The sequence below is a fragment of the Oryctolagus cuniculus genome, chromosome 1, assembly GCF_051225735.1.
Source record: "Oryctolagus cuniculus isolate XC-2025 breed Fujian yellow rabbit chromosome 1, ASM5122573v1, whole genome shotgun sequence".
NCBI classification, from domain to species: domain Eukaryota; kingdom Metazoa; phylum Chordata; class Mammalia; order Lagomorpha; family Leporidae; genus Oryctolagus; species Oryctolagus cuniculus.
In genome coordinates this window covers 119,703,260-119,825,556 of record NC_142867.1, presented here as the reverse complement: position 1 = coordinate 119,825,556, position 122,297 = coordinate 119,703,260, and the positions used below count along the sequence as shown (strand labels likewise).

General features: G+C 47.0%; 5 protein-coding genes, 1 long non-coding RNA gene and 1 other non-coding gene across 18 annotated transcripts; 4 read left to right on the top strand and 3 right to left on the bottom strand.

Annotated features, from left to right (window-relative positions):
- Positions 1–18,880: 18,880 nt before the first annotated feature.
- Positions 18,881–31,454, bottom strand: TIRAP (TIR domain containing adaptor protein). The gene is made up of 4 exons (XM_008259401.5): positions 30,694–31,454; positions 24,065–24,223; positions 21,762–22,355; positions 18,881–21,217 (listed from the first exon to the last, which is right to left on the bottom strand). The coding sequence occupies exons 2-4, from the start codon at positions 24,129–24,131 to the stop codon at positions 21,198–21,200; spliced, it is 681 nt and encodes a 226-aa protein (XP_008257623.2). The 5' UTR covers positions 24,132–24,223; positions 30,694–31,454; the 3' UTR covers positions 18,881–21,197.
- Positions 31,455–35,703: 4,249 nt separating this feature from the next.
- FOXRED1 (FAD dependent oxidoreductase domain containing 1) lies at positions 35,704–41,779 on the bottom strand. Of its 3 annotated transcripts, none has more exons than XR_016235779.1 (11): positions 41,680–41,779; positions 40,824–41,044; positions 40,072–40,182; positions 39,738–39,856; positions 38,312–38,406; positions 37,986–38,087; positions 37,576–37,652; positions 37,228–37,388; positions 36,978–37,048; positions 36,621–36,725; positions 35,704–36,406 (listed from the first exon to the last, which is right to left on the bottom strand). XR_016235779.1 is itself a non-coding variant. In XM_002708303.6 (11 exons), the coding sequence occupies exons 1-11, from the start codon at positions 41,762–41,764 to the stop codon at positions 36,152–36,154; spliced, it is 1,461 nt and encodes a 486-aa protein (XP_002708349.1). In that variant the 5' UTR covers positions 41,765–41,779; the 3' UTR covers positions 35,704–36,151. The 3 variants fall into 3 exon arrangements, 2 of the variants coding, with proteins under 2 accessions (XP_002708349.1, XP_069904372.1); XM_002708303.6 differs by having other exon boundaries at positions 36,978–37,107; XM_070048271.2 differs by having other exon boundaries at positions 36,978–37,107; positions 38,312–38,402.
- Positions 41,780–42,087: 308 nt separating this feature from the next.
- SRPRA (SRP receptor subunit alpha) lies at positions 42,088–47,892 on the top strand. The gene is made up of 14 exons (XM_002708596.6): positions 42,088–42,288; positions 42,844–42,927; positions 43,226–43,389; positions 43,597–43,757; positions 43,956–44,115; positions 44,229–44,379; positions 44,592–44,683; positions 44,787–44,905; positions 45,033–45,119; positions 45,426–45,598; positions 45,696–45,909; positions 46,285–46,448; positions 46,530–46,628; positions 46,798–47,892. The coding sequence occupies exons 1-14, from the start codon at positions 42,172–42,174 to the stop codon at positions 46,924–46,926; spliced, it is 1,914 nt and encodes a 637-aa protein (XP_002708642.1). The 5' UTR covers positions 42,088–42,171; the 3' UTR covers positions 46,927–47,892.
- A 267-nt stretch (positions 47,893–48,159) lies between these two features.
- Positions 48,160–99,727, bottom strand: SIRAL1 (SIR2 antiphage like 1). 10 transcript variants are annotated; one of them, XM_089335498.1, is made up of 10 exons: positions 99,679–99,727; positions 83,904–84,084; positions 74,141–74,236; positions 70,108–70,200; positions 64,305–64,557; positions 57,362–57,589; positions 54,706–54,834; positions 53,246–53,531; positions 48,947–49,006; positions 48,160–48,687 (listed from the first exon to the last, which is right to left on the bottom strand). In XM_089335498.1, the coding sequence occupies exons 4-10, from the start codon at positions 70,191–70,193 to the stop codon at positions 48,674–48,676; spliced, it is 1,056 nt and encodes a 351-aa protein (XP_089191624.1). In that variant the 5' UTR covers positions 70,194–70,200; positions 74,141–74,236; positions 83,904–84,084; positions 99,679–99,727; the 3' UTR covers positions 48,160–48,673. The 10 variants fall into 10 exon arrangements, with proteins under 10 accessions (XP_089191624.1, XP_008257672.1, XP_017198132.1 ...); XM_008259450.5 differs by lacking the exon at positions 74,141–74,236; XM_017342643.4 differs by lacking the exon at positions 74,141–74,236 and having other exon boundaries at positions 48,947–49,003.
- Positions 99,728–99,782: 55 nt separating this feature from the next.
- RPUSD4 (RNA pseudouridine synthase D4) lies at positions 99,783–109,679 on the top strand. The gene is given in 8 exon segments (XM_002708305.6): positions 99,783–100,053; positions 100,372–100,537; positions 102,584–102,785; positions 106,249–106,342; positions 106,416–106,560; positions 108,130–108,227; positions 109,237–109,442; positions 109,444–109,679. Coding segments are annotated over 8 exon segments (1,128 nt in total). The 5' UTR covers positions 99,783–99,867; the 3' UTR covers positions 109,475–109,679.
- Positions 109,680–112,206: 2,527 nt separating this feature from the next.
- Positions 112,207–113,265, top strand: LOC149128594 (uncharacterized). The gene is made up of 2 exons (XR_016235808.1): positions 112,207–112,262; positions 113,101–113,265. It is a non-coding gene; the product is annotated as an uncharacterized LOC149128594 (long non-coding RNA).
- A 7,444-nt stretch (positions 113,266–120,709) lies between these two features.
- LOC127485115 (U6 spliceosomal RNA) lies at positions 120,710–120,811 on the top strand. Its single transcript, XR_007912287.1, has one exon. It is a non-coding gene; the product is annotated as a U6 spliceosomal RNA (small nuclear RNA).
- The last annotated feature ends 1,486 nt before the right edge of the window (positions 120,812–122,297 follow it).

The following is a 122,297-nucleotide window of genomic DNA, read 5'->3' as shown; positions in this document are numbered from 1 at the left end:
GTGCCAGGTATTAAGGACGGTTTGATTTTGGTATTTCTACCAGATATCTGCCAAGATATAATGAATTGGCTAAAAATCTGATTTGTTTTGGAAGGCAGAGCATTTTTCAGGAGAGATTTAGGTCCTGAAATAAATATCTTCAACCAAAAAACAACGATCGCATATCCACAGGCTTCTTGAATATGTCCCTGAAGAGGTTATAAACTATGCAAAACCAGTACAAAATGTCCTGGAGGACAAATGACGTTAATAAAACCTGCCCAATCCCAAGTTCCTGACCTTCGGAAAATTTCTGTGCGTTTTCCTAAGTAAGAAAAATGGGGAAAAAATCTGAGACGTTAGTTTGGAGATTTTCAACCCAGTAGAGGAGGAAACTAAACATTGAGGATCCATTCCAAACTGTAGGTAAATAATCTTTAAAACAATGAGGTAAGGTCTGCTAACAGCTACAATACAGATTTCTTGGGGCTGGTGCTGTGGCACAGCTGGTAAGCCGCCAGCATCCCATATTCCTGCCAGTTCCAGTCCAGGCTGCTCTGCTTCCAATTTACCTCCATGCTGTTGCACCTGGGAAAGCAGCAGAGGATGGCCCAAGAACTTGGGCATCTGCATCGTTGTGGGAGACCCTAATGAAACCCTGGCTTCAGCCTGGCTGTTGGAGCCATTTGGGGAGTAAACCAGCAGCAGATGGAAGCTCAGTAACTCTGCCTTTCAAATAAATAAATAAATTTTTTAAATAACATACATATACATAGATTTTTTTTTTTTTTTTTTTGACAGGCAGAGTGGACAGTGAGAGAGAGAGACAGAGAGAGAAAGGTCTTCCTTTTGCCGTTGGTTCACCCTCCAATGGCCGCCGCTGCAGCCGGCGCACCGCGCTGATCCGATGGCAGGAGCCAGGAGCCAGGTGCTTTTCCTGGTCTCCCATGGGGTGCAGGGCCCAAGCACCTGGGCCATCCTCCACTGCACTCCCTGGCCATAGCAGAGAGCTGGCCTGGAAGAGGGGCAACCGGGACAGAATCCGGCGCCCCGACCGGGACTAGAACCCGGTGTGCCGGCGCCGCAAGGTGGAGGATTAGCCTATTGAGCCACGGCGCCGGCCTATACATAGATTTTTTAAACAGACTTATTTATTTGAAAGGCAGAGTTACAGAGAGAAGAAGAGATTGAGAGAGCTTCCATCCACTAGTTTGCTCCCCAAATGACCCGAAGGCCAGGCTGAAGCCAGGAGCCAGGAACTTCATCTGGGTTTGCCCCATGGATGGTAGGGGCCCAAGCACTGGGCCATCTTCCTCTGCTTTCCCAGGCATGCTAGCAGGGAGCTGGGTTGGAAGCAGAGCAGCCAGGACTTGAGCTGGTGCTCATGTGGGATGACAGCATTACAGGCTGTGGTTTAACCTGCTGCACCACAATACCCCAATAGTTTTAACAAACAGTTTACTCACTCCAGTCACTCCATTTTATTAAAGATTATTGTGTCCAGTTACATTTAGCCTCTAAACTTGACCTATTTTATGTAAATTCAGCAAGGATAGTGATCAGTGACAGGCTGTCTTCAAATCTGCTTTGCTGAAATCTTTCAGAAGTAATTTGGGATTCAACTTTTAAAAGCCTCTTTAGGAGTCTCACAGGCATGGAAAGCCATGACACGGTGGCAAAAACAACCTAAATGAAAGATCCTGGTGAACAAGACCCCAGCAGAAGGAACAGGCCATCAAGGAGGGAGGCGCCTTTCTCTGAAGGGAGGAAGGAACCTCCACTGTGATACGGCCTTGACTAAACAAGTTCAGAGCTGGTGAACTCAAGGGGCTTCCATAGCCTAGACAGCTCATGGCAAGAGCCTCGGGTGATTGCTGACGCCATAAATAAGAGTGCCAATTGTTAAATCAACAACGGGAGTCACTGGGTACAGGCTCCCCACGTAGGATCTCTGTCCTTAATGTGTTTCACTATGAAACTTTTTTTTTTTTTTTTTGACAGGCAGAGTGGACAGTGAGAGAGAGAGACAGAGAGAGAAAGGTCTTCCTTTGCCGTTGGTTCACCCTCCAATGGCCGCCGCTGCAGCCGGCGCACCGCGCTGATCCGATGGCAGGAGCCAGGAGCCAGGTGCTTTTCCTGGTCTCCCATGGGGTGCAGGGCCCAAGCACCTGGGCCATCCTCCACTGCACTCCCTGGCCATAGCAGAGAGTTTACTATGAAACTTAAAAACAACACTACTAGTAAAACAATACCCTATACCTTGAGCAATTGTGTGAGTGCAGCCTGTTGAAATCCTTGCTTAGTGTATACTAAGTTGATCTTCTGTATATGAAGATAATTGAAAATGAAACTCGATGAAGGGCGGGATAGGAGAGGGGAGGGCCGCGGGAGGGAGGGAGGTTGTGGGGGAAAGCCACAACAATACAAAAGTTGCACTTTGTAAATTCACATTTATTAAATAAAAATTTAAAAATGCATATATACATACATAAATGCAAAGTAAAAAAAAATAAAAGCCTCTATAGGAAACAGCCAGGGACTTCACCAAACTTGACAGTGATACCCAGTGAATTCCTTTCTTTTTGATGCCCCAAAGTATTCTGAATTTCTGGATCTATCATAACGGGACATGCTTTACCTTGCATCAACTCTCTATGCAAGGTATGAGGCTGATTTTTCCAACAGGTTTTTATTGGCTTCATAAGGGGACCACAGTTGCTTAAAGAAAGCTGATCATAGCTGAAAATATAACATTCCAGTGTAAGTCTTAGTAATATACCAGTGTCTCCAAATGTCCTATTATAAAGAGCGTAGATTCTTGATACATTTTTGCAATCAAGTAAGTATGCTCCCTGACAGTTTCTGAGTTTTAGAGGATCCAATGGGAATAAAGGTAAATACTTCAGTTCTGCTCACAGAAGTACACTTTACCAAATCACTGCAAGCTATAGATAGCTTAAAAAGTTTCTTTAAGTCTGGAAAAATAAAACATTAAAACAATTAGCGATGTTTCAAAAAGCCATAAAACTTATACTGCTTTATCAATTTGGTCCCATGTAATTCATTCTTATTCTGCTTGATGTTGGGTTAGTTTTATGAATCCAATTTTTTTCCTTTATAGCTCTGAATTTTTTTTTTAATTTGAGAAACAGCGATACGGGTTTTTCTTTGGGTAGTTCACTCCCCAAATGTGTGTAATAGCCTGAGCTGAGCCAGACTGAAACCAGGAGCCAGAAACTGGATCCAGGTCTCCCATGGGGGTATCAGGGACCCATGCACTTCAGTCATCCTCTGCTGCTTCCCAGGGTGCACATTAACCAGAAGCTGTAATCAGAAGCCGAGCCAGGATTCAAACCCAGCCACCCTAATATGGAATGTGGGCTTTTCAAGTGACTTTTCAACTGCTAGACCAAATACCCCTCCAGAGCTCTGTATGTTCTTAACCAGTCCAAAGATGTAATCTTCAAGTAATCAGAAATCTGTAATAAAAAGTATCTGTCATAAAGTCTTTCCTATAAACATTCTTGAAAATAAGCTATTTCCAATTATTGCTTTATTGCAAATCATTTCAGAGAAAAAAAATCAGAATCACTGTCTACAGATTACAATGACTTGGAATTGCCATGGTTAAAATCTGATGAGAGTTTGTTATAACCAACAGTTGACAAATTTGATTATTTCTGTGGCATACAATTTAACCTAATAACCAGAATTACAACTGATAGTGTGTGAGAGTTCTTCAAAAGATTCATGGAAAATGTAATTTAAAGTTAAGTTTATTCTGGTGCAAAAATTTTGATACCCAGCATGGGTATTTGGTGTAGCACTTAAGATATTGCTTGGGGAGGGCCAGTGCCTGTGGTGCCAGCAACCCACATGGGCGCCAGTTTGAGTCCCTGCTGTTCCACTTTTGATCAGCTCTCTGCTATGGCTTGGGAAATCAATAAAAGATGGCCCAAATTCTTGGACCCCTGCAGCCGCACTGGGGACCCAGGAGAAGCTCCTGGCCTTGCTTTGAATTGGCCCAGCTCTAGCCATTTGGGCCGTTTGGGGAGTGAAGAGAGACAGAGATTGAGTTCTGGGCTCCCAGCTTCAGCTTGGCTCACTCACAGCTATTGTGAGCATTTGGAGAATGAAGCAGCAGATGGAAGATCTCTCTCTGCCTTTCAAATAAATTTTCAGTTTTTTAAGATTTATTTACTTATTTGAAAGGCAGAGTTGCAGAGAGGCAGAGGCAGGTAGAAAAAGGGAAGTTTTCCATTGGCTGGTTCACTTCCCAAAGGGCTGCAATGGCTGAAGTGGGCTGATCCAAAGCCAGGAGCTTCTTCCGGGACTCCCACATGAGTGTAGGGGCCCAAGCCCCTGGGCCATCATCTACTGCCTTCCCGGTCCATAGTAGAGAGCTGGATTGGAAGTGGAGCAGCCAGGACTCAAATGGCATCCATATAGGATACTGACACCACAGCCGGTGGCTTTACCTGATATGCCACAACACTGGACTGAAAATTTTCAAATATTCTTAAAAATTTGGAACCTATGGATAGATTTTCATTAAGTACAATTTCCATGAAGTTTCTGAATATTCTCTGTATATGTTAATTTAAAAATAGTATGCACCAAAATAAACATTTTTTAAAATGAATTGTGTTAGTCTTATTGGGAAAAGATCAATTGCTACCTACAGTACAACAAATTGATTTCTTTGGCCATTTATTTTTATTAATAATTGTACATATTTATGGGCTACAATGTGGTACTTTAGTACACTCATAAAATGTGTATTAATCAAAACATGCTAACCAACATTTTTCCTCATTGACATTACTTTATGATTGGAGGCTTGGAGTTTCTTTGCTCTGTTACCCATACATGCTAGATTATTGTGAACTAGCCTCTCTATTATTGCTGTGTAACACTAGAAACTTATTCTTTGAATCTAACTGATTTGGTGCTGCCCATTATCCAAACTCCTGTCACCCCCACCCCTTCCAGTCTCTAGGAATCACCATTTTGTGTTCAATTTGAGTTTTAGGTGTGTGTGTGTTTGTTTTTAAGTTTCAACATATGGTCGAAGGACATGTATTTGTCTTTTTGGATCTTAACATGATGGCCTGCAGCGCCATCCATTTTTCTGCAAATGAGAGGACTTCATTTCTTTTTATGGCAGAATAATATTCTGTTGTCTTTATCTATTTTTCTCTTGATGGACTGCTTGGTTGATTCCTTGTCTTGGCTATAGTGAACAGTGCTGTGGTAAACACAGTGGAGCAGGTATCTCTTTGATAGAATGATCATGTCTTTTGGATATATATCCAGTAGTAGGATTCCTGGATGGTATTGCAGTTCTAGTTAAGAAATCTCCTTACTGTTTTCCATAGTGGCTGCCCTAATTTGCATTCCCACCAACAGTACAAGAGTTCCCCTAGGGCCCACATTACAGTGAAGCAGGTTAAGCCACTGCCTGCAGTGCCAGCATCCTGTATGGTTGCACCTTCCCATATGGACTCCAATTCCAATCCAGAACCCTGCTAATGTGCTTGGGAAAGCAGCATAAAATGGCCCAGGTATCTGGGCCCCTGCATACACCTGGGAGACGTAGAGGAAGCTCCTGGTTTCTGCTTGGCCCAGCCCTAGCCGTTGGTAGCCATCTGGGGAGTAAACCAATGGATGGAAGACCTCTCTCTGATTTTTCTGCAACTCTGCCTTTCAAATAAATAAATCTTTAAAAAAAAAAAAGTTCTCCTTTCCCCACATCCTTGCCAGCATTTGTTCTTTATGTATTTTGTGTGTGTGTGTGTGTGTGTGTGTGTGAATATGAAAGCAGAGTAACAGAGACTAAGAGACAGAAATCTTCCATCCACTGATTCACTCCCCCAAAAGGCCACAATGGACAGTACTGGGCCAGTCCAAAGTGGGAGCCAGGAACTTCTTCCAGGTCTCCCACATGGTGCAGAGGCTCAAGAACTTGGGTCATCTACTGCTGCTTTCCCAGGCACATTAGCAGGGAGCTGGATGGGAAGTGAAGCAGCCAGGACTAGAATTGTGTCCATATGGGATGCCAACATCACAGGTGGCAGCTTAACCTGCTATGCCACAATGCCAGCCCCTCTTCGTGTATTTTTGATAATAGCCATTCTAACAGGCATGAAGTGATACATCATTGTGGGTTTGATTTTCATTTTCCTGATCAATAGTGGTTTTGAACATTTTTTCATTTATTTGTTCATTTGCATTTCTTTTTGTAACTGTTTATTCAGATGCTTTGCCCATTTCTTGGCTGTATTGGTTATATTTTTGTCATTGAGTTTTTTGAGTTACTGATATATTCTATATACTAATCCTTTGTTGGATAAGCAGGTTGTAAATATTTTCTCCCATTCTGCCAAATGTCTCTTCACTCACTCTTTTTTTTTTTTTTTTTTTTTTTCAGGCAGAGTGGACAGTGAGAGAGAGAGAGACAGAGAGAAAGGTCTTCCTTTTGCCGTTGGTTCACCCTCCAATGGCCGCCGCGGCTGGTGCACTGCGGCCGGTGCACTGCGCTGATCCGAAGGCAGGAGCCAGGTGCTTCTCCTGGTCTCCCATGGGGTGCAGGGCCCAAGGACTTGGGCCATCCTCCACTGCACTCCCCGGCCACAGCAGAGAGCTGGTCTGGGAGGGGGGCAACCGGGACAGAATCCGGCGCCCCGACCGGGACTGGAACCCCGGGTGCTGGCGCCGCTAGGTGGAGGATTAGCCTAGTGAGCCGCGGCGCCGGCTTCTTCACTCTTGTTATTTCCTGTGTTGTGAGAAGCATCTGAGTTTGATATAATCCCATTTGTTTAGTTTTGTTTTTGTGCCTATGCTTTTGAGAGGGATCTTAGCCCAAAAAAATGATTTGCTTACACCAGTGTCTTGAAGTGTTTTCCGTATGTTTTCTTCTAGCAATTTCAGTTTCAGATCATATATTTAGATATTTGATTCATATCGAGTTGATTTTTTTATATGGTAAGAAGTAGGAGCCTAATTTCATTCTTCTAAATATGTATATCCAATTTTTCCATTTATTGAAATATTCCAATTTACATTCTTGGCACCTTTATCAAAAATCAGTTGGCTGTATATACGTGGATTAATTTATGGATTCTCTATTCTGTTCCATTGATGTATGTGTTGGTATGTTATGCAAATGTCATGCTTTTTTAGCTGCTTTAGTATGCTTTGAAAACAGGAATTGTGATGTTTCCAGCTTGATTTTTTTGCTCAGCATCAGTTCTGTTATTCTGGATCTTTTGTGATTCCATATGGATTTTAGGATTGTTTTTTCTAATTCTGCAAAAAAAATGTCATTGGTATTTTGTTAAGGATTACATTGAACCTTTAGATTGCTTTAGGTGATATGGATATTGTAATGATATTAATTCTTCCAATCCATAAACAAGGGATAGCTTTCCATCTGTGTGTGTGTGTGTGTGTTTTATTTATGATTTCTTTCGTTAGTGTTTTAATTTCATTGTAGGAACCTTTCACTTCTTTGGTTAAATTGGTTCTTTTTTTTTTTTCTTTCTTTTTTTCTTTTTTTTCTTTTTTTGACAGGCAGAGTGGACAGACAGAGAGACAGAGAGAAAGGTTTTCCTTTGCCGTTGGTTGACCCTCCAATGGCCACTGCAGCCGGCGCACCGCGCTGATCTGAAGGCAGGAGCCAGGTGCTTCTCCTGGTCTCCCATGGGGTGCAGGGCCCAAGCACTTGGGCCATCCTCCACTGCACTCCCTGGCCACAGCAGAGAGCTGGCCTGGAAGAGGGGCAACCAGGACAGAATCCGGCACCCCGACTGGGACTAGAACCCGGTGTGCTGGAACCGCAAGGCGGAGGATTAGCCTATTGAGCCGCGGCGCCGGCCTAAATTGGTTCTTAAATATTTGATTTTTTTGTAGCTATTGTGAATAAGATTTCTTTTTTTATTTCCCTTTCAGCAAGATTATTATTGGTGTATAAAAATGCTGCTGCTTTTTGAGTGTTGATTTTGTAACCTGAGGCTTCAATAAATTCACTTATCAGTTTTAGCAACAGTTGTGGAGTGTTTAGTTTTTTATGTACAAAATCATGTAATCTGTAAACATGGATATTTTGACTTTCTCCTTTCTAATTTCAGTGTGTTTTCTTTCTTTCTCTTCCCTAATTGCTCTTGCAAATACTTCCAATACTATAGTGAGTAAGTGTAATGAAAGTGGACATCCTTGTCTTGTTCCAGATCGGAGGGAAATGCTTTCAGCTTTTCCACATTCAGTATGATATTGGCTATGTGTTTGCTATATTTAGCTTTTGTTATTTTGAAGTATCTTTCTTCTCTGCCTAACTTGTTAACAGTATTCATCATGAAGGATGTTGGATCTTACCAAATGCTTTTTCTGCACCTGTACAGAGGATCATATGGTTTTTTTGTTCTTCCTTCTGTGGATGTGATTTACGATGTTTATTGATTTGTGAATGTTGAACTACCCTTTCATCCCAGGGATAAATCCAACTTAATCATGACATATGATTTTTTTTTAATGTATGTGTTGGATTTGGTTTGCTGATATTATGTTCTACAAGGATATGGTGTGTAGTTTTCTTTTTGTGTTTTATCTTTAGTTTTGGTATTGAAGTGGTGCTGGGCTAGTAAAAAGAATTTAACAGTGTCCCATCCTGTTCAATGTTTTGGATTAGTTTGGGAACTATTAGAGTTGGTTCCTCTTTAATGTTTTGTAGTGTTCTATTGAAAAGCTATCAGGTTCTAGGCCGGCGCCGTGGCTCACTAGGCTAATCCTCCGTCTAGCGGCGCCGCCACACCGGGTTCTAGTCCCAGTCGGGGCGCCGGATTCTGTCCTGGTTGCCTCTCTTCCAGGGCAGCTCTCTGCTGTGGCCAGGGAGTGCAGTGGAAGATGGCCCAGGTGCTTGGGCCCTGCACCCCATGGGAGACCAGGAGAAGCGCCTGGCTCCTGCCTTCAGGTCAGCGCGGTGCGCCGGCCATTGGAGGGTGAACCAACAGCAAAGGAAGACCTTTCTCTCTGTCTCTCTATCTCTCACTGTCCACTCTGCCTGTAAAAAAAAAAAAAAAAAAAAAAAAAAGCTATCAGGTTATGAAGTTTTCTTTGATGAGAAACTTCTAATTGCTGCTTCAATCGTATTAATCATTACTGGTTTATATTTTCTGTGTCTTCTTGACTTAGTAATGGTAAGTTGTGTGTTTCCAGAAATTTATCCATTTCTTCAAGACTTCCCAAATGTTAGCATACACTTCTTCATAGTAGTTTATTAGGATACTCTGCATTTCTGTGGTATTAGTTGTAATGTTCCTTCTTCTCTAGTTTTATTCATTTGAGTTTTTTCTTTTCTCGTCTGCCTAAAGGTCTTTCTATTTTCTCTTTTCCCAGTTTGATTTTTGAGAAGTTTGTCAACTATCAAAGGTTTCAAACACTTCATTAAATTAGGATCGGAGGTCACTGAGTGATAATTTATTTAACCAAATTGGTAATTAAAAGACTTTAAAAGGAAATACAGAGGCCATACTTGTGGTGCAGTGGGTTAGGCTGCTGCCTGAGATACTGGCATCCCATGTAGGTGCTGGTTTGAGTCCCAACTGCTCCACTTCCAATCCAGCTCCCTGCTAATACACCTGAGAAAGCAGCAGAAGATGACCCAAGTACTTGGAGCCCTGCCACCCACATGGGAGACCCAGATGAAGCTTCTGGCTCTTGGCTTTGGCCTGGCCTGGCCCTAGACATTGCAGCCGTCTGGGGAGTGAACTAGTGGTTGGAAGATGTGTCTTTGTCTCTCCCTATCTGTAACTCTGACTTTCAAAGAAATAAAACTTAAAAGAAAATACATAAGTGATAGTTGTACAAAAACCTTAACTCTCTCTTTTAAAATATTTATTTATTTTGAGAGAGAGTTCCTATCCACAGGTTCACTTCTCCAGAAGTCCCCCAGCCAGGCCAGGAACTCCATCCAGGTTTCCTGGTGGCAGGAACCCAACTACTTGAGCCATCACTGCTGCTTCCCAGGCTCTACATTAGCAGGACAGTGGAGTGAGGAGCCAGAGGTGGTATCAAATCCAGGCACTCCAGTATGAAGTACAAGCACCAACCACTAGCCCAAATGCTTGCCCTAAAATCTTTTCTCTTTTTTTAAAAAAAGTTTTTTCTTACTGTTTTGTTCTCACTACTTGTTAACAGATCTGTTTATTATGTTTCTTCATGATTCAATTTTTTAAAAAGATTTATTTACTTACTTGAAAGTCAGAGTTACACAGAGAGAGAAGGAGAGGCAGAGAGAGAAAGGTCTTCATCCACTGGTTCACTCCCCAAATGGCCGCAACCACCAGAGCTGCGCTGATGGGAAGCCAGGAACCAGGAGCTTCTTCTAGGTCTCCCTAGCAGGTGCAGGGGCCCAAGGACTTGGGCCATCTTTCACTGCTTTCCCAGGCCATAGCAGAGAGCTGGATGGGAAGTGGAACAGCCAGGACTCGAACCAGTGCCCATATGGGATGCCGACACTGCAGGCGGTGACTTTACCGGGTACCCCACAGCACCAGCACCGATAATTCAATTTTTTAAAATTTGAGAGGCAGACTTATAGACAGAGGGAGAGAGAGAGAAAGGTCTTCCATCTGCTGATTTATTCCCCAAATGGCTGCAATGGCTGGAACTGAGCCAATAGAAAGCCAGGAGCCGGGAGTTTCCTCTGGGTCTTCCACCTGGGTGCAGAGGCCCAAGGACTTGGGCCATCTTCCACTGCTTTCCCAGGCTATCAGCAGGGACTGGATCAGAAGTGAAACAGCCAGGACTTGAATCAGTGTCCATGTGGGATGCCAGTGTTGTGGGAAAGGCTTAACCCACTACGCCACAGTGCCAGCTCCAAACCTTTTCTCTTTAACTCAGTTTTTCCAAGTTACCAAAGACATGAAAAAGATACCATAAACACAGAGAATTATATCAATGAAAACACAGATCTTTCTTCTTTCCCTCCTGCAGTTTGCTCAAAACATGAACAAAGCAAATACACTCTCATAATTATTAATGAAAATCTTGTTTTCAAGTGAAAAGGCCAAATTCTAGTTTTACATCAGTGTACTTTTGATATTATCTTTGTTTTTGACAGAGTTGGAGGGCTCTCATCCTTTGGTCATGTGGAGATTCTCATCTTCCTCATATGCTTACAATGGCCAGGGCTGGGCCAGGATAAGACCAGGCACTTTGAACCCAATCCAGGTCTCCCATATGGGAGGCAGAAACTCAGTTACTTGAGCCATCACCCCTGCTGGAAGGATGGTAAATCAGGAACCAGAACTGGTACTCAAGGCCAATACTCTGATATGGGACATGGGACATGGGTATTCCAACCAGTGTTGGACTCCAAAACACCTACCATTAATCTTTTTTTTTTTTTTGAAAGAGAGAGAGATCTCCCACCTGCTGGTTTACTCCCTGTTTGGCTGTAACCACCAGGTTTGGGCCAGACTGAAGCCAGGAGCTAAGAGCTTCATCTGGACCTCCCATGTGGAAGGCAGGGGCCCAAGCACCCAGGCCATCATCTGCTGCTTTTCCCTGGCCACCAGCAGGGAGCTGGATTGGAAGTGGAGCAATCAGGACTCAAACTGGGGCCAACATGGGATGTGATGCCAGCATTGCAAGTAGCAGCTTTACCCACTATACCACAATGTCAACCCCAACTAATGCTTTTTTCTTTTTTTTTAGTTTTTTTTTTTAAAGATTTATTTATTTATTTGAAAGGCAGAGTACAGAGAGATAGAGACAGAAAGTTGAGCCAGGAGCTTCTTCTGGGTTCCCACATGGGTGCAGGAGCTCAAGCACTTGGGCCATCTGCTGCTGCTTTCCCAGGCCATTAGCAAAGAGCTGGATCAGAAGTGGAGTAGTTGGGATTTGAACCAGCACCTATATAGGATGCCAGTACTGCAGGTGGCAGCTTTACTCACTACACCACAGTGCCTGCCCCTAATGCTTATTTGTCAAATTTTGTTTGAAAGGTAGGTGAGAGAGCGAGAGAGCGAGAGAGAGAGAGAGAGAATGTTCTTCCATCAACTGGTTGACTCCCCAGATGCCCACAACAGCCTGGGCTGGATCAGACTGAAGCCAGGGACCAGGAATCTCCATCTGGGTCTCTTGTGGATGGCAGGGGGTCAACACTTGAGCCATAATCAGCTGCCTTCCAGGATGTGTATAGCAGAGGAAGGACTCAATTACAGGCACTCTGATGGGGGATGCAGATGTCCCAAGTGGTGGCACCAAAACACCCACTGCAAAGCTTATGTAAAAAGTCTTTATAATAAATTCAATTTTAATCATTTTAACCACACAAGATTTCTTTTAATTTCTGTCAGTTTTCTATATCCATTGGTTTTGTTTTTATCATTCCTCCTACTATTCGTTAACCTCTAAACCAGAAAGAAGTATGTTTCCTTCAACAAGAAGTAGCCTCATGTGTGTCTTACAGCTGTCACCACCAAAAACACATCCTATTTTCCTTGTACAATTTGCACACATAATTTTTTATAGTTTTATTTTTAGCAATTACATATTCTAATTACAAATAATCTTTAAAATATTTATTCGACAGGCAGAGGTGGCTTCCTCTCTTAGAGCCCCCCTTCTGGCTGCTGTGGTAGGAGCTTTGTGATTTAAATCATGTTTGCTCAAAAAAAAAAAAAAAAAAAAGAGTGACAGACAGGGAAAGAGAGAGAGGGCTTCATCTGCTGGTTCACTCCCCAAATGGATAAAACACCTAGGTCTGGATCATACTGGAGCCAGGAACCTAGAATTCCACCTAAGTCTTCTATATGGGTGGTAGGGGCCCAAGCACAATCACTGCTTTTCTTTCTTTCTTTTTTTTAAAATTTATTTATTTGACAGGTAGAGTTACAGACAGTGAGAGAGAGAGACAGAGAGAAAGGTCTTCCTTCCGTTGGTTCATCCCCCAAATAGCCGCCATGGCCGGCGCTGCGCTGATCTGAAGCCAGGAGCCAGGTGCCTCTTCCTGGTCTCCCATGCGGGTACAGGGGCCCAATCACTTGGGCCATCCTCCACTGCCCTCCTGGGCCACAGCAGAGAGCCAGACTGGAAGAGGAGCAACTTGGACTAGAACCCGGTACCCATATGGGATGCCGGTGCCACATTAACCAAGTGAGCCACAGCGCCAGCCCCATGCACTTCACTGCTTTTCTAGGCTTATGAACAGAGAGCTGTATTGGAAACACAGCAGCTGGAACTGGAACCTATACTCCAATAAGGGATGCTGGCATTGCAAGCAACAGCTTAACCCTCTGTGTCACAACATCAGTCTCACAATTTTAAGTTTTAAGAATTGTGATCTATGGGTCGGCACTGTGGCATAGTGGGTTAAGCCAGCATCCTATATGGGTGACAGTTCTAGTCCGGGCTGTTTCACTTCCAATCCAGCCCCTGCTGATAGCCTGGGAAGCAATGAAGATGGCCCACGTCCTTGGGCCCCCACCACCCACATGGGAGACCCAGAAGAAGTTCATAGCTTTGGACCAGTCCGGCTCTGGCCATTGTGGCCATCTGGGGAATGAACCAGTGGATGGAAAATATCTCCTGTAAACCCTGCCTTTCAAATGAAGAAATAAATATTTCTTAAAAAATTTTTGATCTAGCATTCTGTAAATTAACACTATTTTATAGTCTCTTAGAAATGTGTTTCAAGGCAGGCATTGTGGTGCATTGCCACTTGGGATGGCCACGTTCCATATCAGAGTGCCTAGGATCAAGTCCCACCTCCACTTCTGATCCAGTTTCCTGTTAATGCACGTTCTGGGAGGCAGATGATGGCTTATGTACTTGGGTGTCTGCCATGCACATGGACGACCCAGAAGGAGTTCACGCCTCCTGGGTTCAGCATGACCCAGCCTTGGCTGTTGGGAGCATTTAGGGTATGTTCCAGGTCATTCTGCCTTTCAAAGAAATAAAAATAAATAAACTTTAAAAGCAAACTTCCTTTTTAAAAAAAAGATTATAATATGGTCTAGTAATTAAAATTTTGCATCCCACATCAGAGTACCTGGGTTTGATTCTAAAGTCAGACTACCAATTCCAGCTTCCTGCCAATGCAAACCTTGGAAGGTAGCAAGTGATAGCTGAGTGGTTAGGATCTTGCCTTCACAGGAGACCTGGATTACATCCCTACCTCCTGGTTTTGGCCCTAGTCCTGTCCCAGCCATTACAGGCATTTGGGGAGTGAATTAGCCAACTGGAATGCTTTTTTTTTTTTTTTTTTTTTTTTTAACAGGCAGAGTGGACAGTGAGAGAGAGAGACAGAGAGAAAGGTCTTCCTTTGCCGTTGGTTCACCCTCCAATGGCCGCCCCGGCCGGCGCGCTGCAGCCGGCGCACCGCGCTGATCCGATGGCAGGAGCCAGGAGCCAGGTGCTTTTCCTGGTCTCCCATGGGGTGCAGGGCCCAAGCACCTGGGCCATCCTCCACTGCACTCCCTGGCCACAGCAGAGAGCTGGCCTGGAAGAGGGGCAACCGGGACAGAATCCGGCGCCCCGACCAGGACTAGAACCCGGTGTGCCGGCGCCGCAAGGCAGAGGATTAGCCTAGTGAGCCGCGGCGCCGGCCTGGAATGCTTTCTCTTACCCTTCCTCACTCCTCCTTTTTGTTTCTCTGCCTCTCAAATAAATAGAAAATAAAATTTCAAAAAAGAAATACATATTTCCTCAGAGCACAACTTTTTATTGTAGTTTTTGTTTTTTTGTTTGTTTCTTTTGACAGGCAGAGTGGACAGTGAAAGAGAGAGACAGAGAGAAAGGTCTTCCTTTGCCGTTGGTTCACCCTCCAGTGGCTGCCACGGCTGGCGCGCTGCGGCTGGCACACCGTGCTGATCCGATGGCAGGAGCCAGGTACTTATCCTGGTCTCCCATGGGGTGCAGGGCCCAAGCACTTGGGCCATCCTCCACTGCACTCCCTGGCCACAGCAGAGAGCTGGCCTGGAAGAGGGGCAACCGGGACAGAATCCAGCACCCCGGCCAGGACTAGAACCCGGTGTGCCGGCGCCGCAAGGCGGAGGATTAGCCTAGTGAGCCGCGGCACCGGCCTTATTGTAATTTTATATATTTACTTATTTATTTGAAAGACAGAGTTAGAGAGAGATGAGAGACAGAGACAGAGATCTTCCATTTGGTGGATCACTCCCTAAATGGCCACAGTGGCCTAGACTAGGCCAGACTGGAGCCAGGAGCTTCATCTGGGTCTCCCACATGGGTGGCAGGGGCCCAATCTTATGCTGCTTTTCCAGGCACATTAGCAGGGAGTTGGAAGTGGAGCAGCCAAGACTTAAAGCTGAGCTCACACAGGATGCCTGCATCACAGGCATTAAACTACTGAGACACGAGCCACAATATGGCCCTTATTTTTTTAAGATTTATTTATTTGAAAGGCACGATTACAGAGAAAGAGGGAGAGACAGAGAGAGAGAAATCTTAATCTTCTATCCACTGGTTCACTCTCCAGTGGCCACAACAGCTAGAGTTGGGCCAGATTGAAGCCAGGAGCTTCTTCCTGGTCTCCCATTTGGGTACAGAGGCCCAAGTACTTGGGCTATCCTCTGCTGCTTTCCCAGGTGCATTAGCATGGAGCTGGGTTGGAAGTAGAGCATGTGGGACTCCAACCAGTTCCCATATGACATACTGTTGTTGCAGGCAGTGGTTTTACCTGCTACAGACTCAGATATCTTTCATTTTCATCTATTTGGGTTGCAGAGACAGAAACAGACAAACATACAGAGATATGCTGATTTAGTGATTTGCTCTCCAAAGGCCCACAACAGCTGGGGCTAGGCCAGGCCAAAGCCAGGAGCCAGGAACTCCATGTGATCTCCCACTTGGGTGCTGCTTCTCAGGATCTGCCACTAATAAGAAGCTGGAGTCAGGAGCCAGGTATCTAACCAAAGTACTCCAATATGGGATGCAGGAGCCTGAATTGCTAGGCTAAATGCTGCCCTCTCCAAATATCCTTATTTCCTTTGTAATAAAAAGGCAAAGATAGATAATTTTTAAACCTTATGTTCAATATTTAATGTTTCACTACTTTATCTTATTTGGAAAGGATCTAGTCAATGATTGTCCAGCACTTAACTTAGTGAAACTTTAAAAAAAAAAACATTTATTTATTTAAGAGGTAGAGTTACTGAGGGAGAGGCAGAGACAGAGGTCTTTCATTCGCTGGTTCACTCCCCAAGTGGCTGCAGTGGCTGGAGCTGAGCTGATCCAAAGCCAGGAGCCAGGAGCTTCTTCCAGGTCTTACACGTGGGTGCAGGGCCAAGCCCATTAAGTGAGTCTTAAATCAAGCAGTTTATCTGTTTATGAGGACTACCTTTACTTAACATCTCATGAAATTTTCCAAACATAATTGTTAAATGTGAGTTAATTAAATAAGACATAAGTAAAAGTTTATAAACTTTTTATACAGTAGTTGTTTTATAATTTGTTTATTAGAAGGTTTCCCAAATCTCTCTGGTAATTATACCCTTAAGAGTCTCACTAAGTTAGGGCCAGTGGTGTAGTAGGCTAAGACTCCGACTGCAGAGCCAGCATCCCATATGGGCACCAGTTCGTGTCCTGGCTGCTCCTCTTACAATCCAGTTCTCTGCTTATGGCCTGGGAAAGCAGTAGAAGATGGCCCAAGTACTGGGGTGTGGGAGACCCGGAAGAAGTTCCTGTTCCTGGCTTCCAATTGCTCAGCTCCAGCCATTGTGGCAGTTTGGGGAGTGAACTGGTGGGTGGAGGACCTTTCTCTTTGTCTCACCTTCTCTCTGTCTGTAACTCTACCTCTCAAAAAAATAAAGTATTTTTTAAAAAAAAAAAACTGACTTAATGGAATTTTTTTCATTATCACCAATGGATATTGAATTTTGTCAAATGCTTTTTCTGCATCTATTGAGATAATATGGTGTTTCTTCTTCTTTTTGTTTTAAAAAAATCTGAAACATAGAGCAATGATTTGCAATGTGTGGTCTAAGGATTTTTTTTAAAAAAGATGTATTTGTTTATTTGTAAGGTAGTTACAGGGAGAGAGGGAGAGACAGAGATCTTCATCCACTGGTTCACTCCCCAGGTGGCCTTAATGGCCAGGTGAGGCCAGGCCGAAGCCAAATGCCCACCACCACTACTGTCCTTTCTTTCCACATTTTACTGGGGGCCTATGAAGCACAGAAGGACAAAAAAGGAACTGAGGGTTTTATTTTGCAAATTATGACTGTTTATAGGAACCTAATGAAATCTGTAGTCTTAAAGAAAATAGAACTGTATTATTAGATCAATAAGAAAAATAAATTATAATCCTTTTTACCAGGAATACATAAAAATTTGTATAATTTTGAAATAGCTTTTGCAGCAGAAATGGAGAACATGAAGTACTAAGGAATAAGTCTAATAAAATATGAGGCTGACCAATTTGGAAAAGATTATAAAGCCTTATTGGTATACATTTAAAAACATAACTAAGTGGTGACAAACTTTTTTTTTTTTTTTTAAGATTCATTGATTTATTTGAAAGGCAGAAGAGTTAAAGAGAGGCAGAGAGAGAGAGAGAGAGAAAGAGAGAGGTCTTCTATCCACTGGTTCACTCCCCAAGTGGCCACAACCGCCAAAGCCGACTAGTCAATGTGAGCTTCACCTGGGTCTCCCACACGGGTGCAGGAGCCCAAGCACTTGGGCCATCTTCTACTGCTTTCCCAGGCCATAGCAGAGAGCTGGATCAGAAGTGGAGCAGCCAGGACTCAAACTGGCACCCATGTGTGATGCCAGCACAAGTGGGGGCTTCACCTGCTAGATCACAGTGCTGGCCCCAAGACATAGCATTTTTTTTTTTTCAAAAGATTTATTTTATTTATTTGAAAGAGTTACAGAGAGAGAGGTCTTTCATTCCGCTGGTTCACTCCCCAAATGACTGCAACAGCCAGAGCTGAGCTGATCGGATGTTGGTGGATGGGATACTGGCGCTGTAGGCTGTGGCTTTAATCCACTGCACCACAGCACTGGCCCCAGAGACTTAGTATTTTTACAGCTAGGAAGCCTCTATCATAAAAACATTCTCCCCTAATAATTCATAAATTCAATGTAAGTCCAATAAAAACACTAAGGGATTTTTCTTGGAACCTGACAAACTGAATAAACAAATTATATGAAAGAGTACATGAACAAGAAAATCAAAGTGCTTCTTATGAATAAGTGAGAAAAATTGACCTACAAGCTTTATCAAAAAAAAAATAAATAAATAACAATAGGGGTCAGTGTTGTGGCACAGCGAGTTAAGACGTTGCTGACAATGCCAGCATCCTGTATCGGAACATGATGGCTCAAGTCCCAGGTGCTCTACTTCCTATCTACGTCCCTACTCTTGTGTCTGGGGAGGCAGCAGAAGATGGCCCAAGTACCTGGACCCCTACCACCCACGTGGGAGACATGAATGGAGTTCCTGGCTCCTGGGGCTTCAGCCTGCTGCAGTCCTGAATATTGCAATCATTTGGGGAGTGAACCTGTGGATGGAAGCTCTCTTTCTCTGCCTGCCTCTCTCTGTGTCTCTGTCACTCTATTCATAATAATGAATAAACCTTTAAAAAAAAGTAATACGCCAGTATGGCACCCACACAGAGATAAGGAAATAGAAGCTCCCATAGACAATCAGGACAGTTTGATAACACAGCCAGTGGGGGAAAAGATGTACTAGTCAGTAAAGGAGTCAATCAAACAGAAGGGAAAAAATGATCCCTAACTTAAAAGCCAAGAACAAAAACAAACCTAAACAACAAAATCCAGGTGGATGGAAGACCTAAATGTGAAAAAGAAATACTTTAGAAGAAACTCCACAAGCAGGGAAGGATGTCAGGTACAAAAAACACAGACCACAGAGTAATAGGTAAACTATTTTATATTGAGAAAAAAATGAAACTTGCTCTTTGCTTTTTAAAAAATTTCTAATAACTTGAGATATATACCTAAATATATAGGACTAGAAAATGCCTGAGACTTGCTTCAGAATGATCTGGGGGTGAGAAAACGGGTGTGTTATTATTGATATGAAATGAGCTATGAGGTGGTAATTGTTGAAACAGGGTGATGGGTATATGGGGATCTGTCAACCCTTTTTAATATATAATATGTACTCTCCTGTGTGTGTGTGTGCAGCTTTTCATAAAAACGGTTAAAAGGAAAAGAAGGATGTGATGATAGGATACCAGTTTCTACCCACCAAAGTTGTAAACATTTGAAAAGCTGACAGCTCTTCATTATTGGCCAGAACACGACAGGCTGGGAAGCCTCACACATCAAGAGCAAGGACATACATTGGCACAAGCAATTTGGAAGGAACCTCATCACCTGGTGGAACAGAAGATGCATATCCTTTACCGCCCAGCGGCTCCCCCATCTAGCCTAAGACCTAGAAAAGCTTGCTTATGGAAACAGGTACAAAGAAGTTCACAGGCCCATTGTTTTTAATAGCAGAACACTGGAAACAACTGAGTATCCTTTTGTAGAAAAATGTGTGAGTCTGGCCGGCGCCACGGCTCACTAGGCTAATCCTCCACCTAGCGGTGCCGGCACACCGGGTTCTAGTCCCGGTCGGAGCGCCAGATTCTGTCCCGGTTGCCCCTCTTCCAGGCCAGCTCTCTGCTGTGGCCAGGGAGTGCAGTGGAGGATGGCCCAAGTGCTTGGGCCCTGCACCCCATGGGAGACCAGGAGAAGCACCTGGCTCCTGCCATCGGATCAGCGCAGTGCGCCGGCTGCGGCGTGCCAGCCGTGGCGGCCATTGGAGGGTGAACCAATGGCAAAAGGAAGACCTTTCTGTCTCTCACTCTCACTGTCCACTCTGCCTGTCAAAAAAAAAAAAAAAAAAGAAAGAAAGAAAGAAAAATGTGTGAGTCAACGGTGCTGTGTTTATTTATGAAAGGGCAGAGTGGGAGCAGCACCCATCAGCACTGGCAAGTCCCACCAGCACAGGGTGAATGGGGTCAGGACTCCACAGAATACAGACTTGATGCCGTTTACGTCAGCGCAAAGTCTGTACACCTACACCAGGTGCCGGGAGGGATGGAGGGACATTATAGAGAGAAACCAAGAACAATCTGGAAGAGTGGTTATTCCCAGTGCGGGAGGTGAGGGCGTGTCATCCAGGGCACGGAGAGCAGTAGGAATGGTGAGGTCTTGCTTCCTAAGCTGGCTGGGAGGCCCGTGAGTGGTATCATTCCTTAGTCCTTCTCCATGTAATAACATCACATGTAATTGTAAAAATAAAAGGTGTTCAAAGAGGGCACATGATGTGGGAGGTGAGAGACGAGGCACAAAAGTCCCCACTGGGGGAAATAACAAACTCCTTTTCAGTTCAAAAACAAACTTACTGAGAACAGCTGAATGAAGCCGTGCCTGTCCTGCAAGGAACACGGTGCTGCCCAAGGAGACTCTGTCCAAAGGTGAAGGCAGCGACTGAGAAAGCACCAGGGGTCACAGGATGGAGGAGAAGGGGTGCTGAAGGGGACACTTTGATCCCCAGTGAAGGGGCTGGGTCCTGACTTTTCCTTCTCTTCACCCTCCCCTCTCCTATGTATTCAGAATAGCTTCCAGGTTTGTCTTAAGTGACTTGAGTGCAGTGAGTGAGACGCAGCACAGCACGTAGGGCTCTGGGGCTGGGCCCAGCCTCAGGACTGCAGTAGTGTGGGTGGGAGGGGCTTCATCCCTGGCCTCTGCTCTCCCCTGGCTCATGTTCTGGGCTTCCCCAGGCTACTGGGAGGCCATCTTCGCAAAGGCCTGCAGCCTGTCTGCACCAGTGTCTGCTTGCGGGGGAAGAGAACAGGTGCACGCCCAGTTTCCTGTCTGCTTAGCCAGGAGGCAAAATACTGCAGAGCCCCACAGCAACGGTACCACCTCCCACCACCTCCAACTTCTGGCTTCTTCGTGGCCTTCTTGGGGGAGTCCCCAGCCTCCCCATGGCCTTCCTGGGGGAAAGCCCCATCTTCCTCATGGCCTTCCTGGGGGAGTCCCTGACTTCCCCTTGACCTTCCTGGGAGGCCACAGTAAGGCAAGCCTGATGGACATCTCAAAGTCATGGACAAGGTGCTGCAGACTCTGGCTCCTGATGCCTCTTGTCATATCTGCTGGAGCCAAGGCCCTGCATGGGCCTCTATGTCCAGTTTTACTCCAACCAACCGGGTCCCACGATGCCATGAGAAGTGTCAACCAAGTGTCCGTAGATCTGAGAGAGACCCAACAGAATCAAGGCTTGTCACCCTCCCCACCCCCCACATCTCTGGTCCTCCCCAACAGCCCCGCCCCCTCCACGCTCTCCCCACCTTTTCCTGTATGCTGTTACTTCCAAACCACAAGCAGACAATAACCGGCACTGATGGATACACTCATTGGCCGCAATGCATCCCCATGACCTGGTGCCATTCTCCCTTACTGAAGTACCGTCCCTTCTGGTGCCTGCCCAGCTCTCCTGGACACCTCCAAGTGAGAGAAACCCAACCCTATTCCAGGCCACTGCTCGCTGACACCTGCTGAGGGCTGGGGATGCACCTGCCTGTCTGTCCTTGACACCTGCTGGGCCATGTCCTGGACATGCACCTGCTGGGCAGTGAGGAAGCACTGACGCACTGCAAAGCACTTAAATAACTAAGTCCCTTCCCACGTGCTCCTAAGTGAGGAGCTGGAACTCAAACGCCGTCCTCCCTGGAGCATGCGCCGTGAGCCAGGGAACCCAGCGGCCCCACCCTGTCCCGGGCCGCGCGGATGCTTACAGTGCAGGACTGCTTCCCTGACTTGGCGAAAGCCTCCGTCGGGGCCCCTGCCGTCCACGTAGTACATGAACCGGAGCTCGGGTGGGTAGGCGGCTCTAGACAGGCCGGACAGCAGAGGGATGGTGCGGCCCTCGGCACCTGGGGCCTCGGACAGGGCCTGCAGCATCTGGTACCTGCACCAGGGGTCGCGCAGGAAGCCCGGGGTGATGAGCAGTACTCGGCAGTGACTGCTGCTCAGCGCCTGGCACAGTTCAGACACGATGGCACCGCCCGGGGCTGCGTCGCGCAGCTGCAGGAAGCAGCGCAGGCTGGCGGCGCTGCCCTCCAGGTAGGAGACCAGCTCCTGGGCGGCCGCCAGGTCCTCCTCGCTGTGGCACACACACACATCGTAGTCCCGGCTCCAGCGGCCACTGCCAGTGCCGCTGTCACTGCAGGCGCCCTCGTGTGCCGCTGGCGGGGCGGGGGAGGTGCTGGCACTGAGGCCCGAGGGCGCGGGCCCTGCCTGGGAAGGGGTTCGCGGGCTGTCGCTGGGGGCGCTCTCCGGGGAGCCAGGCATCTTCGCAGGCTTCTTCTGCAGGGCCTGCCTGAACCAGTCTGCGGGGAGAAAGGCGGCTCAGTCCCCGTCCCTCCTCCCTCGCAGGGACCCCCTGCTCTGCTGTTTGTTTTTAATGAAACAATCTCATTTTAAACATTTATTTGTTTTATTTAAAGGCAGGGAGCGACAGAGCTCTCCTGCTGGGCCAGGCGAAGCTAGGAGCCAGGGACTCCAGCCAGGTGTCCCACGTCGGTGGCAAGGGGCCCAAGTATTGGAGGATCACCTGCTGCCTTCTGGGGTATGTACTGGCAGGAAGCTGGATCTGGGAGCAGAGCCTGCACTCAAACGTAGGCACTCTGCTATGGGATGCAGGCATCCCAGGCAGTGTCAACCCCAGCGCCAAAAGCCTGCGCACGCTCTGCTGTTTTTTTATGCATCACCAGGGCCTCGCCTAAACGCCCCATCTATCTTGAAAGGTTCGGGGAATAGGTGGGACTGCTGGAGTGCTTACGTGAGAGTTTTTCTTGCCTGATGAGCTGTGGCCTTGCCTGCTCCAGGCCTCTGGTATCTGGTACCTTCAGTTCACCACCACCACCACCACCACCCCGCCCCCGCAGCAGAACTTCCCACCAGAGCTGACTGACTGGCACCTGTGGGTCATCAGCAGAGCTGTGCTATGTTAGCGTGGATGAGTCAGTTCCTCAGTCCACTTCCAGCAAGAGGGGAGGGGAATTTAGATTGTGATGGGCTACCCCCTGTGCAGGAGGAAGACTAGGGGGGAACCTGCACTGCTCTGGCACCGAGGAATCCTTGATAGTTTCTAAATGGTCAACATGGAAAGATGGAGGAGGACTACTACTGCTCAGAGCTCCTGACGAGCGCCAGAGGGAGTGAGGCACATAGACCGACTCTGGGCCTGCTGCTGGCGCTGTGTGTCACCAAAAGCACATGGTGGAATGTGCTCATTTCAGTTGTTAACTGAGAGAACGCAGCATCTGGTATGGGGGAAACACTCCAGGATGGCATTAAAACGCAGCTTCAGGGTGGGCATTTGTCAAAGTGGTCAATTCACCACTCGGAATGCCCACAGCTCATATCGGGGTGCCTGGTGCCAGTCCTGGCTACTCCACTTCCAGTCCAGCTTCCTGCTAATGCACACCCTGGGAGGCAGCAGGTGATGGCTGAAGTGAAGTGTCTGAGTCTCTGCCACCCACGGGGGAGATCTGGATTGAGTTTCAGGCTCCTGGCTTCAGCCAGCCTCAGTCCTGGCTGTCGTGAACGTCTAGGGAATGCATGAGCAGCAGGTGGGAGATCTCTGTCTGTCATCTCTCTGTCTCTCTGCCTTTCAAATGAAGTGAGGATAAACAAATTAAAAGCCAAAACCCCTCAGCTCCCACAGCTTTTGGTAAGGACGGTTTGATACTCTGGGGCTTGATTCATTTTCTCTCTGCTCCTTCCTCAAAGATTGAGATGACAAGAGACACAAGGGTCAGCACTCAGCACCAGGTCTCCCAGGCTGGGGCAATTAGCTGAGCAGGCCCTGGAATATCTTTGCACCTCCAGAATTGAAGATGCAACTGAAACATGCCTTCCTCTCCTCCTCTCCACAAGGCACTGGGCATGAAATTAGGCCAGGAGCTTCCTCTGCCTTCAGCCTTCCTATCTCTCCCCAGTGTTTGGAGCAGGCGGGCCTCCCCGTGACCCACGCAGAGACTGGGGACTACGCTCTTGGCAGCAGCAGCACTTTCAGCAGCCTGGTTCTACTCACCAGCCATCTTGCCCAGAGGCTTCTTGGGCCGGGAGCGAGGAGCTGGGAGGGAGGTCGATGATGCCATCGTGTAGGGCTCACGACCATCCCCGTGAGACCAGGCATCAGGAAAGCAGGAGAAGGGAGGAGACCCAGCCTTGACCCCGTGGAACAGCCATCCTATAAGGGACACACAGAGACAGAGGAATCACAAAAGCTGTACTTACTCTGCTCTCGGGCCCAGTGTGGGCACCTGAAGCTCTGGTATCTCCCAATTGCCTGACAGGCTTGGACTTTAAGGGAGTCCTTCACCCATCATGGGACTAGAGACAGACACCTCTGTGACTGGAGCTGGTTTCAAGATACACTCAGATCTGGGCGGGCATTCAGACTCCCCAAGTAGGGGCTGAGCACGACCAGAAGAGTGGCTGTTCCATGCTGCACCCAGCCGGGATGCCATTCGGGGCTGGGGAAGGGATGGCTGGCAGGCAGCTCTTCAGAGAGCCTTGGGTGAAAATGCTGGAATGAGATGAGGACAGCTGCTGTTGGCGTGCGTCATTATGCATGCAGGCAGACAGGCTGGGCAGTACAGAGAGCACAGCGGGAGATTTTTTCTCCCTGCCTGCCTCCACCCTTCAGCAGCCTGCACAAAGAGGTCACAAAGTAGTGAAGATGCCCCAAGCCTCACCTCTTACTAACTGTGGCCCTTGCAACCTTACCAAACATCTGTTTCTACATCTGTGAAGTGGACATGCTGCAATACTAAAAACCTACTTCTTCTCAGCATTATTGTGAAAAGTACTGAGATAATTTACATAAAGTGCCACTGGGGTCTGGCATATGACAAGTGCTCAAAAATATGGGAAACTACATATTTAAAATAATCTAGATAAAAGAGGGATGTTTTAAGCTTATGGTTTATAAGACTCAATAGTGTAGCATTCATTTCTTCCCCAAACTTTTCTTCATTTTAATGCCAGCCCCAAATTTCAGGGGATTTTTGGTTTCGCTTTTGTTTTGGTAAACTGCTTCTGTGTTTATATGGAAATGCAAAGGGCCGAGAAGGCTTCAGAAGGGTGTCTGGCCACGTTCTCTTCCCAGCACAACAGGGCCGCCCCGGTAGTGGAAGCTGTTCCAGCCTAGGTTCCGAGGGGAAGCTAGCGTGGAGCAGAGCCCAGTTCAGATCCTGGAGGAGCTGTGGTATCCTGGAGACACTTCCCCAGGTGGAGGGTGGGTAGAGAACTTGGCTCCGGCATCGTGGAGCAGCAGGCAGAGGGCTGCCTGCTCACCCTCTGCCAGATCGGCAGAGCACAAAACCAAGGCTCCCTCTAGGAACGCACCCAGACATGAGTTGAACCACTAGACACACTGAAGTCAGAGGGCCCACAGTTTAAAGAAAGTCAGCCAGTGTTGGACGTCAGATAAGGGATGCTGAGGATTCATGAATGTCTATCAAAGTTCAAATCAAAACCAAACCTTTCAGACCAGCGCTGTGACTCAGGTTAATCTTCCGCCTGCAGCGCCGGCATCCCATGTGGGCGCCGGTTCTGGTCCTGGCTGCTCCACTTCCAATCCGGCTCTCTGCTATGGCCTGGGAAAGCAGTAGATGGCCCAAGTCCTTGGGCCCCTGCACCCACGTGGGAGAACTGGAAGAAGCTCCTGGCTCCTGGCTTTGGATCGGTGCAGCTCTGGCCGTTGTGGCCATTTGAGGAAAGAACCAACAGAAGGAAGACCTTTCTGTCTCTCCCTCTCACTGACTGTAACTCTGTCTCTCAAATAAATAAATAAAATCTTAAAAAAAACACTTTCATTGCAGCAGCAATGGGGGCAGAAAGAAGAGGGGGGATGTGTGCAGGAGGCAGAGACGACGTTTGAGAGAAAAGTGGTTAAGCCACGCCAAGGACGCTGCGAGTGGACTATCAGTGAGTTTCTTTTCCTTGCTAATCTGTGGATCTCAGACAACCTAGCAGGAAGGCCGCAGTGGCTGCCGTGCCGGCCCCACCGTGCGGTCTGTTGCCCTGGTAGGGCTTGCGGCCACTAGACATCTTCATTTCAGCCACTCAAGACGCTGTGTCGCCTCCAGTGATAGACATCCTCGTAGTATCAGTTGGTTTTTATGTAAACATTTCCAACCTTATTTTATGTTAGAATTTTTAAAAATGTATTTATTTGAGAGGCAGGGAGGTACAGAGAGAGAGAGATCTCTCATCTACTGGCTCACTCCCCAAATGCCAGCAATAGCCAGGGCTGGTCCAGGCTAAAAACCAGGAGCTAGGAACTCAATCCAGGTCTCCCATGTGGGTGGCAGAGACTCAGGTCCGTAGGCCATCACCTGTTGCTTCCCAGGGTGCACATTAGCAGGAAGCCAGTAGGGAAACAGATCTGGACTCTAACCCAGATATGGGATGTGGGCATCTCAGCAGCAGCTTAACTGTTATTCCATTTGCCCACCCCAATTTTTTTTTAAAGATTTATTTATTTATTTGAAAGTCAGAGTTACACAGAGAGAAGGAGAGGCAGAGGCAGAGAGAGAAAGAGAGAGAGAGGTCTTCCATATGCTGGTTCACTTCCCAGTTGGCCGCAACGGCCAGAGCTGTGCCAATCCGAAGCCAGGGCCCAGGAGCTTCTTCTGGCTCTCCCACGTGGGTGCAGGGACCCAAAGATTTGGGCCATCCTCTACTGCTTTCCCAGGCCATTGCAGAGAGCTGGATCAGAGGTGGAGCAGCTGGCACTTGAACTGGCACCTATATGGGATGCCAGCACTGCAGGTGACAGCTTTACCCACTATGCCACAGTGCTGGCCCCCCAATTTTGTTTTAATTTTAAGATTCATTATTTGCTGGCATTGACATTGTGGTGGTACAGAGGGTTAAGCCACCGCTTGTGACATAAGCATCCCATAGGAATGCCTGCTCGTGTCCCAGCTGCTCTTCTTCCAATCCAGCTCTCTGCTAATGCACCTAGGAAAGCAGCAGAGGTTGCCTAAGTACTTGCGCCCCTGCCACCCACGTGGGAGACCCAGATGGAGTTCCAGGCTTCTAATTTCAGCCTGGCCCAGCCCTAACTGCTGTGGCCATTTGAGCAGTAAACCAGCAAATGGAAAAGTTCTCTCTCTCTATCTTCACCTCTGTCTCTGTAACGCTGCATGTCAAATAAATAAAATAAATCTTTTTTAAAAATTCATGATTTGCTCTTGATACAATTACAAATTGGAGAATCATTTGATTTTTTTCAAAATGATATTCCAAAAGTTAAAACGGAACATAACATATAGATTAACATATGTTAATCTACTTAACATGTATAGATTAAAAAGTTAACAGTTGTCATTTTGTGAAATAACTTCCTCTTTTGGAAACACATGCTGATTTTTGGATAATTGCCTTTTTCACTGCTTGATGAAGAAGAAAACCAACTGTCCAACAGCATATGCCAATGGAAGCGGGTGGGACAAGACCTTGTAAGTACCGTTACGTAAAAGTTTAAACACAGGAAGGAACAGTGTCTTTAACAGGATCATTGAGCAAGATGGCAGGTAAATTCCAGGAACCAAACACACAGCTACTTCCTAGAGTCTTAAACCCCAACCATCTTCCTGGTTACTTCTCAGTTCTTGTATAGCTAAGGCTGTGGAGCAATTACACAGGCAAACATGCTTTAATCTTCCCAAGACTTAGTAACAATATCCTATAGCGAGATATAGCTGTCAAGCAGATAAGATAATGAATGTGAATCTCCAGAATGGAAGGTCTACTGATTAGCTCTGTCTAGTCTTCGATTTGCTGTGTGGCTTTTTATGTGCTTTCTTTTTCTTGTGCTTATCAAGAGTTCATACAATATGGAGCCAGTGTTGTGGCTTAAGCTGTCACCTGTGAGGCTGGCTTGAGTCCTGGATGCTCCACTTCCCATCCAACTCCCTGCTAATGTACCTGGGAAAACAGTAGAAGATGGCTCAAGCACTTAGATCCCTGCCAATCATATGGAAGACATGGATGGAGTTCCAGGCTCCCAAATTCTGCTTGGCCCAGTTCCAGCCATTTGGGCCATCTTAGGAGTGAACCAGCAGATGGAAGATCTCTCTCTGGCCTCTCCCTCTCACTCAAATAAATAAATAAATATTTTAAAAAGTAAATAAGTAAAGTAAATGCAAGAAGAAGAGCATCTGCCCTAGCGAGTGGTCAAGGTGCCTACATCCCATACCTGAATTTGATTCCCATCTGTCTTCCAATTCCAGCTTCCTGCCATTGCAGACCCTGGGAGGAAGCAGGTGATGGCTCGAGAAGCTGTGTCCCTGTCTGACATGTAGGAAAACCCCGACTGGATTTCTGGTACCTGATTCCAGCCCAGCCTAGTCTTGGCCACTGTGGACATTTGGGGAGTGAACTAGTGGATGGGAGCTCTCTCTCTCTCTCTCTCTTTCTGTGTCTCTGCCTCTCAAATAAATTAAGTATACAGGAGGCTGTGCATGGGTTATATGCAAATACCATGACATTTTACATAAGGAAAGTGTGTGTCCTCCCAGTTGTGTTGGCACAGAGGGAGTCCCTGGAAGCAACCCTACTAAAGGATCTAAAGGATGACTGTATGTGTGAATGGTTGGGCAATCAGACTATTGCAGGAAAACATAGGAAATTATCTCCCTGACTTTGGGGTAGGCCAAGATGCTTGCAAACTAGATACAGTAACCATAAAGGGAGAAAAATCAAAGATTGGAAAACATAAAAATAAAGAGCTTCTGTTCACCAGAAGAGATCATTTGTAGAGTGAAAAGGCAATGTACTAGGAGAAAAGTTTTAAAAATACATGTCCAATAAATGTCTCATACCCAAACATTTCAAGAACCCTTACAGGGGCTGGTGTGTAGCATAGCGGGTTAAGGCACCACTGCTCCACTTCCAGTCCAGCTCCCTGCTAATGGCCTGGGAAAAGCAGCAGCAGATGGCCCAAGGGCTTGAGTACCTGCACCCACGTGGGAGACCTGCATGAAGCTCCTGGATTTGGCCTGGCCCAGCACCACCTGTTATGGCCATTTGGGGAGTGAACTAATAGATGGGAGATCTCTCTCTCTCTCTCTCACACACTCTCTCAACTCTGCCTTTCAAATAAATAAAAATAAATTTAAAAAAAGAAAAAAAGTAACCCTTGCAAACTAGTAAGTTTAAGAGAGATAACCTGGCCGGTGCCGCGGCTCACTAGGCTAATCCTCCGCCTTGCGGCACCGGCACACCGGGTTCTAGTCCCGGTCTGGGCGCCGGATTCTGTCCCCTCTTCCAGGCCAGCTCTCTGCTGTGGCCAGGGAAGTGCAGTGGAGGATGGCCCAAGTCCTTGGGCCCTGCACTCCATGGGAGACCAGGAGAAGCACCTGGCTCCTGCCATCGGATCAGCGCAGTGCACCGGCCGCAGCGTGCTGGCCGCTGCGGCCATTGGAGGGTGAACCAACGGCAAAAGGAAGACCTTTCTCTCTGTCTCTCTCTCTCACTATCCACTCTGCCTGTCAAAAAAAAAAAAAAAAAAAAAAAAAAAAAAAAAAAAGAGAGAGAGAGAGAGATAACCTATTGGAAAATAGGCAGAAGAATTAAACAGGCTATTCACATGCACAATAAATAGATAAAAAGCTTCACACTTCACCGGTCATCAGAGAAATGCAAATTAAAACTTCAACACACTCTTGCTATGCCCTCAACAAACAACTACACGAAAAAGAGAGAGTGTCACATATTGGTAGGATGTGAAGGCATACGAACTCTCCTACACTGCTGGTGGGAGCATGAATCGGTACCACTGCTTAGAGAACTGTGTGGTATTATGCGCTAACACTGAACACACACACAAACCCAGAAATCCCACTTCAACGAGTAGAAGTGCTTCCATATGTTCACCCCAAGATGCACATATTATTCAAAATAACCCCAAACTGGAAACAACCTTGTCCAGCAACTCAGCCTTCTGGAAGGATGGATCAATAACTCCTGGTGCAGCCACACTCTGGACTGTCATACATCACAGAGAATCATGTATTACTGCCAAACACAGCCCAGGCAAACCTCACAAACACATTCAGTGCCAGACACCTGCTGCACAAGAGGACCTGGTACTTACTTTCACGGATTAAAAGCCTACAAACAGGCAAAGAGACCGTAGCTACTGGTCCTTGCACACTGGGATTGCAAGGGGCGTGGCAGGGGAGCAGAGGGCTAGGAATGTGTTATTCGATGTCCCAGGGCAGGTTGCACAGAGAATTACAGCTTTGTGGAAAACGGTTAAGAGGTACACTTAGGATTTGTGTACTCATCTGTGTGTGTTACATCGCCAATGGTTTTTAAAGTCTAAAAAAAATTAATAATAAAATCATCAGCTGTAGCTTCCTCTGAGTCACTCGTGACCCCGTGTCCGCTGAGCTAGGTGTGGCGGCCGGACCGCTCCTCGCTTCCCCTCTGTCGCGGCACTGGGGTCAGGTTTACCGGGCTCCAGGAGGACGAGAGGACCGAGCCGGTCCCTTCACGGCTGCCCCTACAGGACCCGGCAGAGGTCAAACGCCGCGGAAGAAAAGCTCCTCACCCGCGAGGGAGCCGTGCGCTTGCCGAGCCAGCGCGGAGACCGAGAGGTAGAGGCTGTGGCCAGAGAGAGCAGGAAGTCGGGAGAGACCGTACCTGCGGTGACCCTGCACCAGCCCCGCGAGCCCGCGCTGCCCGGCGGCAGCAACGGTGACAGCCTCCTCGCAGGGTCTCGTCGTGCTGCTCCCGCGTCCTGGGCGCTGGCGACAGCCAGGTGGACGCAGCGGGCGAGAGGAAGGTGGTCTCCGGGGGCCGGCAGGTGTGCCCGGGCTGCGGCCAGGCCGGGCTGGGCAGCAAGCGGATCCCCGCTGTCCGACGTCCGCCCGGCGCCGCCGAGCCCCGCCGAGCCCCGCGGAGCCCCGGCCCCGGCTCCGGGCTCCCCGCGCGCCGGCTTCCCGGGAAGTGGCGCGCAGGCCCGGCGCCCGGAAGCGCCGCGGGGACCCGGCGCCGCCCTCCTCCGCGCCGCCGGCGCCGAGTCTCGACCCTAGAAGGCGCTCGGGCACTGCGCGGCAGGGGAGCGCAGCTCCGGCGCCCCCGACACTAGACACCCACGTTTCAAACCCGAGTTTTGTTCTAGGTGAGGAAGAAGGAAAGAAACCCTTATTTCATCCGTTTCATCCGCTGCTATCCTGCAAGGGGGCAGTGCGTCCCTTTTCCTATTTTTATTCAGAGAAAAGTGAGGCTTGGGGAGATTAAACTCCTTTCCTGAGGGTCCCACACGGTGAGTGCTGGACAGGGCGGGAGGCAGAGGCAGCCCCTCGTGGCTGTGCAGTGTGGCCGGCGGGGAGCCCAATGCGAGTGCTTTGCCCCCGCTAGGCACTAGCAGAGTTCTGCCGGCACGCGTGGTTCCCGTGCCTGCCACGCCTTGGAGCCCTGGAAGTGCAGGTGAGAAGCCAGCTCGCCACGGCTCATCTTCCTGAGCGGTTGCCCAGGGTATGCCAGTGCTCACACTGTGAACATGGAATGATGCTGGGTGGAGGGAGTTTAACTGGGCCCGCCCTGGTCCTTGCGCAGTTTAACGGTGCACAGATGCAACCCTCAGTGTCTACCACAGTGTGGAGTAGGAGTGCCCAGGATGCATTTTTTCTTTTCAAGGGAGAGAGGCAGATTGCCCATCTGCTGGTTCACTACCCGAATGCTCACAACAGCCAGGGGCCAGGCCCAATCCCCGAGCCAAGAGCTCAATCCAGTTCTCCCCTGTGGGTGGCAGGGATCCAAGTAACTAAATCATCCCCTCTTTCCAAGGGTGCACAATAGCAGGAACCAGAGCTGCGACTTGAACCAGGTGCTCTGGGTGTGGAATGCAGGCAGCCCAAGCACAACTACCGCACCCAATGTCCCCCTTCCCATGTATCCTTTAAATGTAGCCTTTGTGACCTTGAAGAGAGGAGCACCTGGGTAAGCCGCCAGAGGCCCCTCTGGACCTCACATTGGTGTGTCTGTGTGGCAGGGGGCTGAGTGACTGCGGGCACGCTGGACACCTGACAGGGCTGACCGGATGTTGGTTTAGCCCGACCAGCCCCAGCTGGGCCCTGGCAGGCTCCTTCCGGCCCTTCAGCACCGTGTCCCTTCCTCTTCTGCGTCAACACTTTAGCTCTCGCGCTTCCACTTGGCACTCCGGCACAGGGTCACATCTTTTCCGGTTCACCCTCCCTAAAGGCCGCTCTTTATGAAGTTTTACCCGCTAGCTCTGTTTCCACTCAACTTCCCCTTCTCTGCAACTGCTCCCACCAAGGTCACCACTGACCGATGTGGTGTGAGTCCAGATGCATGTGTGTCGTTTTGTGCCACTGACCACTTCCTCCTTCGTGTCCATGACAGTACCCTCTCCTGGCTCTTCTCCTGCCTCTCTGGGCACCCGCTCTTTGGTCTCTTAAATGTCTGTAGGGTCCCTCCAGCTTCCCCGCATGGCTCCCTGCTTTCTCTCCTCCTGAAGTGGCCACACCCTGTTGCATGCTGCCTCTCTATCCCTGCTCAGATTGTCGCCCTTTGGCCATGCCAGGGAATCCAACCCCTTTCGAGCAAAGTTTCTCTGGACACTGCACACCCTTCATGCAGCATGCACTCCTGGTTTTTGTCCCTCTCACTATGCCTCCCTGGTGCTCAGCTGAGAGGTCTTCCTCTGTCCAGCTGTCCAAGCAGAAGCCCAGGAGTCTTCCTTGACCCTGTTTCTCGTTGCTGCTGTCACCTCCTGGACCCTCTGCTGCTCACTGTGGCAGTGCAGGCTCCTCTTGTCTCTGCCAGGTGAGCAATAGCAGCAGCCTCCCTCTGGAATCCTTACCTCCTGCCCTGACACCCTAACGTGTTTTCTACAGGTACGCAGGGGGAAATCTGACCATGTCACTACCCTACATAAAATCCTACAGGGGCCAGCGCTGTGGCGTAGTGGGTAAAGCTGCTGCCTGCAGTGCCGGCATCCCATATGGGCGCCGGTTTGAGTCCTGGCTGCTCCGCTTCCAATCCAGCTCTCTGGCCTGGGAAAGCAGTAGAAGATGGCTCAAGTGCTTGGGTCCCTGTACCCGCGTGGGAGAATCAGAAGAAGCTCCTAGTTCCTGGCTTCGGATTGGCACAGCTCTGGCCATTGCAGCCAGTTGGGCAGTGAACCAGTAGATGGAAGACCTCTCTCTTTCTCTGCCTCTCCTCCGTGTAACTTTTTCAAATTAAAAAAAAAAAAACAAAAAAACAAAAAAACAAAAAAAAAAAAAACAACCTGCAGTGGGGGTGGTCGTTTGGCCTAGCAATTAAGACCCCTGTGTGCCATTATCAGAGCAATTGAGTCGCAGCTCCGCTTTCAATCTTGGCTTCCTGTTAATGCAGACCCAGGAGGCAATGCGATGGCTCAAGTACCTGGGTTCCTGCCACCCTCGCAGGAGACCTGGATGGAGATAGATAAGTAGAACCCAGCATTGGCACCTGCCCACAGATAAAATCCAAGCTCTTTAGCATGGGTCTTCAGCCTCTGGTCCCTCTTCTTCCAATCTGGCCAGAAAGTCAGGCTGGATCCTGGTGTGGTTGGTAGCTAACACCTAATGTGACACTATTAACAGGGGGGATCTTCTGGAAAATGATTAAGTCACGTGAAGCCTCGTGAATGGGGTGAGTGCCCATGTAAGAGGCTGAAGGGAGCTCCCTTGCCCTCTGCGTCATGTGACAAGGCAGTGAGATACTGATATCTTTGAAGCAGAGAGCGAGCCCTTCCTGTTCTCCCCAGCCTCTAGGGCTGTGTTTCTTTTTTTTTTTTTTTAACTTATTTATTTGAAAGTCAGAGTTACACAGAGAGGCAGAGAGAGAGAGAGAGAGAGAGAGGTCTTCCAACTGCTGGTTCACTCCCCAATTGGCCCCAATGGCCAGAGCTTCACCGATCTGAAGCCAGGAGCTGGGAGCTTCTTCCGGGTCTCCCTCCGGTATTCAGGGGCCCAAGGACTTGGGCCATCTTCCACTGCTTTCCCAGGCCATAGCAGAGAGCTGAATTGGAAGAAGAGCAGCCAGGACACAAACTAGTGCCCATATGGGATGCTGGCACTTCAGGCAGCGGCTCTATCCGCCATGCCACAGCGCCAGCCCCAGCAGTATGTTTCTACTGTTTACTGATAAGCCAGTCTGCAGTATTTTGTTCTGGCACTCCGAACAGCTAAGACAAGTCCCCAGGGTGGTTAGTTCTTGCCTCTGTGCATTTGTCATAGGAGTCTTCAAAAAGTTCATGAGAAATGCATTTTTTTAAAAAAATTAGGCATGGCTTTCAAATTCTCTTGCACCAAATTCTTTTTAAGTTGTATTTTCCACAAAGTTTATGAAGTCCCCATGTGTGTGGTTTTCCCTCTGCCTGAACTCTCCCTGTACCCCCTCACCAGCCCCTTCTTGCATTCACATTGTAAACCTGCTCCTTCTTTAGGTTCAGCTCAGGGGCTGAGGCTGTGATGTAGTGGGTTAAGCCTCTACCTGCTGCACCGGCATCCCATATGGCTGCCAAGGGTCGAGTCCAGGCTGCTCCACTTCCGATCCAGTTCCCTGCTAATGTGCCTGGGAAAGCAGAGGAATATGGCCCAGGTACTTGGACCCCTGAGGGAGACCTAGGAACTCCTGGCTCCTGGCTTCAGATAGGTTCAGCTCCAGCCATTGCAGCCACTTGGGGAGTGAAACAATGGATGGAAGATCTCTGTCTCTCATTCTCTCTTTCTCTCTGTAACTCTGCCTTTCAAATAAGTAAATAAATCTTTAAAAAAAAAAAAAAAAAAAAGGTTCAGCTCAGAGGTCAACTTCCCTAGGGAACTTCATGGAGAAACTCCCTTCCAGTCCCCACTGCCACCCCGCGGGCCGGAGGAGCCCTGTGCTCACCCCAGCACTGCAGAGGTCACACTGTCTGGTCCAGGGGTGGAGGAGCAGGACAGAGATATGAAAGCTCTGGCGAAGACCTTGCCTGCTGGTGCACTCTAAGATGTAGCCCTGAACCTGGCCTGGTGTTGGGGCTGAATAAATATTGGCCAGATAGATGGATGCATCCACCACCTCTTCCCTTTACAACCACACTCCCTGCAGGCATTGGGAACAGAAGGCAACAGCATGCAAATGAGACAGCTCAACTGGGTCCTCAGATAGTTCCACCTGAGGGAGGGGGGGAGGGGTGGCGGTGGAGGAGCAAGAAGCAGCGGCTCTGCCTCCCCATTCCTGGGGTCAAGGCCTCCTGCTGCAAAAAGCTCCTGCAGGGCCAGCGCCGTGGTTCACTAGGCTAATCCTCCGCCTTGCGGCACCGGCACACCAGGTTCTAGTCCTGGTCGGGGCGCCGGATTCTGTCCCGGTTGCCCCTCTTCCAGGCCAGCTCTCTGTTGTGGCCAGGGAGTGCAGTGGAGGATGGCCCAAGTCCTTGGGCCCTGCACCCCATGGGAGACCAGGATAAGTACCTGGCTCCTGCCTTCGGATCAGTGCAGTGCGCCGGCCGCGGCGGCCATTGGAGGGTGAACCAATGGCAAAGGAAGACCTTTCTCTCTGTCTCTCTCTCTCACTGTCCACTCTGCCTGTCAAAAACAAACAAACAAACAAAAACAAACAAACAAACAAAAAACACTCCTGCAGTGAGACGAGAAACAGAAGGGGCAGAAGACTAAGGGAAGGAGTGAATCAATCATGTTTATTGATTGATGAGGAGAGAAAAGATTCAAGTCGGTAAGTCTGGGCCGAGCTGCCCCAGAATGCTCCCAGGCCTGGGCTCTTCCCAGCCCCACCAAGAGGGTCAGTCTTTCTGGGTTGGTACAGGAAGGAGCCAGTCCTGGGCCTGCACACTTAGGACTCCAGCTGGATGGCCCTAGTGAGTGGGCTCAGCCTGGGCTACAGATCAGTCCTAGGGTCCTGCACCATCAGTTTTTGTTGGCTGAGGCCTCAGCATCTGTGCCTGTGCCCAGCCAGTGCAGAATGGCCTGGACAGTGGAGAACGGGGGTAAAGCCCCGGGCCTGTCTACAAAGGGCCCTGGCATGGGACTGGGGAGGACTCGGGCAGTGCAGAGGACTATGAGCCAGGGTGCTGGCCAGGCCCACGGGGCCCAGTGAAGTGCCTGTGAGCTCAGAAGATATTCTGTTCCAGGACCTTCTCTCCCAAGTGAAAGCGGCTAAAGAGGAAGGGGCTCATGTCGATGGTCTGGAAGTGGCCCTCCAGCACCATCTCGGCCACAGCTCGCCCCACGGCAGGGGCGTGCTGCAGCCCGTGACCGCTGAAGCCTGTAGCGAAGTACATGTTGACAACCAAGGGGTGGGGGCCCACCACGCCGTTCTGGTCAAAGGTGTTGTAGTCGTAATAGCCAGCCCAGGAGCTCCGAACCTGTGGGTGCATAAGATGCTGGGGTTCTCGGAAGGCTGCAGGCTCACCCAACCCTCTTTTGTGGTCAGGGAACAGCACAGATACCCTCTACCAGTTGCCGAGGGGCCCATGACAGGGTGAGTCCAAGATTCCTTAGCAGTTGTGAGGCTGGGGAGGCATTTGGCAGTGTCCCGTGTCTATAAGTAAATAGGAAAAAGCATTTGCTGCCAGTTACCTTCAGATTCTCAAAAGCTGGTACTCTCTGAGCCAGCTGGGGCCACACCTTCTCCTGAAAGAAATCATGGTCCACTTCCAGGTTGCTTGGGTCTGGCTCCTCCTCCTGGGGTGAGAGGTGGAGATGAGGCTTACGTTGCCTGAGACGCAAGGACAGACCCAGACCTCACTGACCCCTTCAATCAACCTCCTTGGTGGGGGGAGGATGAGGATGGGGGTGGGGGAGGGGGAAGACGCCAATTCACACCTGCAGGAGGTTACAATGTCAGTAACAGCCAGAGCCCTCCCCAAAGACCAGACTCTTTCCTAGCAGGTGGCCTGTGTCTCCTTCCCAGCATGCCCAGGACATGTGGCTTACCTCTGTGGGGCTACGGCCACCAAGATAGTTGTTGCCTAAGCCTTCCCGGCGGAAGTAGACTCCATTGGTGTCTGCAACAAACGGAGTCTCCAGGCCTGGGCCCTGGGGGCAGTGCCATAAGTACACATACCTGCCACGACCGTGGGGTTAGGGGACCACAGGAATAGCACATGTCCACCCTCACAACCAACTTCCATGGCACTTCTTTCTTTCTCTTACCAACCTCCTCAGCTGCCCCGAGGGATGCTACCTTTTCCTTGGCTCCACGGGTAGCTTGGTGCCCTGCAGGGTGCCAGGCGGCCCCTTCCCAACACCAGCCAGCTCTGCGATCTTTCCCGACCAGGCTCCCGCTGCATTGATCACTATGGCGCACTCCACAGGCTGGTACTCCAGGCTGTTGTCCATCTTCACCTAGAGGCATCAGAAGGTGAGGGCAGGAAGGGTCTGGACCACACAGTGGGCACCGCGATGGGCACACCTCTTCTTGAGCCTTAGTTTACCCTTCCAGGAGGGTGGGTAGAGAAGACCAGAATAAGGACCCTTTTCTCCTTTCTTGTTCCTCCACTCTGGAAGGAACACTCTTGGCCTGGGAACTTACATGGACTTCACGGATCCTTTTCATGATAATCTCTTCCCCACTTGTGGTCTCCATGCGGCTGGAGGAAGAGACAAACCCTACAGGGAAGAAAACCAAAACTAAGCCTTGAGGCCCGGAAGAGGCAGGAACATGGGGATTCTTCCTAGTCTCTCCAGGAAAGCAGGCTGGGGGGCTGGGAGCTTTCCCACAGACACTGAAGCAGCAGAGATGAAGTCAGCGGGATGAGCACGGGTCCACCTGGGACAGGGCAGTGCTGAAACTGTCATGCAGGTCCCAGGTCACAAAGCAGCAAATGCAGCAGCCAGAGTCAGGCTGGCAGACAACAGCCGCCCCCCTTCCAACCTTGCCTAGCCTGGGATCCAGATGATAAACCCCACTCTGGGCCCCTGCCTGGGGGGCATCAGACTCACGTGTCACCTCGCCCTGGCAGAAAAGGACCCCCATGGACTGGACCTTTCGCCGGAGCCCCTGGAGCAGGGACCAGGGGTCAAACCAACCTTCATCTTCCATCCCTGAAAAAGAGTTCCAGATGAGGAACTTGGAACCGCCTTCTCCTGCTCTACTTCCCGCCCCCATCACTCCAGCCCTTCTGTAGGGCTTGGCAGCTGGGGAAGGTCATCTTAAACAATGATCAGTTCCAGCAGGGTGCGGCCAGGCCCTGAAGCGGGAAGCCTGCAGCTTGGCTAGGGGGAAGCCAAGCCCTCCAACCTCTGGCCCCTGTGCATGCAAGCCTCACCGTATGACGCCAAAGCCACTCCCTCTGTGTTTATCCAGGGAAACTTGTTCCGAAGCTGCTCGGGTGACATCAGACAAATCTTGGCTCCTTCCTGCCTGAGAGATGTGGGTCTGCGTTTGTGTGACGGAGAGGGCGAGTGTGTGGAGAGGACATGGACAGTCCCCGACTCCACAAGTGGGGAGTCCAGCTCATTGTCACTTCTCTGCTCCACACACCCCGATTTTTCCTCACCACTGAATGGGTGAGGACCCAGTCTACAGGTAAAGGCTCTTGGGCACCTGACCCCTCTTTTCCATCCCCCCACGTCCTGCCACAGCATGGTAACTGTTCCCTCCACTCCTATGCCCAGAATGGCCTCCGTCTGCCTAACCCAGGTGCTGAAAGAACACGCTCCCGGGGCTGGTGCTGTGACGTAGTGGGTTAAGCTGCTGCCTGCGATGCTGGCATCCCACATGGGCACTGGTTCAAGTCCTGGTTGCTCCACTTCCCTTCCAGCTCCCTGCTAATGTGCCTGGGAAAGCTGCAGATGGCCAAAGTGCCTGGGCGCCTAAACCCATGTGGGAGACCTGGAAGATGCTCCAGGCTCCTGGCTTCAGTCTGGCATAGCCTTGACCATTGTGGCCATTTGGAGAGTAAACCAGAGGATGGAAGATCTCTTTCGTTCTTGCCCTCCTCTCTCTATAACTCTGCCTTTCTATTAAACAAATACCTTTGGAAGAAAGAAAGAATACTCTCATTAGACAGATTGCCTGTTTTGAACTGAATCCTTCTGCCTAAGCTTACTAACTGCTGTGCCTCGGTTTCCCCACTTGTAAAATGGGGTGATGATCAAATGAGTTAGGCACAGAGTATGTTACCTGAGGTCACCAGTGAGACTTGCAGCGTGTTTGTCAAATAAACAGAAAAATAAAGCCTCCAGCTGTAACACGTCACAAAGATGCTGGCTCTTGATAGATCGGGCCAGCCACTTAGGGCAGGCGTTGCCACTTTTGACCTGCTGCCTGTCCTCGTGAATGAGCCCCACTCATTCATGTTCTCATCTGTGGATGCTTCTGTGCACCAATGGCAAAGCTGAATGGCTTCAAAAGAGGCCACGAGGCAAGGAAAGCCTAAAATATGGGCTGCGTGGCCCTTTACAGAGAAAGGATGCTGACCCCTGACTTAGGGTTCTTGTTAAAAAATCCAATTCCTGCGCCCGTCCCTAGGGATGCTGGTTATTAAGTCTGGGCTGTGTCCTCTGTGGCAGTGTTTTGTCCCCATCTGCCCCAGCACTCAGCACAGGACACGGCAGGTCACAAGCAGCAGCTTTCCTGACAGAGGAGGGTCCTGTCCCATCAACTCTGTCTTCCCAGCTCCTAACCTGGCGCAGGAGCTCACCAAATGTGTGAGGCCAAGAAGCGGCTCACAGCCTACACTGGGCACCCACCTCTGCACTTTCACGTTGTTCTCCAAGGTGGAGGCACTCTTTTCTGAAGCCAACAGGAGATAGCCTGAGGGGTTGAACTGGAGATCCAGGGGAGGGGCGTCAACCACAGCCAGGTATTCCTGTGTGCAAAGAAAAGCTGCTCGAAGAGGCTGACCCAACAAAGGGAGAGCTTTCTAGACTCAGCGCCCCAAACCCAAGAGAAGCCTCCTCCTGGCACCCTCACTGGGGGGGGGGGGGGGGGAGAGGCAGGTTCCCACCCTTTGTTGCCTGACCATTCCTGTTCCCTAGGCTAAAGGAGAGGTCGCCACCCAAGCCCAGATCTCACCACGCTTACATTGATATTCCGAAGAAAGTTGATCGAGAAGAGGGAGAGCTGGACATTCTCTGGCAATGAGAACTGCTGACGGATCCCGCCCACGGAGAGCCCGGTGGAGGCCTGAGCGTACTGGGGGAGATGAGAAAAGCTGAACAGATGCTGCCCTGGAAGCTGGGCGTTGCACGCTGAGAGTTAAAGGGCAGGCCTCCTTGCAAGTTTATAACCTAAGAGGCCCTTGGGTGTCCACAGCAGCCTTTCAGCGGTACTGTTTAACATCAGCATTAGCAGGCGTGCACAGCACAGACAGTGGGCCATCTAAAGAGGGGTGTGCACAGTGCAACACAATGGCAATGGGCTGGAAGTACTAGCGCTGGAGGTTAGCTCTGACCTCCTCATTGGGGAAAAGATGTGACCAAAGGCAAAGGGGAACAGCTGAGTGCAGAAACCGCAGAAGTCACAGAACCTGAGAGAAGGCCGGGTGGGACAGCTGCTTGCCTTGCATGAATTACTAGCTGAATGCAGGCTCTCTCGGCCAGACCTTTGTGACCTCAAAAGAGCCAACACCGTGGAATCTGCTTTTAGAAGCAGAAGCCTTACTGCCAAGGTTAAGGACCTGCAGCTATTCCAGGTTCAAAGCACAGTTCCTGACCTTGGGATCTGCAAAATTGGGGTCTTTTCCTTCCCTCCCGTCCCTCACCCCTAGAGTCCTTAATAAAATATGGGTCATTTTGCTTGTCCCACTCACGACGCTACCCCACCCCAGGCCTCACCGTGTGGTCGCGTTCCACCACCAGCACCCGAATGGCGCCTCGTCGCTTCTCTAGCTTCTTCAGCCAAAAGGCCACAGACAGGCCTACCACCCCGCCTCCCACGATCACCACATCTGACTGTTCGGGGGGCAGGTGGCTGGTGTCATACAGTGGGTCACAGATCTCTCCAGGCAGCATTGACTTGATCTTCTTCTTAACCTCCGACACCTTCTCATCCCAGTCTGTGGGATATAGTTAGGGTCAGGGGATCATACGTGCCCTTCCATATGGTGAGGGGTTAGAGGTAAACGGACACTTGTGTTGGCGTCCCCACTGTTATCCCTTCTCATAAGGGTCCACTTCCACCAGCAGTGTTGTCTGCTCTACTGCGTGGTCTATACGCCATCAGCCTCCCTTTCCATGCACCAAGTCCTGAGCTGCGAGACTCAGCTTGCTAAGGTTAATACTTTCTACTCTCCCTGTCCTAGACGATGCACTCAGATTTACAGCCCTCTCTCTCCCTTAACAACAACTGCATGTCATCTCCACTTGGGGTCTTAACCGCCCCCCCACCCCTGCCAAGACATCATGGAAGAAAGCAAGCTGCACCGTTCTCTTTAGCACGGTACCTTAAGTGGCACCTACACCTGGCTATCCGCCAACAGCAGCAAACTTACATGTTCGTGGATTTGTCACCTGAGAAGGGCCGCGTTGGGATCCAGACACCTGCCCAGGCCCTACAAGTCCCGGTAGGCGGCTCACCCCCGACACACTCACTGTCCTGTCGGCGTGGACCCGGCTCGCGGGCCCCGAAGCTCAGAGAGCAGGAGGTTGGGGCACCCAGAACCACGGTAGCCTGTGTCGCTTTGAGCCTTACCCACAGTAGAGCCTCCTCCGCGTGAGCCTAGGCCCCGGGTTAAGAGGCCCCGTCCCAAGCCCAGTTGCAGCACTCCCCGGAGCATGGCCCTAGAGAATCTGGAACCTTAGAGCTAGCTGCACCTTAGCTCGGCCCCATCCCCGCCCCCACGGCTCGGCGCCACGAGCTCTTCAGCTGAGCGCGCCCATTGGCCAGCGGCCCTCCTGGGAGCCGCCCCTCCACGCTATTGGCAGCTCTCTCTTCGTGACCTCCGCGGTAGTCCCACCTAGACACGCCCCCACCCGCCATTGGCCAGCCTTATATTTACGTCGGTCCTGCGCGCCGAGGGGCGGAGGTGGGGGTGGAGGGAGCCCGGCGGCCTGAGCGGAAGTGCGGATGAGCCGGTTTCCGGGGCCGCTGGTGTGACGTGTCCCGAGCCTGGCGCAGCAGGAAGCGGCGGCGTTCGCGGCCTGAGTTCCCGACGCCGGCCCCGGCTCGTCTCCCGCTGCCGCCATGCTCGACTTCTTCACCATTTTCTCCAAGGGCGGGCTTGTGCTCTGGTGCTTCCAGGGCGTGAGCGACTCATGCACCGGGCCCGTTAATGCGTTGATTCGCTCCGTCCTGCTGCAGGTACCGCCCCCGCGGGATCAGAACTCCGGGTTTCTCCGCCCCAACCCCTACCGTGGTCCCCGCTTCGCCTGATCATCCCGCGCGTGACCGCTACCCTCCCTGCCCACCTCAAACCGCCCACTGTCCCGTAAGCCGGACTTCATTTCCTCCTGCTGCCCCCCGTGGACCTCCCGCAACTTTGCGGACCCCTCCCCCGCCCCGCCCCGGTATCTGGGACCGGAGCCGCATGCCGCGGCCCCTCGGGACTTCCTTCGCGCCCTCCGTCCACCTCCCCGCAGCTTGGTTCTCTCTCGAGGCTGGGTGAGATTATGGATGTGAAAACATCGTTAGAACCTGGAGAGCCGCTCATAAATCTGATTGTTTATGTGCGGCCCCACGTGTCTTGGCTTACTCATCTCTCCCGAGCCGGGATCTCCGTTTCTCCTCGGTAATGCCAGATGCCTGGCATCCGCCTGTTGGGGGGAAACGTCTGGTTCTCTCCCAAAGCTACTCCTGGAGGGGCCACGTCTGGGTTTTCTGGGGACAGTCTGAACCCTGAGACGACTCTTTTTCTAGGAACGGGGCGGTAACAACTCCTTCACCCATGAGGCACTCACACTCAAGTATAAACTGGACAACCAGTTTGAGCTGGTGTTTGTGGTAAGTTTGGGAGTATTTTAGAAAGACAACGATTAAATTTCCTACACGGTCCGGATTGTTAAGAGAATCCCAGTTAACCGCAGCCAGTGTGTATGGTGGAGTTGTTGAGAAAACTAGCAAGGTGGAGGGGGGTAATGGAAGCGGCCTCTGGGCCCAGGCAGAGCTTGGCTGCCTGTCAGGCGAGGGAAACCTGCCAGGTGGCTGGGCCTGTCTCTCGAGGCCTGGGTTGAGTTGGCTTCCCTCCCTTCTGGGCTGGCATGTAAGCAGATCTCTTGGCTCTGTTTCTTCCCCTAAACAGGTTGGTTTTCAAAAGATCCTAACGCTGACGTATGTAGACAAACTGATAGATGATGTGCACCGGCTTTTTCGGGACAAGTACCGCACTGAGATCCAACAACAAAGTGCTTTAAGTCTATTGAATGGCACTTTTGATTTCCAAAATGACTTTCTGCGGCTCCTTCGGTGAGAGGCCTCCCCTCTCCAAAATCAATTTCCATGACTGGAGAGCTCCCTCCTTGAAGGTGGTTCAAGGGTAGAAAATTCTGTGTTCAAAGACACTCCTAATTTGCTGTCCAGTCCTGCTTGCTGTCTTGGTGGGAGGGTTGTTTTCTGGACTCCTCTGACCTCCTGCACAGGGAAGAAAGATCAGCCATTCTCTTTGCTCTTTAGTGAAGCGGAGGAGAGCAGTAAGATCCGTGCTCCCACTACCATGAAGAAATTTGAAGATTCTGAAAAGGCCAAAAAACCTGTGAGATCCATGATTGAGACGCGGGGGGAAAAGCCCAAGGAGAAAGCAAAGAACAGCAAAAAAAAGGGGGCCAAGAAGGAAGGTGAGCAGAGCTCTTGCCACAGCGAGGTGGTCCATCCTTTTGTCATCGCTGGCCTCCCTTCCACTCAAAGGCGCGCTCACCGCCCTGTCATTTCCAACCTGTACACTCTGATTTTGCCCTGAAGGATTCGGAAGACGTCTGTCCGTTGTCTAGTTGGTAGGGGATTGGCTTTGTCTCCAGTGAGGTTTCTCTTAACAGGTTCTGATGGCCCTTTGGCGACCAGCAAAGCAGTCCCCGCAGAAAAGTCGGGTCTCCCAGTGGGGCCCGAGAATGGAGTGGAACTTTCCAAAGAAGAGCTGATACGCAGAAAGCGAGAGGAGTTCATCCAGAAGCATGGGAGGGGTTTGGAAAAGTCCAGGTGAGCATTTTGGCTTTTTCTGGTACTTTCCTAAAATGCCGTGATGGTGGGGACAAGGGACCTATCTACGGCTCATGTGTTCTTTTCTGCTCTTCCATGCTAACCATCTGCAGCAAGTCCAAGTCAGAAGCTCCAAAGGAGAAGGGCAAAAAAGCGCCCCGGGTGTGGGAACTGGGTGGCTGCGCTAACAAGGAAGTCCTGGACTATAGTACTCCCACCACCAACGGAGCCCCTGAGGCTGCCCTGTCTGAGGACATCAACCTGGTAAGAGACAACAGCATCAGAGTGAAGGTTACCATTCATAAGAAATGGGGAAGAAATGCAGACTAGGAAAGTGAGACCTGGATTTGAGCGAGGAGTTACACTGGAAGCCTCCCCACCTGAGAGCAGTGTGGACAGGGTGCGTCCTGGGCTCTTTCCTCTCGGAACCCTTAGTGTTCCTGACCCCCTCTCCTTCCTTTCCCCATATCCTCCAGATTCGAGGGACTGGGCCTGGGGGGCAGCTTCAGGATCTGGACTGCAGCAGCTCAGATGATGAAGGGGCCGCTCAAAACTCCACCAAACCTAGGTAGGGGAACTTCAGGTGTGGGGGTGGTGTGTATGGCTGCAGTTGGTAAGCTGTAACTCCTGCCCGCTGGCTTGTGTGTATTTGTGATCTCCTGTGCCTGCAGTTCTACCAAGGGAACTCTGGGTGGCATGTTTGGGATGCTGAAGGGCCTGGTGGGTTCCAAGAGCTTGAGTCGGGAAGACATGGAATCTGTGCTGGACAAGATGCGTGACCATCTCATTGGTAAGTTCCGAGAGCTGGGCTGACTCCCATCCATGGGGTGGGCTGGCTGTGAGCAGGGCCTGCAGTTTCTCAGCTGTGCCATCAACATGCGGCCACAGAACTCACACACCTTTCCCACTCTCCTCAGCTAAGAACGTGGCTGCAGACATTGCTGTCCAGCTCTGCGAATCTGTCGCCAACAAGTTGGAAGGGAAGGTGATGGGGACGTTCAGCAGTAAGTACTCTTAAGCCAGAACATGCTTATACATACCGAGCAGTTAAGCACACAGACTTCCATTCTTACTAGGTACGTGACTTCTGGCAAATTCCTTACTTCTAAACCTCTGTTATATAACCTAGACTTTAAGAGTTATTAGGGTAAAATGAGCTAATACTTATAAAGTGCTTAGAATAGCATGGGTTGGGTTCCTGGGCCAATAGTGTAGCACCATCCTAGCCCCTTAGAACAGGAAAGAGTTGGGCATCTTGGAATACATTCCTGGGGCTTCCTGGCTATGCGCGTCTCTACCTGCCCTTTCAGCGGTGACTTCCACGGTGAAGCAAGCCCTACAGGAGTCCCTGGTGCAGATCCTGCAGCCACAGCGTCGTGTGGACATGCTCCGGGACATCATGGATGCCCAGCGCCGCCAGCGCCCTTACGTCGTCACCTTCTGTGGTGTTAACGGAGTGGGGAAGTCTACTAATCTTGCCAAGGTCAGTGCAGGTCCCCAGCCTGACAGTGCCATAGCTGTACTCTCCTTGTCTTAGAGCCCTGGCTCGAGGTGACACTGTGAATGTCACTGTTTTGCAGATTTCCTTCTGGCTGTTAGAGAACGGCTTCAGTGTCCTCATAGCTGCCTGTGATACGTTTCGTGCTGGGGCTGTGGAGCAGCTGCGCACACATACCCGGCGTCTGAGTGCCCTACACCCCCCAGAGAAGCATGGTGGTCGCACTATGGTGCAGTTGTTTGAAAAGGGTTATGGCAAGGATGCTGCTGGCATTGCCATGGAAGCCATTGCCTTTGGTACGGTGCACAGAAGTTCATGGGAGTAGCTGGGGCCCCCTTTCCTTCCTGGGTTTCCTTGGAGTTTGCACAGAGGGTCAGGCTTACCCGGTTACAAAGTCACTGCTCAAAAGCAGGAAAAGGGACTAGTTCGTTGCCACATTCTGCCTGTGTAGTTGATGGCAAAGCTAATAGTCTAACCGAAGAAATCTACATTGGGTCACCTTTACCCTGTTGCTCCCCTTTTCCCAAACATGTTTGCTGATGGCCAGGCATAGAACTGGTCCTTTTTTTATATTACCTTATAACCAAATCCAGAATCCAAGAAGTTAACAGGCTGTTAAGTATTAAGGGTCAGGGTGGGTGTTTTGAGTTGACTGCTTTCTCTCTCCCTAGCACGTAACCAAGGCTTTGATGTGGTGCTGGTGGACACGGCTGGCCGTATGCAAGACAATGCCCCTCTGATGACCGCCCTGGCCAAACTCATTACCGTCAATACACCTGACCTGGTGCTGTTTGTGGGGGAGGCCTTAGTAGGCAACGAAGCCGTGGACCAGCTGGTGAGGGCTTGGGCCTAGTTCTCTTTACACTCCAAGCTCTGGCCAATTAGATGGTTCTTACATCATCTCTTTGCTTTCCAGGTGAAGTTCAACAGAGCCTTGGCTGACCACTCAATGGCTCAAACACCTCGGCTCATTGATGGCATTGTCCTCACCAAATTTGACACCATTGATGACAAGGTAAATGTGGATGGCACAGGACAGTGAGACTGGAGGGGGACAGGCATCCTTCAGGGGAGCTGAGACTGAGGCCACATTGGCTCTAAGTTTTCTGTTACTGAGTTATTACTACTGAGGGAGTGAAAAGCAGTAGACCTGAGCTAATGGGCTGTCCCTTTCTCCACTTCAGGTGGGAGCTGCTATTTCTATGACGTACATCACAAGCAAACCCATCGTCTTTGTGGGCACTGGCCAGACCTACTGTGACCTACGCAGTCTCAATGCCAAGGCTGTGGTGGCTGCCCTCATGAAGGCTTAATGTGGCTCTTGTCCAATACCAAATTGCCGCTTTCCCCAAGCCCCTCTTCCTGTATCAAGAATGTGCTTTAGAGTCTGTGAGCAACTTGTCTTCAGTGTAATACAAAGGCAGGGTGAGGGGATTTCCAGGGGCCTGCAGCTCCTTCTAACCCCGTGCCCTGCTCAGTCCAGCCTCCATCTGCAAGGAGGGCCTAATCATGTTCCAATCACTGCCCAGTGACTTCCCCTTTCCTACTCAGGCATCCCCTTCACTCTGCAACAAACTCCGTTACGACAGCTTTGACCAATGGTTGGAAGACCCAACACCAGAGCTTTGCTAATCAGTGTGGTCATGGAGCACCTGGGCCTAATGAGCAGGCTGCTGTGCCAGCACCGTTAGGTTAGACTTGCAGCGCCAGCGCTGGGTGATACCTCTCCCTAGGACACACAGGTTTCAGGTCCTTGGGGCCAGGATGACACCACCTCACTATGGCAGTGTATGGCCTGTTCTTAATTGCTGCTAATTCTAAATCTGATGACGACTCCTACCCCATTGTTGCCCCCAAAGCATCAGCTCGGCCAGAGTGATTTCTTACAAGTAAGTGGAGGATGAGTCCCTGCTTCCCTCGGAACTCAAACAAAGGGAGCCGACTGCAGTGCTGCATTGGGCTTCTCAGCCTTCCGGCTTGACCCCACACCAAAATCCAGATGTAACCTTTGCATGTTCCCCTTCCTGGGAGAAAACACTTGTCAGAGGCTATCAGTCGCCCCCGCCCCAGCTCCATCCTTCACCTCCTGAGTGAGTCCTGGCTTTCCTCATCCCTCTCTACAGTGCCTGGTAGACAAGTGCTACATTGAAGAATACAAACCTCTGTTCAGACTTGTCCTGTAGCTTGGTATTACAGATGTGCTATTAGTGCAATAAGGTGAAGGCTGTCCGCCCAGAGAAAAACATAATTTATATAAGAAAATAAATTTCATAAATAAATTGCCTTTTAGGTCTTGGAGTTATTTATACAGGACTCAAAACTAAAACCCCACATCACACTAACGTATCTAGGGCGTATTTATGGTATAGAAGGGCAACAGTGATGCTGAGGAATCAAGTCATCATTGTCCCAAGAACAAGCTCACCCCACCCAAGGTGAAAGAATTTTCACAGTGAGTTATAAAAATGAAGCTTATCAGTATACCTTGGGTGCAAGTTGGAAGTTTTCTACAGTGACTCTCAAAGCAGAGCCAGGGCCCTGGCAAGTAAATGAACAAGCTTTTAATACAGCTGTTATGTAAAATACTGTACACTGTAAAAGATCTAGAAAACTAGAGCTTCAAGTCATGTTTTAAAAAAGCCATTAAGCTGAGTTGAAAAACCAAGTGTAGAGTACAAAACTGCAACAAGAGCCATGAAGATTCCACGGCTTCTGGATGCCCCGAGTCCTTCATGCAGAGCCGCAGCCACCACCTGCGCAGTGCCATACTGATCTGCCGTGTGGACACAAGCATGTCCAGCCCAGGGGGCAGGGGGTGCATTTGGGTCCTGTTGTCACTTGGGTGTTCTTGAACTGGAACAGGCAGCAGAATGTCAAGAAACCAGCCAGCATGAAGGAGTCAATTTAGAGTATTTCCTCCCCTATTCTACCCCCAACCTTCAACCTCTGTGTATTGGTATTTCTGGGTGCTGTGTTGGGTTCTTGCAAGTTTACTTGTTAAACACTGTCCACAGTAGGGCCTGACAGCTTGGTCTGGTGGTGCTGATTTCTCTAGCTTGCTCATGTACTGCAGCCTGTGAAGAGAAGGAAAAGGTAGAGAATGAAATGAAGTTTCCCAGGATGGGTTTTTGCAACAAAAGCTGCAGATATTCAAGTCAATCCTAAGCTTTCTGAAGACAAAGCAGAAGGTTCTAGGACTCTTGTTAACAGACCGCATATGAAAAGGCAGAGTCCTTAATAGGTAACACAGGCAAATTACTATTTTCCCTTGCCTTGACTGAATCTCAGGACAAGTGTCTACAGATGGAATAAACAGAATGGGAAACAGCTTACCTCTTAGCTCACTGTGGGCTGCGGAGGAGCCATTTAGCTGACCTTCTCTCACCATCCCTGCTGAAAAGAGAGTGCATCAGTGTGAGACGTCAGCCTGAAAAACTAAGAAAACCAGTTAAAGGGAAATTAAAGCACATGGTGGGACTGCAGACACTGGCACTCAGAAATGAAACAGTCAAGAGCAGAGCAAGTAGAATACCATGAGTAGTCCTCAGATCCTTACATTCAGCTACAGAAGCGAGAAAGGTTTCTTCCTGCACTTAAGACTGCTTGTGAACAACACATTTCACACAGAGTGAGTCTGCCATCCCTCTGTAGTCTGGAAGGCCAAGCATAGTTTTAAAAAATTCAGTCTGATCAGGGATGGGGAGCAGCACATGAGCTGAGCAAATTCAAGTAGAAGAGTGAAAATCAACAGCTACTCCTGTATTAGAATATGGGCGAGATCTTCATCCCCTATAGTACGATCAGCTACACACGGCTTCATTATATTAATAGGAAAAAAAAGAAATCAGAAATTGGCTAGCAGGAATAATTAATTAAATTGTAACATCCACACTGGAATATAATACTGTCAATTAAAAACAGTGGTTATGGGGCCGCCTGCAGCACCGACATCCCGTATGGGTGCCAGTTTGAGTTCCTGCTGCTCCACTTTCAATCCAGCTCCATCTGCCTGCCCTGTCCTGGCTGTTGCAGCCATTTGGGGAGTAACCAAAGGATGGAAGATCTCTCTCATTCTAATTTTCAAATAAATATTAAAAAAGAAAAACAGTGGCTATGAAGATTGTGACGATGTGGGAAAATGGATGAGGTAATACTAAATAAAAGTACCCAAATTGTAAGTATGTACTTTGTTTAAAACTATGAGAAAATATACACGGAAAATTATTATAAACACACCAAAGTAACTACTTATGTGGTAATGAACCGCAAGGTAATTATTTTCCCCATGGCCTGCTTTTTCTGAAATACATGTGCTAGATCCTCCATAATCTTTTGAAAATAGGTAATTTTCACCATTTATAAACAGTCCACAGCACAATGCATGCGAGGCACAAAGGAGTGCTGAAACACAAAACAGCAAAAAACCTCTTCTTATCATGTATTTACAGACTTAAAATATTACCAGACAGGAGAGAAGCTTTACAACATCTCAAAATTGAAACTCCTGCTAGATTGCAAATTGCAAACCTAACTGATCATTCCATTAAAGCCCCGTGGCCAGACTGAAAATACGTCATTTTTAGAAGTACAGAACATCTTCATGACGGATAACTTTGGGGAAAGTCACTCTGGTAGGAAGCCTACATAGCACATAACAGAATCTACATTTCTATGATTTGGTGCGACAGAAATAGCTGTCCACAGGATTTTGTTGTAAATGTTAGCATCTTTCCTGGGCACAGAATCTCAGAATACAGATTAAAAAAAAATATGTAGAGCTTGGGTGTGTATCTCTTGTTTAATGAAACAGAATATGTGCAATGGCAAAGCCTACTCTGGGTTGCAAATGTGGGCAAACAGCACAGTCTAGGACTGTGGGATGCCAGAAAAACATCCCCAACAAAGCAGAGCCAACTTTTTCCATAGAAGAGAAAACCTTGGTTTGTCTGTCTAAACCTTCTGAAGAAAGGGTTGACCTTGTCTGCCGTGGTCCTGTTTCACAAAGCATGGCCATGGAAGAGCTTGGAGAATTTTTCATCACAGGGTAGTTCTTTTATTTATTTATCTGACAGGCAGAGTTACAGATAGAGAGAGAGAGAGAGAAAGGTCTTCCTTCCGTTGGTTCATCCCCCAAATGGCCGCCACGGCTGGCGCTGAGCCAATCCGAAGCCAGGAGCCAGGTGCCTCTTCCTGGTCTCCCAAGGAGGTACAGGGGCCCAATCACTTGGGCAATCCTCCACTGCCTTCCCGGGCCACAGCAGAAAGCTGGACTGGAAGAGGAGCAACCAGGACTAGAACCCGGTGCCTGTAAGGGATACCAGCACCGCAGGTGGGGGTTTAACCAAGTGATCCACGGTGCCGGGCCCCATCACAGGGTAATTCTACCTGAAGCCATCTGATGCAGAAAAGCAACCTGGGAAGGATTAGATTTAGGAAAAGGTAGCTATCTCTTCAGTTACCCCTACGTTAACAGGCCCCCAACATGTGTTTGTTGGATTAGGAGTGAAGCACTTATTAACAGACTTTGCTTGCAGTCCATAACAAACCAAACCTTTATCACAATTCTTCCCTTTATTGCTAGAGCCTGGAGAGAAAATCCCAAGTAAGTGGTGACCCCTCACCTCTGACTTTAATACGACCCTCAGTGGTTTCCAAATAACATTTTAGAAATTTGTTTTGTTTAAAGATAGTGCATAAGTTAAAAATTACTCCAGATATTTTTCCATATACACACAAATAGAATATAGCTACAGTTTTATATAAAAGGTTTCTACAATGTTCATGGAAATGTGGATTATGAAAAAACTATGCATGGATTTCAAAACCTTTGTAATCAAACTTATCTTTGAATGGAACTGACCATATGGCATTTACAACTCTCTCTTTAAAAATATTTTATTTACTTATTTATTTATTTTGAAAGAGTTACTGTGAGAGAATGAGAGAGTGAGGTCTTCTATCTGCTGCTTCACTCCCCAGATTGCCGAAACAGCCAGCACTGGGCCAGGCTGAAGCCAGGAGCTTCATCTGGGACTCCCACGTGGGTGCAGGGGCCCAAGCACTTGGACCACCTCCACTGCTTTCCCAGGTACATTAGCAGGGAGCTGGGTCAGAAGTGGTGCAGCCAGGACACAAACCAGTGCCCATATGAGATGTTGGCATCACAGGCAGTGGCTTTATTGGTTATGCCATCACTTCTTGGCCTTTTGGTTAAAATTAAGTGTATCACCTATGCCACAATGCCGGCCCTTACAACTTTTCCTTTGCTTATGTCTGTGACCTATTTATGACAATGAAAGCATTTCCCCTTTTATGGCTTCATCATATTTCATCAATACTTAAGTTTAGTGTTTCTAAAAAATCCCCTCTGGACTGGGACATTTTAAGTTTGTTCCAATTTTTGCCATTACTTACAACTCAGATTCCATTCTCAGGGACACATACTTGTGCAATTATATACTTACTCCTTAGGAGAAATGTCCTCTAGCATCAACTGCATTGATGGGATTTCTGGGCACATATTCTAAACTTGCCTTCATAAAAGTTACACTAAGTTTATCTCCCCACCAATGTACTACACGAGTAAGTTTCCTCCCAGCCTTAGTCAAAATGCAGTGATCAATCTTCTGTACTTCGTCATAATTCTAATTGCATTTACAGTGAGGCTGAAGCTCTTACAAAGATACTTCTTTCGTTCTCCTTGCTTTCTGTTTCTTTTTTTTTTCTTTTTTTTTTTTGACAGGCAGAGTGGATAGTGAGAGAGAGAGACAGAGAGAAAGGTCTTCCTTTTGCCGTTGGTTCACCCTCCAATGGCTGCCGGGGCTGGCGCGCTGCGGCCGGCACATCACGCTGATCCGAAGGCAGGAGCCAGGTGCTTCTCCTGGTCTCCCATGGGGTGCAGGGCCCAAGCACTTGGGCCATCCTCCACTGCACTCCCTGGCCACAGCAGAGAGCTGGCCTGGAAGAGGGGCAACCGGGACAGAATCCGGCGCCCCGACTGGGACTAGAACCCGGTGTGCCGGCGCCGCAAGGCGGAGGATTAGCCTAGTGAGCCGCGGCGCCGGCCCCTCCTTGCTTTCGTACTGAATGCTGAGGGTACTTTTGTCCAATTTCCTGTTATCCAAAGGGCACTCAAAAAAGTGCCAAAGGCTGCGACCTCCTGCCGGATAGGACTAGGCATGTCATTTCTCATCTTCGTCATGTTTTTATGCATCATACACAAAGCTGAACAGCTGTCTTCCCCTCCGTCTTAAAATGCCTCTTACCTGGGGCCGGTGCTGGGGCGCAAGAGGTTAATGCCCTGGCCTGAAGCACTGGCATCCCATATGGGCGCCAGTTCAAGACCCGGCTGCTCCACTTCCGATCCAGCTCTCTGCTATGGCCTGGGAAAGCAGTAGAAGATGGCCCAAGTGCTTGGGTACCTTCACCCACGTGGGGGACCAGGAAGAAGCTCCTGACTCCTGGCTTGGATTGGCGCAGCTCCGGCTGTTTCGGCCATCTGGGTTGTGAACCAGTGGATGGAAGACCTCTCTCTCTCTCTCTCTCTCTCTCTCTCTCTCTCTGCCTCTCCTCTCTCTGTGTAACTCTTTCAAATAAACAAATAAATCTTAAAAAAAAAAAAAAGCCTCTTACCTGATCTACCCCTCGTGGAGATCTCACACGTCAGTCGCCTGAAATATTCCGGAAGATCGGCATAGTCATTTCCATAGGAGATGACTTTAATCCCCTTATCCAGCATATTTTCTCGAAGCTTCTTGAACTCGTCAACATCTCCTCTCCTAACCAGCATGAAATGTTCGAGGTCAGATTTATGCTTGACAGCCTCCAGGAAAAGCGCCTGGAAAGTGGTGTCATCCACAGTCCAGCCACAACCCAGGAAAAGAAACGACTTGTTTTCATAGAGTTTCTGAATCTCTCTCTTGAAGGAAAAGAAAGAACATATTAATGACACTATGAACATCCACACAACACATGTTAGAAATAGCACGTTCACAGTGATATCTAGCAGACGGTGATGGCCAATTTTCAAGGGCACAGGTATGTTCCATGAAGGAGTCTCAGCTCCTCTTATTACTGTAGCTTGATGGCAGCTGGTCTATAAGTCTGCCTTTCCCCGGCATTGATAAGGGTTTTACAGGGTTGGTGCTGGGCTATTAGGCTTCTGTTTTAGATTTATGTGCCCAGGGGTCAGGAGGCACTGAGTAGGTTCTTCCTACTCAATTTCTGAACAATAGCTGCTCCACTACCACCACTTTTTTGCCTTACAAATTGAACCAGGAATCACCACAGAAGGTAATTCTATCATTAGATTTGCTCAAAGTCTGGAAACTTGGAACATCAACACGCACATATGGGTGGTGTGTGTGTGTGTGTGTGTAGCAGGGATTTTGTCCATGTGGTCACCTGATGAATGCAGTAACAGTGGATGGAGGGGAAGAGCAAGCCCCTGGCGCTTTAGGAAACGTCCCATTTTCTTGGCCTTTCTTCTGCTGCATCACGTCAAGATGCTATCATCATCTGGGACCCAGTCCTGACAGCAGCCAGCATGCAAGGTTCTCCTGTGGACCCTCCTACATTTCACTGGTGAGGAAGTGCTTCTGACTGGAATATGTATGTGTCAACAAGTCCAAAACTGACATCCCAAAGGAAGTTTCTCACAAAGGAGGAAACTTCCATCTTATCCCATTTTTGTCCAATGACCAATTAGTGTGAATAAATGTGGTCAGTATAAGCCCATGACCACTTACACAGAATCTGTTTACAGTGTATGCTTTCAAATGCTGCTTAAATTATTTTTGGCATAGAGAGGGATATTAATAAACCAAACAGAGGAGGTGGCTAGTACCATATTCCTTGCATACGAAGATGCTGCCAGCAGCAGAGTGTCCACGGCTTACCAGCAACCAAGCACAGATGAGGACCCCGTGGGTGACACCTACAGCCAGGTGCAGCATGGCCTAGGGCAGGATGCACACCCCAGGCTAAGCAGCACAGGTGACCAATGAGAAGAAGGCAATCCCCCTCTAAGCCCTGTGCACACTTAGTGGGGCTCCCTGGGCAGGAGCCCGAGACCCGAGGACAGCGGCACTCACCATAACTTCAGTGTTCCTGAGCACGTTCTGATATCCAGCTGGATGAAGCACAATGCCACTGGGGTTGGTGTAGACCCCATGGATATGTAACACGCTCAGCTTCCGCTTCTCCTGCGCCCACTCCAGAACCTGCACGACACGCATACAGCTTACCTGGCTGACAGCAAGAGCACCCGCTTCAGGTCACAGTGAGCAAGAAGCTGTGTTGAGGACCAGACTTCTGACCTAACTCTCCAGCTCCATAGCACAGGACAAGAATGCAAACCCTGACACAGCCTAAGTTTCCATTTCAGGTATGACCGTCAGGAATGCTGACAGCAAGTCTGGTGATTTCTCTTTAAAAGTCACAACCAAAAATTAGAGTTCTATTGTCATAATTTACAGAAACAACAGGGGCCCTTTCTCTGGTGAAACACACAGGAGCTGTGCATGACTGTATCAGGGATGCCCCCCTGAAATCGAGCCTCCCTGAATCCGGGCCCTTGTCACGGTGACTTGAGGCTGGCCACAAGGCTTACATTAGCCAATGGGGCATCAACAAACATGACTCAGCAGCAGCCTGGGAAACGCTGGTCTGACGAGTCTGTTGCTTCTGGAACCCAGCTGCCTTGTGAAGAGCCTGGGCTAGCCTGCTAGAGAGATGACCCAGCCAACCGCTGACAGGGAAACAGACCTCGCCCACCACCCGGCCCCAGTCTGGCCAGCAGATGAGTTCAGCCACCTGAGTGAGCTACAGAACCGGCAGAAGATGTGCCCAAGGAGCAGCTGGGCCCAGCTCCCCTTGCTGATTCACTGTACCCCAGGCATGTGTGTGTCCACTGTTCTAAGTCACGGAACTTCTAGGGTGGTTTCCTCTACAACAACAGGAGAGGGGCAGAAGAAACCACTTTGGTCTTCTCCGAGGAACCTACAACGTTGCCTATGAGAAGGCATCACTGGGATGGTGATTACAACAGCCGCCTGCAGCCTGCGGGGTTCGTCTTTCCAATTAGCACATTTGAGAGATATGGGGATATGGATTAGGAAAAATGGCCTGGAGGACAGACATTTAGAATTTGAGTATTACCAGACACCATTTCTACCACTGCACGGCTTTCCCCACTAGACTCCAAAATTGCCCCTTTGTAGCTAAAAATACAAAGAAAATGTCAAGACTGACAGATCCTTAGTCTGAAAAGGAACTTAGAGGCTTCTGAGGCCCATGAACACTTTATCATGATCTTTGGAGATTATACCAGAAACTGCATGGAAGCTGTTTTAGCCACCAAGCTTTAAATTTAACTTGATCAGTCACTAATTAAAAAAACATTTACTTGGCACCTACTATGTGCCAGATGCTATCTGAGACCCGAGTTGGGAAGGCTGACACAGTACCTGTGCAAATGGAGCTGCTATTCCAGTGGGGCAAACAGTCAAAACCAAACAGAAGAAATAGCCAGGGTAAAAACCACAAGTTACAATTAGTGCTACAAAGGAAACAAACAAAGGAATTTAAACAGGGTGGAACACTCAGGTTGAAAGGAATCGGTGAAGAAGCTGCTGGCCACACAGAGCACGAGGGAGAAGGCTTCCAATCTGCCTGCCAGAGAAAACCATTCTTTGTGGCACAATTTCTCTCATTTCCATCCCCCCCACTCCCACCCTTTTTTTTTTTTTTTTTTTTTTTTTTTTTTTTTTTACAGGCAGAGTTAGACAGTGAGAGAGAGAGAGACAGAGAGAAAGGTCTTCCTTCCGTTGGTTCACCCCCCAAATGGCTGCTGTGGCCGGCGCGCAGCACCGATCTAAAGCCAGAAGCCAGGTGCCTCCTCCTGGTCTCCCATGCAGGTGCAGGGCCCAAGCACTTGGGCCATCCTCCACTGCACTCCTGGGCCACAGCAGAGAGCTGGACTGGAAGAGGAGCAACCGGGAATAGAACCTGGTGCCCCAACCGGGACTAGAACCCGGGGTGCCGGCACCACAGGCGGAGGATTAGCCTAGTGAGCCGCGGCAACGGCCCTTCCATCCCCTTTTAAAATCCGTTCCGAGGTCAGCAAAAACAAGAGTGGTATTACAGTGCTGCCACCGCCACCACCACCACCCCCCACACCTGGCAGAGGCAAGCCCAGCAGTGCATGCCTGTGGGCCAATCACTCAGCCATTCAAGCTCGGCTCAGCTGGGCTCTAAGTGGGACACAGAGGTAGGTTCCTGAGGAGAACGAATGAAAATTACAAGGAGCAGGATAAATGAGGCCTTGAGGCCTCCTCTCAGATAGTCAGACTGACATATTTAACTCAATATTATGACAGATGGCTTACGTATAGTAGGGGCTATGTGGAAAAGAAAGAAAGTCTGCAGCATATTAATCTCTCCTCCTAGCGAAGTGCCTCCTCTAAAGCAGTTTTCCTCCATGTCCAATAGACACCAGACAGTGTATCCTGGGAGAGAACTCTGCATGAATATTTCAGCATCTAATACTAAGACGTGCTGGATGCCTTCCAGTTCAAATGACTGCCTTAAAACTGGGTAAAACTGTCAAAGCTCATAGTGATACTTTAAAAAAACCTCAAAATCCAATTTTTCTAGTGGTCCATAATTACTAACAGACCAAGTAGGAAACAGCTCTCCTAACGAAGACACAGACCAGCAGCCTGAAGAGACTAATGCTTTACGTTTTACCTTTTTCTCATCAGTAAGGTCGAGGGATTCAAGCTGTTTTCCCTGATCTGCTGCATACAGTTCCAGAAGGTTATCAAAATTTGTAGTTAACACCAGGGCTCCATTTTCCATCAGGTGCAGAACTGACTGAAGTAGCTGCTTTCCAGAATCTTCCATCTTCGACTCCAGGTCATCAAATACTTCATATAAACAGTCCTTGAAGAATGTAGATCTAACATTACTGGTACGCTGCAGAAGGAATGGAAAGAGGAAAATTAATCCAAGGTGTCTGGGCAGTCCATTTGTTTTCACTGGAGTAATAAATTATTGAAACATACACTGTACTTAAGACAGGGCTAAAATATTCTCTAATGGGGCTGTAATGAGGAAAAGTGGGAGACACATGCCCAAGGGCTCAGCACAATGCCTAGTCTACCACAACGGTCAAAAGCATCACCTCTGTGGCAGGCACACAACCACAGCTCTCTGAATAGGCACAGCTCGTTTACACTTTACCACCGGGACAAAAGGAGGTTCAGGAGAGAAAACACAACACCATGAACCCTAGCTAGGCCTCAGAAAAGGAGGCCACAGTTCTCATTACACCTCCCTCATCTATGGAATAACCACTAAAAGATCTGAATGTGGTCGAGTGTCTTTTTTCTAATCCTAGGCATTTTATACAACTGCTCATGGACTTAGGGAAAAAAACATTCACCTTCTTCCCACTTCCTTTTTCTCTAGCACAATTCAGCCATCTGTTCACAGATTTGCTATGAAGAATACTACACACACATAAGTCATTATAAAAAATGTAGCAAGCTTTATAATCGAGAATTTGCATTTTGCAATTGTTAAAATACCAAACACTAATCATTCTAGGGAGATTTCCCATTTCTTGACATTCAGTCAATATTTAAGTAACTGCTCTTCCAGATTCATTCTCACACACATGAGCACAGTCATGTGGCGCTAACTGCTTTGATGGATGCAGCCCACACATATACAGTGGTCTCCTAAGATGTGTGTATGCTCCCTCCACGATATTCACACGACGACAAAACTGCCTGGTGACACATTTCTTAGCCTGGGTCCCTGTTGTTAAATGACATGACTGAATCCCTGAGGAGTAATTACACCAACCTCAGCTGGAAAGCTGGTTTTATAACGTAGAGCACAAAGTGACTCTGAAATGGGAAAGTAACCATGCAATGTACTATAACAGGGACCTGATTCCCAGTCTACCCCTGATTAGACAGAAGGAAAGCAAGAGTCAGTGACTATAGGCCCAGTGTTTCCCACTGAATCTACAAATGACTGAACTCAGCTGTCAGGGAATAGATATCTAGCTCCTTCTGCTTTCCCTCAAAGTGGTCCCCTCCCTCCCCAGTTGCGTAGTGTGTCTCTGTAATAGTGCAAAGCTCAGAAGATCTGTTTCCATGGAATCATCTAAGCAGATTCAGAAAACACAGTTCAATCTGCTACACTCTTTCCCTGATTTGTCAAGGTATTTTATAAAATCACCAACTCTTTAATCATACTAATCAAGTAAAAGGTAACTATGTCATAAAGGAATCTTCAGAGCACAGAGCAGAGAGAGCTTCCACCCTGTGGAGCAGGGCTCTGGGATCCCTCCTCCATGCTGTACCCGTGGTTGGAAGACAGACCTCTTGCTAAGCACCACTGCTGGTGGGTATAGAGCTTCTTTCTCCATGACAGATCATCCAATAACTTATGTGATTAAGACACACATTTTCCATTCTCATTACATAATGGCATAAATAATCAGACTACATACTAAGAGGGCATAGGCTACCAATGAGGGCCTGTAACACAATGTAGTCAGATGAACATCTGGTCAGAAACAAACAGTGAGGAATTTGTAACTCTAGTTAGTGCTAAGTTTCACTACAAGCAAGAGTCAATTATACGAAACCAGGCATTTTTCCAGATTTGTTTTAAAAAATATGATGCCCTTTTAATGTCTAATAAAATTACAATCCCTTGCTACGATCTAGCAATCCCATTTCTGGAAAGAGACCCAGGGATTTAAGTGAAAACAAATGAAATAACATATACAACGTTATCACTGCTCCATTCCAAAGCAGCAGAAGCCTGGAAACAAGACAATTACCATACAGAGGAGTGTGTGGCTGTCAAATGCCCCTACACAAGCAGCTTTCAGAAAGTTCATGGAAATGTGTGCTGTGAGAAACTACTGCACCAAAACGAAAAAACAAAAACAAACAAAAAACACCAGTTATAACATATCTGAACAGAACAGAATTTAGTGTGAGGCACTAAGACATCAGTTTGAAAAGAGCCCCGAACATTCCAAACATGAATTCGGCTAGCACTGAGGCAAGAAGAAACAGCAAATGTATGTTGACCTGGAAGGAAGAGCAGTCAAGTCACTGATGCTTCATGCAAAATTTATGGGGACAATGTTCCTGAGAAACCAGCAGTTTACAAATGGGTAACTTGTGTGAAGTACGGGCAAGACAACACTGAAGATGAAACACACTGGCAGACCACACACATTAATTTGTCAGCAAAGAAAAAAAACAATGTCTTGTCTATGCCCTGATTGAAGAGGATAGATGATTAACAGCAGCAACACAGTAGCCGACACCAGACGTTGAAATTGGTTCAGTTTACACAATATGGACTGAAAAACTGAAGCTGAGCAAATTTTCTGCTCAATGGGTGCCAAAACGGATGCAACTGCATCAGCTTCATTTTTTAAAAAGATTTTATTTGAAAGGCAGAGTGACAGAGAGAGAGAGAGAGGTAAAGACAGAGAGACATCTTCCACCTGCTGGCTTAGTCCCTAAATGGCTGCCAACAGCCAGAGTTGGTCCAGGCTGAAGCCAGGAACCCGGAACTCCATCTGGGTCTCCCACATGGGCCATCTTCCACTGTTTTCCCAGGCACACTATCAGCGAACTGGACTGCAAGCGGAGCTGCTGGGACTCAAATCAGTGCTCCAAAATGGGATGCTGGCATCACAAGTGGTGGCTTAACCTGCTGTGTCAACACCAGTCCCTCAATGGAAATGCTACACAAGATCCTGAAGTACAGTGCTTCAAAAAACTGGAAGAGGACAGGAACCATGGCTTTACCAGTGTGATTCTGATAACAAAGCAACGGCTACCCAGAAGTGGAAGTAGTCTGGTCAAAGCAGAAACAGACCAATCATGAGCATATGACATGGTAATAGTTTTCAATTACTGACTTTATGGAGGACCAAAGGACAGTAACATTTGCTTATTATGACACTGTTTTAGGAAAGTCAATAGAAAGTTTAGCAGAAAATGCCTGGGAAAGCTTCTCCAAATAAGGGCAGTGTTACTTAAAGTCTTCTTTTAGCTTCTTCTCATTTCTTTTTGTCTGTTAATCTTAAAAAACAAAATCAAAAACTTAAAGGACATCTTTTTTTTTTCTTCTCCCAATTAATAATGTAAAAAAGGGGCTGGTGCTGTGGCGCAGTGGGTTAACACCCCGGCCTGTAGTGCCGGCATCCCACATGGGCGCCAGTTCGAGTCCTGGCTGCTCCAATCCCAATCCAGCTCCCTGCTGTGGCCTGGGAAAGCAATAGAAGATGGTCCAACTCCTTGGGCCCCTGCACCTGCGTGGGAGACCCAGAGGAAGCTCCTGGCTCCTGGCTTCAGATCGGCGCAGCTCCAGCTGTTGCAGCCAATTGGGGAGTGAACCATCGGATGAAGACCTCTCTCTCTCTCTCTGCCTCTCCTTTCTCTGTGTAACTCTTTCAAATAAATAAATAAATCTTTAAAAAAAAATAATGTAAAAAAGATGGCACTGTGATCGTTAAATTCCCAGGATCCTCCGTTCTTTGGGGATGGACTAAATGGCTGGTATCACAGCTGACAAAAGTGCCCTGAACTTGACGGGGTTTACATTAGAAATAAGTTTTAATTTTTCATTTTTCCATAAACATTTTGAAGTCCCCTTGTATTCCAACACCAGTTTAATTATTATGCACACAGACAAAAAGGCAAATAATCAGGTAATCACGGTATGGAATATATTTGCTTGCTTCTAAGAAAAGAAACATAAAAGGTTAGAACCAAGGAATAAACTCTCTAAGTCACTTATTTTGGCTAACTATCTTTTAGTTTCTATTTCTTCAGGTTATCAAACCTTGCATATCAACATAGAGAGGAAGGAAACAGCCTTTTGTAGCTGCACTCAGATTTGAGAGTTTTTCCACTCTTAAAGCATGTGGCTCTATAACTAAATTTCCCACCAGTAGCTTCTTATAAGAAAAGACAAAGGAATGAAAACACAAACAGGGGGTTCAACAGTCAAAAGGAAATGCCAAACTCCCACAACTTGTAAGGACCTTTCCCCCCTCACTCAAAACAGGAAATTCGATCTGTTTGCTGTTTCATTCCCTTCAAACTTCTCTTATTTTTCTAGTTCCAGACAGAGTAAAAACAACACACACATGCCCTCTTTTTTGCCAAGATTATGAACATTTTTGGTGCATTTATGATGTGCCAAATACTATATATCACTGATTCTTCACAAAACCCCTGGAGGGAACATCCCAGTTTTACAGGTGGAAAACCAGATGCAGGAAAGCTAGGGAATAGGCCCTGTCCTGGTGCATTTAAGGGAACTATACACAACCATCTGAGCGGCCCCCTGCACCTCCACCATTTCACAGTCCCATGCTCTTAGGAGGGTTCCCCATTTTCCACATCCCTGGCAACACAGGGTAAGTGACTCTCTGACTACAGCTGACTATTCTTAGTGGATGCATCTCATGGGGTTTTGATGAGCACTTTCTTATTGACTAACCACAAGCATCTTTTTGTGTTCCTATTGACCACGTGCGTATCTCTCTTCCAGATTGTTTGCTCAAGTTTTAACTGGACTGCTTCTTTATTATTATTGAGTCCTAACAGCTTCTACATATTGTGGGTCTAAATCTTTATCAGATCTACAACCTGGAAATACTTTTGTAATTCTGTGGCCACCTTCTTGACAACAATTAAAGCATCAAAGTTTCAGATTCTGATAATATCCTAGTTACCTATTTTTACTTTGTTCCTTGGGTTTCTTGTATCTTATCTAAGAATGCTTTGTTGTGCTATTTTCGATTATTGTTGCTCTGTAGTGAGTTTTGAAATTATGATGTGTGTGACTCCTCCTGCTTAGCTTTTTCAAGATCGCTTTGGTTATTTTGGGTTCTTTGTGCAGTTTATGTCTTCTTTTCCAATATGGATGCCTCTTATAATTTTTCTTGCCTAACTGCCCTGGCTAAAACTCTCTAAGTCACTTGTTTTGTCTAAATATCTTTTAGTTTCTATTTCTTTAGGTTATCAAAGTTTGCATATCAACATAGTGTGGTACCATGTCAGAACTGAAGAGCGCACACAGCCTTGTCTTGTTCCTGATATACAGGGAACACTAAGATGTGTTGCCACTAACGTTACCTCTGAGTTCTTTATCACACTGAGGTAGTCTTCTATTATAATTTGATGGTTTTTTTCCCAAGGTTTATTTATTTCAAAGACAGAGAGACACAGTATTCCACTGTGCCAGTTCACTTCCCAAATGCCCACAACAGCTGGGATCAGGCCAGGCTGAAGCCAGGAGCCAGGAATTCCATCCAGGTCTGCCACATGGGTAGAAGGGGCCCAAACACTGAGCCATCTTGCACTGCTTTCCCAGGTGCATTAGCAGGCAGCTGGATTGGAAGTGGAGCAGCTGGGACTTGAACTGGTGTTCATATGGGATGCAGTATTGCAGGCCGCAGCTTAACCAGCTGTGCCACAACGCCAGTCCTGAAACCTATTATTTTAAGAGTTCTTTGATTTTAGCTCTAATATTTCAATTTTAATTTTTTTAAATGGTATGAAGTAGAGATCTCATGATTTCTTTAAAGCCCATTAGTTATTATTTATACGGTTCTAGGTAACAATTTTATGCCAATCAAGAACAAGAAAGTGAAAAGAGAATGTAAAAAACCACAAGTTCTGTGACGGGCATTGGTGTAGTGGTTAAGACACCACATCCCATATCAGAGCACCTAGGTTCAGGTCTTAGCTTTGTTTCCAATTCCAACTTCCTGCTAACGAGAACCTGGGGAGGCAGCAGGTAATGGTTCAAGTCCCTGCTTCCCGTGTGAGAAAACTCTCATTGTACACACATGCTTCTCGCTTCACCTTGGCCTTGTCCTTGGCTGTTGAAGGCATGAACCAGCAGATGCAGGATTTTTTTCTCTCTCTCTCTCTCTCTCTGCCTTTCAAATAAGTATTTTTTTAAAGGTAAAATATTAAAAAAAACACACACAAAAAAAACTACAAGGCTCTGCAATGAGACATGAATCAACAGGAATTTCCTTTTTAATGCCATCTTTTAGGCTCTTGCTGGCACTTCTTCCTATAGCTTTAAGGTACTGAGGGAAAACCATCACTGACTTTTTAAGAAGTTTTTTTTTTGAAGGTGCACCTGACTTTATAAAATTCAAGATATGCTTTGGTATTATTATTTCCAAATTCCAAATATATCTTAGGCCAATCCTGATTTTAAAGAGATTTGTAAGTTATTACCTCTAAAAAGAACATTAAGAACTGGTTTTGGCTCACCCAAAAAATGATAATGATTATATCCAGTCTTCCTGAGGTTCCCTAAATGGCACAGGTGACAGGAATACAGCTTTTACAGCAATGAGTGTGGAGACTAAATTGAAAACACAGTGCTAATGGGACAGTTGCCTCACTTTTGTACATATGAAGGCCTCAACATCGTAACTTTCCCAACGCACACTCTGTGAAACGGGGTCAAGACAATTACCTGAAAGTGAGCCCACAGACATTTTGCAGAAGCACAAGTGTTATGCAAATTGAGAGGCTACAGGTGACTATCCCCTATAACACCCAACATACCAGTCCTGCTTTGGGGGCTAGTTCCGCTGCCCACAGAAGGTACTCACAGGAGAGAGTTTCTGGATGAGGTCATGTGCCACATGGACAAGGTTCTTGTCTTCGTGGAGACATTTCTGAAACTTCTTGCTCTCCTCATCTTCTAGAAGGTCAAAGTCAATAGCAGCATCCAGTAAGGCCTGAATCAGCCCCTTCCAGGATTTCAGGGCTGGAACTTGAGGCGCAACAGCAGCACTGATGCCTGTGCCAATCACCAGCACAAGCTCCCGGGGCTTCTTGGTTTTTAGGCTTGGAAGCAGCTTCCTGAAAGGCAACAGAAACCAGAGGATCAGAACATCCCATAGATCTGAGGCACAGCGACAGAAGAAACCAAGGTTGTCAGTGGGAACTTTTCAGCTGCAAAGACAGCTACCAGTTTCTGACACTCCCCTGAGTAGCTTAATCAAAAAGGCCAGAACACTGTGCTGGCGCTTGCTGAAAAGCAAAGTTATAAACCTATTTCAAGAAGCCTAAACAGCAACTTAAAAAAAATATGTTGTCTTTGGGACGGGTGCTGTGGTATAGCAGATATAGCCGAGCCTGCAGGGCCGGCATCCCATACGGGCACCAGTTCAAGTCCCGGCTCCTCCACGTCTCATCCAGCTCTCTGCTATGGCCAGGGAAAGCAGGAGAAGATGGCCCAAATGCTTGGGCCCCTGCACACATGAGGGAGACCCAGAAGAAGCTCCTGGTTCCTGGCCTCAGATTGGCCCAGCTCCAGCCATCGTGGCCATTTGGGGAATGAACCAGCAGATGGGAGGTCTCTCTGTCTCGCTGTATCTCTGCCTTTCAAATAAATAAATCTTTAAAATATATATGTGTGTGTATATAATATAGTCTTCTTTATAGACTTGTGAACCTAAGAAAACCCACTAACATTAGGAAAAAGTCCAAATATGAGCATATCACAGTTCAGCTGAGCTCTGCTAACTAAATTACATTTTACAGCAATACTAAATTTCAAAAGAACATGTTTGATTTGTGTTCCAGAAAGACAGAAAAGAACTCCATACAAATTAAGCTCCTATTATTGAGAAATATAAAATAGCAGATGAAAAAAATTAACTGCAAATTTTATTAACATTAAGATAAAACTGAGCATGAGACAGTAAAAATAAAAAATGAGGACAAATCTAGCCTTGGTTTTGTTCTTAATATTCTCAGGCAAAAAAAAAAAAAAAGAAAGAAAAGAAAAGAAAAGAAAAGAAAAGAAAAGCAGTTAGCAGAATTTATGTACTTCATATGCCTCACATACCCAAATAAACAAAGTACAGAGCTATTCAATAAGCGTGACAGAAAGCTGGACACGTCCTTTCTCTCCACGTTAGGCACAGATAGGTTTCTGCTCTGAGGCTCATACGTGAGCAAGCACGGGTACAAGTGTTTGGTTTTGTTCCCCCACCACCACCTTTCACTCTGAAAGAATGTGTTAAAATCCCTATTTGAAATATTCCTTCACTTTAATAATTGTTGATGGCATGCCTTTTCCACCCCAAAACTGTCTTTTGTCCAAATAATAAAATGAACAGAAATAGGATCAGCATTTTGGCACACACAAGAAAGGAATAGTATTTTTAAGGCTTGGGGAATTGAATTTTGGGGAAATTATGTCTAGAACTGCCTTCTGTATCCCCGGCTCCTGCATTCAGTCCCTCAACAAATATGAAAAACCTGCAGGCACCAGCCCTTATGGCAGGTCCCAGCGATGTACTGCGAAGTTCAGTCTTCTGGAGAAGACTGAGAAAAGACCCTAGAAGCAAAGGATGAAAAATGAGTTTCGGTGTAGAAGAACCACGATACTGAAGCACACAGCAATACAGGTACACACCAAGGAGTCACGAGGACCGTCAAAGGCGGCTAACGGGGGCTTGCAGGGGAAAAGGACTCTCACTTTATACTGCTGCGTGGCTTCAATTTTTTTTTTTTCACCACACACATACACATCTGAGCTATAATTTTTCCTAATGAAGACTTCCAATTTAACAGTTTTGTATTATTTCTGGTCCTCCTTAAAGTGACTGAACAACTGTCAGTGCTTTGAGGATAAAAGTGCATAAAAAGTAGAATAAGGCTACAGAAAACAACAAGAAATCAGAGGGCGACAAAATCCTGGAATTTGTGAAGGCCGATTCTCTTTCTAGAACCTGGGACACGTTTAGGGACATCTGAGAAAAGAGGAGCACCTGGATCAGAGGCAATTACACGGCTAAGACTTGGGGCTTGCCTTCTGGGGAGGCTGTGCCAAGAGGACTCTGGATTTGAGAACACCGCACAGCTGGAGATCAAGGAAAAGCCTGAGTACAAAATACAAGAGGTTGTAAAAAAGGTCATAGAAATATGCACTATCTTTTTTTAAAAAATATTTATTTAGAAAGGCAGAGTTACAGAGAGGCAGAGGCAGAGAGAAAGAGAGATCTTCCATCCACTTGTTTACTCTCCAGATAGCTGCAACGGCCGGAGCTGCGCTGATCCAAGGCCAGGAGCCAGAGGCTTCTTCCGGGTCTCCCACGAGGGTGCAGAGGCCCAAGCACTTGGACCATCTTTTACTGCTTTCCCAGGCCATAGAAAAGAGCTGGATCAGAAGTGGAGCAGCCAGAACTCGAATTGGTGCCCGTATGGGATGCCGGCACTGCAGACAGATGCTTTACCTACTATGACACAGCGCTGGCCCCTGCACTATCTTTTAATTCCATTTTCCACTAATATTTTAAAAAATATATTTATTCATTCATTTGAAAGGCAAAGTCAGAAAGAGAGAAAGAAAAAGGTCTTTGGATGAAGCTCCAGGCTCCTGGCTTCAGCCTGGCCCAGCCCTGGCTGTTGTGGCCATTTGGGGAGTGAACCAGTGGATGGAAGGCTTTTCTCTTTCTAACTCTGTCTCTCCCTCCCTGTAACTTCACCTTTCAAATAAATAAATCTTAAAAGAGAGAGAGATTTCCTCATCTGCTGGTTCACTTCTCAAATGGCCACAACAGCCAGATCTGGTCCAGGCTGAAGCCAGGAGCCAGGGACTCCATCCAGATATCTAATAATGGTAGTAGGGGGCCCAAGTACTTGGGCCTTCACCTACTGCATTCCTAGGTGCATTAGCAGGGAGCTGGACTGGAAGCAGGGCAACGACTTGAACCAGTGCTCCAGTGTGGGATGCTGCTCTTGAAAGCAGGGACTTAGTCAAATGCATAACAACATTGGCCCCTTCACTAGTTTTGTTTTTTTTTTTTTTTTTTTTTTTTTTTTGACAGGCAGAGTGGACAGTGAGAGAGAGAGACAGAGAGAAAGGTCTTCCTTTGCCGTTGGTTCACCCTCCAATGGCTGCCACGGCCGGCGCACCGCGCTGATCCGATGGCAGGAGACAGGTGCTTATCCTGGTCTCCCATGGGGTGCAGGGCCCAAGCACTTGGGCCATCCTCCACTGCACTCCCGGGCCACAGCAGAGGGCTGGCCTGGAAGAGGGGCAACCGGGACAGAATCTGGCACCCCGACCAGGACTAGAACCCGGTGTGCCGGCGCCGCAAGGCGGAGGATTAGCCTAGTGAGCCGTGGTGCCGGCCTTCACTAGCTTTTTTAAGCAGTCTCATATTAGACATCTCCCAGCCCCTTGTCCCCAGGGGAAGGCTCCCAGACACTAGCAATCAACCTTACATCTGCTGCATCTTCACCCTCCATCAAGTCAGGAGATAGAGGATTGTGCCTTGAGAAAAAGACCCACAGCTTCTGCCAGGTGGGAGTCCCTCGGCTGCAGAGCCAGGGCCGTGCCTGACACCCACTGGAAGGCTCATCAGCAACCCGGGCCCTGATGCACACACAGATTCTCCAAGGGCCTCTTCAGTGCTTTTGCCATATGAGCAGACTAGGAGGGTCACCATGCATTTTGAAGAAAGCCCCTGACACCAGAATTATACTAGCAGGCAGAGAGGAATTTGGAGGAAAAAAGAAGATATAGGGGGGCCGCTGCTGAGGCATAGTGGGTTAAGCCACCGCCTGCAGTGCCGGCATCCTATATGGGCACTGGTTCAAGACCCAGCTGTTCCACTTCCGATCCAGCTCTCTGCTATGGCTTGGGAAAGCAGTAGAAGATGGGCCAAGTCCTTGGGCCCCTGCACTCATGTGGGAGATCCAAAAGAAGCTTCTGGCTCCTGGCTTCGGATTGACACAGCTCTGGCTGCTGTAGCCACTTGGGGAGTGAACCAGCAGATGGAAGACTTCTCTCTCTCTCTCTCTGCCTCTGCCTCTCTGTAACTCTGCCTTTCAAATAAATAAATAAATCTAAAAAAGAGAGAGAGAGAGACAACATAGAAAAGAGAATAAAGAGAAGAAAAATTTAAAAGCAAACAATGATATCCTCCTCACACAGACTTAAAATAGAAGGAAGCTCGACATTTAATCCAGAAGGTCCAATATCTGAAGAAAAAGAGTTCTACAAAGGCAACGTCATACAAGACAGCTTCTCTCAATGAAGTTAACAGCAGCCAGCTTCAGAAAGACAACTAGTGTCTAGAGTTGTATTAGGATATATCACTATGAAATTCCAGGTACAGAGAGTGAAATCATGATACTTACAAGCTCCAGGATTCAGAGGTCAAAGTTCTGGGAATCAGAACAGAGTGGCTACTTTGGTTGGAACACCTAGATGTTAGTAGAGAAAGGATCCTACCTACAAAACACTAAAAATATGTTCTGGGGATGATGTTGTAGATCTCCACTTCAGATACAGCTCCTTGCTGATGCGCCAGGGAAAATAGCAGAGGATGGCCCAAATACTTTTGACCCTGCACCCATGTGGGAGACCCAGAGGAAGCTCTCGGCTCCTGGCTTCGTCCTGGCCCTTACAGCTACTGGGGGAGTGAACCAACTGATGGGAGAGTGCTCTCTCTCTCTTTCTCTGTAACTCGGTTTTTCAATAAATAAAATAAATTTTTAAGAAAGAAAATTTCCTACCTAAAATTCTATGCTCAAACCATGAAATAAATGTAAAGCATATGATAAAGACATTTTCAAACATCCTCAAAATTTTTTTTCTCCTGTGGAACTTTACTGAGGAAGTTACACAAGGATATGCTTCAGCATCATGAAGAGCATCAAAGACCTAAGACATGAGGCCCGGGAAACAGAGCAGCCAACAGAGGGGCGTGGGATGGGGAATTCTCGGGGTGCTGGAAAAGGGAAACAGCCCCCATGAGTGCTGCAGCAGGTCTGGGAACTATGGGAAAGAGGGGTGAGTCCAGGAAACAAACTCATCTAGCCAGTTACCCAGCTTTCAGCAGACACACACTCACTCTCTTTCAGTGTCTCAGGGTAAACAGAAAGGTATACCACAACCAAATAAATTAGGCAATCTTTAATCGAGAGAAACAAGTGGGCAAGAAAATACGATCATAATGCATTATTAGCCTCACCTATGACTATTATTTTTAGTCACTATAATGCAAATATTGAAAGCTGACATAACCATACTGTGAGGGTATGTGGAGAAGGGTGTGTGGGGTGGCAGAATAGGGGGAGGAACCATGAGAGCAAACATAATCTATCTTCATCTGTCATTATCTGAAAATAAGTAAAACCAAAATAAAATAGGTACACACATACATATAGCATTTAAAAACACAGACATAACTATCAGAAGAAATAGATAAAAAAAAAATTGTAAGGGAGGAGGGGGAGTACTGCCTTTAAAACTGCATACATGTATTACCTTGACAGAAAATGGACATGAGCAAAAACAAGTGGAATAGAGAGTGAGTTCATCATCATTATTTTTAAATCTCCCACTAATGATAATTTACTCTGTTGCTCTCATTCCCTTCTCTTGTTTACCTGGGCTTTTTGGAGGGGGGTGCGCCATCACTGAAGAATCCAAAAATCTCGTCTATATCAGAGGCCTGGCTCCCTGTAGAAGCCATCCAGTTTCTAAAATAGATTAAACACCATGGACCATGATTAGATCTGTAAAGTACACTATTCACAACAGCACACACATAAACAGTTTTCATAACCTCTATACCCTTAACCATGTTTTAGAAGTATCTCTTGCTTATTAACGCATTTGTTAATTAACACACATTCCAAACTGAAGGAATTAAATCAGTCTAATAGAAGTTAGGTTCAAAATTGCAGACTTGGGTGTTCCACACTGCATTCCTTTTCCATTCTTGAAGATGCCCACCCCCAGCCAAAAAACGACCATCGTCAACTTGGGTCAATTAGCGGCTATCACTCCTCAAATACCTGCTATGCTCCCACAAGACAGGTCTGGGGAAACAGGATAAAATTTACCTTTGGAAGTAGGCTAGCAGCCTCCCATTACCCATTTACTCTCTCAACTGAAGAAAGCTCAGGTCAAGAATAGAACAATCCATACTCATTCGCTGATCGTTAGACATTCCGTGTGGCTGGACAGGCAGCAGGGCATGTCTTTCTGTCTGAACATGCAGTACACTCTTAAATCATGCTCATGTGACAAATGCAGAGAGGTATTATGAAGCAAAGATGAACAATCACCAATTATGTCCAGGTGCCGAGAACAGTCAAAGTGAAAGGATTACCATGGATTAGAATGAGAACCATAAAGAAAGGTTTTATAAAAAAAAAAAAAAAAAAGAGAGAGAGAGAGAGAGAGAGATGAATTAATTTGAAAGGCAGTTATGGAAAGGCGGAGGATGAGAAGGGGAGGGAGATCTTCCATCCTTTGGTTCACTACCCAAATCCAGATCTCCCACATGGGTGACAGGGGCCATCTTCCACTGCCTTCCCAGGTACATCAGCAGGGAGTTGGGCTGGAAGTAGAGCAGCCAAGACTTGAACCCACACTCTGATATGGGATGTTGGCAGCTTAATGTGCTGTGTCACAATGCCAGTCCCAAAGAAAGTTTGGTTGCTCAAAATTTCATTAAACTTTAATCAAAGGACTGTTACACATTTAAAACAAGCAATAATATTTTAAATACTACACAGAATGGAAGACAATGCAAACTTCTACCAGGCTGGGGTTGTTTTCACATTCCACTGTCGATACTTAGAAAAAACTGAATTACTAATAATTAGACATTTAATGTTTTATCAGAAAGTGTTTTTCTTTTAATAAAGCATATTTTAACGTTTGCTGAATTAATTTTTCTGGTAAACAGAAAACCCAGATCTTCACCCTATTTTCCATCATACATATTTGATTGCATAACCATTGGGAAAATTAGGTATCATAAAATCACTGACATGAGAGCGGACAGGTAGAGCACCTTTCTAATCAAATTTTTGATTCGATTAGTGAGAAAGTTGGGGATCAAGAGAAGACAGATGAAGCACACAACCCAGCAAACCCTGCCCCAATTTGATCATCTGTGGCACCTGTTCCAGGCAACTATTCCTTTTTATTTCTTTTTAAAGATTTATTTATTTGAACAGCAGAGTTACAGAGAGAGCATAGAATCTTCCACTGGTTCATTTCCCAGATGGCTGCAAAGGCCAGGGTTAGGCCAGGCAGAAGCCAGGCGCCAGGAGCTTCATCCGGGTGTTCCCCTCCATGGGCCATCTTCCATTGCTTCTCCCAGACCAACAGCAGGGAGCTGGATCAGAGATGGAGCAGCTGGGACTCAAACCAGTGTCCATACGGGATACAGGCACTGCAGGCCGCAGCTTCACCTGCCACAACGCTGGCCCTAGTTATTCTTGAGGCAGGCATCTGGCACAGTGGTTAAACTGCTGCTTGGGGACACTCGCATGCCATATTTCAGTGCCTGAGTTTGAGTACTGGCGCCATTCTCCCTTCCAACTTCCTGCTAATGCACACCCTGGGAGGCTATAGGTGATGAGTCAAGTACTTGGATCCCTGTCACCCACATGGGAGGTATGGATTGAGTTTCTGATCCTGGCTTCTGTCTGGCCAAGCCCTCTCTCTGCCCACCAAATGAAATTTTAAAAAAATTTAAGTAACTATTCCTAAAAATAAAGCCAATTAATTACAAAAAATGTATCTGTTTCTGGGCCTCACTGAATCAGATCTTCAAGGGATTCCGATGATAGGGCAAACAAAACATAGCTAAATAAAATGCAAACTCAATTTTTCTAGAACCCAACTATTTTGCTAAAAGCAGGAGGTGCGCCACAGTAGCCAAGTCCCTCTCTTGAAGTGTATGTATCATCTATCAGTCTATAGCTTCTGGTTTGTGAACACCACCAGGCAGGATGTCATCGCCATCAAAGTACTTTCAAAAAGTTTTAATTTCTGTGAAGCCATTTTCCACTCTAAAATCTACGCTGGAGACCAACAAATCTGCAACAGAAAGGTGATACCTTCTCCCATGGACAGAACAACCTGTCATTTCGGGGGTATTGTTAAAAGACACACAAGGAAAAATATGTGTGCTAATGCTCTTTCCTTCAACATAGTTCTATCAACTCACCATCTAAACAAATTACATCCAAACACTGTGTGCTGAGCAACGGCAAAGGGAACTGTACAGAGAAATTAGTGTTTATTAAGATTTGAAGACAGCCATCTTCAGAACTGAATACTCAATTCGGCTACTAGAGTTTTATTTAAGCAAACTCTGGTAGCGCTGATTCAAGCCATGTACTATTTATAAATATTAACTCTTTAAAACTCTATAACCTTAAGGGGCAATACAAATTAAACATCCCTAAACTGCAAACTCAAATCTGAAATCCAAAATGCTTCAAAATCGAAAGCTTTTTGGGCACCAACATGACACCACAAGTGGGAAATTTCACACCATAGAATTTGTTTCACGCACAAAACTATCAAAAACATTGTACAAAATTCAGACCATGTATATAAGGTACACATAAAACAAATAAATTTCATGTGTCCTATCCAAGATAACTCAAATATTCCAAATCTCCCAAAAAAATAAAACTTGAAATGCTTCTGGTCACAAGCATTTCAGATAATATACAAATACAGGTTGAGTGTCTCTTATTATCCTATTTTACAGGTGGAAAACTGAGGCAAAAACAGGTTGGTACTTGGTAGTACCACAATGCAAACATGGCAACTCTGCTTCCCAAATCTATGCTCTTAACTACACCATTACTAACTAAAAACATTCTCCAAGCATTTGCTTTCCAGCTTAAAAACAAAAAACTTCAGTCCAAAGCCTTCAAAAAGAAAGCACCTACGTTTTAGAAAGCAAACTCACTTGAAGTAACTCTGCAAAGTGCTTCAGTTGCTTTGTAACTAGAGGCCCAGGGATGGCATCACAGATTAATAATCATCACATGGCTACATGCAGAAGCTGGAAAGTACTTTTTGTGTTTTTCTGGTGACAGCACTACTTCTTACATTCTTCTCACCACCACTAACCAACCAGAGCCCCAGATCAGTCTTTCACTTTCCCCTGGAAAATATGCAGGATCACTTTTTTTTTTTTTTTTAAGATTTAACAGAGAGGGAGAAACAGAGGTCTTTCATCCGCTGTTCATTCCCCAAATGTCTGCAAAGGCCGTAGGTGAGCCTATCCAAAGCCAGGAGCCAGGAGCTTCTTCCAGGTCTCCCACACGGGTGCAGGGGCCCTAGCACTTGGCTTTCCCAAGCCATAGGCAGAGAGCTGGATCAGAAATGGAGCAGCCGGAACACGAATCGGGGCCCATATGGGGTGCTGGTGCCTCAGGCAGAGACTTAGCGTACTACACCACAGCACTGGCCCCAAGATCACTTTTGCTGGGTTCTAATTCTGTCAAATGGTCAATTCCAGATGTCTACACCTGAACATGAAGCTTTTTGACTTTTTCCCTTTTCTGAGTCAACTGCTCTCTAGGTCCATTCCATCTACCATAATTTAATTAAAGTACATATGGCCAAGAGGTCCTGACTGCATGCTCTGGGTTCTCTTACCCAGGAATTGAAGAAGAAATAAGTCCACAGGCTTGGGGAGTGAACCAGCAGAGGGAAGACCTTTCTCTGTCTCTCCCTCTCACTGTCTATAACTGCCTGTCAAATAAAAAAAAAAATTAAAAAAGGAAAGGCTGCAGTTTACACCACACAACTAAACACATGATCCTATATTCATTCCTGTTTTCTTCAGTCTAAAGGGTGTGGCACACAATGCAATCCCACAAGGACATCTCAGTAGCATATACAAGTAAGCCACACTTTACTCCTCCCACAGTAATATTTGTGATGGTGGTGGGGAACTCATTTTAGTACGTACCCTAAACAATATGTAGTCATTGCTAAAGAGTTTCAAAGCTAACTGTGAAAACCCGACCCAGAGTTCCTAACATGCATCAACCAGCTCACACAGCAATCTTTCTCTTTTCTTTTGTTCTTTTAAGATTTATTTATTTGAAAGGCAGAGTTAGAGAGAGAGGAAGACAGAGAGAGATCTTCCATCAGCTGGTTCACTCCCCAAATGGCCACAATGGCCAGGGCTGGGCCAGGCCAAAGCCAGGAGCTTCATCTAGGTCTCCCACATAGGTGGCAAGGGCCCAAGCACTTGAACCATTTTCCACTGCCCTCCCAGGTGCATTAGCGGGGAGCTGGGACAGAAGTGGAGCAGCCAGGACACAAACCCGCACCCAAGAGGCATGCTGGCATTGTAGGCAGCAGCTTAACATGGTACGCCACAACACCGGCCCCACAGTAATTTCTTTACATGGTCGCTAGTTGAGTTTATTTCAGTGTGATCTGCTATGTATATGAGAAGTGGAAATGTTTTCCTGCCACAAGAAAACAAAGGCAATGACCTGTGGCAGGGTCTTCATTACTCCAATTACTGCTAAGCCACTGAGAAATCCTTCAGTGGCAACAGAGTACAGCAAAATAAAAGCCAGACACTTGGTAAGCACTGGGAAAAGTACTGGCAACCTCATTAGCAAAAACGTGAAAGCCAAAGTCTCCACAGGAGATAGAAAACTTCGACTCTGAAACTTGTCACCCTGGCAGGAAACAGAATGCTTATATCTAATAGGCTTTAAAAAAAAAAAAAAAAAAAGAGGCAAGTTTTCTAGGAAAAATCCAGTACGCCACACATGAAAGGGACAGGTTAGCAGAGGGAACTTAAGTGTGTGCATGCTAGAGAACCTGAGGTTTGCAAAGAATCTCAGAGGCTTCTACTTCTACAGGGTCTTGTGCTGCAGACAGCAAACCCGGCCTAATCTCCGCTGGGGAGCCACGGGGAAGGCCCAGCCTGCCCTGTCACCGTGTGGATGCTGCTGTTCTGCCAGTGGACACTTTTCAGCTGCAACACGCAGCACGCTGCAAGGAAGTCACCACAGTGCACTTTGGTAGATGGGCACACGGAATAAATAAGAGGAAAGTTCTCATTCTCTTTTGCATATTTTTTGTGGGAAATAAAGGATCTCCAAAAGACTAGCTTGAAAAGGAGGTACATTTCGTGCCTGAAAAGGGTGAGCTGTAATTCCAGTAAGCTTCCCTGCCTCAGTTTCAACAGGGAAAACAATGACTGGAACGAAAAATGACTTATTTCTCTTGTGTAAATGTAGACAAGGGTTAACTTCACTTTCTAAGGGCTTGAGAAGAAACCAAACCCCGCTCACTGTGGCTCCTGGCCTCATTCCCGTGCATCTGTTTTCCAGCAACTCCGAGGGAAGAGAGGAAGAAAAGCTACCCAGTATGAGGTTCTACAAGAGAACACTCAAAAAGCTCAACCAACCAACAAACCCAATAAAAAATGTTGCCAGTGCAGCTCATGTGTTTAGTTGTGTGGTGTAAACTGCAGCCTTTCCTTTTTTAATTTTTTTTTTATTTGACAGGCAGAGTTATAGACAGTGAGAGGGAGAGACAGAGAAAGGTCTTCCCTCTGCTGGTTCACTCCCCAAATGGCCGCCACAGCCAGCGCTGCGCCAATCCGAAGCCATGAGCAGGGTGCTTCCTCCTGGTCTCCCACGGGGTGCAGGGCCCAAGCACTTGGGCCATCCTCCACTGCACTCCCGGGCCACAGCCGAGAGCTGGACTGGAAGAGGGGCAACCGGGACTAGAACCTGGAGTGCACATGGGATGCCAGCGCCGCAGGCCCCCTGCAGCCTTTTCTTTCCACATACAAAGCCAAGGTGCCACTTCCCTGCCCAGTGCACACAGAAACAGGAATTAAGTCTGCCTGTGCCGGGATTCAACTCCTCGTGCACGCTGTCCTGAAGACCTTTGGGACTGAGATGGATCACCCCAAATTCTAGAAGGTCATCCATCTGACTCCAGTCCCCAAATAATCTGTACTGGTATGCCAGGCTCAAGAAAGCAGATGTTTATATCAGCGACTTTCAATTCTAAAGCCGAAACAACACATCACTTCAAGAAAGAATAACGGAACACCAAATTAAAATCTGATGTGAATTAGAAATTGGTGGCTAGAGGTGACAATTTTATCGTGGAAAGAATGACAACTTCTCTCTGGTCAGTGCTTTCTCTCTTGTGAAGCCTCTGGGAAGGTCTATCCTGAAAACAGTATCATATGATTTTAGGGAAGGAGGCTTTAAAAAATAAGCCATAAAAATATTTCCTATATATCAGTAGTACAATCTTACAAACAATTCCATCAGAAATGATAGGTTATTCATTAACAATGAAATTATGCAAATATTCAGGGTCAAGATTTTATGTTCTAGTGAGTTCGTGGTAATTAAGTTCCTATTATTAAAACAGTGAGTGGTGTATGATTGTACTTCCAACTGCTTACTCTTCATGCCAACAGAGTATGTACTAAAACACTGCATACAGGGGCAGGCACCTGGTCTGGCAGTTGGGATACTTGCATCCCATACCAGAGCGCTTGAGTTTGAATCCCAGTTCTGCTCTCCATTCCAATTTCCTACTGATGCAGACCTGGGGAAGCAGCAGGTGAGGGCTCAAGTGGTTGGGTTGCTGCCACCCATATGGGACACCTGGACTGAGTTTGGCCTGGCCCCGTCCAGGCAGTTGTGGATATTTGGGGAGTGAACCAGTAGGTGGGAGATCTCTCTGTGTCCCTCTGTTTCTCAAATTAAAAAAAAAAAAGAAATGCTGTGTACAAATACAGATTCTTCCAAGTCTGGGAGATCCCAGAAGATGCTATCATTACAGTCTGTAAGCTGACATCTGACAAATCTTAATAAAGAGAAGACTTTTCTTTCATAATAAAAATAAAAATAAGAATGTTTAATAAGTACAGCTTGAATAATGTTCAGCTGCCTCAGGTTTTCTGACTTACAGAGTACTGAAAATTAAAAAAAAAACTTTGAGAATAAAACACAGCCTTAAAAATTAAAAAATTAGTACTATGTTGACACCATGAAGCTTGGCAAATTGTATATGAACCCCCCACCTCAAGTGTAGCTATCAGTAGTGATCAGGTGAACTCACCAGCAACAATAGGAGAAACATCATGGAGGTCCCCACATAGTGAGCATGGACTCCAAATCTCATTAAATAGCCAAACCAAGGGCAGATGAAAGAAACAAAGTATATGTAGTTTTCATTTATTCTTAAATCAAGCAAAAGGACAATAAATTAAGTGTTCTACACATTAACATAAGCCAAAATAAGTCACTCAAGTCTAACATACTGATTAAAAGATTACTTTCAAGTTCAAGTCCACAGTAGTTTAAACAGATACAAAACAGCTTAAAAAAAATTGAAGACACCCATCATAGGTTCTTAACTATATTTAAACCTTGTTATCAGGGCCAGGCATATGATGCAGCAGTGAAAACACCACTTGGGATGCCTGTGTCACACTTCAGAGTACTTAGGTTCAAGTTCTGACTCTGCTTCCAATTCCAGCTTCCTGTTCTGTGCAGCCTGGGAGGGAGCAGGTGATGGCTCAAGTAGTCAGGTCCCTGCCACCCACATGGGAGACCCTGGACTTCGGCTATATCTGGGGAGTGAACCAGCAGGTGGGAGACCTCTGTTTAGTCCATCTCTGTCTCTCTCTGCCTTTCAAACAAATAAAAAATACATAAATATAAGAAAACCTTCAAAGCTTATCAAAATAGCTTAATTAAATTATCTTAATTTTATAATTTTTTTAAAGATTATTTATTTATTTGAAAGAGTTACAGAGAGAAAGGAGAGGCAGAGAGAGAGAGAGAGAGAGGTCTTCCATCCAATGGTTCACTCCCCAATTGGCCGCAACGCCTGGAGCTGTACCAATCCGAAGCCAGGAGCTTCTTCTGGGTCTCCCTCGTAAGTGCAGGGGCCCAAGGACTTGGCCCATCTTCCACCGCTTTCCCAGGCCATAGCAGAGAGCAGGATTGGAAGTGGAGCAGCCAGGTCTTGAACCAGCGCCCATATAGGATGCCGGTACTTCAGGCCAGGGCGTTAACCCGCTGTGCCACAGCGCAAGCCCCTCTTAATTTTGTAATTCAGCAGCTATTAAACACCCACTGAATGTTCCTTCCTAGAACTGGCAATGGAAACGGAGGCTAGAGAGTCTGTTGCCTTTCCTTTTAAGAAAAAAGAGGTTACATATACTACTAGACTTTGGGGTAGTGTGTATGCAATCCTGCCTAGAGGAAGGAGAGAAAGGGCCTGCTAAAACTTCTCAACGGCCTACCCAACTTGCAGTTACATGAACTTGTACCATTTTCCTTTTTCACTGTTAGAAAGTGGAATGTCTAGTCCCAGAAGGTCAAATGCTTCTGAACATTTTCTTTTGTAATCTTACCTCAGCTTCAGCCTCATGGGAAACTAAGCTAGAAACAACAAACAGCAAGTCAGAGAACAGGATTCAAATATAAAAAGACCATGACAAACCAGGAAAGGATGCAATCAGCTGTTTTTAAGAAACTGCAAACAGATACTTCACTTAGGAAAAATAAAATTCAGAAACAACATGGGGAAAAACCTCAGCCGTGGGCAAGTATGGCTGCAACAGCTCTTCACTGGCTAAACTGCACATGTGTCTTCATAGAGTATTAAGTGTCCAAAACTAAGTTGATGCTGTATGTCCCTGCCCATGACACATTGGACATGCACATGACATTGGCAACATTCTTCTACATCGGTCATTGGTTAAGACCTTATAAAAGTAGTATGCCCTATTTAAGAAGGAAAATCTAAGAAACACATGGAAAATTTCATTGAGACTAAGAACAAAACATGTAGACTGCCACATAAAAATTTTAGAAAGAGAGACGAGTATTTGGCTCAGCAGTTAAATGCTGTTTGGGATGCCAACATCCCATACTGGGGTGCCCCATGTGAGTCTCGGTTCTGCTCCCCGATTCCAGTTTCCTGCTAATGCCCATCCTGGAAGGCAGGAGACGATGCCTCAAGTACTTGGGTCCCTGACACACATAAAAGACCTAGATAGAATTCTGAGCTCCTGGCTTTGGCCTGACCAGCCCTGGATGTTGTGGGTATTTAGCGAGTGAAGCAGGGGATAGATGTTCTCCCTCTTTAGGTTTCTCTTTCAAGTAAAATGAAAATAAACACATTAGAAAATATAAAAAGAAGGATGTGACACTGCTGAGCTGGGAAGAAATGAGGGACCTGCTGAAACCCACCCTTACAGTACAGTTTTCCCCAACAGAGCCCTATCTTTACTCCATCACTGCCTCTCGTAGAGACAGGCACACTGGCATTCTGCCATCCTTTGCTGTACAACAAAGCACGTGACTTGTAATCTGGAGGTAGACACACTGCAATGGTACAGTCTTCAGCAGTCTCTATCAAACGCTAGGTCTGGAAGCATGGAAACCAACTTAGGCCTCTGCTTGTTCAGCTGCCCTATGAACTGGAATTTAAGAAACCTTGGCATGACCTGGAAATTACCTAATTCAAGGTAGGACAGGAGGCTGCATGTTTACAGATTACCATCTGCAGAATATTCATGGGACGGACATTCTCTGCCTAACTGTTCATTGCTTTGGCATCCGAACTTTTTGAAACTGATGGAGGCGACTCATTCCTAGAAAGCAGAGACATTCCCTCGTTCTCTTAGCCAATCGGAGTTCCTCGAGAGGCCAGGTACATTCCGGCCTTGAGGGCTTAATCTGAAGTGGTTGTCTCGTCTCTTGCAAACACTTTCCCCTAAGATCTGCAGAGGTTTCCAAGTCTTTGCTCACACTGTACTGCTCAGTGATGCTGTCCTAACCGTACTGCTTAAAACGCTTCAACACCACTTCTTCTTATTTCATAGCACACACCACCCCTTAACACACCAATTATAGTTATTAGTCATCTGCCTCCTCCCACTGAAGTGGAAGCAGCCCAAAGATGGGAGCTTTTGTCTGTGTGGTTCACAGCTGCATGCCAAGACTGAGGAACAGTGCCTGGCACACAGTAGGCATTTGCATATTTATTTAGTCAGCTAACTCAGGACACATGTTCACGATGCAAATCACAAGAAAGGAATTTTTTTTGTGAAACAGACGATGCATTTTCAATTGGAAGAAACACCCCGTTACTGCCTTTAATGCAGTGAAGACCACAAACAGTCATTTCAGTTTTTAAACCAAACAAGGGAGGAAACTGTGTTCACAAGTAGATCAACATATCGAGACTGGGCTGGCATCGTGGCTCACTTGCCTAATCCTCCACCTGCGGCGTTGGCATCCCATATGGGCACCGGGTTCTAGTCCCGGTTGCTCCTCTTCCAGTCCAGCTCTCTGCTGTGGCCTGGGAGGGCAGTGGAGGATGGCCCAAGTGCTTGGGTCCCTGTACCCACATGGGAGACCCAGAAGAAGCACCTGGCTCCTGGCTTTGGGCTGGTGCAGCACGCCAGCTGTGGTGGCCATTTGGGGAGTGAACCAACGGAAGGAAGACCTTTCTCTCTGTCTCTCTCTCTCTGTCTATAACTCTACCTGTCAAAAAAAAAAAAAAAATCCAGACTGTGGTTTTTCAGATATGCCAATAGCTACAATATGAACAAAGGTAATCGGATTCTAGCAGGCCAAAGACGGATTTCAGACGTAAACTGATCCCCAGAGCAGATTCTTAAGGGAAGGACTCTTTCTGGTAACTGACTCAAGGCCCTCAGGTTTTGGGCTAAGAAATCAGCTTCTCTTACTTTATATACTAAATCTATCTCCAGTATGAGAACAAAGCACTCTTAAAAAGTCTGCAAAGCATTCAAGAGAAATACCTACGAAGCCTGTCTGAGGGGTGTCTGGGTGTACCCTACACCCCAGCCCCATCTGACATAGGTGACATACACATCGGGTCTGCTTCGGCTCAGCCATCTGGAGGGACCTTGAGCAATCCTTTGTTCTTTATCCACACATTCCTTAACCACTCCCAGACGTGCTCTTCTTAAATTAATCAGCAGCCTTCTTTTTTTGGCATACTGCATCTCTGAAGGCACAACTACCAATCATATTCTTAAAAAAACAATCTCCAACCAGTAAGGGACTCGCCTAGACTGACCTGAAGCCTGCCTCTTCTGCCCAAGCCAAGGTATGTTCACTGTGTGATGATAAATGAAAACTGCTACGCAGTATGCAAACCCCGAATAAAACAGAATCCAACCACTTGGGAACATTGCCCAGGACTCATTAAGTCGTGGGTCTGTGTCTGTCGGGCCTAGGTTGCTCATGCTCTGCCCCCAGTAAACCTTACAGTAACCTTGTCACAGAGCCTGTTTACTTCCCTCAGCAAGTACTTTACAATTAAGAGAAAAAGGAAAGCTTATGCGGCAGCAAAAGGGATTTCAAAACATAAATTGGGTTAAGTCATGGTCTAAAACCATTCCAGTGCTTCTCACTGTGTTTAATCCTCATCGTGGCTACAAGATCTGGCATGATCCGCTTGGCCCTCTGTGGGGGCCTCTCTAGTATCCACAGCGCTCCGTGGCTACCGCAGGGCTCTCTGGGTGCCTGAACACGCCATGTGTCCCTGCTCACAGCCTCTGTTCTGAGTGACACATTTGTAAGTAACACCCACACCCCCATACACACACACACACACACACCCTTAAGTCTCAGTTTGAATGTTACCATCTGGGGCCTGCTTTCCCACCCCCTTCACCCCAAGTGCCTCCTTAGACTTCAGCTCCTTATTTGCATCTCTTAACACTTGAGAGTATTGGCCTCTCCCACACAGCAGCTCTTCTAGCACAAGCACAGTGGCTGCCTTCTGTCCCATTCCAGCCCAGCCCCTAGCAGTTCTCTTAAGCAGCATCCTGCTATGCAGGGAGTAGTACATGTTCAGACGTTTGCTGATCCAAGGACGGTGGACCTACCATGAATTAATTTAAAGTCTCAGAGATTGACTGATACTCCTAATTTTCTGAGCTGTCAAAGCCAGGATGAATGGGTAGAACTGTAGCACTGCCTTCGACACCAAGCAAACGCCTTCTGCGGCTGATTTCCACCACTCCCTGTTTAAGGCTAACAATTATCCCTAACACATCAGCACATCCACATTCTCAGAGGCTGTGGAGGAGTCTTAATCTTTCAGTTTTATCCTGAAAGAAATTCACATGGGAAGAAATTCTGATCACACAGTTGTGTTGAAAAGGAGATTTGTTTTTATAAAACTGAAATCTCAGTGTACTTGCAGTTTCTGGTTTTCCTAAGGGCTGGCCATGATTACATTCTGTATATGCTTGTGGAGTTTAAAATTATAGGAACTTTATTAGCTGCTAGTTGTTGAATTTTCATGTTCAACATCTGCTAAATGCCAGGTACTGTGCTAAGAATACTAATATTATCGCTTTCAGCTCACCTCCACCAAGCACTACATAGCATTTGCAATAAGCCAGGCACTGTTTTCCATACTTCATAAACATTCACTCTTCTGCAAGGCAAAAAGTACTACCATCATGCATCACAAACACCATACATAATGGAAGCAAGGCACACACAAGCTAAGCATCTTTTTTTGTTTGTTTGTTTGTTTTAACTTTTATTTAATGAATATGAATTTCCAAAGTACAGCTTATAGATTACAATGGCTTCCCCCCCATACCGTCCCTCCCACCCACAACCCTCCCCTTTCCCACTCCCTCTCCCCTTTCCCACTCCCTCTCCCCTTCCATTCACATCAAGATTCATTTTCAATTATCTTAATATACAGAAGATCAAGCTAAGCATCTTGCTAAAGGTCGCATAGCTATTACACAACAGACTTGGGACGTGACTCCAGAGTCCATGTTGTTGGCAACACAAAGATGAGTAAGATATGAGCCATACCTTTAAAATGTCTACACCTTTAGGGGAAAGAGAATGGTATACACTCAATAACATGCTTGTGACAAGCGTGTAAGAGGTATACAGATTAACATTAATGTCATATTAACATTATAATGAATATGAACATTCATATGCATGAAAGAGATATGAAAGAGATTAGCACCCTTATAAGAAAAAAACGAGATTTAGTATTTCTTGTCCTTTACTTCCTGGCAGCACCTGACACTTAATTCTACTCCGGTCCCTTCCTGGTTTCCCAGCTGCTCCTCTAATGGAAGCCTTTCCTCTGCCCACTCCCTGCATGCTGCTGCTGGTCGCTGGGGCTCCACTGCCCATTCATGTGACAAACCCCCTGTCCTCCCCACTGCTACAGCCTGAAATACTAATTACCTCCTAAACATGCCCACATCTCTATCTTTAGGTCAGGTCTCTGCTGGGCTCTGGCCCATGAGTTAGCCACTTAAAGCAGCTCTTTCATATTTGCTGGGACTGCAAGACAGTACTTAAAGGACAAAAAACAGTTCACCAACCTGCTTGGTATCACGTAGCTGAGATCTCTGCACAGCAGAAATAAGCTCTGAGTGCCAGATTAAAGGCGATTATTTCCTTCGGTTTCAAGCACCAAGAAAAGCATTTCCGATTTTGAAAAAACTGTCATATACTTCAGGGATGTTCTTTGCAGTACGTTCCTTGGATCCGTTTCAATCACACCTTAAGAACAGGAAAATAAATCACGGGGCCAGCATTGTGGTACAACTGGTTTGAGTCTGGCTGAATCACTTCCAATCCAGCTCCCTACTAATGCACCTGGGAGAGTGGTGGAAGATGGCCCAAGTGCTTGGGCCCCTGAGCCCATACAGGAGAGCCAGATGGAATTCCAACCTCCTGACTTCAGCATGGCCCAGCCCCAGCCATTGCAGCTATTTGCAGGAGTGAACCAGTGAACTGAAGACCTCTTTCTTCTGTCACTCTGCATTTCAAATAAATAAATCTCTAAAAAATAGAAGAGAAACGATGAACCAACAAGAACATAGGAAAGGTCTGTAACCTTAAACTAACACGCTATTCTTGGCAGGATATATATATAGTTTTAAATCTATTAATTAATAAATTTGAAAGGCAGAGCTATGGAGAGAGGGACAGAGAGACCCTCCATCCACTGGTTCACTCCCCAAATGGCCACAACAGCCAGCGCTGGGCCAGGCCAAAGCCAGTAACCAGGAACTCCATCCAGATCTCCCATGTGGGTGGCAGGGGCCTGAGTACTTGGGCCATCTTGTGCTGTTTTCCAGGCATGTAGCAGGTCGCGCTTTGGAAGTGGAGCAGCGGAGACTCAAATCAGTGCCCAGATGGGATGCTGCCACCTCAGGTAGTGGCTTAACTCACTACACCACAATGCTAGCCCCCATTTATTTATTTGAAAGGCAGAATCAAGGAGGGAGGGAGGGAGGGAGAGAGAGAGAGAGATTCCAACTACTGGTTCACTTCCCAAGTGACCACAATAGCCAGAGCTGGACCAGGGCAAAGCCAGGAGCCAGGAACTCTATTCTGGTCTCCAATGAGGTGTCAGGGGCCCAAGTACTTGTGTCATCATCTGTTGCATTCTCAGGCACATTAGCAGGGAGCCAGATGGGAAGCAGAGTAGCCAGGACTCAAACTGGTGCTCCAATATGGGATGCCGGCATCACAAGCGCTGGCTTGATCCTCTGCGCCACAATGCCAGGCCGCAGGATAATTCCCCAACAAAAATTAAGTGAAATGTATGCTCTTTGTTCTGTAAATGACTAGGAGCTGAGAATACCATGAAGACCAGAAACAAGAATCTCTGAAAGGTCCAAAAAAAATTAAAAAAAGAAAAAGTGATCATTCGCTACAGAGTACAGCCACTGGAAAGTCTGGGCTAACTCAGAAGAAGGAGCATTAAAAGCTTCACTTTGCTGAGCAGGTAGCAGCAGTCTTAAAAAGTGGCCAGTGAAAATAACTGAGCTCAAATACAACCAGGTGAGAGAAAGCAGCTAGAAGGTCTTAACAATATACTTTCCTAAGCAGTAAAGGAGGTCAGTGGAGGAATAAGGGGGCCAGCCAGGGCCCAAGTGAGACCGACACTTTATCTGGGAGGAAAGAGCAAAACATCCCACCAGAGACAGCCACTGCAGACATCTGGGACTACGTGAGGAGTTGTTTCCAAGAAGAGCTCTTGGAAGAAGTGGGAGCAGCCTGGGTCACAGGCGTATTGATTCAAAACACTCTCCGCATTAGTTTGCCTCTGCTTTCACACCATAAATCTCCTCATACATAACATCCCCTTCTTGGTGGTTTTTCTCCAGTTTGTTTGTTTGTTTGAAAGGCAGAGTTACAGGGAAAGAGACACATACACACAGAAATCTCCCACCCACTGGTTTACTCCCCAAATGGCTGCCCAAGTCAGGAGCCAGAACTCTACCCAGGTAGAGGGGCCTCAGTACTTGGGTCAACTTCCTCTGCTTTCCCAGGTGTTAGCAGGGAGTGGTATCAGAGTGGAGCAGCTGGGACTTGAACTGGTGCTCACATGGGATGCCTGCATCTTAGGCAGCAGCTTAACCTGCTTGCCATTCCTCCAGCCCCTTTTTTTCCAGTCTTTTTCCTTCATTTGCCTTAGTGGCCTAGCAATAAATAAATGTAAAAACACCAGGGCAGCTTGTGGATTCATCAGCAGGGCAGCAGCACGCGTCTCCACAGGAGAGCAAACAATGGAGCAGCACCTTTCTAGCAGCCGAGAGCAGCAAAGGGCAGGACAGATAAGGACCTAGCCCACCCGGTACCCACATGGACAGCACTCCTAGGGAATCTATAAAACTTCGGCAGAGCACCAAATGCTGGCAATAGATCTCACACCTGCTCCTTAGCCACAGAGTTAAAAACAGTGTCTCCAGGGCAAGGCTGACCCTTAAGGGACCTAAAGATAAATAAGCAAGAACTGAAGGGTACACTTCTGAAAATGAGGAAATCCACAGAAATTTCTGTCCCTCCATGTTTGATCTACAGGTATTATGGTACACAAATACAAGACTTGGTGGCTCTGTCCTTCACTGTTGGCCGCCTACTCTCTTTCCAAGTACCATATTAAAATGACAAGGGAGGGGCTGGCGCTATGGAGCAGCGGGTTAACGCCCTGGCCTGAAGCACCGGCGCGCCCGGTGGCTCCATTTCTGATCCAGCTCTCTGCTATGGTCTGGGAAAGCAGTAGAAGATGGCACAGGTCCTTGGGCCCCTGCACCCAAGGAGAGACCTGGAAGAAGCTCCTGGCTCCTGGCACAGCTCCGGCTGTTGCGCCAATTGGGGAGTGAACCATTGGATGAAAGACCTCTCTCTCTGCCTCTCCTCTCTCTGTGTACTCTTTCAAATAAATAAATAAATCTCTAAAAATAAAATGACAAGGGAGAATTTTTTCTACAGCTATAAAACCAAGAATGAAAATAGGAGAGAAGACTTCAGCAGTTTAGAGACTTTTTAATGAATGTAGGTGGAAAGCCAGCTTTAAATGCAAACTTGGAAATGTGGACTGGTATAAAGTCTCTTTAATGCATAAATTCTCTTTTGTACCCCCTGCTAAGTCATACCAATCTCATTTGTTTTCTCCATTTCCAAATCCAGAGGTTCAGAGAAAATGAACTGAACTCTGAAATGGCTCCAGAATCAAATACACCAGCAGGAACAAAGAAGAACTGAAAATAAGAATTGAGTCACAAGTTGCATTCTGAAAAGTGGCTTCCCCAAGCCCTCACCCTTGACCTAGCAATTGTTAACACTGTCAACTGAAGAAAGGCCAACAAACAAACACATGTACATGCACAAACACCTACCAAGAAGATGCAGCCTGGTATTTCACTCTTAAATAACAAAAAAGGAACAAACAGCCAGGGTCATTAGACATTTAAAAAATCCCAAGACAAAAAAGTTTGTTCCTTCCGTCAAGAAATTTTTAAGCATCACTAAGTTCCAGGCACTGCTCTACAAGTTGGAATTACTGCAGCAAACAAAACCAAACCAAATCTCTGCCTCATGGAATTTATACTGCAGGGGTAGGGGAGACAAGTAAGCAAAGTATGTGGCCTGTGTGGTGGGGATAAATGCTCTTAGAGAAAACCAAAGCAGGGGAGATGGGGATATGCACTTTCAAACACTCCCATCTAACAAGAAGAGCTATTAGGGCAAGTGTTGTGGCAGAGCAGGTTAAGCCACCGCTGGGGATGCCCACATCCCATCAACTACCTGGGATTGAGTCCCGCTTCCCCTTCTGAGTCATCTTCCTGCTAATAATATGCCTGGGAGGCAGCAGAAGACGGCCCAAGTACTTGGATGCCTGCCACCCCCGTGGGAGACCTGAATGGCGTCCATGGACCTGTTTTGGGATTGGCCCAATCGTGGCTGTTGGGAGCATTTGAGGAGTGAACCAGCAAACCGGAAGAGAAGATTCATTCTCATTCTCTCTCTCTCTCTCTCTCTCTCTCTCTCTCTCTCTCTCTCTCTCTCTCTCTCTCCTTCCCTGCCTCCCTCCCTCCCTCCCTGTCACTCTGCCATTCAAGTACAAATTCAAAAAAAAGAATGGATATTATGAAAAAGGATCAAAGGAAAAGGAAATTAGAGACATAGTGTAAGAACATGTCCCAGAACTGCAGGACATGGCTTTCTAGACTGAAAGGGCCCACTGAGAACCCAGCACAAGAGATGAAGAAATCCACAAGCATCACGAAACTGCAGCACCCCCGGACTAGAGAATACCCTCAGAGTTTCTTGGGAGACAGAAAACAAACAAAGCAAGGAGACAGAAAAACTCTGAATCACTATGCCAATGGAGCAATTACAAGTACCAGAAAACAGTACAATAATGCCTTTAACACTCTGGGGACAACTAGTCCCAACCTAGAAGTCTATAACCTGCCAACCGCCAAAGCAGTATGTGAGCAAATCAAAGTCATTCAAACAGTCCTTAGGAAACAACTGGAGTATGCCATCAAGGAAACAAACGACAGAAGCCCAGGAGGAGGAAGACAGGGCTCAAGACCAGCAGATGGGCAGGCTGAAAGAACACCTGGGCAGCTGTTCCCGGCAGGAACACTGAAGTAGGAGGAGGAAGAGGCAGGGCTCCAATAAACAACTGCAGGTGATACATTTGTGTTCATAAAAGAAAATGTCACTGATAAGAATGTGACAAATATGTTGGCACATTTGGGGTAAAATTAACAGTAGGTACATTAAAACTTGTAGGCAAGGCCAATGTCAACACTAGGAGGAGCATAGCTGCGGCAGATCCTCTGGCTCAACATCAAGCAGTATTGGCAGAGCCCTAAACACATACAAGCGGCCTGTTGTAGCCAGAGTACACTGCATTGTTAGGGGCAGGGAGTGTGGAAAGGCAGGGAAGTGGGAGGGTGGAAGAACTAGCAGGGAATCAACAGTCCCAGGGTCAGGGAGGAAAGGAGAAATAATAACACATCAAATGATATAGGAATTTGAGGATAATGCCAAGAGGAAAGAAGACAAAAACTGAGTAGCTCTCTAAAGAATGAAACTGTAAACCAGGCAGTGTGGAGGGAAACTGCTTTTCTCATTCCAAGTCTTGTACCATCTGACGTTCTACACCATACTTTTCTGACGTTTTACACCATATTTACAAATGACTGATTCAAGGGGAAAACCAGCAACATTTAAAATTAGGCATTGCTGTGGTGTTGCCGGTAAAGCCGCTGCCCATATGGGCACTGGTTCCACCCTGGCTGCTCCACTTCCAATTCAGCTCTAGGCTATGGCCTAGGAAAGCAGAAGATGGCCCAAGTCCTTGGGCCCCTGCACCCACAGGGGAGACCTGGGAGAAGCTCCTGGCTCCTGACTTTGGATCAGCGCAGCCCTGGCCATTGCGGTCATTTGGGGAGTGAACCAGTGGATGGAAGACCTCTCTCTGCCTCTGCCTCAGCCTCTGCCTCTCTAACTCTGCCTTTCAAATAAATAAACAAATCTTTTTAAAAATAATAATAAAAAAAACAGGAAAGAAAAAAAAAACAAACCAGGCCATTCCTACGCTTTTAGGAAATTTCCTTTTTTCTGGTATATCCACAAATTAAAGACCATCCAGCCCAAACCCCCAGAGTGCTCGTTGGTCAGACAGGAGACAGGCAGGAAAAGTGATTTCTGGGCCCAAACTCAACTGTACTGAATCAAAACTTGTAGGGACAGGCTTTTGACCAAGCAGTTAAGTGGCCTGCATCCGTTTCCCAGCTCTACCTCCTACCTCCCACTTCCTGCTAACGTGGACCCATGAAGGCCGTGATGATGACTCAAATGGTGGGATTCCTGACACTCAGCAAGAATGGGGTGTGTTCTAGCTCCCAGGTTTGTCTCTAGCCCAGCCCCAGCCCACTTAGCTGCAGGTATTTTGGGAGTAAATGAGTAGCTGGGAGCTTTCGCTCTCTGCATTTCAAATAAATGAATGAAAAATGAAAACATTTTTAGAGCAATGATCTGGTAATCCATATAAGCAGGTTTAAAAGTGCCTCAGTGATTCTTATCATTAAGCAAGTTGGGGAGAAGTTAACTAGCAGACTGGGGTTAGTAAACTGTGTGTGGAACTGGTTTTCTGAATCTGTTAACTGTTTAGTTTTCCTAATGCCTAGTGCTAGTTATTTTTATTAATCTAAGGGTACCATTAGAACAGCACTGTCAAATTTTAACAATGAAAACACAAACAATTATTCTTACTTCAAATTCTGAAATAATGCAGAAAACAGGTTTATTCTACTTAAGCAACTGCCTGTTGCAAATACCTTCTTGAATTTCTCTGGAGACCCGACAGCCTCTGTTTTTTATCCAATCTCATAGTTTATTTTCATTTTTATCTTTTTAAAGATTTATTTATTTATTTGAAAGGCAAAAAAGTGGAGCAGCCGGGACTGGAACTGGTGCCTATACGGGATGCCAGCACTGCAAGCAGTGGTGTTACCCGCTTCATCACAGCAATGGCCCCTATAATGCCTTAAATGCATGGTTCTTCAGTTTGTTTTCATTTGACAGAGAGACAGACAAATCTCACATCTACTGGTTTACTCCCCCTGCCCACACAGCTGGGGCTGGGCCAGGCTGAAGCCAGAAGCCAGGAACTCCACCCGAGTCTCCTTTGTGGGTGGCAAGGACCACTTGACTACTTGAGGTATCTTCTGCCATCTCACAAGGTACACATTAGCAGGAAGCAAAGCCAGGACTCAAACCAAGGCATACGGGAGTCTCAAGTGGCTCCTTAGCCACTGCACCAAGCACCCATCCCCTTTACAGTTTTGAAAATGCTCTAACGCAGTATTATTTTAACCTGTAATCATGACATACTACTAGTAATCTGAGTGTGTACTACATATCAGGCACTGCATATAGTTATCATGTCGCTTTTTTTTCTTTTCTTTCTTTTTTATTTGAAAGGCAGAGTTATATAGAGATCTTCTATCCGCTGGTTCACTTCCCAAATGGCCACAAACACCCAGGGCTGGCCCAGGCTGAAGCCAGAAGCCAGGAGCTTCTTCCAGGCCTCCCGCATGGGTGCAGGGGCCCAAGCACTTGGACCATTCTCTACTGCTTTCCCAGGCACACTGGCAAAGAGCTGGATCAGAAGTGGAGCAGCAGGGACTGAAACCGGCGCCCATATGGGATGCCGGCACTGCAAATGGCAGCTTAATCCGTGTTACCCCATAAGCACTGGCCCCCACCTTGTTGCTTTCCATGACAATCTCATTAAGTAGGTATTATTAATCCCATTACATATATGCAGAAATTGAGGCTGGGACACTTAGATGCTTATAAAAGACAAAGCCTGCTGCAAACTCCAGTCTGTTTTCAAAGCTCATGCTCTTTCTAAATATTATGATGTTCGTTTCCTGTAAGCACTGGAATATCAGAGATCATCTAGTCATTCATCCCCCTTTCTTTTCTAGGCGAGAAATTTAAGGTCCAAATTTGGAAGCAAATTGTCAAACATGGCAGAATTAGACTAAATTTCATGTCTTGACCGTCAACCCATTTATGACCTTTCAACATATATATGCTGAGCCTGGCACCATGGTGTAGCAGGTAAAGCCGCCACCTGCAGTGCTGGCATCCCATATAGGCACCATTCAAGTCCCAGCTGCTCCACTTCCAATCCAGCTCTCTGCTATGGCCTGGGAAAGCAGTGGAGGACGGCCCAAGGACCCTGCACCCGTGTGGGAGCCCCAGAGGAAGCTCCTGGATCCTGGCTTCAAATCAGCACAGCTTGGGCTGTTGTGGCCAACTGGGGAGTGAACTGAGGAGGTTTGAAGACCTCTCTCTCTCTGCCTCTCCTTCTCTTTCTGTGTAACTCTGACAAATAAATAAATAAATAAATCTTAAAAAAAAAAAAAAAAAAAACCATATATATAGACCTGGTGCTGTAACACATGCTGGGAATGGCTAAGGGCTGCTGAATAGTGACTGTATATTAGGCTCTGTGAAACTGCCTTCACATGAATCTCCTAAAGCAGTATCATCCACATTTTACAGGATACAAAAAACCAAGTACAAGGTTAAGTAACATGCATAAGGTTACACCACCAGCAATGGCAGACAGGATATGAAACCCTGACTGCAAGTGCAAGCTCTTGGCCACTGTGCTCTATCATCCTCACTGTTCACTGCCCTTTCTGTCGCCTGCCCATATGGTACCATTCTTCTCACTAAAAGCATATGCATGTTGGGGTAACTCTGCAAAGTAAGTGGCATAGGCAAAGACTTCTTAGAAAAGACCCTTGAAGCACAGGCCTTCAAAGACAAAATTGACAAGTGGGATCACATCAAGCTAAGAAGCTTTAGCACTGCAAAAAACAGTCATGAAAAAGAAGAGGCAATCGACAAAACGGGGAAAATATTTGCAAACTATTCAACTGATGAAGGGTTTACATAATCTATAAAGAGCTCAAGAAATTCAACAACAAAACAAAACATCTAGTTAAGAAATGGGCAAAGGACTTAAACAGGCATTTTTCAAAAGAGGAAATTCAAATGGCCAACAGACACTGCTCAGGATCACTAGCCATCAGGCAAATGTAAATCAAAACCACAATGAGGTTTCACCTCACTCCAGTTAGAATGGCTCTCATATAGAAACCAACAAATGACAAATGCTGGCGAAAATGTGGGGAAAAAGGTATCCTAATCTACCACTGGTGGGAATGTAAACTGGTGCAGCCACTGTGGAAGACAGTATGGAGATACTTCGAAATCTGAATATATACCTATCATATGACCCAGTCATTCCACGCCTATGAATTTCCCAAACCAAAAGAAATCAGCATATGAAAGAGTTATCTGTACCCCCTCATGTTCATTGTAGAACAATTCACAATAGTTAAGATATGGAATCAATCCAGATGTCAATCAACTTGGATAAAATAATTATGGTATATATACACTATGGAATACTATTCAGCTGTAAAAAAAAAGGAAATCCTGTCTTTTGCAACAAGATGGACGCAATCAGAAACCATTATACTTAGTGAAATAAGCTAGTCCAAAAAGACAGATATCATATGTTTTCCCTGATCCCAGGTAACTAACAGAGCACCTAGCATGCAGTGCATCAGATTGAAATGGACGTTCTGAGATTCCATGATTGTTTACAGCCCTTGTTTCTTCCACTGAGGAACAGCATTTTTTTCCTCCACACTATTTGTTGAACTCTTTTACTCAGTATAGGGTTAATTTTACTATCATTAAGTAAACTGAAAATAGATCTTTGTAAAAATTAAGAGTGGGAATGGGAGAGGGAGGAGGAAGAAGGGTTGGAGCATGAGGGAGAGGGACAGTAAGATGGGAAGTATCACTATGTTACTAAACAGGTATATATGAAATACATGAAACTTGTATAATGAATAAAACTTATAAAATTTAAAAAAAGCATATGCATGGAGACCGACATTGTGGTGCAGTGGGTTAAGACTCTGTTTGTGACTCTGGCATCCTATATTGGACGCAGTTTCAAGTTTCCGTTGCTCTTCCTGCTACTGCATCTGGGAAGGTAGAAGAAGATGGCCCAAGTGCTTGGGAACCTGCCATCCACGTGGGAGACCAGGATGGAGTTCCCAATTCCTGGCTTCAGCCTGGCCCATGCAGCCATATGGGTAGTAAACCAGCAGATGGCAGATTTCTCTCTGTTTCTCCCTCTCTCACTCTACCTTCCAAATAAAAATAAATACATCTTTTTTTAAAAAAATAAAAGTGTATGCATGATATGTGACTCTTTCTTAGAGCCTGATCAAACTAATCAACTGCTAAAAAGTAAAGAAAAAGGGGGGAGGGGAATAGGAAACCTGTACCCTGATGGGTTGTTTGGTGTTGTGAAGAAATACATTTTTAAGATGTTATCATGTTGCTGTGGTTATATTACAAACAAGTCCTTGCAGTGCCAGCAAGGTGGTGCAGTGGGTTAAGCTGCTGGCCGGCGTTCCACATGAGCACTCGTTTGAGGCCCATGTGCTCCACTTCCAATCCAGCTCCCGGATAATGTGCCTGAGAAAACAGCAGAAGACAGCCCAAGTGCTCGAGCCCCTGCTGCCCATGTGGGAAACTCGGATGGAAGTCCAGGCTCCTGGCTTTGGCCTGGCCCAGCCCTGGCTGTTGTAGTTATTTGGGGAGTGAACCAGCACATAGAAGACCTCTGTATCTGTCTGTCTCTATCTCTGTAACTCTGCCTTTCAAAAAATTAAATAATGCATATATTAAAAAAAAAAAAGTCCTTGAGGTGGGCATTGTGGCCCAATGGGCTAAGTCACTGCCTGAGACTCTGAGATTTCTGCATCTCATATTAGAGTGTCAGTCAGAGACTGCTTCCAATCCAGCTTTCTGCTAATGCATCCTGGGAGGAGTGGACAATCATCAAAGTGCCTGGGCTGCTGCCACCCACATGGGAACCAAGATGAAGTCCTAGGCTCCTGGCTTTGGCCTGGCCCAGCCCTGGTTGTTGCATGCATTTTGGGAGTAAACCAGTGGATAGAAGACCTCTCTCTCTCACCTTCTCCCTATTACTCTGCCTTTCAAGTAAATGAAAATAAATAAATATTTTTAAAAAAAGTCAATGAATCCTCAACTTTTACAAATGAGGTGATATGTAGGATTTGCTTCACAACCATCTGGAGGCCAGAACAGGGTTTGGGGTGCTGTAGAACAAGACTGACCCATGTAGGGTGACAGAAGACACTAGCTTAAAAGTACAACATGGGGGGGGGGGTCATCACAGTATCTTGCTCTATTTCTGTAAATGTCTGAAACCTTCTACAACTTCAAAAAAAAGTAAGAGTGAAAAAGACCTGGGGAAATGATATTAACATATGTTGGGGGAAGAACTAGGAATGCTTTCTTCCCATTTTATTATTATTATTATTATTATTTTTAATTTGAGAGGAAGCAAAGCGAGCAGAGGGAGAGAATGCTCCAATCTGCTGGTTCACCCCTGAAATGTCCACAAGGCCCAGGCTGGGCCAGGTCAAAGGCAGGAACTCAACCCTTATCTCCCACCTGGGTGGCAGGAACACAACTACACGGGCCACTGTCACTGCCTCTGGAGTCCTCCGTTTGCAGAAACTGAGTGTTAAATCCAGGCATTCTGATGTGGGCTGAGGGCATCTTAACTGCCAGGTTAAACACACACCCTCTTGGCTCTACTTTTTTCACATTTTCTATCAGTATTACTTTTATACTGGAACACATAAATAAACTACGTAAAGAAATTCACATGCTCCTGGTAGGCTGATCTTCCCTCTATGTTCTGTAAACAAGCAGACCAAGCTAGACCATAACCTAACAGGGTCAAAACATCAGGACCAGCAGCATGTCCCCTGTCTTTCCCAGTTAACTCCCTGAGAAAGGGCACTCTGTAAGAACAAGTATGGACTTTAAGTATAAACTAGCCAAGAGCACAGAGGCACATAAGCGCAAAACAGATAAGAAACCAATGATACAGTTCCTCTTCACATTTAGGCAGAGTTTGGATCAAAGATCTTCCAAGTGGAAAGCTGACCTTCCCAATGGGCAGACAGGTCACAGGGTGGGGATCTACCCCCCGAGCCTTTGAGACCACGGAAGACCAGAGCTCCCAGGGTCAGATGCCTTCTAAGGCCACCTCCACTTTTCTCCAGTGATGGAACAATGACTTCCAAAAGCACCATATGATAAAAGCTTGGGAAGCACTGGTTTAAGCTAGATCTGCATTCCTCAAAAGCTAAATAAAGGCTACTGAGAGGCAATAGTATGATGGAATCAAAACGACTATTTGGAAAAAGACCTAATTATCACCTCATAGGTCTATACTACATATCAAAGGTGGGCAAACTTTTTGTTGCTGTAGTTGGCAAGGGCCATCTGGATATTTACATTATTTGTGAGCCACACAAAATTATCAACTTAAAAATTAGCTTGCTGCAGATTTATTGGCTTTCGAGTCACACCTGCAGGCTTTATACAGTTCTCACCTCTGCTATATATAATTTGCACCCCCTCCTACACCTCACTTAGGAAATCTTTATATTCCTACATTACTCAATGAAATAACCTCCAAATATAAATGTTAGCTCAGTGGCCTAAAGTAAAATTCTGGAGACAGAAGCACAATTGGACTCTCTGTATCAATGCTAAATGTACTCTAGATAAGTTTGAAAAACACTTCATTTGTTAATATTGAAAATGAAGTACTGGCTGGTGCCGTGGCTCACTACGCTAATCCTCCGGCTGTGGTGCCGGCACACCAGGTTCTAGTCCTGGTTGCTCCTCTTCCAGTCCAGTTCTCTATGGCCCGGGAAGGCAGTGGAGGATGGCCCAAGTGCTTGGGCCTTGCACCCGCATGGGAGACCAAGAGGAAGCACCTGGCTCCTGGCTTCGGATTGGCATAGTTCCAGCCATGGTGCAGCACCGGCCATAGCGGCCATTTGGGGAGTGAACCAACGGAAGGAAGACCTTTCTCTCTAACTCTGCCTGTCCAAAAAAAAAAAAAAAAAAAAAAAAAAAAAGAGAGAGAGAAAAGAAAATGAAGTACTTAAGTGTCAGCAGAAAATTTTCATAGAATAGGAGCTTAGAGCTGTAAAGCTCATTTTTTTTTTTAAAAGATTTATTTACTTATTTGAAAGAGTTACAGAGAGAGAGGAGAGACAGAGATAGAGGTCTTCCATCAGGTGGTTTACTGCCCAAATGGCTACAACGGCTGGGGTTGGGGCAGGCCAAAGCCAGGAGCTACTTCCAGGTCTCACAAGTGACTGAAGGGGCCCAAGCACTTGGGTAATCTTCCACTGCTTTCCCAGGCCATTAACAGAGAGCTAGATTGGGAGTGGAGCAGTTGGGACTTGAACTGGTGTCCATACAGAATGCCAGCATTGCAGGCATCAGCTTAGCCAGCTATACCACAGTACCTGCTCCAAAGCCCATCTTTTAAATGGCAAAAAAAACAAAAAACAAACAAAAAAAAAAAAACAAAAAAAAAAACAAAAACCAAACAAACCTGAAGCCCAAATTATTTCTTCATTTCAGCTGAACAGGAACTAGTCTCCAGAGCTCCTGGCTCCAAAGACTGACTTTCCAGGATACCTCCAGACAGTTCCTGCTAATTGTGACTTTTAATCTTTCTAAAACCATAAAACAATGTCCAAGCACTTCCTGCTCTTCAAGGAAGCAGACTCTCTTGTTAATCTGCAACTAGCAAATCACTGTTTGAGAACTGCAATTTAGCTTTACTCCACTAATTAACTTTAAATTTGTGGTACTTAAATATATATATATGTTCCTTTACAAGTTCTTGTTTATTTTTGTGAAATACTAAGGCGACTTTTTTGTTTCTGCATAGATGAGGAAATACCTTCAAAGCAAGCTATCAGGTTCTTTATTATGGTTATTTTAGGGGCACATATTGGGCTTGATCAAAATCTGTGTAAACAAGTCATGTTTGAACAGAGCTGTACTCTGTAAGAATGAAACACCACTAACAGAATTTCCTTCCTTATAAAAACAGATCAGACAAGAGGAGTCCCCAGCCAGTAAGAGAACGTGAGATGGGTGCAGAAGTAGAAATATGAACAGGCTAAAATAGCATCAGTTGAATGAGGAAGAGGAAGAAGGCATTAAGGAGATAAACACACACACACACACAGACATGACATTTGCATAAATCCTTCATACACAGAGAGCAACTCTAAATCACCAATTGCCTAGACTCAGGGAAGAAATATTAAGGAAGCTGTAACTTCTGCATCCATACTGGCTAAAGCTGTCCTGTGCTACCAAGCAAAAAAACCGCTGCATTCTTTACATTTCTCTTACCAGTTTCAACAAGAAAAACGTAAGCCTTCCTTCTCCAGGAAAAAAAGTGAGCGGTGTTTTTAGTCTTTAGCACTACAGTGTGTGTCTTGAAACTCGAGGACACAAGCCTGCATCGCTGGCGGTGACATATGAGTGGGTTTCTCATTTTGTCTCCGGCCAGTTCTGCAAGAACAGTGTTGATTCTTGAAAGCTATAGGAAAGGGTAATGCTGAACCATGTTCTCCCTGCACCCATCACCCCTCCAAAACCTTGAAAGTCCTATCCCCCACAATGGTTTGCAATGAATGTAATGCTCTGAAGTTCAGAGTCTTTGGAAAAGGGGGCTCTAGGCACCTAAGGTATGAGTGAATTACAACAGATGAGTGAAATCAGAGGCTGGGTCTGGGTCATATCAGAAAAAGGTAACTCGTTTATGGTGGAATTTCTGAACTTTTCTAGATCTATGCCCCAGCTGTGAATTTGCAGAAATAAAACAGGAGATACACAGGTTGCTTTTAGTCTCCCTTGGGGTTCTTGCCATTTACATTAGATCACCTGCCTCCTTATGGAAATGTACACAAGCCTTCTTTCCCACTCCTTACAAACAGATTGACCCCTACCTTCACTCTTCAGGTCAAAGGCTGACAGAAGTAAGAACACTCACAATCTCCAGACTCACCTCACACACACCCAGGAGGCACTTCAGCCATCTAACAAATATTTGTGAGTTTACCACGTGCCAGGTGTGAGGATAAAAAAAAAAAAAAAAAGGACTCAAGGGACTCACAGACCAGCAGCATAACTCACAATCACTTCAAACTCAGGGGACAGTGTAAGTCCACTGCAGGGGGAGAAAGACCAGGGGATGGAGCATGACCTCATCACTGACCACCCAGACTGCAGCACGTGGCTGGTCTCCCCGCTACCGAACTCTTTCCTTTTCAATCTGCCCTGCATTTCAGCTGCCAGAACCAAATCTAGAATTCCACTTTCAAGAGGCTTCAAAGCCTCCCTCCTGCTCGTCACATCTCCTTAGAGAAGTCTTCCACAGGGTAGCTAGCTCCCCGCTTCAACTTTGTTTCCTGCTCAATATGGCTCCCTTCTGTCAATCCCTTTCGGAGAGGTAGGAGCCAAGCCTAATTCAAGTGTCTGCTCCTCGACCCCTGAGCAGGCTTCATTCTAGGCACTTCCTAAACACCGTGTCCTCTATGTCAATACAGACCCATTAACTGTCAGGACACTCTGTCAGACCTCCGCATTAGCGTGCTTCCTCACACCGGGCATGCTATTTCCCAAGGTACTTTTAACATTCCCATCCCAAACAGATGTTCCTCTTCCCAGCCACCCGTAGTGCAGTCAGAGGAAATCGCCTGCAGCTCGGGCCCGGGCGTCCCAACCTCGCGTCTTCTAAGAGACGGAGAGAGGGGTTTGGGGCTGTTGCAAACTACGAAGGGGAAAAAAGCAAGCGAGCAAGAGGGAGAAGGGAAGGTCTGTGCTCTGGGAGGAGCTGGGAGAGCGCGGGGAGGAGACCCCCAGGAATGACTCCTTGAGGGAGGGCAGAAGAAAGCTGTGGACTAGGGACTCTGGATAAGGAAGAGGTCGCCAACCCCGCTAAGGGTGGACAGGTTCCACCGTCAAACAAAGACGCCGGGAGTCGGAAGGTGAGGGTGGAGAGGCTACAGAGATCCGGGCATCTCCGAAGGTCGAGCGGCAAGGAAGCAAGCCGGGACACGACGCGTGCCTCGGGAGATGCGGTTGCCAAGAGGGACGAGGTAGGTGACCAGGACGGCTCTAGGGCGAGCGGTTATGGGGCACGGCTTCTAAGGGGGCGCGGGGGCGGGGAGGTGTTTTTGAGTGGGATCGTGTCCCAAACGGAGAAACGTTTCCCACGGCAGTGTTCCCCGAAAAGGGAAATCCCGGGGATGCGGACAACGTTCAAGGGTTGAAGGACCAGCATTTCCCAGCCCCAGCCCGGCTTCCCTACACACTCACCGCGTCTCCTCCAAACGCCACCGCTCCAGCTGCAGCTACCGGCTGGCGCAGCCGCACAGAGCGCGCCCCGCCCCACGTGACTCGACTAAGCCCGGCCCCTCCCACGTGACCCACAAGGCACGCCCACCCCGGCCTTCCTTACGTCACTGTGCTCCACGTGCTCTGGCTTCACCCCGCCCTCCTTTCAAGATGGCGGTGCTTGGTTGTGGCGCGTCCGGCCTCCGGGCCAGGGGTCGTGGCTTGCGTTTGGAGAGTTTCTTCCCTGTTGTCTCAAAGCCATTTTGTTCAACCGCTGCTGCGTCTAGGCCCCTGGATGCTCAACGATTAGCGGAGAAGCTCCGAGCCCAGAAACGGGAAGAAAAGCTGAAGGAGCGGGTGAGGACCACAACTCCCGAGAGGCAGTGCGCTCACCGGTTTCCCTGGCAGGGAGAGAGGCCGGAGGGTCCTCTGACGGATAGTAAGTAGGTGATGAGGACAGATGGTGGAGAGTGGGGAGAAAGCGGAGGGGAGCGGTGTCTTCCCGCGGCCTGGATCCTCAACTTCTGCCAGGCTCAGCCCTAACCACCGCGTGGTAGGCAGGCAGGACGCAAACCACCCACGCGCTCGAGGTACCGAGGAAGGTGCACCCCCTTCCCAGACGCTGTGCAGGGCCTTCCTCACCAGGCGCTTCCCCTGCTGCTGCTCTCTCCCCAGGTGCCCACAAACCCTGTTCAGCGGAGGGTGCGAGAGTTAGTGCGGTTCACACAGCAGCTGCAGCGAGTCCACCCGAACGTGCTTGCCAAGGCACTGAGCCGAGGGATCCTCCACCAGGACAAGGACCTTGTGGTCATCAGCAAGCCCTACGGTCTGCCTGTGCACGGTAAGGGCCCTGTGGGAAAGGGGCGGGGAGCTGCTGCTGCTGCTTTGCGCTGCCGGAGGCAACGCTGACGCACCAGCCCCAAACCCTTGCTTTCAGGTTAATCAAGGCTTTGCAGAGTGTTAGCCCTTCTAAGACACTATTGAGTGGGGGCCGGCGCTGTGGTGCAGTGGGTTAACGCCCTGGTCTGAAGCCCCGGCATCCCATATGAGCGCCAGTTGGAGTCCTGCTGCTCCACTTCCCATCCAGCTCTCTGCTATGGCCTGGGAAAGCAGTAGAAGATGGCCCAAGTCCTTGGGCCCTTGCACCCGCATGGGACACCTGGAAGAAGCTACTGGCTTCTGACCTCGGATCGGCGCAGCTCCGGCCATTGCAGCCAATTGGAGAGTGAAGCAATGGATGGAAGATCTCTATCTCTCTGCCTCCTTCTCTCTCTGTGTAACTCTGACTTTCAAATAAATAAAAGAAAAAGAAGAGAGACTATTGAGGATGCACAGATAAGTAAGACAGTTCTCACCTTCTGAACTGTGGACAGTCAGCAGTGATTGCCCAAGATACTCCATGCGTGCAGACCCGCACAGGGATCTCTGCAGAGAACTAAAAAAAAAAAAAAAAAAACAAAAAGCCTGTGTGCTTTTGACCTTCAAGTCAGTTTCCAACAAAACTAGGGAAGAGAAAATAATATATAACAAAAGGAAAAAAATGAAAGGAACGAGTATTTGTGTGTTAGTGTGTACCCAACATAAAAACCCCAGAATGCCTGGAACGGAATAAACACTCAGATGTCCTTGAGTAAATGTTGAATGTAGTTGTTGGGAACAGCCGAGTTGAGTCAGGGAAGATTGATAGAAAAAAAAGAATTTGTGTTGCGGAGGGGAAAAGCATGTTATAGCTAGAAGAACATGATGCTTTGGGGGAAGTGTGGAATTGATTGTACATGAAGAAAAAAATGAAAGCAGTAATCTGTCCAAGGTCAAATGGCATGTGAGTGAACTAGAACCCAGGAATGCCTAATCCCCAAGCCCACCTTCTGTTTGTTTGTTTGTTTGTTTTTTAAGAATCATTTTATTTATTTGAAAGACCGAGTTACAGAGAGAGGTAGAGCCAGAGAGAGAGAGGGCTTCCATTCTGCGGGTACACTCCCCAAATGACCGCAATGGCCAGAGCTGAGCTGATCTGAAGCCAGGAACCAGGAGCTTCTTCCAGGTCTCTCACACGGTTCAGGGGCCCAAAGACCTGGGCCATTTTCCACTGCTTTCCCAGGCCATAGCAGAGAGCTGGATTGGAAGAGGAGCAATCAGGACGCAAACCAGCACCCACATGGGATACCAGTGCTGCAGGCTGGGGCTTTAACCCACTATGCCACAGTGCCGGCCCCCAAGCCCATCTTCTTAACCACTCTCCTCTAATGCCACAGGAGGGCCCATGGTCTTGCCAGGTGTGTCTAACGAGAATGCCACATGCTCTAGGACCGTGCTTCTCATGCTTTAATATGCTTAAAAAAGATTTATTTATTTATTTGAGAGGCAGAGAGAGAGAGATTGAGATCCTCCATCTGCTGATTCACTCCCCAGATGGCTTCAGTGGCCAGGGCTGAGCCGATCTGAAGCCAGGAGCCAAGAACTTCCTCCAGGTCTCCCATGCGGGTGCAGGGGCCCAAGGACTTGGGCCATCTTCTGCTTTCCCAGGCCACAGCATAGAGCTGGATGAGAAGTGGAGCAACTGGGACTCGAACCAATGCCCATATGGGATGCCGGCACTGCAGGCAGCGGCTTTACCCACTATGCCACAACACCGGCCCCTTTAATATACTTCTGAGTCACATGAATGCTTTGTTAAAATGCAGGTTTGAATTAGTCTGGGTTGGAGGCCAGAGGTTCCATTTCCAAGCTTTCTAGACACAGGAATGTTGCTAGTCACTAAGCCACATTAGTACTCTCACTGTAGAAAACACTGACTGTTTATTTAGTAGGGGCTTTTTTTCTCTAGAAGAGTTGCTGGGTGAGATCTTTTCCTGGGTACTCAAACCTCTGGCTTTTCCCTGTGAAGGTGGCCCTGGGGTCCGGCTGTGTATCAGTGATGTGCTGCCTATCTTGGCAAAGATGCTTCGCGGCCACAAGGCAGAACCCTTGCATCTGTGCCACCGGCTGGACAAAGAAACCACAGGCGTGATGGTGTTGACTTGGGAGAAGGAAGTGGCACATCAAGTCCAAGAGTTGTTTCGAACGCGTCAGGTGGTCAAAAAATACTGGTAAGTGGCCCATGCATGGCAGTAAAGGGGTGTAAATAGAGGCATCCCTTTCATGTGTTCGTGTTATGTAGCAGGAACTCCTGTAATACTAGTTGAAGGCACCATACCTTAGTGAGGATATAAAAAGTATGTGATACGACTTTGGTGTTTCAAATATTAAGAGTGCACTGTACATAAAAATTATCAAAAATTTGTTATGCAAGTAATACTCTTGTGATTTCATACCTGTGCTAAAATAGTCAGATAACAAAGATAACCAAAAACAAAAGCAAAAAAACCCTGGAGAATCCATCCACTCTGCTATGATGGTCTCTTTCTTTGTTGTGGCAATCCCCATGACCAGTTTATATTTTATTCTTCTTGTTCTACACTTGATCTTAGCCAAAAGGCTGAGAAGCAACTCAGTGCATTTATGTTCAGGTGTACTATTTACAGCCTCAGTATATCTATAACACACACACACACACACACACACACACACGTTTACTTAACTGTGTCTTGGAAAATCTCTCCATGTTATGCATATAGCTCTACTACTCTCTTAAATTACTTGAGAGACAGAGAAAGTTCCTGTCTGCTGGATCACTCCCCAAATGCCTACAACAACTGGGACTGGGCTGGGGCCACAGCCCAGACCTGGAAAAGCAATGCAGGTTTCCCTCATGAGTGGCAGGAACCATATAACTTGAGCCATCACCACCACCTCCCAGGGTCTACATGAGCAGGATGCAAGAGTCAGGAGCTGGAGCCAGGTGTTGAACCTAGGGACTTTGATGTGGGACATGAATGTCTCAGCCCGTGTCTTAACTATTAGGCTAAATGCCTGCCCCATAGGAGCTGTCTCCTTTTTTAATGGCTCCGTGGTGTTCCAGTGTATGGATGGATGTTTAGTTAATCTCTCATTTTTCAGAGCCTATTTCAAAGAATATATGAATTTATCATCAGGTAAACTCCTAGAAATGAATTTGGTGGGTCAAAGGGTCATTGTGATACGTCAGGTTAAGCCTCTGCCTGCTCAATACCAGTGTCCTACATGAGCGCTGGTTCAAGTCCTTGCTGTTCCACTTCCAATCTAGCTCCCTGCTAATATGCCTGGGAAAACAGCTGGAGGATAGCCCAAGTGCTTGGGACCCTGCACCCATGTGGGAGACCTGGAAAAAGCTCCTGGCTTATTGGATACCTTTGTCATAGGCTGCAGCTTAACCTGCTATGCTACAACGCTGGCCCATAAAATAGATCTTTTTTTTATTCAATAATAGATTGTGTCCTTTTACATTCCCACCAGTCATGATTAGTACCCACCTCCCTCCATGCCAACCAAAGCATTTTTGAAAGGTTTACCGCTCTGATGGGTTAAAAAAAATTTAATTGCCATTTTTCTGTGTGCTAATGATGTTGACTCCCTTCATTTTTTATTTTTTTTAAAGATTTATTTATTTGAAAGGCAGAGTGACAGAGAGATAGGGATAGAGATCTTTCATCTGCTGGTTCAGTCCCCAAATGGCTGCAACAGCTGGGGTTGGTCTAGGCTGAAACCAGGACCCCAAAACTCCATCCAGGTCTCCCACATGGGTTGATAGAGGGCCAGGTACTTGGGCCTTCCTGCACTGCTTTCCCAGGCACATTAGCAGGGAGCTGGATCAGAAGTAAAACAACTGGGACTCCAGCTAACAGTTCGATATGAGATACCTGTGTCACAAGTGACACCTTCACTTGCTAAGCTACAACGCCAGCCCCTCTTTTCATGCTTTAGTAGCCTTTTTTTTTTTTTTTTTTTTTTTTTAGTTTTATTTTCAGGAGTAGACTTCTTTTGCCTATTTTTAAAAATTCCCTATTATTTTCTGTTTCATTTGTAAGTATCAGATCAGCGCGATGCACCGGCCGAAAAAGAAAAAAGATTGATTTATTTGAAAGGCAGAGTTACAGAGAAGGCAAGGCAGAGAGAGAGAAGTCTTCCACCTGCAGGTTCACTCCCCAAATGGCCACAATGGCCAGGGCTGGGCCAGACCGAAGCCAGGAGCCAGGAGCTTCTTCTGGGTCTCCCACATGAATGCAGGGGACCAAGTACTTGGGCCATCCTTCTCTACTTTCTAAGATGCATTAGCAGGGAGCTGGATCAGAAATGGAACAGCCGAGACTTGAACCAGCGTCCATATGAGATGCCGGTGCTGCAGGAGATGGTTTAACCTGCTACACCACAGCACCGGCCCCTAAGGTTTAGACTTGATAACCATTTTCATTATCAGTCTTCATGGAGGAATTCACATCAATTAATTAGGCTTTGGTGAATGAGTAGGATTTAGTAGGTAAGATAGAGAAATGTGTTCTAGATTATGGAAATGACATGCACAAAGGAGTGCGGCTTGCTGTCCAGTTTGGAGTGGGGGATGATGGGAAGTAATGCTGGAAAAGTAGGCCCCCACCCAGTTCATGAGGGTCTCACATATTAGCTACAGTAAGTGGAAGTTGGAAGTAGACCATAGCAGGCAACCACTTAGCATTTGCTGACTTAAACTCTAATAACAGACTTACTATATCCTGGTTCTGTTTTTGAATTTCTTACTAAACTTTGGCTTCCTTGAGCACATGGGTTTTTGTCTTGTTGGTCCAATATGGATCTGATACTTACCTGAGTCAGTGAATATTTGCTGCCTGGACATTTTGGGGCAATGATGTAAAGGGTAATTTGGTACAACTCAGTTTAAAATATAATGTATTGGGTACCAGCCAAACTGCCACCCACTGAAGCAGGTGTACAGCGTGTGAAGTAGCACATTTGATTTGAGTGGATTTTTGACTTCTCAGTCAGTGACTCTGCAGTAGGCCCTTGGTAACCAGGAGAAGGACCTCTCCTTACGTTTAAGGACAGATTACATTCAGTCTTCCACCTGTGTGCAGTGATGAGCAGGAGACCACCAACAAAAGTGATTTGGGGCGAGTTACTGAATTGTGGCTCCTGTGACTTCTTTGGGCACTGTTTCTTCCTGTGTTACCTGCCTTCCAAATAGGGTAAGAGTAGTCTTTTGAGTTTTTCATCAGAATCGTTCACTCATCTGTTCTTTTATTTGTTCACTTAGTGTGCAATCGGAACATCTTTTATTATTCAAAAAAGAAAAGCAGGATATAAAACCATATTATCCTAGTTTAATTTTAATTAAATGGTACATATCCATTTTTAAAAAGACTGGAATGGAAGATCATGTTATTCATACAGATTTTTCTCTTTTTCTCCCAAATATTCAAAATTCACACATATGACTTTGGTAGTAAAAAAGAAATGCTTGTAAAGAGTAGCCAGCTCCCAGGCTAAGCACTATAGCCAGAGAACCACATGAGTCTCTCCGATCATAAGAGATGACACATTAATGGTGAAGCTCCAGTGTGAAATTTTCTAAGCAGCCAAGTCCGGGGAGCTCCTTCCTGGCTTCTCTGGTTGTAGCAGAGATGCGTGTGTCACCCCCAGGGCCATCACTGTGCACGTCCCTGTGCCCTCGGCAGGAGTTGTGGATATTCCCATCATCGAGAAGGAGGTGCAAGGCCAGCGGCAACACCACAAGGTGGGTGAGCTGCCCCCTGGGGCACGGGTTTCTGCTCTTTCTTGGAAATCATGTCTTGGTTTCTTGGCTTCAGATGACACTGTCCCCCAGCTACCGCATGGACAATGGGAAGATGGTGAAAGTGCGCAGCAGCCGGAGTGCTCACCTCGCTGTGACTCAGTACCAGGTGCTCAGCAGCACTCTCTCCTCTGCCCTCCTGGAGCTGCAGCCCATTACTGGTGAGGGTGCCACCATCCTGCAGTGGCATGGTTATGACCCACACTGTCCAGCCTGCCCCAGAGCCTCACGTGGGGCACAGCCCTTGTCTGAGCAGCTGCGGCTGACTTGCGTGAGACTGTGCTTCTGGTGCTAATCCGGGGCTGGCTAGACAGACGACTGTGTGTAGCAGAAGAATATAGTTAGGATACCTTTATTTAAAAATAGGCAAAGGGATTCTTCAAAAAATCACATTGAATTAATCTAGCAATTCCACTTCTGGGTATATATGCAAAAGAATTCAAAGCAAGGGGCAGGCAGCTAAAGTCTCTGTTTGCAACACCTGCATCCCCTACTGGAGTGCCTGAGATCCAGTTCCACCTCCACTTTTTTAAGTTTTTATTTATTTATTTGAGAGGTAGAATTACAGACAGAGAGAGGCAGAGACAGAGAGAAAGGTCTTCAGCCCATTGGTTCACTCCCTAAATGGCCACATTGGTCAGAGCTGAAGCCAAGAGCCAAGAGCTTCTTCTGCCACCTCCACTTGTGATACAGCTTTCTGCTGATGTGTACTCTGAAAGGCAGCAGATGGTGGCTTATGTGTTTGGATCCCTGCCGCCCATGAGGGAGACCTGGATGGGGTTCCTGGCTTCCAACTGGCCTAACCCTGGCTGTTGCGGGCATCTGGGGAGTGAACAGGCAGATGGGACACCTCTCTCTTGCTCACTCTCTGGTGCTCTGCCTTTCAAATAACTAAAAAGAGGAAAGCAAGGACTGGAGCACATTTCCACATCCATTGTTCATAGTTGCATTATTCCAGACAGCCAAAAGGTGGAGACAGCCCAAATATCCATTGAGGGAGGCATGGAGAAACAAAATGCAGCGTATGCATACTGTAGGATATTATTTTCAGCCTTAAATGAATTAAAGGAAATGAATGGCACATGCTCCAATCTAGGTGAACCTCACAGGTAAGATAAGCCAGATACAAAAGGACAGACACTGTATGATCCCACCCATATGAGGTACCTAAAGTCGTCAGAGTCAGAGAAACAAGAAGTAGAATGGTGATGGCCAGAAGCTCGAAGGAGGAGGCTGGGGAGTTACTGTTCACTGGGTACGGAGTTTAAGTTTGGGAAGGTGAGAAAGTTCTAGAGACGGATTGGTAGTGATGATTACAAAACTATGTGAATATTTAATACCTCTGAATTGTATACTTAAAAATAGCTGAAGTGAGAAATTTTCTGCAGTTTTTTACTATAGTTTTAAAGTGTGCAAAGCAATATTATTTATCATAATTTAGTAAAATTATAAAAAATTGAGGTATTAATAGATGCCAAGTTAATAATGGTTATCTATGGTAGAAAGAGGGAACAGTGCTGGGGATGGGTACTTGGAGTATTCATAATGTTTATTTCTTAAGTTGGCTGGCACTATGTGGCTATAGTTTATTATGACTCCACATACCTGATTGCAGTTGGGACTTTGCTGGTTTACTGTGCTTTGATTTAATACGATTTGCAACCAGTGCCAGCAATGGAGCATTCTGTAAGTCCTCATAAGCTTGCCTTTTTTTTTTTTTTTTTTTTAAGGAATAAAACATCAGCTTCGGGTTCACCTGTCTTTTGGTTTGGAGTGCCCAATTCTTGGTGATCACAAGTACTCAGACTGGAATAGGTTGGCTCCCCAGGTAATATTGGTTTAATCCCTTTGTTCAAGCCCTGCAGTGTGCACAATAAGGAAGTATTGACTGTCTTCAGACATGGTGGGTCCTGGCTGTCTAGCTCTGGAGACACTCGGTGTCGCTCCCCCTCTTCGTGGAGGAACGACACAGGACCCTGCGCTGTTCTTTCGTCTGCTCGGCCCTCCCCGGGTTTGCTGCTGGTTCTTCCCGGGTTGGCTACTATCCCTTCCACCTCCGTGGAAGGGCAGTTCCCCCTGGCCACATTCCCCACTTCCGCAGGGGAGCGGCACACCGCCGGCCGGCTCGTCTTGGGGGCTGCACAGGTGTTCCTTCAGCTAGATGTTCCCCTTAGATGTTCCTGGTGCATGCCGTCTCTCTCCTCCTTTATAGTCCTCCTCTGCCAATCCTAACTCGGCTGCCCACACGCCGAGTATGCTGCTCTCCAATCAGGAGCAAGTCCTACAGTTTATTGGCTGAACTGGAGGCAGCTGCGTAGAAGCTGTTTTCTCCTCTCCCAGCGCCATATTGTGGGAGAGCAGATGCATAGAATAAGTCTTAATTCCAGTAACTTAGTCTAGTCCGAATTGCTCCCCACAACTCGGAAGCAGTCAGTTGCTGTCCTCAGGGGGCTGCAGATCTGATAGCAAAACCTGCTGCTTCTTTTGTTTAGTCTCAGATTTTGTTGGGAGGCTGTAGGCAAAGAAAAGGAGTCTTTCTGGAGGCTAAAAGCAGCCTTGTATGTGGCTGCTAAAGAACTGTGGTGGACCTTCCTCATGCTGTGATGTTACAGCCCAACCTCTTGGAAGGCCAGAGCTCCTTTGGTGTCGTTGCTTTTCTCCCCGACCTTGGGTTTTGAAACCTTTCTGGACTTGCCCTGAAGCAAGCTGTGCATTCCCTGTGTCTCCCAGGGTGAGGTTAGTATTAGGTCCCTTTAGATGGAAGGCTTCTGACGCGGCATGCTGGGCAAGGATGGACCTTGGCCTTGCTCTCAGGGGTTTGTCTTGTCTTCGTGTAGAAGCTGCCTGGTGGCACCCTGAAGAAGCTGGGCCTGGAGCAGTCGAAGGCCCGCCACATCCCCCTTCACTTGCATGCCCGGCAGCTGATCCTGCCTGCCCTGGGGTCCAGGAAGGAAGAACTCAACTTGACCTGCAAACTTCCTCACTTCTTTGTACGTTCATTGAGCCGCTTGGGCTTAGAAATGCCAAATCAGGATCAAAATGACAAGTGAAGCTGGGCGTCCGGGAGCACAGTGAAAAAGACTGTTCAGTTTGAGCTCTGCTGTTTCATGGACTCCGTTAACTTCTCACTTGAAACAGACTCCAGAAGAGGCAGGCCGGGATAAGTTGAAGAAACCCAGCTGCTTCACGGCTTTCAGTGGAGAGCAGTCTGTTTCCCGATAGCCTGGCCACACTGTGGAAAAGCCTAAGGCCTGCTGGAAGTCTCCTTGCCAAGACGGAAGAGAGCTGAGAGGACAGATCGGGGTGGTCACCGGAAAAGGAGAGCTGAGGGGCAGAAGCTGTGGTCAGAAATGGTTTTCAGCCAGCAGGCAAGCCTGTGAGCTGTCGGGCGGGTCTCCCGGTTGGAGAGAATGTAGTGGCTGAGCGCCTGTCAGAACCCAGGCATTCTGCCCGGCTGCAGTATGAGTACTGATTGCATGAGGGAACTGTGAAGGGTGATTGGGAGGGCGTGAGGTGGCATGTTTGGTGAGCAAGGGAAGCAGATGTGAGTGGCAGGGTCTGAGGCAGTGTGGGGACCCTAACCCGAGGGACATGCCCAGAACCAGTGTTAGCTCCAGCCAGTTGTTGCCATGTGACAACAGATTTTCTCATTTTTTCTGGAGACTCAGGGAGCCCAGATATTTACATGGGTGTTTCTCCCAGTGCATTGTCAGTTACATAAAAATTTGAAACCACTGCTTGGAATGCCCACATTCCATAGCCAAAAGCCTAGGTTTCAGTCTCAACTGTTTCCCATACCAGTTCAAGTACCTGCCACGTATGTGGGAGACCAGGATTGAATTACAACCTCCTGACCATCCCCAATAGTGGGTATCTGGGAAGTGAACCAATGGCTGAAAGATCTGTCTCTGTCTTTCAAGTAAATAAAAATATTTATTTTTAAAAATTAATTTTAAAAATAAGTATGTTTGAAAATCATTTTTGCTTATAAATATTAAACATCTTTTAAAAATTAGAACATTTAATTAAGCACACAATAGGAACCATCAAACATCAGGTGCTAGAGTGCACTTGTAATTAGTTGCCATCTGAGTATTGGTGAAGAGGATCTCACCACTGCCCAGCATTGCCAGAGTGAGGGACCTGTACTGAGGGCAGAGTGGGGTTTTTGGCCTAGTGGTGAAGATGTTTTTTGGGGTTTCCACATTCCACATCCGTAGTGCCTGAGTTCAGCTTCCAGCTTCACTCCTTATTCCAGCTTCCTGCTAAGACAAATGCTAGGAGGCAGCAGGTGATGGCTCGAGTAATTCAGTCCCTGCCACCACATGGAAGACCTAGATTGAGTTTCTGATTCCTGTCTGGCTTGGCCCAACCTTGGCTGTTGTGGGCATTTGAGGAGTGAACCAGTAGATGGAATATCTCTGGCTCTCAAATATATACATAGATTAATAAATAAAGGTATGTGGCAGAGGAGCGGGCATTAGACTTACTCAGGCAGTTAAGGTGCCCTCGGAATACCTGGGTTCAGTTCCTGGCTGTAGCTCCTGATTCCAGCTTCCTGCTAATACAGATCCTAGGAGGCAGTGGTGATTGCTCAAGTAATCGGGTTTCTGCTCCCCTAGAAGTCCTAGATTAAGTTCCTGGCTCCCAGAATATCCCCTATCCTGCCCCAGCCAGTGTGAGCATTTGGGGAGTGAACCAGCTGATGGAATCCCTCTTCCTGTCTCTCAAATAAGAAAAAAGTGGCAGGGCCAGCGCTGTGGTGCAGCGGGTTAAAGCTGCAGCTTGCAGCGCCGGCATCCAATATGGGTGCCGATTTGAGTCCAGGCTGCTCCTCTTCTGATCCAGCTCTCTGCTGTGGTCTGGGAAAGCTGTGGAAGATGGCCCAAGTCTTTGGGCCCCTGCACCCATGTGGGAGACCCGAAGGAAGCTCCTGGCTCCTGGCTTCAGTTCAGCTCAGCTCTGGCTGTTGCGGTCATTTGGGGAGTGAACCAGTGGAAAGGAAGACCTTTCTCTCTCTCTGGCTCTACCTTTCTGTAACTCTCTGTCTTTCAAATAAAAGTGGCAAGTGTGTCTGGGACCAGGTGTCATGTTGAGGCTCCCGAGGTGATCTGGTCTGCAAACAGATGCTCTGGATATGCAAGGATGACGTGGTGTAGAATCTACTGTCAGGCTAGGCTCTTAGGTGCAGTACAGAGGCAACAGAGGTGGGACCCAACCCTCCCTGAGTTTGGAGCATTGTGGGGTGAGGCTGGGGGACCCATGGTGTGCAGGTGCTGGGTGCAGATGTGAGTAGGACTCTTGTGTGTTCAGAAGTGAACATGTCTCAGTTGCTCAGAACAGGGGTCAGCAATGATGCTCGGAGAAGGGCCAGGTAGTAAATACTTCAGACTTTGCAGGTCACATGAACTCTGTTGAAAGCTCTTCAGATCTGCCACTGTAGCATGAAAGCAGCCAAAGATACCACGTGAATGAATGAGCAAGACTGTGTTCCAGTTTTATTGATAGGCTCTGGAACTTGAACTACATAACAGTTTTCATATGTTAAACATGTTAATCTGCCCAGACTGCTATAGGAAAGCCACACACTTGGCTTCACCAACAGACAATTTGTTTCCTAGAGGTGCGGAGGTAGGAAGTCCAGAATCAGTGTTGTCAGGTTGGGTTTCTCCGAAGGCCCCTCTCCTTGGCTTGCAGAGAGTCACATGTGCTTCTCTCTACACACATCCCTAGTGCCTCTTCCTCTCGTTTGGACAGATTAAAGCCTCACTGTTATCACCTCATTTGTCTTTAATTACCTCCTTGAAGGTTCTGTCTCCAAATACAGTCACATTGGGAGTTGGGACTTCAACATAGGAATTGGGTAAGTGGGCATAATTCAGTCCTTGAATAATAAGGATTTTGATGTTTTTCTCCAACCGTTTAAAAATGTGAAAAACATTCTTAATTTATGGGTCATACATGTATAGGCTGCATTTGGCCTGCAGGCTGTAGTTCCACTGTTACTATTTCTAGTGAACTGTGCTTCCCAAAGGAACAAGAACGTGACACAGGAAACACTGATAATGGACTTTGATGCAGGGAGAGGGATGAAGAGGATCCCTGGCCTTCTAGGTGCTTGGGGGGATCGCAGGTCCCTAGGGAAGCACCCCATAGGGCCAGGCAGAGGCCCTTGTGCTGCAGTCTGGACATGGAGCAGACCAGGGCTGCAGATGTCAGCTGTGGACAGGTGCGGGGGTCCACAGAAGCCTTGCAACACTCAGCACTGCTGTGATGGTGGGAGCAGTGGTAAGGGATGAAGCTCTTCCCATTTTGCATTCTCGGGCCTAACAAAAGGATGAAACTTTTTTCTGATACCCACTGGGATGTGGACTTCCTGAGCAGTACATCTCGCTGGGTGCAGTGGCTGTCTTGACATCCACAGTAACCTGGGAGGAATGCCACCCTAGGTTTACGTGGCCTAGCAAGCTGGGCTTACACAACAGAGGAGGTTAGAACATGCCTAAGATGAACCTGACCTATTTTGAAAAGTTGATTAGAACTAGCTAAAAGATTTGATTTAGTAATAAATTACACAGTTAATTTAGGAAGATTGTTCCTTGGGCCCGGTGCTGTGGTGTAGTAGATTAGGCCTCCACCTGTGATGCTGGCATCCCATATGGGTGCCAGTTCAAGCCCCGGCTGCTCCACTTCTGATCCAGCTCCCTGCTATGACCTGGGAAAGCAGCAGAAAATTGCCCAAGTCCTTGGACCCCTGCACCCCCGTGGGAGACCCAGAAGACGCTCCTGGCTCCTGGCTTTGGATCAGCTCAGCTCTGGGCATTGCGGCCATTTGGGGGAGTGAACCAGCAGATGGAAGACCTTTTTGTCTCTTCCTCTCATCGTCTGTAACTCTACCTCTCAAATAAATAAAATCTTAAAAAACGTGGAGCAGCTGGAACACAAACCAACTCCCATATGGGATGCCAGCATCCCAGCTGGCAACTTTACCCATTACACCATAACATCAGCCCCCTATGAGAATGGTTTCTTATTTTTATTATTTTAAAACACAAGTTGTACATGCACATGACTTAAAAATCAAACACTAGGGGCTTATAAGGAAAAAACTGCGGTCCTGTGCCCTCGTGGGCAATGCCTGCCAATGTTGTAGTCAGGAAGCTGGGAGGTAGCCCTGCCAGTGCCTGTCCCTGGGGCAGCTAGCAGCACCCTGCTCTTCTTCCTGAAGGAACTCCAGCAGTGAGGATTTTTCTCTGCTGGGTACACCCGCCCTAAGCCCACAGAGCACGTGGCTCAATCCTCCAGTCGCATGTGTCTGCACTTGGAAACTATTTCTCCCACTCTGGGCTCCTTGTGCCTCCTCATCTGAACTTCCAAGACTCTGTTGAAGGCTCAGGCCCTGTTCCCCTACCCCCAGCTTCATCTTTGCACCCTACCCCTCTCCCGAGTGACCTAGCAGCAGAGTGGGGTCAACTCTGTAAACCTCTGCTGTGTGCTAGTGCAGGGTAAGTCTGTCTCTGACCTGCGCCCTGCCTGAGCCGTTCCCTTTATCTGCACCTGGTGTGGTCCTCTCCCCTTGGAAGCTCCCTTGGGGCTCCCTCACTTTCTCTCCCAGCCTTGTCTTAGTTAATTGCTGTCACCTGAATCTGGAGAGTCAACCTTGACTTTATTTTTGACTTCTTGTGTTTTAAAAAACCTTTTAATCTTTTTAAAAGATTTATTTACAGAGAGGGGGAGAGAGAGAGAGAGCTTCCATTTGCTGGTTCATTCCCCAAATGGCTGCAATGTCCAAGGCTGGGCCAGGCCAAAGTCAGGAGCCTGGAACTCCATCCAGGTCTCCTGTGAGGGTGGCAGGGTCCAAGTACTTGGGCTGACTTCTGGTGCTTTCCCAGGTACATTCCATTAGCAGGGAGCTGGATCAGAAGTGGAATAGCTGGGACTTGAACCAGCGCTCATATGGGACGTTGGCATCAGAGGCAGCAGCTTAACTTGCTGTACCACCGCAGCAGCCCCCAAATCCACTAAGTCCATGTCAGTTCACTCTATTACCCGTTTCTTAGAATGCATGTTCCTCTTTCGTCCTACCACCTCTCCTGAACACCAGTTTCACTGTCCCAACCCTCCACCTATGGTGGGCTATATCTGGAAGGCAGAGAGACATGTAATAGGGTCATTGGCAACCTGATAGTGCCACACCAGGGAGTGCAACACCAGGGAGTGTTGAGGCTGTGCCTGGGTTCCTGGGGTCAGAGCAGTGGAGAGCCACTTCAACAGAATGAACAGGCTGGGACCGGTGCTGCCGCTCATTTGGTTAATCTGCCTGCGGCGCTGGCTTCCCTTATGGGCGCTGGGTTCTAGTCCTGGTTGCTCCTCTTCCAGTCTAGCTCTCTGCTGTGGCCTGGGAGGGCAGTGGAGGATGGCCCAAGTGCTTGGGCCCTGCACCCACATGGGAGACCAGGATAAGTACCTGGCTCCTGGCTTCAGATCAGCGTAGCTCCGGCTGTAGCAGCCATTTGGGGGGTAAACCAAGGAAGACCTTTCTCTCTCTCTCTCTCTCTCTCTCTCTCTCTCTCTCTCTCTCTCTGTCTAACTCTGTCAAATACATTTAAAAAGAATGAACAGGCTGATGGAGACTCCATCCCCATGTTTTCTAAACCTGCTGCTCTTGGCTCCCAGCTGCTGTTAGCCAGAATGCCTCACAGGAAGAGCAAAAACATGGCCTTCTGTCTGTGCTTGTGCAAAGCAGGCCGTGTGGGGACACAGACTGCTTTCCCCCAGTAGGGTGCAAGGTCTGCTGGCTCAGAGCAATGTAGCCAGAGTCAGGGCAAATGTCACAAAGCCAGAGCACAGAGCACCCTGCCCTTGGACACCAGCCAGCTGCCAATTCAGGTGTTCCCGCCGACTTCTCGTGTTGAATCATTCACTAGAATAATTCCTCAGCAAAATTCTGTACTTACTATTACAGCTCTATTATAGCAATGAAATGATGTGAATTGGGAGCAAAAGAAGCAGAAGGTGAGGTCTGGGAGAGTCCCAGACATGAAGCTACCATGTTCTCTGCTTGGAGAGTCAGAACATGTCACTGTCTCAAGACTTGGATCACCAACCAGGAAGGTCACCCACACTTCAGTCATTGGCTCCATGAATGAACCCAATCACTTACCACTCTCTTCTTTCTGGCTCAAAGCCTCAACCATCTAATTGCCTGATCTTTGGCATGACCAGCCCCATCCTGAAACTAGAAACCCGTGGTGAACCCCATTATTAGCATAAACTGTGAATAACAAAGACTTGGGAGGCTCCCCAGGAACCTGGGACAAAGGTCATCGTCATTATACAGCCCCATATTTCCCCTATTAGGGCTCCCTCCACCTAGCTGTCCCCAATGAGTAACAGGCCTTGGTAGCTGTCTGCATAAAATGCCTCTACCAGGTGGAGCCTTAGGATCCTTTTAGGAGAGATATTTCTGTTTATTTCCTTCTTCACATCCCTCCTAGCACATCTCATCTGCAGCAGTGAGAAAGTGATCTTTTCTTTTGAAAGGTGGCGGGTAGGGAGGGAGAGACGGAGACAGAGAGATCTTACATTGACCAGTAAATTCCCCCACATGCCTGCAACAGCTGGAACTGGGCCAGGCAGAAGCCAGCAGCCAGGAATGCCATCTGGGTCTCCCAAGTGCATGGCAGGGGCCCAAGTACCTGACTCATCACCTGCTGCCTCTCAGGGTGTGCCTTAGCAGGAAGCTGGATCAGAAGCAGGGCTTTGACTCTGAGACTCTGATTTTGGATGCAGGCATCTTACCACTGTGCCCAACACCAGCCCCTTGAGAATGTGATCTTAATTGGGGGTGATTACACAGTAGGGTGAAGCTCTTTCACAATACTGTTTTTTCACATGACTTATACCCAAACACATCCTAAATGCACAGCTGACTCATGCCTTCTAGTCCATTTCAGTGTGTTTGTACACACGGTGCCCACACGCCAGACATGTCTGCACACATCAGAACCTCCACACCACTTCAGTCATCTCTCAGCCCTGCTGGAGACTGACTCCTGCCCTTCACACCTTTGCCTACTCCAGGCTCACTCCAGGGAACATTTCCATGGTAGGGAGACCAGGGAAGAAGCTGACGTGGCACTCTGCATGACAAGTGACAGTAGCTGACATTGGTTGGGGCACGGGGTGGGGGGAGGGGGCGGAGTAGAGTAGGTGGCTTGGAATACAGCTTGGAAGTAGAATGGGCCCAGCTGAGAGTGTAAATGAGGGGCAGAGGAAGAACCAAGGGTGATGCCCAGGGGTGTTTGAGTAGCTGATTAGAGAGGGTTGAGTTGGCAATCAGTGGAGCAGGAACAGGTTTGGCGAAGCCTTCCCAATCTGACGCTATGGGAAAACGGCAGAGGAGAACATGAATAAGGTAACTTGTTTTCACAATAAACTGTGAGCTCGGGAGCATGGGATCCCCACTCCCTTGCATTCTCATGGTACATTTGGAGATTGCTAAGAATAAATGTCTGATGTGAATAACTATTATTATACTCATTTTGGAGGCTCCAAGTTAAGTGAACGATTCACATTCATAGCAAATAAGCAGTAGAGCTGTGATTTGAACTCAAGGCCGTCTGGTTCCGGAACCTTGGAGCTCCCCCACAAACCAGGGCTGCCTGAACAGAGGATCAGTGGCTGCCCTTTGAGGGCTCACAGGTGGAGGGCTTGGGGCTAGATGGCATAAAGATGAAAAAAAGACTTGGTGCTTGCCCACCTGAAACTCACAGTCCGGGAGGAGGCAATGTAATTATAGGGTGGTTCCAGTGGAAATTTGGGGTGTGGAATGCTTGCTTCCCCCCAAAGGGTTATCTTTACCAGATCAGAAGTGTCCACCCTCCTTCCTTAGGAATCTCCAGATTTACCGTGAGAATGCAGGGGAGTGGGGACCCCATCTTCCTGAGCTCACAGTTTATTGTGGGAACAAGTTACCTATTCCACCCTTCTGGGTGGCTTTTTTGTTTTATCATGAGCAAGCTAAAAAGGATGGATTGCAATCAGGTCTTTTGATGTGTTTTGTTCCCACCTTGTAACTGAATGTCAATCAAAATTGTGCTTAAAAACTCCACTGCCACGAACATTATCAGGGTTTTTCCTCTCTTGGAAGCCGTCCTTCGAGCCACTCTGGCTGGAGCTCTTTGACTCTAATAAATCTTGTTTGTTAAATCTCTCTGCTTGTCCGCTTGGAAATTCTTCCATGCGAGACAAAGAACCAAGGTAATAATAATTTCTCCACTGCTGTTTTCTCATAACAAAATTACTCAATAAGTTTTTTTAAAAATAGATTTATTTTATTTATTTGAAAGGCAGAGTTACACAAAGGGAGAGGGAGACAGAGAAAGAAAGAGATCTGGTTTACTCCCCAAATGGCCACAATGGCCAGGCCTGGGCCAGGCTGAAGCCATAAGCCAGGAACTTTAGCCGGGTCTCCCAGGTGCATTAACAGGAAGCTGGATTAGAGGCAGAGCAGCCGGGTCTCAAACCAGCACTCCAATATGGAATGCCAGTGTCGCAGGCAACAGCTTAACCTGCTGCACCACGACACCAGCCCCAAGATTGGATTTGGATTGGGATGCTCAACATGTACCATGACCTAATTTTAGTGTATAGTCATCCCCACAAAAAGAAACCCCAAACCCTTGGCAGTCACTGCCCATTCCCTCTCATTCTCCACGGCAGCCAGCTGCTGATCTACTATCTATATTTGCCTATTTGGGGTATTTCATATAAATAGAACATATAATATGTACTGTTTTGTGACTGCCTTTTTCACTTAGCATGTTTTCATGGTTCATCCATGTTTTAATGTATATCAATATTTGATTTCTTTTTATTGATGAATAATTAACATTCCAGTGTGTAGAGGTAATATACCAAATTTATTTTTTTCTTTCTTTTTTTTTACCTTTTATTTAATAAATATAAATTTCCAAATTACAACTTTTGGATTATAGTGGCTTTTTCCCCCCATAACCTCCCTCTCACCCACAACCATCCCATCTCCCACTCCCTCTCCCATCCCATTCACATCAAGATTCAATTATCTTTATATACAGAAGATCAATTTAGTATATACTAAGTAAAGAGCTCAACAGTTTGCATCCACACAGAAACACAAAGTATAAAGTACTGTTTGAGTACTAGTTATGCCGTTAATTCACATAGTACAACACATTAAGGACAGAGATCCTACATGGGGAGTAAGTGCACAGTGACTCCTGTTGTTGATTTAACAATTGACACTCTTATTTATGACATCAGTAATCACCCGAGGCTCTTGTCATGAGTTGCCAAGGCTATGGAAGCCTCTTGAGTTTGACAACTCTGATCTTATTTAGACAAGGCCATAGTCAAAGTGGAAGTTCTCTTCCCTTCAGAGAAAGGTACCTCCTTCTTTGATGGCCCATACTTTCCTCTGGGATCTCACTCACAGAGATTTTTCATTTAGGTCATTTTTTTTTTTTTTTTTTTTTTTTTTTTTTTGCCACAGTCTCTTGGCTTTCCATGCCTGAAATACTCTCATGAGCTTTTTAGCTGGATCCAAATGCCTTAAGGGCTGATTCTGAGGCCAGAGTGCTGTTTAGGACATCTGCCATTCTATGAGTCTGCTGTGTATCCTGATTCCCATGTTGGATTGTTCTCTGCTTTTTAATTCCATCAGTTAGTATTAGCAGACACTAGTCTTGTTTATGTGATCCCTTTGACTCTTAGTCTATCATTGTGATCAATTATGAACTGAAACTGATCACTTTGACTAGTGAGATGGCATTGGTACCTGCCACCTTGATGGGATTGAATTGGAATGCCCTGGCACATTTCTAACTATACCATTGGGGTAAGTCCGGTTGAGCATGTGCTGAACTGTACATCTCCTCCCTCTCTTATTCCCACTCTTATATTTAACGGGGATCACTTTTCAGTTAATTTAAACACCTACGAATAATTGTGTGTTAATTAAAGAGTTCAACCAAAGGTATTAAGTAGAACAAAAAAATACTAAAAGGAATAAAGTAGTAAGTTGTTCCTTGACAGTCAGGACAAGGGCTGGTGTCCATTTCAGTTCAACAGGTTTCCTTTTTGGTGCTCAGTTAGTTGTCACCGATCAGGGAGAACATATGATATTTGTCCCTTTGGGACTGGCTATTTCACTCAGCATGATGTTTTCCAGATTCCTCCATTTTGTTGCAAATGACCTGAATTCATTTTTTTTACTGCTATATAGTATTCTATAGAGTACATATCCCATAATTTCTTTATCCAGTCTTCTGTTGATGGGCATTTAGGTTGATTCCATGTCTTAGCTATTGTGAATTGAGCTGCAATAAACACTGAGGTGCAGACAGCTCTTTTATTTGCCAATTTAATTTCCTTTGGGTAAATTCCAAGGTGTGGGATGGCTGGGCTGTATGGTAGGGCTATATTCAGGTTTTTGAGAAATCTCCAAACTGACTTCCATAGTGGCTTTACCAGTTTGCATTCCCTCCAACAGTGGGTTAGTGTCCCTTTTTCCCCATTTATCTCTTCATCAGCTTATGACTGTTTCCACGTTGGGGTTATTATGCATCTATAGACATTTATATGTATGTTTTTATATGGTTAAATGCTTTAATTCCTCTTGGATACATGCCTAAGAGTGGAATCGCGCTGGCGCCGTGGCTCAATAGGCTAATCCTCTGCCTTGCAGCGCCAGCACACCGGGTTCTAGTCCCGGTCAGGGTGCCGGATTCTGTCCCGGTTGCTCCTCTTCCAGGCCAGCTCTCTGCTGTGGCCCGGGAGTGCAGTGGAGGATGGCCCAAGTGCTTGGGCCCTGCACCCGCATGGGAGACCAGGAGAAACACCTGGGTCCTGCCATTGGATCAGCGTGGTGCGCGGGCCACAGCACGCTGGCTGCAGTGGCCATTGGAGGGTGAACCAACGGCAAAGGAAGACCTTTCTCTCTGTCTCTCTCACTCTGCCTGTCAAAAAAAAAAAAAAAAAAAAGTGGAATTGCTGCAGCATATAGCAAGTTTGTTGTAACACTTTGTAGAGCTGATAGACTGTTTTCCAAACCACTTTTTTTTTTTAATTGAGAAGGCTTTTAATGATGTAGGATTTCAGAGAAAAGTAGGAAGGAACATAAATACACACTTTGCCCAAGTAGAATATAATAATTGAGCACAGAGAAAAAAAATTAAACATCGTGATGATGAAGACATAATAATTAAAAGGATAAAATCATATACCCCTTAGTCTGAAGTTAAAACATTTTATACTAGCAAGCAGTGTGTGCTCACATAGCAGCATAAATACTAAAATCGGATGATCCAGAGCTTAGCATGGCTTCTGCACAAGAATGACATGCTAAGTGGTGAAGCATTCCATATGTTTTTCAGCAGACGGAGATCTTAAAAAGAAACAAGAACAGAAATTTTGGAAATGAGGGACTGAAATAAACATACAGTTGAAAGCCTCAGCCGCAGATATATAAAGCAGAATAAAGAAGGTCTGAACTTGAAGACAGACCTTATTAAGTGTCCCAGACCAAAATAAAGTAAAAAATTAGAGGCCCCAAGGCCTTTGAGACACCATTAAAGGGTCAAACGTTCCTGCCGACACGCTGCCCTCTGGTGGCTGTCACCAGAGGTGTGTTGGGGACACCATACGATGGCTCCTGGCAAGCAGCAAACATTCACATTTGGGGAATCCCAGAGGGCAAAGAACGGAAACAGTTTTCTTGGCAGAGACTGTGCAAGCCAGGAGGGAATAGAAATGGCTACATGCAAGTGCAGAAAAAAGAACTGCCAACCACGAACACTCTCCCCAGCCAAGCTATCTTTGGGACATGGAGAAGTAAGGACTTTTCAAAATACGCAGAAACTAAGGAGTTCGTCACTAGCAGACCAACCTCATGAAAGATGTTGAAGGTGATATCGGAATTTGGCCCCTTAAAAATATATCGGAACGTGGCCCCTTAAAGTTCTCCAGAAGTCCCATCTGGGGTACCACATATGTTACTGGAATTTGGGGTGCCATACGATATCACCATATGCTTATTAATAAATCCCCAATAAAGCCCATGTGGGTTCTTGCCTAATATTCAGAGACGAATTCTAAATACCGGCATAAATGAACAAGGCAGCATGGTACATTTTAAGCTTGTATTCAGTGAGAAAGATGCATAGGAGAGTGAGGGCTTTATCTAAGAGAGAGGGGTAAATCTGGGTTCATACCGAGCACCAGGAACCAGCCATGCAGAAGAGCATCTAGGCCAGGAAGCACAGGGTGGGTTGGCCCAAAGGCCACACGCCCTGGAGGTGCAGGGCTGCAGCCAGTCCCCAGCTGGCAAGAGGCCAGGGCCAAGAGAAAGGAGGAAAGGGCCAGACACACCCTGTCCCAGGCTTTTAATTCACTTTCAAAGGGGAGTGGTTAATTAATCTGATTGGCTGGTGGGCACTCAGGTGTGGCCAGGTAGGGGCATGAGGTCACACTGGGGTGTGGTGAAGGCATGATCTTCCCACTTACAAATCTAATCAATTTAACCTGTATGCCTGCCTACTTCAAAGGGAGTCGCATTCAGAAGCAAAAGAAAGATAACGATCATGAGAACATGGAAGGTACAAAGGAAAGTACAAAGAAAGAAGTAGACAACAAATAAACCTTTAAAAAAAAGATTGATTCATTTGAAAGGCAAAGTTAGAGAGAGGGACAGAGGGAGAGGTCTTCATCCACTGGTTCACTCCCCAGATGGCCACAATGGCCAGAGGTAGGCCAGGCCGAAGTCAGAAGCCAGGAGCTTCATCTAGGTCTCCTGTGGGAGTGACAGGAGCCCAGGTACTTGGGCCTGCTGCTGCTTTCCCAGACACATTAGCAGGGA

Bases quoted from the DNA above. Each gene is read 5' to 3' on its own strand.
- TIRAP (XM_008259401.5), bottom strand. From the start codon at position 24,131: ATGGCATCATCGACCTCCCTCCCAGCTCCTCGCTCCCGGCCCAAGAAG. The intron at 22,356-24,064 runs GTGAGTAGAACC...TTCTCCCCGCAG, and splicing joins GCCTCTGGGCAAGATGGCTG to ACTGGTTCAGGCAGGCCCTG. The intron at 21,218-21,761 runs GTAAGCATCCGC...GGTCTCTCTCAG, and splicing joins CAGGGAAGCAGTCCTGCACT to ATCTACGGACACTTGGTTGA.
- FOXRED1 (XM_002708303.6), bottom strand. From the start codon at position 41,764: ATGCTCCGGGGAGTGCTGCAACTGGGCTTGGGACGGGGCCTCTTAACC. The intron at 39,857-40,071 runs GTAAGCGTGGTG...CTTTGCACACAG, and splicing joins ACTTTCTTCGGAATATCAAT to GAATACCTGGCTGTGGTTGA. The intron at 36,726-36,977 runs GTAAGCCACATG...CTCTCACCCCAG, and splicing joins GTGGCCGTAGCCCCACAGAG to GAGGAGGAGCCAGACCCAAG.
- SRPRA (XM_002708596.6), top strand. From the start codon at position 42,172: ATGCTCGACTTCTTCACCATTTTCTCCAAGGGCGGGCTTGTGCTCTGG. The intron at 44,684-44,786 runs GTAGGGGAACTT...CTGTGCCTGCAG, and splicing joins CAAAACTCCACCAAACCTAG to TTCTACCAAGGGAACTCTGG. The intron at 45,120-45,425 runs GTAAGTACTCTT...CTGCCCTTTCAG, and splicing joins GGTGATGGGGACGTTCAGCA to CGGTGACTTCCACGGTGAAG.
- SIRAL1 (XM_089335498.1), bottom strand. From the start codon at position 70,193: ATGGCTTCTACAGGGAGCCAGGCCTCTGATATAGACGAGATTTTTGGA. The intron at 57,590-64,304 runs GTGAGTACCTTC...TTCCTTCTGCAG, and splicing joins TCATCCAGAAACTCTCTCCT to CGTACCAGTAATGTTAGATC. The intron at 49,007-53,245 runs GTAAGAGGCTTT...CTCTCTTTTCAG, and splicing joins CTCCACGAGGGGTAGATCAG to CAGGGATGGTGAGAGAAGGT.